Consider the following 138,792-nt stretch of genomic DNA (forward strand, 5'->3'; position numbering starts at 1 on the left):
CTCTCTCTCTCTCTCTCTTTCTCTCTCTCTAGGTAAGGATGCCAAGCACACCCAGCGGAGTACCCAGACAGTAAGACAGGTTGAGTCAGAGGTGAAGAGTATACCCTTTCTGATGTGGTCACACCTGGGTGAAAAACCACAGAGGACCCGTTAACATCAGAGAGCCTTTGAGTCATAGACCTTCCCCTGGAACAGACAAACTGCCTTGGGGGCATAGCCTACGAGACACCCGTGTTATCTGTGATTTGGTGGCATTATCAAGCTCAGGTTGCAAGTGAAAGCAATTCCTTGCCTTATTATATGTGAGCTGAAACCCCAACATCATAGGCACATCAGACCTGACCTTAGTTCACTTTGCATGTCCTGAAATCTGCCTTCATGTGGTTTATATACCAAAGGTACAGAGAGCCTGTGATTGAGCTTATTTTACCTCAGTTGCCAACACAAAACAGAAACATCCAGCCCACCCCTTTCCCTCAGTACTCGTGTTGTGACAGGATGCAACAGCAGCCGGTCCATTTGGTTGGTGTGCTTGTCAGTCGTCTCTCTGAGGCTGGTGATGATGCCCTGATGATGGACGCAGAGGTGGGGCAAGCAAAGGTGTTTTCAGTCAGCATGTTTAGGGAAACGTCCTGAGCTTTACTCTATCACAGATGGTGAAGCTTTTGCACATCAACTAGGATCTAAGCAGTGACTCCATCAGATGAAATATCCTGTTAAAACCCTTCTTATAGCACTAACTAAAGTCACAGCTAATAGTTTAAATATTTATAAACTCCAAGGCTTTCATTATCTTGTTCCCTGTATACAACCAATCCAAACCTGAAAAAACTGTGGACACAAAAACAGAGATGAGTTAATTAGAGGGGAGAGAAAAGTCTAGAAAAAGGGTAAAGGTAAGGTTAGAGAGAGAGAGAGAGAGAGATAGAGAGAGAGGGGGGGAGAGAGAGGGAGGGAGAGAGACATAAAAAGTATGTTCTAGCACACTGCCTCAGGTTCTTTATCTGCACAGTGACCTCACTCTCTGGGGCGGTCTTCATCTTTTCTCTCTCCCTCTCACTCACACACACACATACACTCACACACACACACACTCACACACACACACACTCACACACATGCTCACACCAGTTAAAAGGGTCCTGGGACAGGAGCTGTCTGCCAATCAGCTGCAGGGGACGGAGAGAGAGAGACAGAGAGAGAGAGAGAGAGAGAGCGAGAGTGAGAGGAGGGACGGCACTGATTCTCTGACTGCCACTGACCCAGCACTGACTGGCTCAGGACTGAACAGAACATAGAGGCAGAGGAAGAAAGGGGAGAAGCCAGAGCAGAGGAATAGAGAGAAAGAGAGAGAAGCCAGTCTGAGAGAGGAGAGGAGAAATGCCACAGAACGTGGTCCTGGACGGACCTGCCCCCTGGGGATTTCGCCTCGCGGGAGGCAAGGACTTCAACCAGCCCCTGACCATCTCCAGGGTAAGTCCCCCTCTCTCTCTCTCTCTCTTACACACACACATAGACACACACACACACACACACACACACACACACACACACACACACACACACACACATTTAGCAACCAGACAGGCATCCTGGAGTTCCCTCTCCCTAACCCAGCTTAGGCATAGCTTCTCAGAGTTACCTTCCATGATACGGTGTCCTTTGATGTACTCTCTAAGCTCAGTGATTGGAGAGAGAGAGAGATACAAAGAGAGAGAAACAGAGAGAGAGAGACAGAGAGCGACAGAGAGAGAGAGAGAGAGAGAGAGAGGGGTAGTAGTGAGTGAAAATGTAATCTACTTCCAAGGGCTTTGTGTGTGTGCGTAGAGGGGTGGGTTAGATATAAGTTGAACATAAGCCTTGAACATAAACATGGTTCTGCTGCTCACACTGGGGTAAGGCTGCAGTGGAGTTCAGTGCACTGTAATTAGGTGTTATGACTGCGCTAAGCTTCTTAGCTACCTTGACCTTTTTGTGTGCTTCCTGTGCCTGCCTCAGTCTATCCTGTTTCAGTGGACATGATGTCAATTTCAATGTTGGCCATATGGAACCACTAAGTTCTGCTCACTGGCCCAGCTGGGTTGAATGAATGTAAGCCATCCTGTATGTTCATTCATTCATTGCATTTCTGGTACAGTGCCTTCAGCACTACATGAGAGTTCAGACAGTAAGTGACCATCAGAAAATTGCACTTAGCGGATACGTGAAAGCGCTTAGAGACAAGACATTAAACCTAATACTGGTGTCTAACTCTTTGGTACACCGTGCTGATAGGACAAGTCAATCAGGTGTTAGCGTGAACATTAAAGCATGTAGTTAAAAATAAAAAGGCATGAGACACACTTATGAGACACTGCAGAGGAATGCTGCCTCTGGGCATGCTGACTAGGAGAAACTGAGGCAGTGGAGGCAGGCCAAGAGAACGGCGGCCTCCAAAGGTGAGATGGCTGCGTTACAGTCACTTACAGTGCTTTCAGTGCTTTCAGTGCATTTTTATATGCATCAGCGCCATTCATGATCCTAAAATAGGATCACGGTGTGAGGGGAGGGGTCTTGACTTAATTAGGTGTCAGGTGTTATAGATTCCTTTTTCAATCAACAGTTGGATAAACAGCAATTAGATGTCTGTGACATTGATTAGGAATTAATATAGCTGTTAATTTATTTCAAGCAATTAGAACCTTCCTTTATGACTACAGAACATTTCTTTCATGTGTGACTTGACTTTAACTTGAAATTGATTAATCTGTCTCCCAACCATGGCCATTGCTAAATATAGGACTTCAGGACAACTGTTACCAAAAAGTGTCGGAGCTACTCGACACATATCATAGGAGGCATGTACATTATGGGCATGCATCTGTGTGTGTGAATGTGTGTGTATGTGTGTGTGTGTGTGTGTGTGTGTGTGTATGTGCGTGTGCGTGTGTGTGTCTCCACACCCCTGTTTCCGAGGCAGATGTCAGTGCTCCTGGGCCTCCGTGTCAGTAACAAGCTGCTGAGGGACTGGAGAGAGCCGATGAGAGAGCTGTTTAACAGGAACTGCCTGTGGCATTCACAAGCCTCTCACAAGCCTCTGGAGCCAGGCTTAGCGTTTCAGCATTTACTTTAGGATCCAGCATTTAGCTTTCATTCTCTCCCTGAATAGAACTACCAGTTGAAGATCTGTTCCAAGATTCTGTCCAAATAAAGAAAGCAGCAAAGTTGAGGAGGGCTATTGAGGGTGATGTCCAAGGAGGCGTGTGGAGACTCACAGTTAAAGGGGACTCACCATCCAGGCATTTGAGGGCCTCACACGTAATGCTGCATTTGGCACCAGACACCAGCACCCATAACCCCAGGTTATGAGCTCCAGCGTTGCCTTCTGAGTAATAAAGCGTGGAAAATGACTTGGCTCTTGGTGTGGTCTGAAAGCAGTGGTGGTCATGGAGTTGTGATGCATTTCAGAACCCTGGCAGGAATAAATGCACATGGCAACAATAACTGGCCCAGACAGAGACTACTGTCTAGCGTCCAAGAGAGTCACGACAAGCCAAAATGTTGATAAAAAAATATGCTTTTTGAATGTGGGGGCAACAGTATGTTGTGATGTACAGCAGCCACTTCAACCAAAGAAACCTACACCCAACTCCCCACCATTTTCCCCCTCTTCCTGCATCTCACTTTCTCCATTTCTCCATCTCTATGGTGGTGTCTGTTTCTCCTTTGTCTATTTATGTATTTAATCAGGTACAGAGTAATTCAATATAATGCTAACAAGGGGAACCGAGTCTGTGGAGAGGGGAGCTGCTGCTTAGGCACTCCTCACTCCAGGCTTGTACCAGCACCATTAAGCATTCTCCAAACCCAACCTCCCCGTGAAGCACAAGCCAGCTCTGTTCAGTCCATTCCCTTTGATGTACAAACACGAGGTAGCATATACTTCTGCCCACCTACAGTTGGCATAAATTTTCCATGACACCAAAGGAAGGCTCGCCTAGGAGGTTATGGTCTTGTGGATAGACTGAGAAATGGAGAGAGTTGAATGGTGAAATACTCTTTTTAGTCCCCTTAAAACACTGCTTTCATAGACCAGCAGTGAGGATGAAGGTAGCAATTACCAGCGAAGCACATAATGACATCATCAGCTCTGTAAATGGCCCTGGTTTTGTTGACACCCTCTCTAATACCCCACACCACAACGAGCAGCCACCTCAGCCAGGCTCTTTATAGGTGCTTTTTTTAAAGAGTGGAACTGTGGTGCTAAATCTATTCCAACGTATCATAAAATGAAAGTGATTATTCCCACTGTCTAGCAGAGAAGTGTCTGAAACTGAAGAAAGATGAGCAGAATCATTACCCTCTGCGGTTAGCTGGTATCTTTTTCCTTTGTATAATGAACCACTTTTTTGACAGATTCATTGCAAGCTTTTTATAAAAATATTTTTTTGGGGGGTTGGGGGGGGGGGGGGGGGGGGGGGGGCACACAATTGGCTGTAAACCAATGATTTGCACTGCTCTACTGACTTCACACATCTGCAGTGATCCTTTATGCAACAGTTTCTCTTGAAAGGCACTTCTGCAGTGTCTTCTGCCTTCCTCGGTGTGAGCGTACTACCATTCCCCCCAACCCCCAGCATGGACATCATTTGCATTCTCTTCAAAATGACTGATTGAATTGAACTGTCTGCGTAGATCTCAGGTTTTCAGTCTGAACATTTCATTAATGGTGTGAATGTGTGTGTGTGTGTGTGTGTGTGTGTGTGTGTGTGTGTGTGTGTGTGTGTGTGTGTGTGTGTGTGTGTATACCCCTATACCCGTGCCATGTCTTACTTCAGAACTCTGGATCCTCCTTGCCTTTGTTCTCTGAATGTTTGTACCTTCATGACAGCCGAGCTTTGTTCATTTGCATACACCAAACACATCCTTGTGTCACAGGTTTGTAATACCAAGGGAAAAAATGTCGTCCTCCAAGTGCATCTCTGGGAGGTTCACAGCAGTCATGGTTGGCTTTATACCAGCACAACAATGAACACCAGATGTCTGGCCTTGGAGAGGGCATTGTGGCACACAAGCAATCGTTTGCCTCTAGTGACCTGAACCAAGGAAAGAGATCAAAAGAATATTTGTGTCATAACATAATACTAGGGAGTCTGCAGAACCCTGCACAGGATAGAGCCAGGAGATTAGCATGTTTTGGTGCATTGTGTCTGGAAGAGCTCAAAAAAGTCTTCCTTATTCTTGAGGAAGAAGAGAAGGATGGATGAACACAAGATGGCACTGAGGAAGCATATTTCAAGGCTCCCATTAGTGTTATTTATTTTCTGTAGGAAAATTCAAACTACCCCTCAAATGTTTTATAGTTTCCTGTCGTGGAATGTATTTCAGTACAAATGACTTCCACATAAAAGAAGGAAAGACAGAAAGGATTAGGGAGAGAAGAAAAAAGAGAAAGAGGAAAAAAAGTTATAGAGGAACAAAAGGATTAAAAATAATGATCACACAACTCCCACTCTCCGGCTCTGAATAACTGAGATGAGCTAAATCTGCCATCTTTGATGGAGTAAGCAGAGCAAGACGACCCATCTTATGGAGGGCTTGGGGGGGGGGGGGGGGTGTTTGTGGGTTCACCATCTCCCTCCCAGAGCAGGTGCTGAGGCCCCCAAAGACAGGGTGAGGCAGTGAGATGAGAGACAGGGAGGGGGTGGGGGGAGGAATACCTCAGAAATGAGCCTGCCAGAAAAAGAGGGATGATGTCAGAGGCCACTAATGAAAGCGAGAGAGAAAGAGAGAAGAGGGGGTTGAGGTGAAGAAGGGAGGGTGAAGGGGTGGGGGTAGGGGTGTGTGTAACGCCATTGCAAATTCCACAGCAGTTAGATCAGCGAGCTACTGATAGGCCACTGTGCGGCCCTGAGCATGATCCAGCACCCTGATTGACACATCCACATTCAGCTATTAATAGGGCACTTACGAACATGAACCTGGAAGAGGGACAACACGTTACTTGTCACTGTTATCTTACTTTGTCTGAGGGCCTTCTCCTGTCTCATACAAATATAAGACTAATTTATAGGCAATGCCTCTGAGGATAACCTCTGGAAAATACCTTGAGCTTGTTTTCAATTTACACCACCATTCTGCCAAATGCCAAAGCTCCCTGTGAATGATGTCCTGGGCTTTACCTCACGCATGCAAGGCCAGTTTAGCCATGTGTCACACCCCTCTGGCATTCATTCTTCTCATCCGATCCTCGCCACTGTCACAGGTAACCCCTGGCAGTAAGGCCTCACTGGCAAACCTGTGTCCAGGCGATGTCATCCTTGCAATAGAAGGGGAGCCAGCAGATGGCATGACCCATGGAGAAGCCCAGCTCAAGATCAAAGACTTCACCAACCAGCTCACCTTCAAAATTGAGAGGTGAGAGAGCCCTCTGTTCACACTCACAAACACACATTCTCACATTGGCGATATGCATTATGCACTCAAAGACATGCCAACACAGCGTGATGGATTACATTCCAGGGTACCCAGTGTATTCAGTGTCGTCCATGAGTGATACAGACTCAGTAAGAATGTATGAACACTATTGTGAATACAAGGACTGAATTTATAGAGGCTCAACATAAGATATCCACAAGGTCAAAGGGGTACATTTCATCTGTCTTGACTGGGACTCTGTATATCAGTGTCTGAGTATTGAAGGCCAAGGGGTAGGAGCAACAGTAAGTCAAGGACTTGGCTTGGAACTTCTTGCCGTATTTCTTGCGATGCTGCGGAGGCGAGCCTGATTTGTAGGTGCGGCGGAAGGTTGCTGATGTGAATTACGACCGGCTCAAAGTTGTTGCCAAGGTTGTTCCCAAGTGACTCATCCACTGTTGCTGTTTGATCTTAAATTATGACCTTCTCCAGGGAGGTGACCACGTTTTCCGCCCGTTTGTTTCGTCTGTTGCAGACCCCAATCCTGGCTCTGGTCCCCCGCGGTTGCCACCGATGACGGTAAAGTGGACCCGTTCAAAATTAACCTGGAGGCTGAACAGCAAGTGAGTTGTCCGAAGCGTAATGACATGACCACCGCATTGCGTGATGGGTACTCTGGGATGTTGCAGTAATGCAGTGGTGGAAAGTAACTAAGCACATTTACTCAAGTACGGTTCTTAAGTAGAACTTTGAGGTACTTGCACTTTACTTAAGTACTTTCATTTTATGCCACTTTACACGATTCACTCCACTTTATCTCAGAGGGAAATATTGTACCTTCTATAATACTACATTTATTTGACAGCTTTAGTTACTAGGTACTTTTAAGAACATTTTACATTTCAGATAATATAACAAGATTTTAAAATACAACACATTGTTAAAGATTAAACCAGTGGTTTCCAACCTTTTTGGCTTCTGACGTCTTGCAAAAAGCAGTGTGTAGTTGAGGTCATATTTCAGATACACCAAATAGTCAGTTTTCACTCCAGTCTAAATGATCCAATATCTCACCAATAATTAGAGAAAAAAAAAAAAATTAGATTGAAATCTCTCCTTCTTTCTGCTCACCCATCATCTCCCCGCCCCTCAGATATATCTGGTGAAGCTGTATATAGAACTTTATATAAAGTAGTTAAAACTGACTCAACTTCCAGCAGCTACAACCGTGACATGATGTTTGCACACTGATGATCTTTAATTCAATTCAATTCAATTTTATTTGTATAGCGCCATAACAATACAATTGCCTCTAGGCGCTTAACAGAGCCCAGAGCCTAAATAGCCATACATAATAACATATCAGTCAGAAGGACCAAACCAGTACCTTTACTTTAATACTTTAACTACATTTTACTGGTAATTCTTCATTATTTTTACTTCAGTAGGATTTTTAATGCAGGGCCTTTCCTTCTAATGGAGTATTTTCATATGGATGTATTTGTACTTTTACTGAGGTAAAGGATCTGAATACGTCTTCCACCACTGCAGTAATGTGGACTTATAGTTATAGATCTCTTTTACTAAGGGCTTGAGTTGGGTGCCACAGCTAGGAGTGAATTATGCTTGTTAATGTTGGTTTTATGGATGTTCGACTGCACGGGGCGTGTGAGAGAGATTAAGAGTCACCGTCCTCGCCTGCTTTATGTGAATGGCTGAGCGACACCTCTGGACTGATTTATGCTTTAATGGTTAGTCCCTGCCACCGATACGTTTATATTTAAACTGATCTGTTCCGAGGACAGGCCTTTCCTGGCTTGGGCTGTTGTCCAGTGCAGAGCCAGAAGTAGTAGTGGTAAAAACAGGAGATAGTAGTACCGTAAGAGGACTGGTACCTTGCAGCTCAAATTGTATAGGAAAACACTTTCAACACTTTTAGACTACAAATAAGGGAGGGTGCACACACTGATAAAAATGTGAATCCTCCCTGTTCCGCAAGCACCATTAGATAAAAGGCCCACTACATAAATGAAGGAAAGGATGAAGTCTTTGAAAGTTGAAATGTCTCCCTGAACTAATTACATCCAGAGAACATTTTGCACATGCAAACATAACTTATTTGACCTCGGACCGATAGGACCTGGAGTAGTTTCACTTTCTGAAAACGCAGTCTTTAATATGGAAAGAAACTCTAGCTGTTCCAATGAGAGGTCAGGCTAGGTATATTGTTAAAGTGAAAACCATCAGTCCCTGTAACTGAACCCCAAGAGACCCCACAAGATGAGGACAGGAAATCATGCATAGCAGTATCAAATGCCAGCTCATTACTTAAATGATTCATCACACACCCTATCAAGTGTTATCAGTTACCATTAGTAGTAAGCAGCTACTGACATTTAGCTTCATTCATAATTGCCTTGATGCTCGTTTGGATCCATGTTCTGCTCTGTCTACTGATGTGCAGCTTATAGCCTTCCATGGTTATGCTGATCTGTATGTTAGCTGAAGCCATAGGCTATGTTTGGTTTGGTGAATGAGCTGGACCAAACATGCTGTAGGTGGTGTGGTACCTTGCGCCTTGAGCAGGAGCATGTAGTGTGTGTTTCTGTGCCCGGCATGCTCAGGAGTTCAAACCGATCGGCACAGGGCACAACCGGAGAGCCCAGCCATTTGTGGCCGCCAGCCTGGAGGACAACCAGCAGGTGGTGAGCTCGTCCTACAACACACCCATAGGCCTCTACTCCGCGGGAAACATCCAGGATGCCCTCCACGGACAGATCCGGGGCCTCCCCCATGACAAGCCAGAGGGGTGAGTGCTTACCTGCCAGCCCGGTGCCCAGATCGAGCGACCCTCCCCGACGGTTCCCCTTCCGCCATGGTTCTCTTCAGCTGTGGCTGCTACTCACCCCTGCTTCTTCAGCCTGGTCTCACAGGATACCAGCCAACATCTAATCTCTCTTAACCCGACTGGCTATCTAACTCCTGCTTCCCCCTTCTCTTCTTGTTTTCTCTTGCAGGATCTAGGTTACTTTGAACACAAGTTTAATGTCAGACCAAAGCCCTTCTCACTCTCAGGCCAACACAGGTCATTGGTCTCATCATTTACCTGCATGGTTTTTGTACTTTAATTCATAATTATTTATTAATAATTATTTATTAATTAATGAAATAAACTAAAACAACAGATTATTATCTTTCAACTACACTTACCTACAATCAGCTACATAACCATTAAAGAAACCTTCAGGGCTAAATTGATATCCCTACCACATTTCATCTGTCCTCAACTTTAACTTCTCTCTTCCTTTCTGTGACCAATACTGATGCGCTCTGCCACCACTTCTGTTCTGGCTTCCTTGGCTTTGCCTCTGTTGAACCCCCACATTCTGCATTGACAGCAAAGCACAAGGGCTCATGGGAAATGCAGTTCAGGGTGGCAGCAATCTTCCTCAGCCCATCACTCAACCGGTTGCTAACCCCAACCAGGTCCTTGCCACCTCTGCTCAGTATAACTCACCCATTGCTTTGTACTCGGACACCAACGCTGAAAGCGTTCAACAGCAGGCTCAGAATTCTGCCGTCGAGGAGCACTCGTCACCAAGGTAACCATCCCTCTGTGTTTACCACACTTGGCTCAGACTGACCCCTTATCTCAGCCCGGCTCAGTCAGCACCCGATCACGCCCATTTGGCTGCAGTCGCCGCCATCAAATTAGGGCCACAAGTACGGCAGAATCCAGAAATAGTGAGAACCTTCACTTGTCACCAGGGACAACATAAGTTAATCAAAGGCAGTGGACACATTCAAAACACAATATCTGTGGTCACACTTCACCATCACAGTTGTTACTAAGAACTCATATATTCTATTGTTCTAGTCGGGGTTTTTTGTGTGTGTTCATTTGAATCACCATTATCTGTACAGCCTGCCAAATTTCCCGTCAGTTGCAGTAAATATCAACAGAAGTATTTCTTGTCTGTGACTAACCGCGTGGGCAGAGGCTGAGGTGTTGGCTACTCTGTCTTCACAGTGGAAAAATGCTGTCATCCATCGAGGACTCCCATGTGTACCGCATGCTCCAGGATAACCAGGACCTGCCCCACGAGCCCAGGCAGTCGGGCTCATTCAGAGCTCTCCAGGACTATATTGAGAGTGATGGTAAGCAAAACAACCCAGACGTGCTACTTGTCTTGTGTGCTCCCCAGCAAGAAAACGATTTGGTGACGATTTGGATAGTTTTAAGTTTTACTTTATCACAATGGCTTATATATATATAATCCAAAATTGGAACTTGTCTGTATATGTGTCGATGTGTGTTGTATATGAGTTTTGTGAACAAAATCAATGTGGCCACACTGCTGTGTTTCTTCCATAGGCAGCAGGCCCCTGGGGACGAGAAGTGTACGAGCTCCGGTGACGAAGCCCTCCCCAGCCGCCAGCATACTGTCCAAGCTGCCGCTGTGTGATAAATGTGGCCAAGGCATTGTGTGAGTACCAGCCAGACACAGAGAAAATGACGCCCTCGAGCGGACCCAAACCGCTGCCACTGCCACACATAGAAACTGAATGTGAAGCAAAATTGGTTCTGAGATTCCAGATTCAGTTTTCGTCATCCATTCCAACCACACGCACACACACAAACACAGGGACACACACACAAATTCACAGAGACACACACACACACAAACACATTAATGCAGGACCACACATGAAGGCTATAAAGACCAAACTGTGGTGTGTTGTCACGTAGGCCTGACAGAAGACCGTGGGTTTAGTTTACCACTCTAATTGCTCTTTCTTATTCAAGGGGCGAAGTAATGGGAGAAGGAATTTAATTCCCAGTTGTCTGTGTAGAGTAAAATGTAGTTTCTTGTTTCAATCTGCTGTGCCATGTATTGCCATAATACTGAGGTTACTATGCAAGTAAAATGATGTGGTTAGGTATGTCTAACAACACAACAAAGCTTTGGATATACCCTGCATGTCATGGTCAGTACATTTCAATTTGCTGCAGCTGATCAATGTGAGGAAAAAGTGATGACAGCTTTAAAGACAATTACCTGCACTTTAAGCACAAACCTGTCCTGAAATAGAATACTTTAATCCACTATGATCTACAAATTACATAGACAATGAGAACTGCATGTAACTAAACAACTTCCCTCTCACTGCACTGTATGAAGCCCACAATGATTTACTAATACAGTGGCATTGCATACAAAAGTACAATACTTCAATCCATACGTGCAGTCAAATACTTATTTGGACAAAGTGATAATAAAATAGTAATTTTAATTAATCTATTATGACTTCTTGCTGTCTTGAAACAATCATTTAAAAGAGTTTTTCTCTCCGGTAAGTTTGTTGTTGTGACTAGTTACTAACTGGTTTCTATGTGTGTGGATCTCCCAGGGGCCCCGTGGTGAAGGCCCGGGACAAGTTCCGCCACCCCGCTTGTTTTGTGTGCGCCGACTGCAATATCAACCTGAAGCAGAAGGGCTACTTCTTCGTGGAGGGCCAGCTGTACTGCGAGGCGCACGCCCGAGTCCACACGGTGCCTAAGGATGGTCATGACCTCATCACTGTTTATCCCTCCAATTAAGACAACACAGACAAAACAATCAGACAAACACAGACATGTAGACGACGCTAAAGCAGTGACTCTTTGGATTACAAACACTGCACAGAGTAGGAGTGCTTCATACATTACAGGGATTCCCAGTTCTTTTGAAAAATTGGTAGAGTACAGTGCCTTTGAATGAGTAAGCATTTGTGTATGTATGTTCACTGCCAATAAAGCTACTGCCATCTCAACTTTTGGGACACCTACCATGCAGTGCACACTAGGCCCTGTTGAATTCAGAATTTGAATTGCTTAATGCAATCCTGAAAGGACTTTGAGAATGCAAATTATTGAGAGGCTTGATTGTAATAAGTATGAGGCTGTTTGTTACCAGTCACTTTGGTGAAGCTTTTGAGGCCATGTTTTATAACTGCCATGTGTGTCAATGTGTTGGGATTAAGGTGTCACTACTACTGTGACAAAGGGAATGTGTGATACTGTATTCTGAAACAAAGCTAAATACCACTGCTTGCATACATTTTTAACTTGATGTCATTTTCTCCAGTTAGTACCTTCAGACATTCTTCCCCAGGAAATGTCTTTCTTTGATTTTCTATGATTTCTTTGATTTAATTTCATGTCACGCCTTTGCAGTACACTAGCACCAAAATAAATGCATTTTAACCTTTAATGAAGGTCTGTCAGCCTGATTGACTTTATGTAGCCTCAAATGCAGAATGGAATGCTGAAACTTATGAGGGATTTCACTGTGTAACATGTCAAAACTTTAAGAAGGATGTGTGTTTGGAACCATCTGGTAACGCTGGAGGGAGATTCCATCACTCAAGACCTTACGTAGCAGACACAGATGGATGTATAATGTAGCTACACAGAATTCTTGATGCATTTTCGACACCTTTCGAAAGGCTTCCAGCTGCACCACTTCTTAGTCAGGCCAGGTGTGTTTCTAAGGTAAGCATATTTTGAAAAACCACAAAGCTCTTTACAAACATCCGAGGCCTCATATGATAAATAGTTTTTAGGCATTTTAGAACACTTTAAGCTTATGGCAACTGTTTGCTCCCATTTGTAAGAAGATTGTGTTGGCATGCACTAATACAAGCTTCATCTTCTTGTTATAGGACTTTAAATGTTTTAGTAAACTATTTGCATCGCAATATCTTTTTTAAATGCAGTCTTGTCCCCACTCTACAACACATACAGCATTCCATTCTGCGTGCCTTCAGTCAGCTGTTACCTCGGTCAGCCTGATGAATTATTCAAAGCCAGGATCATAGTATTGTTCGCCAGGGAAAAGGTTACCAATCATGACCCATATCCTCAGGCAGTATGGGTAACACAACACATAACAGAAAGCACTCAAATAGAAAAGTTTTAATCAGTCACTAGTATCCCCAATGAAAGACATATTTATCGTATAATAACATCATATTCAGTAATTACACACTTTATACCGAACCTTTAACATTCACTAAACTATTTCTGACAAGAGCAACAAATAAATATCGTTCAGTGACATTGTCATAATTATTGCAATGGCAACCATTTTTTCCAGTCACAATCAGTAAAAACAACTGTATTCCATCTCTCCTCTCTCCTGCAAGTCCTGTTAGATGATCAGCTTCATAACAGGTGGCATAGTTTTGTAGTTTGTTGCATTCACCATCCTGCAAGATGAAAAGCACAGTGCAACGCACCACAAATATAATATACAAAATGCTGATTCAGAGTTGGTAAGTTATGAAGAAGATATGCAAGGCTCTTTTAAAAAAGGCTGGGTTAAGAGGTCTCTTACTTGTTGACATTGACAGTGATGATGCTTTTAACTGGTGTGCTCTTGAGCCCTGCGGTCGGGCGAAAGATCTTGCCCTCCTTGTTGGTGGTGAGTGTCTTTGGCTTCCGGGCGACGTAAGTGTCCGCTGAGTGGCTGGGGTAGGTGTCAAACGTCCCCGCTTTCATACCTCCAATCTGAGGGGTGGAAGAAAAAGATGAAAGACAAGCTGAAGAGGCGAGATTCTTACAAGCTCCCTAAATAACACTCTAAACGCCAACCACAGAATTAACATTTTTGATATGTTCCACTACTTTTCATTTTCTATGCTGTTTATTTCTTTTCTTGTTTGTTTGTTTGTTTGAATGTATAAATAAACTTGAACTTGAACTTATGATGACAACAAATTTCCCATCAGGGATCAATCAAGTAAATCCAATCCAATCCAATCCAAAGACATGAATTCCATTCTGAATGTCGCCATGTGTGTGCTGCACTGGCCTGGCCCTGACAACACAGACAATGACCAAAAGGCTATCCAGGCTAATGCTAACCCTGGGTGCTGACTGAATCATTTGGCTCAACACTCTTACCGTTTTGCTGGGAGAGGATGGTTTGAAGGGGACTGCAAAGTGACGTTTCCTCTCATCCATTCTCTTAGAGGGTGGGAGAGGCTTATCTATTTTGAAGGGATTGTTGTCAAAGTAGTCTTTTGGGTGGAGGTTCAAGCGGAACTGTCCCCCTTTCAGCTTCGTCTTGTGGTTCGTCATCTCCCTCTGGGGGATGGGAGAAAAATCTCTGTGTTAAACTGACAAAATACAAATGTAATAAGAATGATTTTGGTCAACTGCTGAATGAAATTTGAAATCAATTTCTCGTCACTGACCTTAAACAGTTCCTTAACCCTGTCATAGGGGTCAGGGGAGTACAGGTCGAGTTTGGACAAGGTGACATTTGGATATCTAGTAGACACAATTAAAAGGTATTATAACAATAATAACGCAGATCACATTTAAAAGGGGATTGCAAACTGCAGCCAAAACATACCCATAACCACTTCCTTTCTGCGCTGGACTAGTGTACAGGTTCTTCCCCGATGATTTGTAAGGTTCTCTGGGGACTCGCTGGGCACTCATGGCCTCCATAGGGCCACTGATGGTTCCGTAGTAGCTGCCAACACCTGAGCTGTAATAAAGTGTCAAGACTGAGCAAGGTCAAACAAGTACAAACTATAAAAAGGATATAAGATTTACTAAGCCATTTTTGAGTTGTGTCCATTGCCGTATGCTAATTTACTATGTATTTTTAAAAAATATTTTTTAACTTAAATAAGTAATAAAACAAGGCTTTCTTTTAAAGTAATTTGACATATTTTACATTTACCATCGTGTGTGACTTGCGTAGACCTGTTTAGATATGCATAGATACTTTTGCTGTGGTCTAAAGACTCTAAACTGTACAGGAAATTAGAGGTCATTTCTTGAACTCTCTGTCTAATGCAATCCTGGACCCTGGACCCTGGACAGTGTGCCTGATGAGCTTCCCTCCTGATGGGAGGAGGCTGCATCCCCTTGATGAGAGACTATGATGGAATGGAAAGTCTGAGTTGTGCTGTTTAACATGTGAGCGTTCTAATGGACACCCTCAGCCTCAACGGCCTCCATGGTTTCAGATAATGAAGCATTCTACAATGGAACACTTTGTGAGGCTTTTTTTAACGAGAAAGAAATAAATGAAATGGTTGTCAAAGCGGTCACCTCAACTATGTTTTTGAAGAGATAAATTATAACACATAGACTTTAACAGAAAGAAATGTCTGGAAAATGTAGTATTGTGATACAAGAAATGATGTGTGCAAGGCATGATGAGGCCTATAGCCTGAAGTATGGCCTTACGGTTTCTTCTCTCCATTGCTTGGCAGGAAGGTCTTTCCTATATTCTTTTTAGACTGCTGGATCCTGTATTGCCTGTTTTGTTTCACAGGGTCGCTGAGGGCCTCCCGCTCAAAGATCCTTTTGAACTGAGCATCGAAATACCCAGACTGTAGCCCCGACTTTCTCTTGGGGACTGACGTCTGCATCTGTTTATTCTTGTGCGCTGACTCATTACATGGACCTATTCAATGGAAGAAAGACTTAGGCTACTTAAGCTAGCTTTACACGAAAATAAACCATTAGGCATAGATATTTGTTTTATTATACAGCGCCAACTTACGGTAAGCAAACGGAGTGTATGTGTCTCCGATCGATACGTAGCCCATCTCTTGGAAGAGTCCCACTCTTTCCATGTCGGATTTCCCCTCCGGCGGCATTGTTCCTGATTTCCCCTCTGGCGGCATTGTTCCTGATCTCAAACAACCACCTGTTAGGTGTGATTGATCGAAATCATGCAAATTAATATCGAGTAAGAACTGGTTATCCTGAAGTGGCCTACATAATTACCACGCACACTAACGTATGTCTAAGATTAACATGTCCAAAATTCCCAATACGTAGTAGACAGCATCTTCAAACTATTAACAATTCACAAAGATTAACAATGATCACTTCAGTTGCTGAAATTAATCACATTGTTGGTGGCACGATTTTCAGGTAAAAAAAGACACTTGGCTACCCAATGTAGGTTAAGGTCCTTAAATATCTCAAAGACATCTTGATTTTTAAAAGCAAGCAAACTGGACACTTACCTTGAGTTTTTTAAGATGCAATGCGTTAGAGAATATCAATTAGATATCGTCTTAATATCATGAGACACACATATCCCGAAATGTTCAAGGTCTGTGTATATGTTGTTTCCTTGGCATCCGTGGTGATCATTACCTTGACGCACCACTGTTAAGGAGGGCGGTGATACTGCGGCCATGCATGAAAAAAGAATAGGCAGAAAGCGGTCTGGGCGCTCATCGGAATCCCACGCTATAGTTCAGCTTCTCGATTGTTGTACAGTTCACACGGAACTCATAGGGACATAGGGGAAAGACAAATAGCTTCATTCAGCTTCTGTGGCCGTGGTTGATGTGTAAAGTCTTACAGTTGTCCAGATGGTGGAGCTAGACTGTGCGGCTTTATAGACTTCATGCATCATTCAAAGCACACAGACATTCTCGACTTCACAGAATGTTATACGCACGATTCAAATATTTGACTCTTTGATGCACACCTTTATAGGTGGAGGAATTGGACATTTCGGATCAGATGGGATTGGTTAAAAAAAAAAAAGGATTCAGAAAAAGGATTTAGACACTGTTTTTATCACTCTCACATCGTCCCTTTGACAGTACTGGTTAGGGTCAGTAACTCAAATCGCAGTGGCGGCTGGTGAATCATTTTTTTGGTGGGGCTATTTGAGCGGGGGGTTTGGGGGTTCTCCCCCAGAAAATTTTGAATTTCGTAGATGTGATTTCCTGCATTCTGGTGCATTTTAGGGTGGCCAGCCGGAGATCCCAAATCATTCACAATGATAAATTTGTGTTTCACACATCGACTCATTTGTTGTTTGCTATTTCATGTAGGCCAATAAATTAAAAACGAGACGTGAGCTGTTGATGCAGAGAAGTGCTGCTCAGTTTTAAAACAGCCCCTTGCCTATACCAATAAAATAACTCAAACCAGTCAATACCAATGGTCTAAAGACAATATTAATATATCTGCCATGTAGAAATCAACAGTTTCACAGGTAATGATAATTAACAAGTTACATGTTTATTATGGTCATGTCCAGATAGAAAGTGCAAACACATAACGATAAATTATACTAGGGAACAACAGTTTTTTGTTACTACAACTACTACAACAACTTAGTTTTTTAAAGACATGTATACTGCAGCTGTATGAGTATAAGAAGAAAGATTATTTTAACTGGTATGAAACAGTAACAGCTCACAACTTAGAAACAACAAATTGCACTCTTGACCGCACATGTTTTTAAACGCCACTGACCCAAACGCAAATTCCATGACTGGTTTCCTAGGAAAACGTTACTAGCAACAATCTTTTATGACGTCAAAGCAGAGCGCAAATACAGCTTTTGTGTTCACACTATTAAAGAAGACATTAGCGAATTGGATGCGTGAGGTAAGGTATCGCTGCAAAAGTTCTTGAATGTTTCTCTTTTAAAAGACAGAGAAACTGTGATAATGTTTAATTTCTGTTTCATAAGAAGTTCCAGGTCTCCAAAATTGCGGCATGCCCTCGTCATCCATAGGGCAATGGCGTCTGGTTGTGAGGTCGCGTCTGACGAGCGAATCAGACCTGCAAACAGGATTTTCAAAGCCGTCAAAGATATTGACCCAGAAGAGAAACCAGGTGTTTTTCTATTTTTTACAGAGTAGTGAACAGTCTACAATACAGTTAGTATTACCTCATGTACTATTTACTGTTGTGTATCAACAACATTATCTTGGCCGCACAAGATCTTAAGTTCATTTGTCCACTTGTGATCTTGAGCGTCCAAGGTCACACTGCAAGCCATTATTTTGTGCGCAATATAACATATTACCATCGTGTATAATCGTTTATAATTCACACCGTTTGTATATAGACTCTACTGCCAGCCATGCCACCTTGCTGGAGAAGGCTGAGAGGTTGTTGAGACCCGGGGAGGAGACAGGTGACCATCAGGCCCGGTTTCTTCTGGGACTTGTCCACTTTGAAAAGGTAGGTTTTTTTATAGTCTTAATTTCTTTGACACAATAGATGACCAGTAACTACAGTCTATAAAGGTAGATCTGTGAGACATAGGACATGTATTATTGGCCACTTCATCAGAGTGCTGTGACCTATATCTGGGGTCATCATTATTATGGGACAATCATTATACATCATTAGTTATAGAAACTGGGGCCATGTGATGTTTAGTGTTCCCGAGGTAATTGATCAGAGATTCTGTATCTGTTTCATTTATGCTGTAGCATCACTATGCAGAGGCACTTAAAGCCTTCAACTCCATCAAAGATCAAGACCCACGAGCCCTCTATCAGCTTGGAGTCATGCACTTCGATGGCCTGGGGACCCCTGCAGATCCGGTGAGCCTTTTAACAAATAGCATGATGTCATTCACAAACAGCATGATGTCATTCACAAATAGCATGATGTCATTAACCAACAGCTAACTAAAGAGTTATAAGACAGGTGAGAATGCAGTAACTGTTCACAATGTAGTTGAGGTATACTAAACAACACTGTGTTTCTGTAGTGGAACGGATAGTGAAAGATGGACAAAACAGAATGGGCTTGATTAACACACATGCCGTGCACTGATAAAGTGCAGCTACATGATGCAAAGGTGTGTGTAAGGAATCAGGGGGCCCCAAGTCTTAGCATGGGGCCCTATAACCCCCACCGTCTGCACTTCTACAAGCAAACCATGTATTTTTGAAAGTACAGAACAAAGTGCATACTCTACTTGATGTAGAGACTTGCCTGTTTGTGCATGTATACATCATGACCATGAATAATATACATCATGAGCAGAGAGATCAAGAGGTGCCTAACTACAAGGCTCCTAGCAAGTTAATGGTATGGGGATCCCATTCAAGGTTTCTGGACATGTCCTTAGCCGTGATTCCAATCGGACCAGTGTGAGCTAGGGCTATCTTTGGGCCAACTGGGGCTAATGGCCTGGGGCCCTTAGTGCAGGATCAAAAAACATTGTAGTCTCCTGCATGAAGTAAAAGATTTCAAGGGGGTTCTCACAGAATTGTCGTTGCTGTGGACTAACGTAATTCAGCTGTCCTCGGGGCCCCAATCCAGCTCCGGGCCCCAGCCAATTGTCTGCTTTGCCTCCCCTGGAATCACACCCCTGGCTTGATTTCACCAGGTGCCACCTGCTAAGCTATTAAATCTAAAGGCGACGCTTAACAAGGGTATAGGCCTACTTAGTGTATTCTTTTGGAATTTGAAAAGACCCGTCATTCTCCCAGTTAATGGACAAAGGCAGGTGGCGCTTTCATGTTCTCTTACCATGTCTCTCTCTCTTTGCAGACTTTGGCTGTGGAGTACATGAACAGAGTTACCCAGTCAGACAGCCCTCAAGCAGGCCACATCAAATATGCGGCACTCTACAACATAGGCCAGGCTCACCTGGAAGGGTATGGAGTCCCTGCTTCCAATGTGGAGGCAGAGAGGTAAGGTCTCAGTGTTATTAATGACCCTGATCTCAGAGTGTGTGGAAAGTACGCTTGTTTCCTAGCCTCAGAATAGTAGTGTACGGTGAATTATTCATGAATGTAGTTTATGGGATGGTACACAAACCACTGTGGTTGGCCAAATGAACATGTGGTTTAAGAGGCTTCTGGGAGTTATTTTCAGACATGCCCAAGACAGAGACATACAATATCTTAGCACAGCATTGGATGGAAGAGGGAGACTTGGCAAAAAAAGTAATTAGTTATTTTCAAGAGTAGCTGTATCACAAGATGGATTGCAATAAAACTACCCTTGGATTAGCTGGATTGATTATAACATACTTTAAGAACTTGCTTGGTTGCTCTACATCCAGTGATCTATAGTCATGCCCACACATAATGTAATACATGTTTATGTGAAAGAAGGTGGGTAATCTTATCAGTCACATTTCACAATTCTAAGTAATTGTCAGTAGCCAGTCTTATTTTTTAAGAAAGTCTTTATTGGAGTTCTGTTTCCAGATACTGGTTGGAAGCGGCTGCAGATGGAAGCCCTGATGCCAGCGTCAAAGCCCAGACTGCCCTTGGGATGTTCTACTCCAGGCCCGAGACGCTGGACCTCACCAAGGTCTCTGTGTGATTCATTACCAGTATCTCAAGCACTTATTATTAGTCCCACTCCAAGGGGAAAAAAAGACATGCTGTGGTTGGTCTGACCATGAGGGAGACACCTGCAATTATGTGAGATTATGACCAAATGAATGCCTTCTCCATGGGCTTTTGAGCGCCATGCCATATCAGTGTGTTTACTGCCCTCCCTGTAGGCATTTTCCTGGCACTTCGAGGCCTGTGGAAACGGCAGTCTGGAGTCCCAGGGTGCCCTGGGCATCATGTACCTTCACGGGCAAGGCACACGCAAGGACATGGAGTCTGCCTTGTACTGCCTGAGGGGGGCCGCAGAGCGGGGAAACGTGTACGCACAAGGCCACCTGGTGGCGCTCTACTACCACAGGAAGATCTTCTCCAAGGCTGTGGCCCTTGCCAAGAGGTAGCACATGTACTTTTTCTAAAAGGATAAAGGGTATATTCAATTCAATTTATTTCTCTGACCTATGACTTTGTGGGGACTGATGAGTGTAATCTATTTGCAAAATAATTGGCAGTGTTTGTCATGAGACACATTGGCAAGTGTGAACATACAGATACGAGTGATCATGTTCAAGGTAGCAGCAGGTATGATCCGTTTGTGTATTGGGCCAACCCAGTACCTGTACAGTGACGAATACGACAACCAGTGCAGGTTACTGACAGCAGGGGGGAAAAGAGGGAAGGGCGTGCTGTGTTTCCACAGGAAGCAACACTCGCACTCTGCCATCCCAAAAGCCTTCCTCAGTCTACATAAAAGGATCTATCCATTTCCACTGATGGGGGTTCAAAGCTACTCTCCAGCCTTTGATTCTCATAGTGTCAGTGCTCTGGCTTTGTACATTGAAATAAGCACACAGTCCTTCTTTGACTCTCTTATATCTCACCTCATTAGATGGGTTTGCTTGGGCACACGCAGATCACTAGTAAAACACATAATCTGAAATCAGCTCTCTGAATATGTGCTTCTCTGGGGCATAATGCAGGATCTCTGAGTACAACGACATCCAGGCCATCGCCAGGGCAACAGGATGCCTGGAGGAGTTCGTCACTAAGGGCATTGCCATCGCCCTCTTCTATTATGCCCGCTGTCTGCAAACTGGACATGGTGTCATGCAGGACGAGACAAGAGCCGAGCCCTTTTTTTCGAAGGTAAACCGACCAAAACCACTTTATGTTTCAGCATGAATTGAATAAAAAAAAAACGCTTTTCTTCAGCTAAGTAGACAAACCAAACTCTTCCGATACTCCGCCCCTGTGCCATGTTCGAAGTAGGGTGGTCAAATCCACACAAGAACGGAGAAATATTACAAGTGTTATACCTTACAAGGATGAGACATGGAAACATAGTACTAGTAACAGTAGTGCATAGGGCGAAGTAGTTCAAGAGATACAATTGACTAGAAGCTGCAGGACAGCACTGATATACAATTAAAACAAAACAGATGTCTGTTGACTTCACATCCGTAATGACTCAATGCATCTGTTCATCAGGTTTGTACCGCACAGAGTTATATAGTGTGCAAGTATCTGTTCCCTTTCTCGATGACGCTCTAACCTGCTTGCATATGTTGAAATCCTAAACTTAAACAGGACATTGCTGCTCCTTTCTACCTTTGAATGAATGAATGAATGAATGAATGAATGTATTTATTTTGTGATGTCCCAAATATGTCCTTCTTCATCTGTGTGTTCCTCCCAGGCAGTGGAGCTGGACACTGAAGTGTGTAAAGAGCTGCAGTTGGACATCGCCCTGGGGAAACTATGAGCACGGTACTAGCCTAATGCCACCTCACCATGCCCCCTCATTCAGCTTCTTCACGTCACTGACCCTGGCTCCTCATATTCATGACTGTGCCAGTAAACAGGAATACAAACACCAAACTCAACAAATCTGAGTGTCGTCTGTGAGAGTCAGTGAGTCTGTTACGTTTTGAGTGAGTGAGTTAAGTAGTGAGTGAGTCTGGGAGAGAGTGAGTATGTTAAGTTTTAATTGAGTCTGTGAGAGTGAGTGAGTCTGGGAGAGAGTGAGCGTGTTAAGTATTGAGTGAGTCTGGGAGAGAGTGAGTGTGGGAGAGAGTGAGCGTGTTAAGTATTGAGTGAGTCTGGGAGAGAGTGAGCGTGTTAAGTATTGAGTGAGTCTGGGAGAGAGTGAGTGTGGGAGAGAGTGAGCGTGTTAAGTATTGAGTGAGTCTGGGAGAGAGTGAGTGTGGGAGAGAGTGAGTGTGTTAAGTATTGAGTGAGTCATTAAAAGTGTTTTTAAGCCAGAACTGATGAGGAACCATATTTAACGTGCATGGTGTTTGCAAAGACCACACGAGGAGAGTAAGGTTAAGAGAAATAAACAAATAGGAAACACATAATGAGCAACAGTACAGTGGTCATTCTAAACAATAACAACAGACGTTGATAGTTTTGCAGTTTATTGCTTACAAATGCTCTAAACTAGTTTTGGTAAAAATAAAAATCTATCATAATAATATCACAAATAAAATTGTCACAATAACTTGACATGACATATTGCACAATAAAAAGCCTTCATAATGAATGTTCTTTACTTTATGTAGGGGGTTCTTTTTTGAGGTCCATGGTTATTGTTGTGTTATTTATTTATTTATTATTTTACCTTTTTTTGTGTGTTTACCTCAACATAACACTCAATTCACAGCTATTCACATGTCATTAGACCTTCCCCTTGGTACAAAAACAAACATAAAACCTCCACATACAAACAGATACGGAAAACCAAACCTGTCCATCCTCAGCAGAACTAATCTGATAGATCTGATCTGAAGAAATAAACAGCCCACTTACATGGGCACTACAGACCATAGAGAAAGAGAGAGAGAGAGAAAGAGACAGACAGAGAGAGAGAGAGAGAGAAAGAGAGAGAGAGAAAGAGACAGACAGAGAGAGAGAGAGAGATAAAAAGAGACAGACAGAGAGAGAGAGAGAGAGAGAGAGCAAGAACTTAAAGAAGTCCTCCAGCTAGATAAGGAGAACTGTAAGTGAACCAGGGTGTGCGTGTGTTTTCGTCCTTCATTGTGTGTGTGTTTGTAAGTGTTTGTGATTAGACGTGGTCCTTTTCCACGTTTAGTTCCGGACAGAGTTCTTTGAGAAGCATCTCAAGAAGGATCTAGAGAAGAGAGAAAAAAAAAGAGAGAGATGAGAGAGAATTCTACATAGCGAGAGAGAAAGATGAAAAGCTTATCGGACTGAGATAGGGAGGCAAGTTTGACATCAACCCAGAAAGGGACTGGCTCATGGTGGGCTAAGTTTTACACTGTTGTTCTTGATCCCAACACTAGGTGGCAGCACCAGACTAGATTTTAAACACCTCAGCTCTCGATCTCAGTAATATATTTATCACTGCCTGTTGCGCATCTCCATTCGCTGAAATGGTTCCATTAAACAGAACGTCAAAATGTCATGGAATGATTCCTCAAAAGCGTTCTGAGGAAACGCTCAGTATTGCATCAGTTTTTCAAAATGCAATGTAACTGAAAATATTGGACTCTATAGTCTAAATCTGAACATGACTTTCATATCCAGAGAATAAGGAAATGAAAGAGCTGGGGGAAACCAGAGGAAAGGCCCTGTCTCTTTCACACACACACACACACACACCTGCTGCTAATTGGTGTCCTAAATGAGGACATCTCTGTGGTGACAGTTAGGCCCACGGTGAGAAAGACAGAAACAAAAATGAAAGGTAACACTTTATTTGGATAGTCCATCTACAAAGACTTTTCGGATGGTTTATCGAAATTCATCACTTCAGCCAAACCAAACCAAACCAAACCCCTAACCTTAACAATACATTGATTGAGTAAACTTGTTTGTAGATATTGTATTTATAATCTGAGCATCTGTAGACAGTCTAAAAAGGACCATCCAAATAAAGAGCGACCACAAGAAAAAAAGCAGAAGGGCTGATGGGGTATGACGGCTGGGGCTTACATAGAGGAGGTGTTTGTTGGCACCGGCTTCCTGAAGTGCATTGAAGATTTTGATGATGCCATATCTGGCGTTCTGCTGTCCCACAAGGTTCTGTAGTGCATCTACACAGAGGACAGGAAGAAGGAAGGGAGAGGAGGAGAGAAGCTCGTCACTGTACCTAACACAACATTTCATTTAGCCAAATATCACATCTTATCGAAGTAGCTGACATGAAACAATCTCTTCTTTTCGAGTGTTCGAGTCAAATATTTGAAAAATTCTTAATTTGAAACATGTATTATTATTCTTTGTTATAATGATTCAATTTTTTTCAACTCATGTCAATCCCAAAATATTTCACAATGTCATTATCCAAGACTCGTGATCTGAGCAAAAAGAATCATGACCACGCCACAGGGTCCTTAGAGTCCCCAACCCCACACACGTCTACCAAGTAAACAAAGTCTGTGTTTTGAAGAGTTTTGTTCTCCCTCCCCACCAAAATGGTGCTATTAAGAGAAGGCAGTGAAGTGGAACACAATTAGCAGAGACTCTCCAGTTGAAGGGTGTAATCACCCTTTCCCTCGTCTCTCACTCTCCCTCTCTTACATCCCCCTCTCCTCTCACTGTCTCTCATTTCTCTCTCATACTCTCTTGTCTCGCTGAGTGCCAAAGAGCCTCTAATGGAAAACACTCTGATACGGAGAAAGTGTAGCTTTTAATCACGTATGAAACGGAAGATGATAGCGTGCTCATTTTACTAAATGGTTTTCACGGTGTGTTGGTTTTTAACTTTTAACGTCTGTGAAATAAAAATAGAAGGACTCTCGCTCCACTGATGCGTCTTGTTTCACTTCCATGTAACAACAGTTTTAAAACAATGATATGGTTACTCATTATTTTTTTGTTCATCCTTGCATGTTTAATAGTGGCTTTATTGGCTTATGGAATATTTTTCTCTGTATCCTCAATTTACGCCCCTAAACTCCTTCAGCCGAGCTCTTAACGGTCATTCCCAGTCATCCAGACATCCTGAGAGGTAAGTGGCCACAGCACCTTCAGTGGCCTATACTTGTGGGCCTCCACACCATTGAGTCCAACAGCAAAAATGGCCTTTTAATTTTACTCAATACCACCCAATCAGACCATCTGTAGGGTTATGTTTCATATTCGGGTCGATAATACCAAGATAACGGTATATGTGTGGCAGGAGCTGGTCTGAGAGAAGCTAAAGGTAAGCCAGGAGTCACCTGGGATATTATCCAGCAGCTTCTGCTGGGCTCTCTCCTTGGTCTCGCGGCGTTCCGAGTCGGAGCGAGCCTCGCCGTGGGGCGCCAGCTTTCCGTTGGGCCAGAAGGCGTCCCGGAAAATGTTGATGTAGTACACAAGCATCTGCTCACTGAAGATCCAGTTCACTGTGTCTCTGATCTGCCTGCAAGGAGAGAGAGATGGAGAGAGAGAGAGAGAGAGAGAGAGACGTTACAGGGTGCAACCTCTCACAACAGTAATGTAATGCAACCTATGCTGCCTGCTGGTTTTCTGTTTTGTTCATGTGTGTCTGTCAGAAACAACAATGTCATTTTTCACAGCTATAACTCAAATCAGGAGGGCTGCAGCTAGAGTGGAGAACTCAATCCAGGATGCCACACAGGTTACCAGACCTGTATGTCACTTTGACTTCAAGTAGCTGTAAGATACACTGGGCCTCAGAAAGAGAAGACACTGCACTCTGTAATACAGTCATATGCACACACTGATCTTTGGACATGTGTGAACTTAGCTTAAGGACGTCAATAACATCACAACAACATGAACTAGCCAGCTAGCATTTAATTCCCCTAGTTGCCTAGGACCTGCCTAACAATGGCAATGATATTTTTTTCTAACACGTCTGACCATCAGCAGAGAGAAACATCATAAAGAAATGCTTAAAGGCACAATATGCAACAATTATGCTTCAGGATTAGGGTTAGGATAAGCAGTTTAACCTTAAAATAACAGTTTAAAAAAAATTGGGGCGCCACAATGACTTTTAATACGGGGAATTGCGTCCGTGCCAATGGCATAGCAGGGTCCATAGGCATATAACTGCCTTCTGTAGTTTTGCCTGCCGATGCCCGCCGACCTGACTTTGATTACCTTCTGCCGATCTAGTAAGTAGCTTATTTGCTGTCTTGCTTAGTCTTGTGTTGCACATGATTGATGTTTGACTGTGTAAGGACAGTCGTTGAGTAATTATTTTGTCATAATGTCAAAGTCAGCACATTTCAAGAGATTTCGTTAGTTTTAGCTGCTAGCATACCTTTAGCGAATAGCTATTAATCCTTAATGCACCTTTAAGTCAAGAAAGCATAACAGCAACAAGTGACACATATACTAAGAGTTTCAGCAAAAGGACATTTTTCAATGATTTTTAAACTGCTCTGTTTGAAAATCTCATTAAGAAGCAACAAGACTGGCAACAAGTTTCACTTTTCCAAAGTGATCAGTGCAGTGCGGGACTGAACCAAGCCTGACCAATTAAATAAGCAGAACTAGGACACCAAGACTACAGTTGTTAGACACACCCACTAACCCCCTAAGGGCGCCCTGAATGGAACATGATTGGTTTGTGTACTGTTATTATCGATTTCTGTACAACTGCAAAAAAGCATGCCACACCAGACTGCAACGGAAATCGTTAACAGTGTTTGAATAGGGGGTGATTCAGAGAGAACGTGCAGGCTCGGGCTGGGGGAAGCAAGTCAGGTGCCAATAATGACATGCTATTACAAAGCCAGTAAATGTTCACAAAGAAGAGGTCTTGATGTGGTCTGTGTGTGTGTGTGTGTGTGTGTGAGAGAGAGAGAGTGTGTGAGAGAGAGAGCCTCCATAGTGATCGAGTGTGAGTCAGTGTGTGTGTGTGACTCATAATTGTTTTAAGATGCTTGTTATGACTGTGTGTGTGTGTGTGTGTGTGTGTGTGTGTGTGTGTATGACTCATAATTGTGGGTGTGCAACTGGGGGCTCTCTTGTGTGCGTGTGTTGAAGTGTGTTTTGAGCGGAAGTGGGCGTGAGTGTGGTAATTAGGCCTGTCATGGTGGAGAATGCCACGGCTCACACCTGACCCTCTCTCCTCACTGGACTCCAGTGCTTCCCTGATGGACCAGTCTGCCCAGCCCTGCAGGGGTCATCACTAAACTCTCCCTCTCCAGTCTGACCAACCTTGCAGGGGTCATCACTAAACTCTCCTCACAGCTCTCTCCCTCCTGCCAGCATCACTGAGGGGAGACTGAGGGTTGATGAAAGTTGCTTATTCTTAACTCACAATAGAGGGCTTTTTTTTGGTTCAAACATAGCTGAGCCCTTTTTCCTTTTGTTTGTTTATTTTTTTGGTTTGTTTGTTTGTTTTTCAGCAGCTTCTGACTTCAGGATGTCAGTTCCAGACATACTTCAATCCATCTTAGCAGGCTTCTATATAATTGCTCAATTACCTGGTCAAGCAAAATGAAAGAAAACTCTGTGCCAAAGAAGTCAGTTGAGATGGCAAAGTCAGAAACGTTGGTACTTACTTGTTGATGGTCCGTCCAAATGTGACTTGAACTAGTGCAATTAGTGTCTTTCGTACCCATTTGAACACTGTGGGATAAAGAGAAATTAGGGTAAGCACTTAACACAGGCTTTAACATTGAGACCACACAAGACTCATGGCCCAAAAACACAGCACACCAAGGGCTGGGCAGCTGTACAACAGCATGGTCCAAAAGCCCTTTCACTCCTCCCCAGCTGACCTGCACTAAAGAGGCACAACGTCAGCACCTCCTTAACATACTCGGCATACAGAACTTGTTTATTTGAACAGATTCAGATGGCCCAGCGCCAGGCATGGATGTGCTCCTCTGTCCAAAGGGAGACGGACAGAGGCCCTGCTGTGAGTGAACAGCTGAGAATCTGCAGTCTCAAAGGCCTGGTCTGTTGCACTGGCCGGACCCCTATAGTATCAGCAGCTGAGAGGACGCCTCGGGTTCGAGCGAAGGCAAACCTGCTACACAATACTCTCCATCTCTATTGTTCTGTAATGCAGTTCCCTATTATATTTCTGATGTTCCTGATTTTCAAAATATGCACAGGCAGACTTAATACTACAGGTTTCTGTCAGGTGTTTGAAATGTTTTTTGAAATGCCCTGTCAGACCGTCTTCAGTCTCACTAGGCCCTAATACATGTGCCAATGTGATCAGAACAGTTTATCGTATCGTATTCGTGTGTAGGTGTGAACATTTTCAAGGGAAACGGCTCTTGTCGTTACGTGTTTACATGTGCAAAATGTGAACCGTTTACATTGCCTCGGGCATGCGCAAAGACCACAGAGATGTGCTCCCACCTGGTTTGTTTACTAACAACATCAACGTGGATCCACATCGTGCACAGGCAGTGTAGTGGCTTAAAGTTCCCTTCTTTCTATCAGCATATAGTTCTTAATTTTTTCTTTGAATAACCACTCCCAGATGGAAAGAAAACGAGTCTACGCGTGGATGTGTTTCAACAACGGTAGAAAACTGTGTTTGCTCCGTCTTTTACTGAACTCATAATTATTTGACAGTGGTATTAGTTACAGTTGAGACACCCGAAATAACTTGCATGCGCAGCAATCCTGAGACGTGATTTTTAGTTTGCACATGAATACTAACGTCTTCTTTGATCCCAGGAAATTTGAGCACACAACCCATCTCCCTTACGGAGATATTGGCGAAAGTTGTTTTACCTATACTTCATTGCAAATGTCTAGTTTTGCAAACGTGTCTAGTTTTTGTGCAGTAGTGAATAGAGTCTCAGTCTACTACACCATACATAGCATATCATGTTTGTAGAAAATGATTAAGGTGCAACAAATGGCAATAAGCATATTTAAATTAAATGATTCACATTGCAAGTAAAATGGTGCGGCTGGAGCAGATACAGGGAGAGACAACGGTGACGCAGTTTGGATGTAGCGACAAACGTTTATGTGCTGTAACAAACAGTGTTAACCAGTATGTGAGTAACGTGGGTTTTATTAAAACAGAGGAGCATTTTACTCCCTCGCATTCTCTCTACAAACTTCCATATAGACGCGGGATCAGCAGAGGAAAATCTACTTTCCTTTTGGGAGAAACCAGGCCAGTCGTTCCCACGACTACAGCACCTTGCAAAACGAATTATATGCGTTCCAGCAACAAGTGCTGCGAGTGAGCACTCCTTCAGTGCAGCAGGGCGCGTTATAAAAGCCAGGCGCTCTCGCCTGAATCCTGACACTGTAGATGCTATTTTATTCCTGCATAGTGCTAAGACAAATTCTAAATAGAACAAAGGTTAGGCATATCAGCAGAGGTATATTTTGGTTAGATTAGGATGGCTACGTTTATAGCTTGCGTTTTGGGCGCACCACAATGCCAAGAAGTTTGTCGCGACTGTGATATTTCATTGTGGGGGTGATTGATAGCTTAAGGCTTATGAGACACAGTGTTTTCCGATGTTTTACTGAGTCCTCTCTGTCTCTATCACACACACACACACACACACACACACACACACACACACACACACACACACTAACGGAAGCAAAAAAGGTTTAAATTAAGTGAGGATCCCTCAAATGTCGCGTCTCCCGCAAACCTGCAAGCTATGAGTCAGCTGTCAGTATTGGAAGAAGCCTTAACGTCTCGAAGATGAAACTGCCTGGGTTATTTTGTTTCGTTAGGCTATTAGTTATATTTTAAAACAGCCATTGTAGCCTACCACTCGTGGAATAAGGAATTTCAAAGAGATGATGGAGTGATTTGACTGAAGTGACATTGGGCATTGGCAGCGCAGATGTTCAGAACAAGTTAAACTTCTAGCTCAGTAACATCAACAGCCAAGAAAGAAGGTAAGAAAAATAGTCGGAAAACTTTGATTTGCAAGGGAAGCAGGCAAGTGTTGGGGTTGTTACAGTATATAGCCTACAATGTGGTGAAATTTCGGAATTAATAGGCTCCAGTGGCGTTTCCTAAATATGCTTTCAGTAGGCTATATTACCATATTAAAATGGTGTACCAAATTGCGTTTTATTACTGATAAAAAAAATTGTAGGCCTACTAGCCTATTGGATCAGTCTCCTTTCAAGAACAGGCAAGAACTTTCTAGCCTCTAACTTTCTAGCCTCCTGTCACCGTCTCCCCCCGGTCACGCACCGACTCCCCCATGACACATCGGCCTGATTTGACACGCCCTTTTCTGAGCCGAACAATCGTGGTAAACCACCTCTCTCGAAAGGCTCAGACGATCGGCGGAAAAACGAACATTTGACATCTAGACCCCTTATACATGAGGCAATTGTAACACGTTCGCGAGTTTCTATCGGTGCAGACGCGATGTAACAGCTTTACATTGACGCATGTATAAGAGGCTACTGAGAAGTGGTAGAAGAGCAACAGGTTCCTCTGGTCTGAATCGATCGGCTCCTTTTTTTAGGTTTAGGTGCAGGTCTGAGAAAGCAGGAGCAGAGCTCAGATATGTCTAGCCCAGTCACTCAAATTATGTCAGCAATGATCTGCTCATGGGGTCGGTTCCCAGAAGAGAGTCGGAGCAGGTGAGGCCTGTGAGGTGGCTGTGTTTCGGCCTGCTCTTTTTTTAAAACACAATATTCAATGACCCTCACATCAGCGTACCAAAAATCTGGATCCTGTTACAGGAGACAATAATAAACTATTTTAAGCACTTCTGCATCATAAGTAACTCGACCTTGTAGAAATGAGCTTATGAGTATTTGCATCACTGACCATCACAGAATCTTCCCAATCTATATATAACCATATATACTGGACACCAACAATTAGGTTGATGGAATCATGCACAAGGAAGAGGTGAAAGTCCCACACCAACATCCCTACTTCTGTTTCTAGGTGTGCCCAAAGGGCCCAAACCATCCGCTGACAAACACTAATAGGACATTTCCTTGACGGTCCAAATCAATAGCAACCTGACGAGGCAGTATGCAGGGGACTGACACTGGCTGGACTGACCTATCGCTAACGACTGCCCTGGACTCCTGCTGGGGACGGCACAGAGACAGTGACAGGGAGGGAGGGAGGGAGGGATGGAACACCATGGAGAGAGGATGAAAGAAACTCATCATCACAGGAGCAAAGGTGTCACGCTTTGATTGATGTAAATTGCAATGCACACACACACACACACACACACACACACACACACACACACACACACAAAATAGAGATACAAGCTTCTGATGTGCATAATTATATATGTATAGGAAAAGCAGCATGCAGCCCCTGAGACACACACAAACAGACAGACAGAAGGACAGAAACACACACACACACACACACACACACACACACACACACACACACACAAAGACACACAGACACACACACCCTTTCTCCCTTATGTGTACTGCATAACTTACTGCCCCTGAGTTCGAAGATCTCTCCGATGAGCATAAAGCACGGCTCGGCGAGGGCATCTTTCTTCCCGTCGGCCTCGTCGCCGTAGTCCGAGAGGTCACTGTCATCCTCCGCCTCCTCCTGACAGCACAGGAAATCAAACACTCAGGAAACCAGGCTCATGAATCTTTCCACCACACCCCCGCTACCCCCCCCGCTCTGGGTCTCCGGGGAGACTGATGACATCACCCCATAGTGCATGCTGACGCGCTTCTCTTCTGTTTTGGGCCGTGTGAGTCATACCTAACATAAACAGCTAACAAGACCTGCTGTGTTCAAACAGCACGATTGTCAAACACCAGGGCTGAGGACGCACTGAGGAACCTTGGCTCAGGAACGTGACATTATCAGACTGAATGTGTACTGAGCATTGGCCTGGTGGGTTTGGGACAAGAGAGCTTCAGTTTGTGGTGAAAAACTGTATTAATTCTACATTTACAACAATTAAATCATTCTGGGAAAAAAATATGTAAAAAATACATTTCATTTACAATATTCCTATGCATCATGAGTGCATTTTATTTTTTAAGGCTTTTGTCATTCATTTGTTTATTTATATAGAATGTAAAGGAAACTAGGCCTAAACCTTAGAATGAATGTCGTAGGTCTTTTTTTTTTTTTTTTTAACAAAATCTACTTACACACACACTCAGAGGAAGAACAGGCTGATGGAGATCATTTCCAAACACTGTTAATGACTTAAGAATATAATAATCAAGTGCCTTGTATTATTAATTACCTTATATGAACCATGTTCTCATGTAAGCAGGAACATGGCTTCTCTGTGTTTCTGCGTGTGTAAATTAGAATATTAGGTGCCACTTAGTCTGCATTTGTACAAGAGCATGTTTAGACCAGAGGTGATAAAAATCCGACCTTGTGCAAAACTGCCATCCTTGCAATATAGGGTTATCCCAGCCAAACACTAAACTTCTGTCTAAATAAACCTTGTGTGATGTGTTTATCAGGGCTTAACTTTCAGCCTTTTGCTGGGAGTGAGCCAGATTGCAAGTGTTGTTTGTCTAATAAATATACTTATTATATGCAACTCGGGAGTCCTGAAGAAACAAGGCTGAATTTTCACCTAACACAGGCAAACAGGCAGATTGTGTATCGTGTGTGTGTGGAGGACATCTCTCACCTCCTGATGGGAGAAGAAGTCCCCGGGGAGCCTCTCCAGGAAGGAGGCCAGCGAAAAGGAGGACTTCTTCTGGATGTCCATGACCTTGAGGTGTTCCGGGGAGGGACTGAGGAAGGCGTACAGAGCCTCGCTCTGGCACATGCGCTCGTCTGTCAGCATTTTCTGCAGAATAACACCACACACCAACATAAGGTCAAAGGTCGTCGGCCTGCCTATGTCCCAGATCAATGGCTGTCGATACATCCTTCTAGTTGGTTCTACACTTTCATTGCAGAGAGATGAGCACGATCACTAAATAGAAGTGCTGTATTGGGCATTGAGAATTTTCACATTTACGTTCATTGTCATTTAGAAGACGCTTCATTGATTGTCATTTAGAAGACGCTTTTGTCCAAAGCGACGTACAAGGGAAAAAAGCGACATACAAGGGAGAAAAGGCATTAGGCCTATATGAGTGCTTCTGTTCTGCACCTGGGATGGGAGCTCTGCCCTATATGAGTTTAATCATTCAAGTTGAAAGGCCCAAAGACGTCTGACCAGATGGATACTGGGCCTGCTGACTCCAAGCCTAGGCTGCAAATGTACTTCTACGTGCTGGCTCATCCACAGGAATATGGCACTCATTTAGCTACTTCCCTCATGTTGTATTGCCTTTCTGGTCTTGGGTGCGCTCCTGCGGTCTGGGTTTTACTGCCTGATTCTTGCTGAACACCTTCATGTCAAATTGGCTGTTATAGCTTGTTTTGCACGCTACTCACTTCGTAATCAACACCTGTCGGACGCGCAGATGAAGAATAGCTCTGGGATGGCAAAACAAAGACATTTCCCTCACGCCTCCAGCCTCCATAGAAGGACAGGTTATGAGCACCTCCATCTTGCCAACATTTCCCTTCCACAAGCACAAAACATGTTCTTGCTTCAAGCCACTCACTCTTCAAGCCACCATAAAATCACAGGCTTAAGCAATAAAATTTGGTTTAATTTCCCCGAAAAACAAACGTGCCCAAACGTGGCCCAGAGTCATTCCGTCCACATGTTTCACCCCAGCGGGCTGCACTGAGCCTGGGGAGATTGGACCCGTCAGCCACCGGACTGGAGCATGTTTTTATTTTCAATCAGTCTAGCGGGAGCCATCATGCAGGCGCCCTGCAGGTACTGCCAATAACAAAGGGCACCTGTGGAGCCTGAAATTGCCTCTGGATGTCATCTGTGAACATGTGGCCTGAGGGGGGGTGACACCCATACAAATAGAGGAGCCGGCAGACAAAACATGCAGGCTGCCATCAGAACACACTGATTATGGTGCGTTCACCTTCAGCCAGGCGTCTGGAGAGAGGAATGAGAACATAATTGGGTAGATACGGCACACAGATGTGGTAGAGAGACGGTGTCTCACCTGTAAGAAGGCGTTGAGCTGGTTTTTGGATTTCTCAAGGAATTTTTGGTCAATGGATTTGAATGGCAGTTTACTCAGCGATGGCAGCTGAACCTTCTTCAAAGAGGGGAAACACTGCAAAGAGAAAGTGGGGGAAGAGAGGGAAGGAGGAAGAAAGAAAGAGAGAGAATTCATGTGAGAAAAGGACCCGCATGACTGTCTATCCAAATCAGTCTTCTTTTGTGCAGATCTGCAGCGAACTGATGAGTCATCCTTGCTCCCTTGGCGGTCACAGTGTCTGGTGCTGGGAAGACGTGCATCAGATCTCAGTGGCATTCCTATGCACCAGACTACCAACGGTGTGTATCAGGACATATGGCAGTGGTGTCAAAAAAAACAACAACAACAACAACACAGACTAACTTCTAGTTCCACTTAGTCTGCCATGACAGCAAAGTCCTGTGTGTCCTGTATTCCTACTTCACTGCATGTTAAGGAATACTACGGAGCGAGAACTCAGGCTGCATAGCCTGAAACAAAGTTTAGCTTCTCAAAATCAGCTCACCAATAAAAAGCAGTCTGAAACTGATCACAACCACTTGCAGATAATGTAAAATGGCTCCACATAGACATGAAACAGTCCTGAGAGATACAATGGAACACAAATTAGGTTAGATATAATGGAACACAAATTAGGCAAGGCCTCGCTCTACTATCAGTGTAGTGAATAGTTCCCCTTGCGAAAACGGGAATCTTGGACTCCCATTTCCACTTCTGCAGTGACTGAAGATGGCCGTCATGTTACAAAGGGGTAGAATGATGGACTGACTTTGCCAGATAAACAACACCTGCTCCTATTCCCACAAAGCAACACGGCAGTGAAAATAACATCTTTCAATGTAAGTGGGAATTAGCCCTTAGGCTAAGTGCAACACCTACTTCAGCCAACCTGTGCTTATCCAAAATGGACTGTTTTACATTTCCCCACCCTGCCTAGTGAGGTACAAACTGTATCAAATAATTTAAATAGGGGCTCTGACTGTATTTCATAAACAGGAAGTGACCTCGGTCAGGGGCATTCTGGAGGTGTTACCTCAGTGAGCTTCCTGTGCAGTGCCTGGAACTCTGGGAGCCTTCTGGTGACGGTCCAACGGCTGTTCTTGGAGTCTTCCCCCTCTGGCAGGCAGACAGACACCGAGTAGAAGGGCACTTGCTCTCCATTCTCCTCTGAGGCCTGCACAGCGCAGAGGAAAGAGTCATTTAAGGGAAGGAAGTATGGGGAGAGAGAGAGAGAGAGAGAGAGAGAGAGAAGAGAGACAGTGTGTGAAAAGAAAGAGAAGAGAGTGAAAAGAGAGAGAGAGAGACAGTGCATAGACAGAGAGAGAGGAGAGAGTGAAAAGAGAGTGTGTGAAAATAAAGAAAGACAGTGCAAACAGAGAAAGAGAGAAGAGAGAGTGAAAAGAAAGAGAAGATAGTGAAAAGAGAGAGAGAGACAGTGCAAAAAGAGAGAGTGAGAGAGAGAGAGAGAGAGAGAGAGAGTGAGAGAGAGGAGAAAGACAGAGAAATAGGTTGTTTCAGGACAATCAAGCAGGCGGGTACTTCAACTCCACCCGGCCCGACCCATTTGGCTGCGATGGGCAAATAGCCAACCTGTCTGACTGGCACAAAGAGCCATTCTCGTTTAACCCTAGGCATGCTTTACATCACTGCTGAGCCCAACATAGGTACTCATTGAAGCCTCATTGAGTGGAAAGAAACTGTGGAAAGTGTCAGTGTTATGACTAGACACAACAGAAGCTCTAGGAAAATGATAGATTCATAATGAGGGCAACTGTGCCAGTTGCTTAACATCAATTAAAAGACTACTTATTGTTAGAATAATACATGCCCAAATACAACTCCCTCTCAACATGGGATTTAAAGGAATGTCGGAACTGTCGTGATGATAATGAAAAACACGACAGCCCGGAATGTCAATCAAGGCAACACAGAAGAGCTGTGAACTGGAATGATTCAGTGCTTTGACTATTTAACGGCCAATTAAACAAACAAAGCCCCAATCAAGGCACATCTGAGGGGTCTATCACGCTTCAGGCAAATATGGAAATGGTTGGAACACGCTTTGTCTTTCTCCCTGATGAAGTGAATAGACTTTGATTACAGTATTGACATAGCTCAAGTGAGCCTGACATGTGAAGGTAAGCCTTGTACAGACTTCCTCAGATGCCAAAACATTGATTTATATTTATACATATTTTATATTTAGAAAAGTCTTGTATATATCATCAATGGCTTATCTGCGCTATGAGAAATGTTTCTGCAATCATTCAGGTTTTTGCTGTCGTTGTCACAGTCCTAGTGTTTACTGCAAAAGCAATTAGTAGCCGTAGTAGCAATAGTAGCACAAAGTGTGACTGACTGTCTTGGTACAAAACCTTACAGTCATTACTGATGGAGGGTGTGTTTGTGTGTGTGTGTGTGTGTGTGTCACCTCGGCAGTGCTGATGACTGCCCTCCACGTCCCCAGGTTCTCACACCACAAGTCTGTGCGTGAGATGTGCAGCTGCAGGTCGCTGTGCTCCTTCTCCATGGCCCAAATCTCATCCTTCAGCTTCAACACAATCTGTACACACACACACACACACACACACACACACACACACACACACACACACACACACACACACACACACACACACACACACACACACACACACACACACACACACACACACACAAACTTGAATTATTTATAAAGAACCATGAAGTATTTATATTATCTCCAGGCACAGATGCCTGAACCCCCTACAAAAAGCAGATAGAATACAGTGTAAAAGAAGAACTCCTTTTAGTAGTAGAGTAGAGTAGAATGCAGCTTAAAGGGGGGAGGCCTCTGATGGACTCTGGTCTGGCATTACTGCTACTAATTCATTACTGGATTGGTTTTCTATATTGGTGTTGCATCCTAGGATCTAGAGAACACAGACATTTTCAGTTGTTTCTGAAAATGTTTGTTTTCCAGCGCACCCTGATGAAAACTCTTTGTTCTGCTACCATCTCAATTCAAGGTATGTGCTGGGAGACAAGGAGCAGCATGCTGTAGCGGTGGCCTGTGACCCTGTCTGAAGAGGGGGCTCTTAATGCGCTGGCAGCCATCAGACAGGGTCGTGTGTGTGGCACAGGGGGCACTGCTGAAGGAGAATACTAATGTGGCATTGTGGCATTGGTGCAGGGCACCCAAATCCATGCCCATCAAATGGGCAGAGGATGGGGGGTGGGGGGCTATTTTTGGACACACCTAGTGACAAAAGACATACAGGGCATTTTCATTATGTCTGGAGAAAAGAGCATTTTCTCTGTGGGGTCAAACCACGGTGTCTGGGGGAGTCACAACTTTTTTGTTTCCATCTCTGAGGTTGGAACGAGGCCATGGCCCACAATGCCTCAGTTCAGTCCTGCAGGGGCAGGGGCGGGACCCAATCAATTGGGGAATGGAATACAATGCAACAGTAAAACTGGTGGAGAACCACAGATACATCAGTGTGCCAGTATTATCAGCCTACCTCTACTTCTTTTATAATGTACTGTCTATAAACTAGAGCCTTTCGTTAGGCTACCAGATAGCTATTTAAACAACATTATATCTCCGCTATTACAACTCCTAATCGAAGCAGAAGACCAACGCTAATCACTGGTGCTTCAGCCTGAGGAAAAGCCTCAAGCCGCCCCCTGTTTCAAATGGAAGAAGGCCAATAGAGTAGTGTGTCCCTGTGTACCAATGGAAGAAGGCCAATAGAGTAGTGTGTCCCTGTGCACCAATGGAAGAAGGCCAATAGAGTAGTGTGTCCCTGTGCACCAATGGGAGAAGGCCAATAGAGTAGTGTGTCCCTATGCACCAATGGGAGAAGGCCAATAGAGTAGTGTGTCCCTATGCACCAATGGGAGAAGGCCAATAGAGTAGTGTGTCCCTGTGCACCAATGGAAGAAGGCCAATAGAGTAGTGTGTCCCCTGTGAACCAATAGAAGAAGGCCAATAGAGTAGTGTGACCCTGTGCACCAATGAAAGAAGGCCAATAGAGTAGTGTGTCCCTATGCACCAATGGGAGAAGGCCAATAGAGTAGTGTGTCCCTATGCACCAATGGGAGAAGGCCAATAGAGTAGTGTGTCTCTATGCACCAATGGGAGAAGGCCAATAGAGTAGTGTGTCCCTGTGCACCAATGGAAGAAGGCCAATAGAGTAGTGTGTCCCCTGTGAACCAATAGAAGAAGGCCAATAGAGTAGTGTGACCCTGTGCACCAATGAAAGAAGGCCAGGTCCCTGTGCACCAATGCCACAGGCCAGGCTGAATCAGTGAGGTTTCCAACACAGAGGTTGTTTCTCTGTGAAACTGTGCTGTGAAGACACCATTTAATTCTGGTGATGCTATTTCCAGGCTGGACCCATTCAAGAGGACAAGAATGCTTCCTGAATGGAAATTATTCTTTCCAATGTCCCAACACCTACCACACATTAGTGTTACTGTTTAAAACAATGGCTCAGAAATGACCTAATGAAGATTCAAGTCCCCTTTTATTTGTGGCCCATGTCCCGTAAAACCATCCATAAAAAAACACACAAATCTGTGCACCAATTAAATGATCACAGTTTTTGGTTTCAAAAACACCACGAGCCTCTGGGTGTCTGGTGGAAGGTCATGGTGTACCTTTTTGTCTGGCTTTGGCGCATTTTGGATGGAGCCCAGGGCCTGGCGCTTGTACTCCAGCTTGTCGTAGAGTTGGCGCAGCTTGTTGGCGGCATAGCTGGCCTGCTCGTTAATGCCCTTGCTGCCCTCGTCCAGACCCTCTTCTGTGCCCTCCATGGTCTGGCTCTGGCAAAGTCACGGGGCAAAGTCAGAAAGGTCACAAGTCAAACTGAGTGAAATTATCTCGGACAGGAAGTCATTAGAAATTAGTTTGTTATGGAATGCAAATGACAAATGTAGCAACTCTGCCTATGCACACCCTCTTCCTAATGCATGCATACTTGCTCCAACTCGCATACTATGCATGAAATGCGATCACTAAAATGTGTCATTCATTACAGCTTTGTTGCATAATGCTTACATAAGGCAATGCATTACTTAAACTCTGTAAATGAAGTTTCACAATTTACATTTTCTCCAAGCTAACAAATTAACATACAGAAAGGACAAATGAAGGCACATCTCTTTTATGATTTATATTTTCACTTAATCAGTCTAAAGCAGGCTCTTCAATCCTTGGGCACTTATTTTCAGCTGACATCAAGGCGGGAGCTGGCATTAAAAACATCACACTGCAGTGTGTCTCACTCTCTAGCCTCCAGGAGTGTCTGGAGTGTGTTTTCCTACAGGGGGCGCCACTCACGCTCTCGTCCTTGTCCTCGCTGCTGGACTGGGAGCTGTTGCGCTGCTCCTCGCGGCGGATCAGCCTCTCGTAGAGATCGCTCACTAGGAAGGAGGGGTAGTAGCGCTCCTTCATGGTCTCGTACACGTCCGCCTGGATCTTGTGGAACACGTCAGTGCCCTTGTTGCCCACCAGGGTCTGCTGGATGTCCTTGAGGAGGGCCTTCTCCACGGGGATCTCACGGCTCTCCACAAAGAAGTTCTGGTAGATCTCCCCCACCAGGTTGGGCACCTCATTCTGATGGAGGGAAAAAAATGCCAAGACAGAAATAAAACATCTTTTTAAAACTCAATGATCATTAAATCAGTCTTTAATGAATACTGTTGCCACCCCTCACAACATTTCTTCCAAAACGGAGAAAGAAAGAAAGAAAGAAAGGGGGAAAATGAAATAGGCTGAAAGAATCACGATCAGACTACTAATCTCAGCATTAATACACAAAGTACAGCCATCTGCACAAGATACCAATTGTGATTTTTCACTGAATTCACAAACATCCAACAAATCTCTGTATAGTAACCCTTGTCCAACCTGGACTGAACCGTCTTCATTTGTGTATTCAATGCACTTTTTTCCACTGTCTATACAGCCCTTTAACGTGACGTATAGAAATACCTAAAATCCATTCTCTGTCTGGAAATCTTTTTGTTCTCTGTGTGTGTCCTTTCTTGCTGCACTTAACGAAAACCACTTGCTTATCCAACCCCTCAGACACATTGTGTAGTCTGTGTCACATAGTCCGTGTTCAAAAAACACAACATTTTAAATCAAGTAAATCCATTTCTGTCCAAACCTTACTTACATACTTTACTGGCAGTATTTGCTGTTCCCCATATTTGTACCCCACAAGACATCACCATACTAAACTGCTTACACAACATACAGTACAACATATAGTAGGGATGCACCGATACCGATACCAGTATCGGGTATCGGGTCGATACTTCGTTAAAATACTCGTACTCGTTTTAAATTACCGATACCAAAAACCGATACCCAGTGTTGCGTCTTAACGCGTGTGTTGTCTTCTCCTCTACTGTCTGTGCCTGCCAGGTGTGAGAGCGCCGAGTTGCATAGAGGCCGAGAGCGGTATTGCAGACAGATAAGTTGAGGTTGAACTTGCAGTTTAAATCAATTCAATAACAGCTTGGATACGATGTGTGGAGGTGGCTTGCGTAAGCTAACGGTTTCGCTAGAGATTTTAAACTTAACACGTACGACCTCCAGTAAAGGTAAGTGCTATCTTCGGCTATTTTATGTTTTGCAGTTAACTTAGAACTGCTGTTACATAGGCAAAGTGTAGGGGCTAGCCTACTGTCTTTAGCGACGCTGCGCCTAAAACATATCATTGCCATTTGCTAAGGTTGATTGACGGGGACGGGAATGTATTTGTTTTCTCCTCTTTTACCCGGACGCATTTAGGTCTCGAAAGGAGGACATGTGAGGGTAAAAGAGGACGTCTGCCTTGTCTTGTGTTTCAGGAATCTTGTTGACTTGCTAGTTTGTCATAAACACCCGTTAGCAAGTAGCCGCTAGCAAGACATCCCGTTAGCGATGTTAGCAAGGTTGTTTTAACACTCTTGTACATTGATGCTAGTATTACGGTTTTTTTTTCCGTTTTTCCGCCTGATGCTAATATAAAGTACTCTTGCGTTAACTTATTTGCAATGTTATTGTGATAGCTATGTTGGCTAGGTTGCAAACAACTTCCCTAACACAGTAAGAAATCGCTATACCGTTGTGCTGCCTTAACGGCGATTGAGACTAATTTTAAGATAAATTATGACAGGAGTAAGGCACAGTGTAATATCTGCTCTGTTACAGTGTCGAGGGGCGGAAAGGAAAGTACTTCGTTTGACACAAGCAATTTGATTAAACATCTGAAGACGCACCATAGTGCTAAGCACATAAAGTTCACTCATGCCAGTGGCGCAAGAGACCAAAGCAACCAATCTTTACTGACGTCTTTCAAAAGAAAAAAATGCGCACGCAGCCAGACAGAGAGAGAGATCGGTATCGGTACCGGCAAGTACACAAATAAAAATACTCGTACTCGTATCGGTTTGTAAAAAAGTGGTATCGGTGCATCCCTAACATATAGTATTGCGTGTGTTAAGGGCATTGTCTGTACCTTATTTGCTGCTTTGAGGGTCTCCACGAGCTCCCAGAAGCTGATGAGAGCCCTCTTGTCCACGCGCTCCATGTAGACTCGAAAGTGCTCTCGGAATGTGCTGTTGGACATGATCTCTTCAAACTGAAGGATCTGTTGACATAAACAGACCAGACAGGTCACACAGAGCTGAGGTGGATCTGAAGCCTCAACTGGACATGGACTCTAATGTATATACAGTGATTGATCTGAAGGGATTCTTCAAAGTTGCACTCCAAGGAATGATACTTAACTTAAAGGCAACTACAACAGACCAAAACAAAACCAATGCTATGACTCCTGCTATGCTGATATAGACATTTAATGCAGACATGTTCAGCCTTCCTACAATGATTCCTGCCCTGTAATTTCCTATAGTATCATGGTTGGTAAACCTTTTTGACTGACATGATTTCTCAGTGACTTTGTTGATACAGGTAGCATTTCTTCATAACAGAGAGGACACATGCCACATTCTCTTATTCATGGTGGCCTTACAACACAACTATCTGATTTGATCTAACAGCTTTCCACACATGTCCACCCCTATTGAACCAGCAGCGCAAGAGATGGAGTCATGACGAGACTGGACAAACAGGACACTGGACAAAAGTCTCTCACAATGTATGCTCTACAAAATGTCCCATGATCCACAGTGTTGTCCCCTAGTGCCGGAGTATCTCCCGCGTGCTCTGTCTCTCATGGATATAAGACGTCTGGCATTGTTTCTCTCCAGCCTGGTGCAGTGACAGGGACACCAGACAGTGCCAGACAGCTCCGTCTGATGTGTGACTAACAGCAGAGCAACATGGCTGCAACAGGAACAGTATGCTGTCTGATTAGTAGAGGAGGACTGAGGTCTGTGCGGTCAACATGGCTGCAACAGGAACAGTATGCTGTCTGATTAGTAGAGGAGGACTGAGGTCTGTGCGGTCAGGCCTCGCGCTGTCCCTGTGCTTCCACTGTGACGTCTGTGTGTGTGTGTCAGATCAACTCCGAAGGGGTGGTGTTTACGACCAACCACGCATGTGTGCGCATGTGTATATGCATGTGTCTTTAACTACCATCTGCTGGGTGACTGTGCTAAGTGCGGTGGTCGATGGCCGTAGTGTGGTCCGGGCGGGTCTGACTCACCCTCTGGCTCTGCGGCCCGTCGGCCTCGTCTCCGGTGCCGTCCTCCTGCTGCTCGTAGTTGGGCCCACCCAGTAGCCGGATGCGCTTCTCGCACTGCTTCTTTGCCACCGTCAGCTGGTTGATATAACGCTTCATGTTACGCGCCCGCAGCAGGTCCGCCTTCATGGCCGCCGTTTCCTTCCCTTTGCTGTCTGCTCGGGAGGACAGGAGACATGCCAGATCAGATCAGTCGTTAGAGGTAAGAGGTAAGAGGAGGGGTGGAGAGAGGGGGGAATGGAGGGAAAGAGATAGACAGAAAGAGAGAGGAGAGAGCCAAAGAAAGAAAATAAAGAAAAGATAAAGAAATACAGAACCAAAAGAAAGAAATGAAAGACAGAAAGGATGGAAGAGAGAGAGAGAGTGGGAAAGCTCCATTTCATCAAAACAGAAAAACTCACAAGGCTGAGATATCTCAGCTTTCATCATAAAGTAGGACAGAGCCCCTGGGAGGGGCATGAACGACTGTAGATCATGGTGTGTGCTATTGTAATGCACCTACACAGTTAAAACATGCACATACCCTTAGCACCAGTGGTGGATAGTAACGCGTTACAAGGAGCGCAAATGAGTAAAAAAGAAAAATTTTCGGGTAACGAGTACTTTTTGCGTTCCTTTATAAAGTCTGCACTTTTACTCTTACTCGAGTAAATATTTGAACTAGAATTCTACTCTTTACTCAGTTACATTTCCATTGTGCTTTCATTAAAATGAGTATTGTGATAAAAGTACACATATCTTTGTTTACTGGAATACAAGCATACACGGCAACCAGAGAGGGTAAAAACGGAGAGGTCAGTTAGCTATGCGTTATCGACGCGCCCTCCACAGGTTGCAACATTGTTGTCATTTCATAGCCGCGCAGGAGACAACTTCAGGTCGCATTTGTTTTATCTGTACTGCAGCTAGTCCTGGAGATAAATGTTACATCCTTTACCATTTAACAAACTCACATCCTATGCACAAGGCGCAGTGCAAACTCTTTCACATAAAACCAAAGAGTATAGAGGTACTTCTATACACTTTGATAAAACTCTATACTGCTAAGACCTTTCCATTTAATGTTAGGCTACATTGGCTGCAGTAGTCACGTTAAAATGTTAGCAGCTAGCGTAACGACTAGATGGCTACCGTTAAAGTTAGCAGTTTGTTTGACTGACTGACATAGTTGCCGAGATTTGTTATGAAAAAAAAAAAAATGACAATGAAGCAACTTGTGAAGAAATGTTTCAAGAGTGCATTTCTTTCTGACTTACTCACGTTATGTTTTTCATTGATCCAAACACTCCAACACAAAAAAGTAACTTGTAATTTGAGTAACTTTTAAACAGAGTACTTTTTTACTCTTACTTGAGTAAGTTTTCCTATTGGAATATTTACTTTTTCTCAAGTCGATTTTGAAGGAGGTAATTGTACTTTTACTTGAGTACCAATTTTCAGTACTCTACCCACCACTGCTTAGCACAGCATCAGAGATGCCCAAACTATCATCAGTATCTACCTGGTGATTTGTTCTATTTCGTTTCTACTGACCGCCAGAGGCGGTGCTTTAAGCACTGGATTTCCTTAACGTTTACGTGTAGTTCGAGTATTTGTATCAACAAAATCACCTGTGACCTGGGTGACGTATGCCTTTGCCCCTGTACTAGAGGCATGCTCACCCAGGACTTGACCCTTCTATCTTCTCGCGTCAGGTGAGTTGGTGAGTATGTTCCCTCCACAGGTGAGGGTAATCACATGCTAATCGTTGGGAGTCTTTCAACCTTCGGGTGGAGCTGCGAATTCTCTCCCTCTTAAGACTACGATTAGCATCAAAAATCAACATTTTCAGTGGGCTACAGTAAAGGGTTTTCTAGCCTTAAAACTAGTAGTTAAACCCACTCGCGGATAATCCGGGAAAACGGATAATCCGGGGGAAAAAAAGGTGAGTTGCCTCTTCTATTATTTTACCGTGTGTAGTATTCACGCTCAGGTAATGGTTTGAGGCAGTGGCCTATCGGACGAACCGATAGTTGAACCCACTTGTTAAGCGAGTTACGCTAATATATTATGCCGTTTATCGTGTTCACGCTGAATACTGCAGGAGCCTAATGAGTAAAGAGGCAGCAGGCTATAGGTATCAGCAGGCTATAGGTTTCTCGCCTTACAACTGATAATTAAACCCACTTGTTGCACGAGTGAGTTACTCGCATAATAGTTCCCTACTATTGTCTGTCACGATGAGATACGGCAGTCAGTAAAGGTGTTCTCGCCTCACGACTGATAATTAAAACCACTTGTTAAGCGAGATGGAAACCCTTGCATAGTTCGTTTTTGCACCGTTGTTGTTATGAAGATGCAAGCGGCGTTCTCACCTTAAAGCATGCAATTAAGTAAACGAGCAGTAGCCTACTTGCCCCTGTCGGCTTCGTGACACGCTATCTGCAGGCTACAGGTGTTTTCTCGCCTCATAGCTGATAATTAAAACTACTTGTTAAGCAAGCTGGAGCCCTCGCATAGGTTGGTTTTGTAAAGTTGTTGTGATGAAGATGCAAGCGGCGTTCTCACCATAAGCATTCAATTAGGTAAACGAACAGGATTTACTCCTGTCGCTACCTACTGTTTGGGTAACTGTTAAAGCTACGCCCCGAAATGTCAGTTCTAAAAGCAGGTATGTTTGCGGAACTGTTAACTATGGTGGGAAAAAAAAGCGAATGTGTCCACCCTTAAACGGTACAGGATTTTTATTCCTGTCGCCGTGGTGTTAAACGCTATAAGCAGGCTACGTTTACCTACTGATTGGGGACTGACGGGCTATATCCGCAATTTCAGTCTTAGTCCATCTATCTTGGTAGCTGGGAACGAGTGTGCTCGCTCTTAAACAGGACAGGGTTTTTACTCATGTTGGCTTGTGTTAAACGCTATAGGCAGGCTGCGTTTACCTACTGTTTGGTGACTGACGTGTTACGCCCGCAATTTCAGCTCTAAAGCATCTAAATTTGGATAACTATTAACGAGTGTGTCCGCTCTTAAATGGAAGCCTACCTTACATAACATAGGAGGAATCATTGCCGCGATCAAGTTTAATTCGCTTGGTAAATATTGAGGCTTGGTCCATAATAAACTGCCTAGTTTGAGTGGGTGATTGTTCTCCGCCCCGCAAACTTCAGTTGTTCAGCATTTATTATTTGGTTCAGATGACTGTAGAGTGGGTCCGCTCTAAAGCAGTGCATGATTTACGCCAATCGGCTTTGTGTCAAACACTATAAGCAGGCTACGTTTACCTACTGATTAGTGAATGAATGGGCTATGCCCGCAATTTCAGTTCTAAAGCATCCAATTTTGGTAATTGTTAACCGTTGGGTCCGCTTTTAAATGGAAGCCTACCTTACGTAACGTAAGAGGAATCATTCCCGCGATCAGGTGTAATGCGCTTGGTTAGTATTGAGGCTTGGTCCATAATAAACTGCAAACCTCAGTTGTTCAGCATTTATTATTTGGTTCAGATGGCTGTAGAGGAGTGGGTTCACACTTAAACAGTAACCTATCTGAACAGGGCCTAGTGTTATTCGCTAAGGCTGCTGATAAAATATCACTCATGTATATATATATATATATATAGATAAATAAATACATCTATGTATAGATATTGCAACATGTTCATTACATGCACTGTTGCCAGGCCCCTTTTGGGCCAGAGGACGAGCCAGAACCGCCCCCGGCACAAAGACGCTGCGCTGGTTCTCCTAAGCAATGCAAACGCCAAATGCCTGAGTCCTTGGAAGCCTCTGGTAGGGGCAAATGCAGGAAAAGGTATCCGCTTTCCCAGAAGGTAGACACTTCGACTTAGGAGTTCGCAGAAATAGGACTCTGCTTCTAAAGCTACAACAACCTGCTGCACAGCGTGCTAGTGCTTTCACTACAGCGGCCTTACAGTCTCCTTCGGAGGTGCTCCCTCTAATACGGTCACCAGCTTGAGATCCTCAAGGAGGATATTCTCTCCACCAGGGCGTCAGAGAGGCCCCTATTACTCTCATCCCAGTTCCCTGGGTACGAGTGACACTACACTGAAGGGCTCTGAAAGAAGCCAAACATCCGTTAGACCCACATTTAACACTCTAAGGTCCAAGGCCTTTTAGACTTTTCTAAGTTGTCTGACATGCCTTGATGTTTTTGTACATTTTGCTTAACTAAAAACATTGATGCACAAATGGAATATATGATTCTATTCTAGAAGACCTCAGCAATAATATCATGTAAGTAAAAGGAATGTAGTAAAAAAAAGTTTAATTTAAATCAAATGTAAACATACCCTTGGAAAAACCTTGTTTCAGAGGTGCTCAGACTTTGTACAAAAACACATTGTAAAGATTTATTCACAAGACTTTTTATTTCTGAGCCTTGTAAACATAGGTGTTGGCTAAACACAAGTTAGTTTAGCATTCAGAAAGTATGTCTTGTTTCACTACCACATATTTATAATTTCAGAGTGTCCTGTGCCATTCCTAAATCTGTGCCCCTACAAATGCATATTGATGAGTTGGTGTGAACAAACCTGTGACACCTCTCACAAAGACAAAGGCCATATCCTAATGGCCCTAGAATGTCTTTGTGGCCCAAAACCCCCGGAGTGAATCTTGCCACACCATGACCCAATGGAGATCACTGAATCACCATCTCCTTATCATATGAATAGCTGTCATTTGCTAATGGGTGGGTCCTTAGCAGCAGAAACCCCACTCAGATACTAGAAAGTGCAACACATCAGTTCTATTCCTCTGACAAAGCGCTTATTTATTTTAAAATTTTGAACTGTACATATTATAAAAGAAAAGGGTTCAATGTTTCCGTGGTTGTTCTTTTTATGTCTCTAAGACGAAAACTCGCGGAGCTTAACATTTTTTTTGACAAAAAAATAAAAATATCACGGACGAGGGATATAGACCTTTTAGTGTTAAGAGGGCAATGACACGTCTAGGGTGGGATATTATACCCATACAGACCGCTCCTCAGAGTGCCTTAAAAAAAAAAAAAAAAAAAAGGCCTCCATCTTCGGCTTTTAATGTTCCGCCCTCGACCCCATATATCGAGGAGCGGCAGAGGCCCTGTCCCAGACATTGCAGACTTCTGGGGATGACTCCTCTGCAGAGTCGGAGTGACACCTCCCTGCAGGCGTTTGCCTACATGACCAGGGAGTTGGGTAGGCGGTGTCCTAGTTAACCCAGACCCAACGCCAGATATGGTTGGCCCAGTCTCCACTCTTGGAGCCGGGCAGGAAAGCCCTATTGCCTCTTCCTTCTGTCATTCCTGGACAGATGTTGGTCCTGCCGCGCAGTAAGCTCTGGAGTGCAGCCTACAGGTTACACAGTCCAGACAACAGTTGCCAGTCTGAGCCGTGAGGCTCCTGGCATACAGAGGCCCCCTAGGGTTCGGGCCCCGACCACCGAGGTGCCATGGGGTCAAAATTACCATCGTCATAGACCCAAACAGGGCTCTGGCTCTACGTCAGGAGATCTGGGATCTCTTGAAGAAAGGCGCCATCAAGCCATTAGACAGGCTGGCACAAAACAGTGGATTCTACTCCGCTTATTTTATCATGCCAAAGAAGGGCGACAGCCTTCGGCCTATACTAGACTTGAGACGGTTAAACACACATCTCAAGGTTAAGATCCCACATGCCACAGCGTACAGCGGATGTGCTGCAAGGTATCAAGCAAGGAGATTGGTTTACAACCATCGACCTAGAGGATGCATACTTCCACGTCCCTATCACACCTCGAAACAGGCAGATTCTTTGTTTGCATTCGAGGGCAGAGCTTACCAGTTCTATGTGCTCCCTTTTCAGGATCTCGCTGGCACCACGTCTTCACCAGATGTGTGGCAGCGGCACAGTCCCTACTGCATCATCAGTCATTTCAGGAAAGGAGGGCTCTGGCCCTCAAAGTCATTTCTGAGACTGCTGGGTATGCTCACAGCGGCCACGTAGGTGTTCCCTTGGGCCTTCTATCATGGCAGCCTCTTTAAATTCGGCTGAACGATCTTGGCTTGCACCCCACGTATCACAGGCACAAGCTGGTCAGAGTCACTTCCAGTTGCCTTACAAAGCTATGGCTGTGTAGGGGAGAGACATAATCTCACCCAGGGGGTTCCCTTGGGGCCCATACCTTCTTACAGAGGAGCGGTGGCCACCGATGCCTCTATGGCAGGGGGGAGCTGTATGACAATGCAGGACTTTCAGAGGTCTCTGGAGTCCTTGGCAGTAGGAACACCACATAGATGTATTGGAGCTGCAGGTTGTCCTGCTAACGCTCAAACAATTTCTTCCAGTAGTGGTAGAAAAAGCTGTCCTGGTAAGAGCAGACATCACGTCAGTGGTCTACCAGGTAAACCACCAGGGGAGCCAAAGCCCAGACAATCCTGGAGGCTGCCCCAACAGCTGTGGCTGGGGATCTATCTACTCTTTCTGAGCCTGAGGGCAATGCATGTAACAGGCATTCAGAACACTGCTGTGGATGTGCTATCCCGGCAGCACCCACCTCCTGGAGGCCTTGTAGCCTTCACCATGAAAGTATAGGAAGCCGCCATCTCAGCCATGCACAGTAGGGCAGATGGTGTGACAGTTGGGTCCCATATGCTAGGGACCCGCTTCCTTATCGGTTTGCAACGACTAAGGCCGCTTCGGCGAAGCTCAGTGCCCTCTTGGGACTTGCCTATAGTCCTAAAGGCACTCTGGCAGTCCCCATTTGAACCTCTAGAGAGGGTGGGATTGAAATAACGGTCTATGAAGACCGCTTTTCTCTTGGCCATGGCATCGGCTAAACGAAAGCCAAGCCAAGAATGTCTATATTGGAAGCCTGGAGGCACAGGGATAACTTTATGGGTGAATCCGGCCTTTCTTCCATAGGCGATTTTATCATCCTACTGAAACCAGCCGCTCAGGCTGGCTGCTTTGAGCCCCAGCTCAGGATGACGAGCGGGGACAGAGCCCTACCTGTTGTGCCCAGTGAGAGCACTTAGGGCTTATATTGATATGACTGTGGAATTCCGCCAGTCTGATTCACTGTTTCTCTGTCAGGTTGGACAGAGGATAGGGCACAGCTTATCCAAACAACGGCTATCACGCTGGATTGTGGACGCTATTATTTGTGCCTATAGGAGCAGTAGTCTCCCGGTCCCTCAGGTCCGAGGTCACTCAACTAGGAGTGTATGTACATCGCGGGCGGCCCTAAGAGGTGTCCCCCTTCAGATATCTGAACAGCTGCGTTATGGGCATCAACCTGCACATTGTGAGGTTTTATAGGGTTAACGTGGTCCCTCATAACCCAGTGGTAGCAGGTGTTCTTCCTACTTCCTTTCAGCGGGAGTAAGGTAAGATTTCCCTGTGACTTGGTTGGTATTAGTCATCCAGTGCTTAAAGCACCGCCTCTGGCGGTCAGTAGAAACGAAATAGAACGCTAGGTTACGTATGTAACCATGGTTCTATGAGTTTCGGATGACCGCCAGAGCTTGGCAGTCTCTCGGAATATTCGCAAGAAGATTGTCAAGGGTCAAGTCCTGGGTGAGCATGCCTTTAGTACAGGGGCAAAGGCATACGTCACCCAGGTCACAGGTGATTTTGTTGATACAAATACTCGAACTACACATAAACGTGAAGGAAATCCAGTGCTTGAAGCACCGCCTCTGGCGGTCATCCGAAACTCATAGAACCATGGTTACATACGTAACCTAGCGTTTTGGGTAGGCCTACATCTTGGTATGCGTGGTGAGGCATGACAGCAGTGCAGAGACTGGTGCATTGTGCTTGCACTGGTGCTACGCACAACCTCAAACCCCGAGGAATGAATGTCCAGGCCTGTCACTCTCACTGTTCAGTGTGGCTTTCACTACGGGGAACTATGCAAAGAACTATGCAAATATTCTTCACTTCACCTAACTTTACTAAAAAAGAAAACGTATAAAACAAGATCCATATTTACATATTATACATTTTATAAAACAAGATCCATCCATTCACATCTCCATATCTGATAATGGCACATTATTTGTACTGTTTCTTGAGGTATGGTTTTGAAGGTATGTACTCTTAAGTAAATGATATCCTCAAATTAATTTGAATGGCATATGATCACATGAAGGACAGATAAACACACCTGAGGTTCCAACTAGCCAGCCAGGCCATTCACCCAGTGTAAAACCCAGTGATGATGTAAGACCAATATGTAAAAGCCTTTACAACACAATAATCAGTGCGGGCACATGATGGCAGCACTCCGATCCTATCCGATTCTCTCCATGGGGTCTCCATGGGGGGTTAACTGCTCTACCTCAAAGCACATGGAAGTGACAAAACTAGATCAGTTCAAATCAAATGCAGAATGTTTACATCTGCTACCGTTGATTATACAGTAAATACGTTGTGAAATGAAACAAAACCGTTGATTATACAGTAAATACGTTGTGAAATGAAACAAAAACACACCACAGTTAAAGTTGTATTAGTATTGATTGATTCACATCGATATGAATGGATTACATGACTAACAACGGGTGGAAAAGTAATATGAAAATATTTGTTCACTGAATTAGCGCGTTCTGTCCCAAACAGTTGCGTTCCAGTTTCTAAGTTTCACTTTCGCTTTCAGTATTTCAACGTGAATGAGAGGGAGCACAAGAACTGAGCGTCTAGCAGCGTTTATCATATCATATACATTATATATGATGCATGTATATGTCTGTGGGCACGATCTCAAGCACGTGCAAAAGTTGTTGTTGTCCAATTTGAATCAGATACGAGAGACACATGCGCGCCCAGTCCAATTACCAGCAGAATCGAATCGTGTGTCCAGGGGTTTACATCGGAGTCCAGTCGGACTCAAGTCGGACACAATGAATCTAGTTCTGGGGAGACACATGTGTCCAATATCCAATTTAAATCGGACTGAAATCGGAAATTGGACACATGTGTCCACACTGACTGTCACCAAAACATACTTCCATAATACACCAGTTAGCTTTAATCAGTGACAACTGCTCTATTGTTGGGTTCTGCAGGGCAAGTCTGATGGCTTTTTTTAGCTGGTTATAGGAGAGAAACTTTTTTTAATCACCTAGACAAAAGTGCAGGCTGAGATCTGGACTAACCACCGCTTGCAATATAATTATGACTCTTCAGACAAGCACCTTTTGGGCTGACACAAACACAGTCAAGTCCAGTGTATGCCTTCATTGAAGACGTAATCAGGACAGATATGAGATAAACACAGTGTGAATGTTTTATTTACATCACGGCGTGAGCATTTCAGTGTGCCACCCACTGAGGGAGAGGGAATTCAAAGCAAAAGAAGAACTACTTGAAGAATACTGCCTCCCAAATTAAAACTCTAAATACGTTTCACAAAAAGAGACAGGGAAATCTGTTATCTGGTGCTGCAGATCTTTTAAGCTGATGAGACACCAGCGGTAATACTATTGCGCCTTCTCACACAAGCACTTCTGGGCAGACAAAACAATTGCGACTGAAGACAGAAGAGAGAGAGAGAGAGAGAGAGAGAGAGAGAGAGAGAGAGAGATAGAAGAGAGAGAGAGAGACAGAGAGAGAGAGAGAAAGGGAGAGCGAGGGCAAGGGCGAGGGAGAGGGAGAGGGAGAGGGAGAGGGAGAGGGAGAGGGAGAGCGAGAGCAAGAGAAGCAGTGACACATCCAGAGGCCAATTTCCACTCCGCTTCATTTAATTAGAGCCACTGCTGCATCCACCCACAGAGATCGTAGATGGCTTCCTTTTTTGGGGAGGGGAACTCGGGAGCAAGAGGCAGAAAAACAAATGAAGAGCACCTCTGCACAGAAGAAAAAAAAACAAAGAAAGAAAGAAAAACAAGGCCTGCCAAACAAGCAACCAGGCACAGCTCAATATGACTCAGCCATCTAGTGGACCATTTCTCATTTGAATAAACCAAGTAGGAGAGGAAGGAAAGAAGGTACTTCACCGGAAACTGAGAAACAATAGACTTTAAAACAGCTGACACCAGACAGAGCCTTACAGGTCTATTAACCTGCTGATGTTTCATCTATTTTGAGCATCTTCTGCCATTCTTCAGGTCTCTCGTCTGTCAGTCACACTCACTCTCCTTAACCCTTTCACTCTCTCTGCAAACTTGCCCCAAGAGAGAGAGAGAGAGAGAGACACACACACACACACACACACACACACACACACACACACACACACACACACACACACACACACACACACACACACACACACAAAAGACAGCGGTTTAACAGCGAGAGACATTTCCCTGTATGGCTTGCGGTCTGCCGTCAGCCCCTTTCTGTAGTCTGCGGTCTGACTCATGGGGAGAATATTAAATGCCAAAGCTCGGCAAAGCGTGCCGTTTGCTCCCCGGCCCTGGCGCTTCCCGGTGACCGAGCAGACAGGCTCTGTTATTGGACAGCTGTCTATCACGGCCCGGTGAGCGTGCTGAAGCACAGAGAGAAAAGAGCTCAGCTTTTCCATGGCAGGAGGTACAACACATCTCTGTTCATTTCTGTACGAGAGCTGCTCATGTTGGTGTGGTAATCTTATTTCATTTAGGGCCATGGTGTTATCTTATGCCAGGGTTGTCATGCTGTAACAGACATTTATTACCCATATCTAGCATATACTGTAAGTATTATAAATACCTCAAGCAAACCGTCATAAAGGCTATGGGGAGAGGATATATTGCAGACCAGATGGATTCCTAGCACGCACACATCACAATAAGGGACCTCAACGGCTTAGAATGGACACTCTTTACTGTAGCCAGGGAAAATAAACTCAATATAATCAACCCAAGGGCGCAACCCACTTGCACCCCATTCATTTCCTTTTCTAGAACATTCTATGCATCTTAGTTTGACACAGCAATTAAGTGGGCACACAGCGTGAGCGGAAGAGTGTGGTCAGGGCGGATTAATGTGAGAGAGAGAGAGATAATTTTCTTCAGAAGACGTGCAGGGGTAAACCAAACAGCCCGCTCCCCGGCGTTCTTACCTTTTTGCTTCTTCAGCTGTGGAATGCTACTGAGCGTTGTCGCTTGGATAATCTCCACAACAATCTGGTACCTGCAGAGAACACAGAAGATCACAAGTGTTAGGCTTTCACGTTTCTTTTCCTCTCTGCATTGGCTGCAACAGGTTCAATAACTTCAAGTTGGCCCAACAGCCAACCATTCTGCAGTCGCCAGCTACTATAAGATTAACAACTTCACGAAGTGACAGCATTCAGTCAGACAAACCGCATTTAAACCATCAAACTACCACCTGAAATAAGCTTAATCTTGGCTGCTAACAATTAAATTACTTTAAGTTAATGATGATAATCAAACTCAATATTAGAAGCACAAGTTCTCCGCAGGACCACTGGAGGGGAAATTTGGCTCCATTTTGTCCTTTGAGCAAATGGCAACACCATTAAAAAACCTCAACTCGTGATGAGAAAATGGGTGATTAAGATCTCAGTGCGTGTTGAGTTTCATTGAGAAATGGGGACTTGAGAAGCACAGGTGACACAATTCCTAATAAATGGCACGGAGGCGGTCTAATAAAAAGGTGTTAAATATTCATTACCAATTACCACTCCCGCCGACACGACCTGATAAAACCCCCTCTGAAATTGAATGTGCTTAAGAAAGTCAAATAAAAGTATCTTATCTAGCAGGCATGGGAACTAATCAACTTTGCCTTCAAGACGGAGAATGCAGCTTCACATCTGACGATTAAAGGCGCCGTCCGCAATTGTAATCCAATACACATTCTCCTCTTACTGTGCTGAGTGTCCATACACAGTGCATGTTCTGTACATGGGAAACACAGTGGGTCGGACTGAGGAACACAAGACACCAGCCATTCAACATGTTGCTGCAGGAGCACTGCAGGAAAGGATGCAATCTGATTGGCTGTTGAGCTGAAATGGCAACAACCTTTCACCAGAATCATAGGCAGATCCTTTAATATGCTCTGTGGAGTGTTCCTAAATTAGCATAAAACCAGGTCTGAATGTTAAGCAGTCTGCAAGGGGTCTTGATGGACAACCTCGTTTAGAGGCCAAGGGACTGAGATTAGACCAGTATGGGGAAACGGCCTCTAATATGATTGTGGGCCCCGTATTCTGAGTCACCATAGGACATCAAGGACAGAACCGTAGGACAGAACATTAGGAGGAGCAGACGCACTGACATAATGGACTTGTGTCTTCATCAAGACAGCCCATTACTGTGAACAGTCCACGCCCAGTCAATAACAGTACATTACAAGTAATAAATCAGGTAATGGCATGGTCTATTCAGCCTATTCTGAAAAACCTTTTGCAACAACCATCTGCCTGACCATGCACTACGCCTCAACAGCCTATGCAATCGCTTTTCAAAATATTGATGACCTCATCTGTAATGTACAGCAGACAGATCACACATCATGGCCCCATGCTGGTCTATTCATATTGCATGCTGAGGTATTATGATGTAAGGCCAAATCTATTCTATGTGAAGTTTCTATAGCAGTTTGCAGTAAAATATGAGCTCATCATAATATCATATCATATAGTAATCCAATTTTGTTCTTGTTTCTTAACACAGCCTTTAACCAAAGTTAAAGTTGATATTACAGTATATGTTCATCAATACTGTAGAGAGATAAAATGTCTAAGCCCTAGTCTGTTTTAGTTATATCTCAAGCCTTCATCATCCTCATCATCCTCAACATCCTGCCTCCTCATCTACCTTTTTGCCATGCCACTGGTGTTCTATTGAGCACGAATGCTGCAAATGTGGCCCAATCTTTCTCATCACATTCTCATGGTCACACAGTGCCTGGGGTCACACAGAGGTAACAGTCATGGTCACACAGTGCCTGGGGTCACACAGAGGTCACACTCATGGTCACACAGAGGTCACACTCATGGTCACAAAGTGCACCTTCTCACCCGGTGACAGTCTGTGGCCTCATCTTCTGCACCCTCAGAGGAGTTTGCCCTTACTATTGTGTGTACGTGCATGGAGTCGTGACATTTCAGAGCAAGCTTCTTTCAATCACACCCTTCCAAGATTTTTAGAAAAAAAAAAGTAAAAACACAAGTAAATGATAACATAGATAATCTTGAATTAATAATTTTTTTATACTTTATTTTTGCCATATGTTATAGTATGACCATTCTGTACAGTTTTTATGTTTGCATGTGCTGAGCAACAAGTGATATTTCCCTTCACATTTGACACGATGTTTCAACATTTCAATGTTTTGCCATTCTGCGCTTATTCCTGAATGCGTTGTCGCCATTTTGCTATTTTTCAGATGTCAGATCCATAAGACCAGACACATTTAAGGACAACACAACATAACATTGCCTTCTGTTCACAAACAGAAATGTAACATCATTTCTGGCTATAATTGGTATGCTTCAGACACCTCGAAACCGAGGAAAACAAAAATGCTGTACCCCTGGCAACCATTTATTGACCTTAACAAGGGTCTTGTGAAGTAAACACATAGGCCTTTTTGGTTGTTAATGGTTGTTAATGGTTACCTTGGGTGAAAGAGAGCATTCATCCACTTTCTGGAGAAAATTTCGGACCATTTAAAAAGCGTAATGGGTTCTAACAGAGTGAAATATGGCCATTGAACCGATGGCACTGAGTTTGAAAAGACTATGTTGCCTGTTAATGCTCTTGCTCATGCTCATGCTCAGTCCTCTCCCTGGGTTTTTTGTATTATTATTTTACAGTTATTGTCATTCAAAGTTGTATTATTGTTGCAATAAATATAATAATGATTAACATTGTCACTTAATTCAGAGGTCCTGAGTGACTCTTTGCCCTCATCTCTAATGAATCCAGCAGCTAACTCTTGGCCTCTCCTCTCCATAGGCCAGTTCATTCACACATCTGCAGACACGGGCAGCAGCACCATACAGACACAGGGAGTATAGAACAGAGAACAAGAACTGTCAGAAGTCTCTGATATACCTCATATTCTTCTTGTCTTGTTCTGGGGATTTGTGCAAGTAGAGAAAAGCCTTGCAGCAAGCCCTTGTTCTGGAGAGAACAGTGTCTGACAAAACTGAATTAGTGACAGAAATAACAACACTGGTTCTCTTGGGCAAGTCGGTCATTCTGTGTCTCCAATGCCCTCTCCTTCTGAAGTGCTCTCAGAGTATGCCACACAAAAAAACACTGGCCTCGCAAACATCCACCACGGATTTGAAAAGAAAAAACTACAGCCTGAGCATGTCGAAACCTAGCCTACTCCAGGAACCACAAAAAGCATTCTTCGCTGCCCAAGATCAATGAAGCTGACAACTCTACTGTTTTATATATTTATTTCCCCCCCAAAGACGCTTTCAAATGTCAGGATGCTCTGATTCACGACTCAAGACATCAGGGTGTAACTGAAGATAGTTCCCTTTCAGCTGCGGAGATTACCGAAACGTCCAAGCCATGTCTGGCCTACACTGTGAGTGTCAAGCTGCTCTCCTGTGTATAGACGAAGCCACAGGTAGGTTTCAAATTCCAGCAGAGATCCCATGTGCATGTATGCAGAAAGAAATCTTGTCAAGTCAACATCAACAGTCCACTTGATAGCATGCTATTTTCTGATGTTTGTGGCCAAAAGCAAAGCAACACATGTAGGTAGGAAATATGATATGGAAGAGGATAACCAAAATCCCCCAGGTACTAACCTCACAGCCGATAACTTTGCTTCTTTTCTCACAGAGAAAGTTGCAGCCATTGGGAAACAATTCGACCAACTGTCTGCCCCCCCTAAGGGCGCTACCAACAATGGCTCGTTTCCCTCTTTCACCCCTCTCACTGAGAGTGAGGTCTCCAAAATCCTAGCAGGAAGCCGTCCAACTACATGCCCGCTGGACCTATCCCATCCAACATCCTTCAAGCCATATCCCCTGCCGTCTTACCGGCAATAACACAGGTGATTAATGCCTCATTTAATTCTGCAACATTTCCTTGTTCATTCAAAGTGGCTCGGGTTAGGTAACGCCGCTACTCAAGAAGCCGTCTCTCGATCCCACTCCGGTGGGAAACTATCGACCGGTCTCACTTCTCACCCTCCTATCTAAAACAATTGAGAGGGTATGGAGCTTTATTCCTATCTTTATTCGTAAGCGTGTTCTTTCAGTTTGCAAACATGAAACCCTGCCCTCGCACTCAAAAACCCAGTCTTTGCACGCAAAATGTGCTCTGCTTACGCTCAAACTGTGTGCTCGCACTCAAAAACCCAGTCTTTGCACGCAAAATGTGCTGTGCTTACGCTCAAACTGTGTGCTCGCACTCAGATACACCGTTGCGCGCACACATTTCCTGCTCGCACTCATATTTTCTGCGTGCTTGCGAAAAGTCTCCTTGCAGATTTTTCCTGCTTGCGGATTTTTTCGTGGGCAACCAATAGAATGCCAGATGTAGTGTTGACCAATGAAATGCTCGCTCGCCTGGTTGATGGTGCGTTCGCTTTAGTTCAGCACAGTAGTTGGACACCTATGTTAATGAATGGGTCAAATTCCCATAGAGGAAGGCAGATTTTTTTTTTTTAAGGCCATTTATTTAATGGATTAAGAATACAATCCATCCTGATGAAGTCACCTAGGCCTTTGGATTTAAAGTAGCTCCATATCATCCCATATCCTTCACCATACCAAGAGATTGGCATGGTGCTTTTCAGTTGGCCTAATAGCTGCTAGTTAGCTTAATGATTTCTCAATGCAGCTACTTTGTAAATGAATCACACACATCGTTTAGATTTTCTCAGACATTCAGCTTGTGTACAGAACATTACACCTTTATTAAATTGAGAATGACTACTGCCAGTGTGTTCTACATGAGCAATGAATAGAATCTGACTGCTGGTAGCCATGCTCTTTGTAACATCTGTGCCATCTTCCTTATCCACCCATCTTCCTTTTAATGCGATCGTCAAAATTCAAAACTACGTTGCTAAGCCCATGGCTAAGCCTCTGCCCTGCTCTGTCCAATTTACCCATGATGCTTTGCTTCGGAACACGACTATACGTCACATTGACGATCTCAATGCATGTCTATGGGTTACAGAGTAAGTCCTGAACTAAAGCGAACGCACCATCAACCAGGCGAGCGAGCATTTCATTGGTCAACACTACATCTGGCATTCTATTGGTTGCTCAAGAAAAAATCCGCAAGCAGGAAAAATCTGCAAGGAGACTTTTCGCAAGCACGCGGAAAATATGAGTGCGAGCAGGAAATGTGTGCGCGCAACGGTGTATCTGAGTGCGAGCACACAGTTTGAGCGTAAGCACAGCACATTTTGCTCGCAAAGACTAGGTTTTTGAGTGCGAGCACACAGTTTGAGCGTAAGCAGAGCACATTTTGCGTGCAAAGACTGGGTTTTTGAGTGCGAGGGCAGGGTTTCATGCTTGCAAACTGAAAGAACACGCTTACGAATAAAGATAGGAATAAAGCTCCATAGAGGGCAGCTTCCAAACAGGTCACAGAGTTCCTGTCAACAAACAATCTCCTCGATCCAAACCAGTCTGGATTCAAAAGCGGTCACTCCACCGAAACAGCCCTGCTATCTGTGACAGAGGCCTTAAAAACAGCTAGAGCAGCAGCTCAATCCTCAGCTCTCGTCCTACTTGACTTATCAGCTGCGTTTGATACAGTTAACCACCGCATCCTTCTGTCCATACTGTCAAGTTTGGGCATCTCAGGCAAGGCGCACTCCTGGCTTGAATCGTACCTCACTGGGTGCTCATTCAAGGTGTCATGGCAAGGTCATCTGTCTGTACCTCACCACCTCACCACTGGGGTGCCCCAAGGGTGGGTAATGGGACCACTTCTCTTTGCCATCTGCACCACCTCGCTGGGCCCTATCATCCGCTCGCATGGTTTTTCCTACCACTGTTATGCCGATGATACTCAACTGGTGCTGTCCTTCCCTCCTGAGGACAACACTGTTTCGGCATCGGCACGGATCTCGGACTGTCTTGCTGATATATCCACATGGATGAAAAACCACCACCTTCAGCTGAACCTGGCCAAAACAGAACTGATGGCCTTCCCAGCCAAACAGTTCATCCACCACAACATCAACATCAACACTGAATCTCTATCTCTTGCTCCATCCAAAACAGCAAGAAACCTCGGGGACATTATTGATGACCAACTAACCTTCACAGCCCACATTGCCTCTGTCACCAGGTCATGCCGCTTTGCGCTATACAACATCCGCAAAATCAGGCCGTACCTAACCCAGTATGCCACCCAGCTGCTGGTGCAAACCTTGGTGAGTTCCCACCTCGACTTCTGCAACGTCCTTCTAACGGGCCTGCCGGCTTGCGCGGTAAAACCACTACAGATGATCCAGAACGCGGCGGCGCGTCTGGTGTTCAACCAACCAAAGAGGGCACATGTCACCCCGCTACGCACTGAGCTCCACTGGCTGCCGGTGGCTGCTCGCATCAAGTTCAAGTCACTTATGCTTGCCTACAAAGTGCTTACTGGTTCTGCTCCCACCTACCTAAATGCTCTTGTAAGGGCAAATGTTACACCCAGGACGCTGCGCTCATCCAGTGAGCGTCGTCTGGCACTGCCCCCGGTGAAAGCACGGCAATCCAGACTATTCTCAGTTGTAGTTCCACGTTGGTGGAACGAACTGCCTAGCACTACCAGAGCAGGGGCGTCCCTCTCTACCTTCAAGAAGCTCTTGAAGACCCAACTCTTCAGAGAGCACCTCCCTTCCTAACTGGCACCTTGGCTTAACTTGCACTTAAGCAGTGACAGTCCCGCACTTCTTTTTCTTTTTCTTTCTATGTCGTTTTCTATTTCTTGAAAAAATAAGCAGTATTTATTGTTACACCAGGTTTTATTGCTCTTAGCTTGATTGTTCTCTCCCTTGTACGTCGCTTTGGACAAAAGCGTCTGCTAAATGACTAAATGTAAATGTAAATGTAATTAGTGTGCTTGCCCGAAGGGAAGCACAGTATTGTTGTTGTCAAGTTTTCTTTATTAGTGTGCTTGCCCGAAGGGAAACACAGTATTGTTGTTGTAAAGTTTTCTTTATTCTCCCCGTTTTTTGTAACGCTAACTACTCCTCGCCCGTTCGAGGTACAGACGCCGTTCAAACACAGAAACGTCCGGCCCGATCCGGTGCAACCTGCTATGATCCATCACCTTTTTTCTCCATAGACTTGCATGGCAGAACTCTGCCATTATGACATCATAATAGGGTCATTAAACTGGCTTGCACCTGTGCTTCACTGACACAGAGCAAGCACACTCTCGCAGTTCGTTCACGAAACACATTCTAGTTAGTGTGCTTGCCCGAAGGGAAGCACAGTATTGTTGTTGTCAAGTTTTCTTTATTTATTCTCCCAGTTTTTCTTGCAGCTAACTACTCCTCGCCCGATTGAGATAGAGACGCCATTCAAACACCGAAACGTCCGGCCCGATCCGGTGCAACCTGCTATGACTTTTCGTGGCGGTACTCCTTGCCACTCCTTTTTTATTCCTCTTTTTCATCACCATTTTCTCTCATTGACTAACATGGTGGAAGGTTGAGCCATTGTGACGTCACCCACTCTAGCCAACTGAAATTAGATCAGTTGAGATAGGAGAAGGCGAAGCTCTCTTAAATGCCATAAAAATCATGCTAATCGAAAACCACCATCAAGCTTTATATCTCTTAAATGCCATAAAAATCATGTAAATCGAAAACCACCATTAAGCTTTATATCATGATACAGTAGTAGTAATAGCTAGCGAGTTGTTTACGTTCACAACCCACAGACAGTTCAAAAGGCCCGACAACAGTCACCAAAGAAAACCTAGATATACTATTGATACAATCGTGAATAGAGTGATGATAGCTAGCGAGCTATTTAGCCTTCAGAGCAGGACCCATCTAGTTTCTCACCATATGATGGTTCCTCGTGTTTGACATGATACACAGACAGACATTTGATCACTCTGAGAAAGATGCCTCTTTCCTGGCATCTATTGGAAATTGCAGACGCTTCATTGAGCTGTTTAAGCCCATAGAGTAGGGAATACCAAGACACACACGGTCACGGTCAAGACAAAGGAACTTGGCTCTACTTCAACTCCCTAGGCCCTAATTCAATTCCTGAGACACGGCCTTAACTTACCTGTCCTGTCCTGTCCAGTCTTATCTTTATCTCTCACACGCGACTTAAATTGACTGAGATTAGAACCCTCTCAGTACATGCCAAAGGAGCAAGTCTAACAAAGTGCAAAAAAACAACAACAAAACAAAAAAAAACACCCCTACATCCTCAACATTTCCTTCAATGCAATGCCTCAAAGACTCAGCAGTCAGCAAACTACTAGATGAATGAGGACCAGCAGAGAGGACTGTGGGATTGCGTGCTGCAAGTGGCAGCGGCCCCCTCTCACCTGAGCTGTTTGAGGAAGTCTACGTCGGAGCTGGTGCTGATGAGCTTGATGAACTCCTCGTAGGAGGGCGCGTACGTGTAGGCCTTCTTGTGGTGCTCGCTGACCTGCTCGCGGTGCTCCAGCTGAGCCAGCAGCATGCGGTTGATGTAGTCCGGGTCGCTCAGGACCTCCACCATCGGCTTCAGCACTGTGGAAGGGACAGCAGAAAAGACATGACGGCTCGACATTTTACAGGTAACACACAGATGACAGGCGTGGAGTGAAACTATTTTAAAGAATAATCTTTAAGCTTTAGACCTGATTTAACAGTTTACAGGAGATACGCAGACAAGCCATCATCCTTCTAGTTTAACTCAGTTATTAGTTTAGTTCATAGTCTTACATTACATGAATGAGAACTGGTACATGACATAAAAATACAAATAAACGAACTGAATAAATACAGAAATCAATCTAAAAGATCTCATAGACAGACACACAGCTATAATTAATTTGATACATTCTCATGCAACACACACAGCCAAACAGGCATCCACACTCTCTGACACCCACAGAAATGTAATTCAGAAATGTTCTGATGTAAACCGACACTAAGTCCTCCATCTTCGCAGTGCCTTTGTGCGCCAGAGGCAACAGGGCCTTTCATGAGAGAGAGTGGAGGGGAGGCTCATGCATGCTGATCCAGCCAGCCACCCCAGCAGAAGGCAGATCTATGAGGCCGGGAGACACGGAGGCAAGAGAAAGCTGACAGCCGGCTGGATGGAAGGAGCGCAGTGAGTTAGAGGCTCGCTGTGTGTGTGTGTGTGTCTGTGTGTGTCTGTGTGTGTGTGTGTGTGTGTGTGTGTGTGTGTCTGTCTGTGTGTGTGTGTGTGTGTGTGTGTGTGAGTCGCTGTAGGGAGCTCAATATGCATCGATTTTCTTTCAGTATGCTTTTTTTTTTGGGGGGGGGGGGAGGTTTTTTTTTATTTTCATGTCAAGGAGGATGAGTGTAAGAGGGAAAAAACCTAGGAGAGTGAGTAGGGGAAGAGAGAAAATCAGCACGGAAGGGAGAGAGAGAGCAGGAGAGTGGAAGGAAGTTTATTAGAGAGAAAGGGGGGAAGTGAGAAAAAGACAAACGAGAGGATTGTTTCACTTGGAGAGCCGGTTTAATTTCAATTCACACTGAACTAGAGCGTTTGAATAAAGCTTTGAAGTCGGTGCAGGGAGCCATAAATGACTGAGAAGCACACACTGAACTACTGAGGTCAACCAACACAACATATCCACTAAGCCCATCAGGGTGCGGTTCCATACAGTAGATTTAAACAATCCTTGGATTTAACCTTCTTAATTAAATATGGTTGCATAGTTTAACAGTCTGATGCTTTGATACTTTCTTGCCAGGGTGGAGAGAGCATATAATGGCAACATATCCCTCTATGGTAAGGTGTTGCCTGGACTTTTTGACCTTGGAAGAAAAAAAGGAGGCATTTTTAAAGGTGGTCTATACCACCTTAAGAATCTCCTAACTAGGGATGCACCGATACAGATACCAGTATCGGGTCGATACTTCGTTAAAATACTCGTACTCGTACTCGTTTTAAATTACCAATACCAAAAACCGATACCCAGTGTTGCGTCTTAACGCGTGTGTTTTCTTCTCCTCTACTGTCTATGCCTGCCAGGTGTGAGAGCGCCGAGTTGCATAGAGGCCGAGAGCGGTATTGCAGACAGGTAAGTTGAGGTTGAACTTGCAGTTTAAATCAATTCAATAACAGCTTGGATACGATGTGTGGAGGTGGCTTGCGTAAGCTAACGGTTTCGCTAGAGATTTTAAACTTAACACGTACGACCTCCAGTAAAGGTAAGTGCTATCTTCGGCTATTTTATGTTTTGCAGTTAACTTAGAACTGCTGTTACATAGGCAAAGTGTAGGGGCTAGCCTACTGTCTTTAGCGACGCTGCACCTAAAACATATTATTGCCATTTGCTACGGTTGATTGACGGGGACGGGAATGTATGTTTTCTCCTCTTTTACCCGAACGCATTTAGGTCTCGAAAGGAGGACATGTGAGGGTAAAAGAAGACGTCTGCCTTGTCTTGTGTTTCAGGAATCTTGTTGACTTGCTAGTTTGTCATAAACACCCGCTAGCAAGTAGCCGCTAGCAAGACATCCTGTTAGCAATGTTAGCAAGGTTGTTTTAACACTCTTGGACATTGATGCTAGTATTACGTTTTTTTTTCCCGTTTTTCCGCCTGATGCTAATATAAAGTACTCTTGCGTTAACTTATTTGCAATGTTATTGTGATAGCTATGTTGGCTAGGTTGCAAACAACTTCCCTAACACAGTAAGAAATCGCTATACCGTTGTGCTGCCTTAACGGCGATTGAGACTAATTTTAAGATAAATTATGACAGGAGTAAGGCACAGTGTAATATCTGCACTGTTACAGTGTCGAGGGGCGGAAAGGAAAGTACTTCGTTTGACACAAGCAATTTGATTAAACATCTGAAGACGCACCATAGTGCTAAGCACATAAAGTTCACTCATGCCAGTGGCGCAAGAGACCAAAGCAACCAATCTTTACTGACGGCCATCAAAAGAAAAAAACGCGCACGCACACAGACAGAGAGAGAGAGAGAGAAGGGGAGGAAGAGAGTTGTTGATCCTTTTGTAACTGAACTGTGCTCATGTTCTTATTCAGGATGTTCTGTTCACTTTTTGTTAAGCAGACTGTGTTGTTAACTATGCAGCAAATTAAATTGCCATTTGTCTATATTTACATTTTGTCTAATGTGATGATATTGACTCTTTTTTTTTTGTTTAAACCAGAAAGCTCTGTTTATTTTTGGCTTGAGATAGCCTTCTGTTAATGTTGTACTATAGGCTTGATATAACCTGCAGAGGATAAAATAAAATCTTTCATGGAAACCAAATCTTTGAAGTATTGGTATCGGTACTCGGTATCGGCAAGTACACAAATAAAAATACTCGTACTCGTATCGGTTTGTAAGAAAGTGGTATCGGTGCATCCCTACTCCTAACCCTTGAGAAACCAATGAAAATGCAGATTGGTGGTCACATGCTCTACAGGAAGAGATTTTGAGTTCTCTTACTGCCCATGCGGCCACATGTCAGATCGTCATATTTCTCCTGTCTGAAAGTGTGTTTTTCACCATTTTTCACCAATCCAACCCCCTCAAAGAAATCTGAACATCATTCACTGATGAAGAAGTATTTTCAACAATTTCAGGAAAACTATAAACATTCATTATTTAGTAAATAACGAAAAAAGGGTATGTTGCCCTGAGGCAACACTGTATCATTACGGAATAATTTTTGAGTTTCTGCCAGTTTTAATCAATACATATCTTACTCTTCCGTAATGGTACAATGTTTCCGCAACGGCTCATATTTGTAAATGCTTTCTAAGGAAGAATGAAATGTATTTTATGTCAGGCACCTCAAAACTATCGTTGTTTAAGTGTTTTGTTGAATTGTAAAGTGTTTTTTAGGAAATTTGATGTATCTTTTGTGTTATGAGATGAAATATTGTTTTTTGTACCACGATGGTACAGAGTTGCCTTGAGGCAACACATTTATAAAACTTAAATAAAAAAATATATTTTTAAAAACTTTGATGATTTTGTTATAAGAGTCCATTTTAAGCTAGAAAAACCATGCAAACATTTTTTTTGCCATTGGGATCATAATGCGTACCATAGAGGGATATATGAAATCACTCAGACAGACTCATTGGCCCTCATTCTCGACAGCAGTTGGGAAGACTTTCAGAAGGACTTCAGAAGGAACTCCACTTCGGTGGATTTAGGAAAACATTTGCCATTCTCCATAGTTTTCTCACCTGCGATTTCTTCTGAACTTCAGAAGCCTTTCAGAACGCGAAATAGCAGTCGTAACTCTTCCGGAATCTTCTCAAATGCGATTCTATGGGCCCTCTTGTGGTTATTTGAGGAATCGCGTTGAGGAATGATATTTGAAAAAACTCTGTGTTAAAAGGGTTACGGTTAACGGTTGAATTTGTGAGAACCCGTTGGTGATTGCGTTCACGTCAACTCTACAGACATCCTCGGATTAAAATAATTATAATAATAATAAATACGAGAATATTTGTATCATTAACAATTACGTTTCACATTTATAGTCATGATTCTATGAGGTTGTATTTATTGTAACACTATGTCTCTATTGCTCGTAGCTTGACTGTTCTCTCCCTTGTACGTCACTTTGGACAAAGGCGTCTGCTAAATGACTGAATGTGAATGTACACGAACACGGCAAATGTAGGTGAATAAATAAATAAACACTAAACCCAATCTCTACGCACAGTAACATGCACTTACTGCACTTTAAACTTCTACTCGTGACCAGTCTCCACACTTATGGTGACTGTTTTGACTGACAGCCCTGACTGCAATTTATACTCATACTCGTGACCTGTCTTCACACTTATGGTTGCTATTCTTCGATTTTTTTTTTTTTAAAGTGACTTCTCAAATGTATTTTACGGACTTCGGAAGTTCAACGTAAGAAAAGATCTCCACCTTGTTAATGAACACCTGTTACGAGTTGCTTTCGTGTGGATTTGGGAAATTCAGACAGCACACTTGGCTATGGCTGCGTGCCCTAATAAGGAGCTGGCGGGGCGTGTATGTATGCAAATCCACTTTCACGAGAACGCGCATCAATTTAAGAAACTAATCCGAGGGAACACAGCTGAGGAAACCTCGGCTGCTTATGAACGCATTTTCAAGCGTGCGGAAATGCAGCGGAAGCGTTTCCCTTACGTTGTTTTTACGAAGTCGCGTAAGAAACATTTCTGAAGAATTACTGAAAATGATCGAGAATGAGGGCCCTTGTTTCCCACACATGACCAAAAATAAATATCAGGTTAAGACACACACACATACACAAATCTACTGCACCAACACAGAATGCAACACAGAACTCATGCCACCACACTGTATCTGTCAGAGGCATAGTCTGGCTGACTTACACCCATGGAATTCCTTTTTAACAGCAATTTCAAGGCTAATCTCTGGGAATTGGTGGGATAGATCTAATTACAGTACTTGCGAGCGCAGCTCGTGTTGGCTGGGACTGATAACACAATGCTCTGGAGATCCCCTATGAAAAAGAAAACCTCCAGCTTGGAAGGCCTTCCTATGGGCCTTATGAAAGCTGAGAGCAGCCCCCAGTTAAGGCCTGTGGACTGCAGAGAAAGAGGGCATTGTACTGGACTTGAGCTCTTTCCAAATGAGTTATGCTGTCAGATGAAATCAAAAAACCGATATGGGAGGATTCGAGCAGGCACCAAAAATAAGCTTTCCCCAATTCAATTTGCACTTAGTCACATCACTGCTGTTCATGAGTGTGTGTAAGATTGGTTCTCCTTCTCTGCAGGCAATCGGCCTACACAAAATCTGATATCTTTCTCTGTGGGTGTGACCCAAGACTTGACTTACAATGTAAACAATAGGGTCTATAAAAAGCTTAATGTATTTTTATCACAGCGTACCTCAACGGCAGGCCGAGGTTGTAGTGTTATCAGTGAATTGGAGGAGCGCCGTTGCTAAGTAAATTAGGTACCTTAAGCAGGGTTTTTCCTGCATAGAGAGAATGTGGGCGCGCGCCGAAGCCGTTTTGCCTAGCGACTATGAAAAATCCCGACCGCCTAAAGGCAAAAAAAGTGCGCGATGAAAAAAATAAATATCAAAAAAAATCATCTATGCGTCACGCATGCAATGCCTGTCAGGGAATAGGTTCTCAATATTATGTTTCAAGAGTCCTACAGCCGAATTATCGTTCTGCTTTGTGTGTTCGTTCTGTGTGTCTTTTTCTTGGCTGATCAACACGCAACTGTGAGTTGCGCGAATGGACAGAGCGGCCAGCTGCCAATCACTCAATCTGCGAATGCATCCTGTGACTGTCAGTCGGCGGTGATTTTGAGCACAACATTCCATTTTCGGTATTCATGGCTTTCAATTTAATAAAATATCTGTTATGTTGAGGACCTAATGGATTTGTCTATCCGTTTGAACGAGTAACAGTAGACTCCGGGACCTCGGGAGAGGCAGACAACCGCATTCGTTTATCAATGAAAGCTCAGCTCGTTCTGAGGAGATTTGTGTTGCATCTCGAATATAATTCAGGGCTCTCAAGTGTCACGCATTGAGCGTGACAGTCACTAATTTTGGTCTTTAATCACGCACTCCCGCCACACATCGTATTTCTCACGCTGAAAAAAACCTCTAAGCTTTTTAATGTGCCGCAGCGCGCAAACATGACCTGGCCACGCTGCCCTCACCATGGAGGAATCAAGCACGTCTCCCCGAATCCACTGTAGTTCTGCCGTGAGGTGCCACTTATCAGCCTATCAAAAAAAAAGAAATGGGAGTGTTTGTAGCCAACACACTTTTAGGCTACATCCTGCCTTTTCACTATAGCTTTGACTCTGAACTTCGTTAATAAATTAAATTCGAGTAGGCCTATTACAGATATATGTAGGCTAAAATTACCATGAACTTGTTAAATCATTTTACCAGGGCACCAAAAGGCGGAGGGTGGAATGTTCACAGGCTGGTTGTGACCTCTGTACCTGAATTTAAAATAAAATAAAATAAATAATATTTTCCCGCAATTGAGTCCTCCTTGGTTTACACACATCAGCATTTTACCATAGCCTCCATTATTTCTGAAATGGTGAAAAAAAAGTACATAAATATCTACTAATAAGCTGTCACGGTTAACACAGTCTGTGCGCGCAAAGCGCGCAAATGTTTTTGGGGGGGAGCGCCGAAGACCCATTTCGACCCAGGAAAAACCCTGTTAAGGTTTCCCCTTCTGTCTTCATCTGGCACCGTAAGACAAACTCATCCCGCCTCCACCGTTTCCATCAAACCACCACTGTGAGTGTGTGTGTGAGCCATATGTACTCATACCCAGAAGAGGTCTAGAGGGTTTATTTTTAGACATTAACACAGCGATATCACCATATTATATAGGCTCTGTGTCTCGGAGGCAAACACAATTATGTCCCTAAGACTGAACTGCCACTCATTGCACGCCCCCGCTCATACGGCCCCGAGGATCAAACGTTCGCCGCAGAAGCCTGTTTCCACAGAAACCAGACTGCACAAAACATGTCGGTGAGCCAATTTGTATGACCGGGCCCTTCTGTGAGTCTCTGGCACATGAGGCAGGACATGTGACAAGAAGCACACTCGTTCATGTAACCTCGGCGACAATAAAGAGGTATAATCAACCGCCGCATGTCAAGACAAACACCTGTCGCAGTTCCAGCCTGTGGCTCAGAGAGAGCTCAGCTTTACCGTGCAAGAGGGCTGACTAGCATGACGTTTAAACAAATCCTCAACTGTTAAAAAAAATAAATAATTGCGGTGAACCATTGACCTGGGCACATACACCAGCTCAATTCCAGTGAACTTTGTGGTGAATGTAATCATGAGAAACCCAACTTTGTGTGCTCTGCCACACCATGTTAACAGGATGTAGCCTCAATGTTAGCAGTGTGTCAGCCAGCGAGATTCAGAGACTACTTTTCAACCAGAAGGCCCAGCAGGTGCAAGAATGACATGGAAAACCCACTGACAAATTGCATTAGTGATTCAAAAAACAAATAGTGTAGACCATCTTGGAACCAGACACAGGACGGGTTGCAAACACAAGGACCCACATAAACAGTGCATAGTACTTTGTAGTATGCAGTATGCAATGGTACTACTAATATGGATAGGGGTGGGGCACATGTCTGATGGGTTGTGGCTGTTACGTTGGGTGCCACATTTGTTGACAGCAATCTCATGTGACAGCAGTGTCACGAAAAGTATGACCAACAGCTGCATGTCAAGATAAACATCCATTACAGTGCAGCTCAGCCAAACTTGAGCCCCATCCTGAGCTGGTACTTCACCTCACTGATTGGGGCACACAGCACAGCCCAATTCTATTGATTCTGACCTTTTTGACATTCTAACCTTCTGGGAAATCTGATAATGAGAAACCCTAAATTTGTGTGTTGATGCCACACCGTTTAAAACAGATGTAGTCTCAATGTGCCAGGTGTGTTGACCAGAGAGATTCAGAACTTACTTTTCCGAATCCCCAGCATGTACAAAACCTGATACTCGGTCTAGTTATGTGGAAAAACCGCATCATCACCAAGAAAGCAACAAATAAAAAGCACTACTTATCTTCTGTACTCCAGAAACACTGGAAGAGCAAACACAGACCCTCGTAAACAGCATGGCACCGTGGATCTAGCATGTAGCATGTAGTAGTAGTATGATGAAATGTTGGTTTTAGTAGTATAGCTAGGAGTAGGGGACGTGTCTTGTGTTGCAGCAGTTACATTAGGCATCACCTTGTTTGAGACAATCTTGTAACAGCAATTAGAGGAACGACCGCTGCATGTCAAGACAAACACCTGTTCCAGAAACTGTCCTTTGCACTGAGAAAGCTCAGTCAGAGCCACCCTATCTATAACAGTGCAATCCAACTTGACCTATGGCCAGTACTAAGCTGTTACATCAAACCAAATTGCCTGACAACACCTTACTTGGCGCTTTGCACTGAGGGGGGAGTAGTATGTACTATGTACTATCTAAAATAAAGTATGCAGTATGCAGGCACTCTGAGATTCCTTGGAATGAAAAGTGTGTTAAAAATCAAATGAATTATTATTATTATTATTATTATAGTATTAGCATGTGACATGTAGTTGCAGTAATGTGGCTAGTATTAGCATGTGACATGTAGTTGTAGCAATGTGGCTAGTATTAGCATGTGACATGTAGTTGAAGCAATGTGGCTAGTATTAGCATGTGACATGTAGTTGCAGTAATGTGGCTAGCATTAGCATGTGACATGTAGTTGCAGTAATGTGGCTAGTATTAGCATGTGACATGTAGTTGCAGCAATGTGGCTAGCATTAGCATGTGACATGTAGTTGCAGTAATGTGGCTAGTATTAGCATGTGACATGTAGTTGTAGCAATGTGGCTAGTATTAGCATGTGTCATGTCTGGCGTGTTGTGGTTGTTGCGCTGGGCACCACACCTTTGTTGGCGACGATCTCGACGAGCACGGCGCGGAGGCTGTGGGAGCGGGCGTCGCGGGCAGGCAGCAGGCACAACAGCAGCAGACGGGCGCAGCAGCGCAGGAAACGCTGCTCCTCCTCGGGCCCGCGCAGGCACGGGTGCAGGCGGAATGCACGCACCAGCTCCTCCTGTCTGCAGAGAGAGAAAAGAGGGGATGAGAAAGAGTGCCAGGGAGAGAGAGAGAGGGAGGTGAAAGAGAGAGAAAGAGAGAGAGTGTGAGGGAGGTGAAAGAGAGAGAGAGAAAGAGAGAGAGAAAGAAAGATGAGAGATAGAGAAAAATAGAGGGGGGGAAGAGGTAAGACAGATGAGACAGGGATATAAGATGGACAGGGGACAAAGAGAAGGGGAAAGAAGGGATAGAAAGAAATGAAGATAAAGAATATATATGAATATATACACCAATCATAACATGGATGACTGAATTGGCCTAATAATCCTAATCAAGTCATAGGGATGAGTCACAAAGTACACATGGGTATTTTAAGGACAAAGCAAGACTAAAAACAACACTTATCCTCTGTTGTTACACTGAACGCTGTTTCAGTATTTCTATTTTTTTTTTATGCGCAAAAGAACATATTTGGAAACATTTTGGGGCAAGTGAATCTTTCCAGTGTGTGTGTTGGTGTGTGTGCACAAGTGAGTGGGTGAGTGAGTGTCTGTCAGAAATGCCTTATAATTATTTGGTACCACCCTTCCCTAGCGGTTCACACAGCAGGACCCAATGTTAGACAGCTAGTCTTCAAATCCCTCTCTTCCTCTGAGATTTACAGGGCTTTATATCACTACTGAACTGTCTGCACTGAAGAGAAGTGCAGTGAGGGATTTTATTTGTTAATCGTTTCCTCAGGAAAACTGGAAACCCATTCATTAACACAAATCTCAATTCAGCCACTTCAGCACTGCAATCTACTGTTCATCACTTCTGGTCTCTGGCACATGTTAGGTTCATATGTCCGTAAAAAAGCAGAAATTTGTGTAAGCTAATGAATAAACTGAGGAGGGAAAACAGAGCTTCTTCTGTTAACCAACCACATGCACATTTTATCCATAGCAACAGACCATATGGCTGTACATTGTTTTCTGTCTGTTTGATCCCCTGGTGCCAGATTGGGAGCACTATACTGTAGCAGTTGGGCTAGAGGGAAACAGCATGTGCTGGAATATTCATCAGCTCATACCCACAGCAGCAGCAGCAGCAACAGCTAGATATTCCCTTTCTTCATTAAGCGCTCCCTCAACAGGAAAAGGCTCAGTGAATAATGATGCCTTTCAGATGCTAAATGCATAACCTAGAGGTGCAGACAAAGGCCTGGACAAAGTGCTTGCAAAGGGAAAATAGGCAAAGTGATGGCAAAGGGCAAATAGGCAAAGTGCTGGCAAAGGGCAAATAGGCAAAGTGCTGGCAAAGGGCAAATAGGCAAAGTGCTGGCAAAGGTCTAATGGAAACTAAATGAACTAAAACTTTTTGACATAGCATATGAATAAAAGGTGTAGGTATCTGACATTTTTTTAAAAAAATGGTAAGCCAAAGTAATGGCCTAATATTTAGAAATGTTAATCCTTCAAAGTAGGAAAACAAGAGTTTTACCTTGCATTTTCCTTTGTAGGGCATAAAATGAACAGTTTATCTGGCCTGACCACAGCCCTTTCAGATTATCTGAGGCCTTCAATGAATATAGAAAGACTGCGCAGTTTTCCATTTTTCTCATGAAGAATTTCATGACGCAACTTACTTACATCAGCAACCTGGCTTCCTCTCTCCAACTCATTCAGTGGAGCACCACACAAAAAAGGAAGAACTTATTTACTAACTTACTTGACTTACTAAGGTCGGCGGCCTATTTGCTTAATCATTGCTTTTCAAGATCCCACTTCCTGACAATTTTGCGGCACACAGTTGGAGCAGCTTACAAAATAAGCTTTTGATATTGCCTTTGGGCTCCTCTCCAAAACCCTTCTAAAAATAGATAACACCTACCCAAGAGTCGCCACTTACACACAGCCTGGGGCCCAAACAAAATGGCCACACATCAGAGGGTCCTCATTACATTCATGAGGAGGAAGGAGGCACGTTAGGAAGGGTCCTCATTACATTCACGAGGAGGAAGAAGGCGCTGGGGAACAGGGGTGATGACACTGCACTTTCACTGCAAACATTTGGCCAACAGTGAGCTGAAGGCAGGCAGCTGACCCACTGGTACTTCTGCTTTTTCGACTTTGTTTTAAGGTGAAAGAGGAATATGTGATGAACACCAGTGATTTGCCTCCAGAGAAAGAGCTTCATATGAGCCCAGTGTCTCCAGGCTGTCTGTTTTTTTATTGCTGAAGTTCATACTTTTCACACGTCCTTATAAGCAGCATGTGTTTTGTGGGCCTGCTACTCAGCATTATCACACCAGAAGGGAGGACTGGTGCCCTCTGGGATCACAGACTGACATACAACCCAAAACGGCCTCCATATTTAACTTTGACAGGAGATAAAATGTTTTTCCTAGTGGATGAAGGACCACCACACCAGGACCCGGTCATGGCCAGCCCTAGCCTGGATACCAGCCTGAACTCTGCCCACAACATTTTTGGTCTGGGAGATTCAGTCTGGACTTGAGCTAGTTGGGAGAGATTCAACGTCTCGGAAAAGTGATCTGACCAATCAAATTGTAAGGGCGGGCTTTATACGTTGATGGACAGAAGACCAACCAATGCTTGAGTTGATAAGATAGATAGAATATACATCGAACAAAGATGGCGCCGTCTCGGGAGCTTAGTGGGACATATTTTATATGATTTAAGCTATCTACACGACTTTTTTATGTCTACATTGACTCGGTTAGTTGTGTATGTGCAACACGAATGTTGCCGAGGATTGTAGGTCTTAACTGAAGCGCTCTAGACCATTATTGATAGGTTATGCTAACGCGTAGATAAAAAAAACATTGAAAAAATGGTAGCTAGCTATAGCCTTGCTGCTAATAAGTACGTGAGCAGGCATATCTCACAGATATTGATAGCGCATTCATTTTGAAAGACGAACAGAGAAACGTGATCAAGGCATTTGTCGATCGAAAATATGTTTTTGCCGTCCTTCTTACGGGATCCGGTAAAAGTTTTAATGTATCAGATGGTCATACTATGTTGCTCTGATTAGTTGTAGGTAGGGCTGCAACTATCGAATATTTTTGTAATCGAGTATTCTATCAAGAATTCATCGATTAATCGAGTAATCGGATTAAAGTAATTTTGCGTTTTCAACAACGTCATGTCAATAGTGACTCGCATTATTAGCCGCCATGCTAACGTATCTGACCGACTAGCATCGCGCAGTTGCCGCGATCGCGTTATCAAAACCTCCAAAATGTCAAGTAACTAACCCCATTGCATTCAAATTATAAGCATTATAGTGCTGTTTTGGGAGTAATGTTCGTGTGTGTTTCTGTGTGTGCTTGCTATGATAAATGCTGCTCACTGGTTTGCGTTGCAAACTTTAGACTGCTGCCATGGAAACACCATGCGAGCGTTATAGAGACAATGTAGGCTACTAGGGGTGGGGGAAAAAATCGATTATTCGATTTTAATCGATTCTCTCTAAAACGATTCTGTCTCGATTCAGAAAAGTTCATAATCGATTTTGTAATTTAAAAAAAAATTGTTTTTTTTTTTTTTTTTTTTTACACATCCATTTTATGTTGAAATGCAAGCTGCATCGATTATTGGATTGTTCATAGAAAGTCAAAATTGTGACAAGGAAAAGCTTTTTCTCTCATAAAAAATAGAGAAGGTAATTCATCTGTTGATTTTCTTTAATTGTCAAACACAAAGTAGGAAGTGTAGCAAAGACTCGAAGTAGCAAACTCAAATGTTTTAAAAGTCGAAATGGATTGATAATCGTTTTATCGGTTTAAAATTGATAATCGTTTTTTTTACACATCCATTTCATGTTGAAATGCAATTATCGATTGATTATCGAATATCAATTCGAAACCGATAAAACGATTATCGATGCATTTTGACTATTGAATCATTTGAGTTTGCAACTCAGAGTCTAAATTGAAGAAAATCAACAGATGAATTACCTTCGCTATTTGCTTTATTAGAGTAAAAGCTTTTAATGGTCACAATTTTGACTTTCTATGAGCAATGCAATAGTCGATGCAGCTTGCATTTCAACATAAAATGGATGTGTAAAAAAAAAAAAAAAAAAAAAAAAAATTTTTTAAATTACAAAATCGATTTTAAATCGATAATCGATTTTAAATCGAATCGTTGACCTCTGAATCGATTTCGAATCGAATCGTGAGGTGCCAAGAGATTCCCACCCCTATAGGCTACCAGTACATTGGGTTTAGGGACAGTTGCAGCCTGAAATAATTTAGTTATAATAAGCAATTGGCTGTTATTCCTGACAAAAGAAAAAAAATTTTAATCCAACACTTTAATTGGGTCAAAACTGAGCAGCTGTGTGTATGTGACCGCGCGTGCGGGAGGAGAGACGTGCATGACATGAGATCTTGGTGCATTTGTACTCGCTCTGCTACTTACTGTAACATCATGCCTAGCATCACTATGCCTCATAGTATAGTCTACAAATAACCTCACACACCGTAAATTCAAACTTACGCTTGTGTCCATAGTATCTAGCAATCGTAAATCAGCTAGCGTCAACATTTACGTTACATTGAAGTGGCTCCGCATGGTGAACTGTTAACGTTAATGAGTTAAAGAACTGTATTTGCTGGTTCTAGGTTGCTTGGTTGTATCGCTCGGGCAGTGACTGTTAGAACACCCACGATTACCAAAGCAGTATTTTTTATCTCAATTTAATTCATCAATTTCCATTACATGACAATGCGTACCATCGTACAATATGTGTGTTCAATGAGAATAGCCTGGGCAAATCAGCACTGCACTGAATTACATTAACATGAGTTATTGCTACATGATAACAATAACACAACTAATATTAATAGATAGTGGACACACTAGGCAACATGATATCATCCATAATACATTAAACAGTCGAAATATAAACTTATAAGGATGAACCCATCCTTACTACATCGAATCAACATAAGAGCAGAACATAGCAAAATTTCCGCTTAGCCCCCTATCGTTACTATAATGTACCCTGCACTTCATGAAACTACGTACTATCATAAGGTAGGCACACAATGCCTAAAATAGTACTTCACCATACTGTGACAAATAAGTTTCGAGTGCTTACATCATTATTGTTCTACGTGTATGTGAATCTTGTGTGCTTAACTTAACTGGTCACTACCATACTGAAACCTAGACTGACGGAGCTGCAGTCTACAGAGACCGTAAATCTTTGATTGCGCGCGCGTGTCAATAATAAAAGTCCGTATGAAATGGTGACACCAGAGCATGATATGAACTAAACGAACCCTTGAGGCAAAAAAAAATCCTCGATCATTTTTTGTAATCGAGTTACTCGAGTAACTCGAGTAATCGTTGCAGCCCTAGTTGTAGGTATCCAATTGAGCAAAGAGGCATTTTTTTTCCTGGTTCGTTGAAACACGCCCCATAAATCACAGCCCAATGGCTCATCATCAGACTCATATTCTGACTAGAATTATGAGTATGACATCGTCAGGCTAGGCCAGCCCAATTCCCAGACCTGAATCCCATTAAAAACCTCTGGAATGTGATCAAGAGGAAGATGAATGTTCACAAGCCATCAAACAAAGCCGAGCTGCTTGAATTTTTGCGCCAGGAGTGGCATAATGTCACCCAACTGCAATGTGAAAGACTGGTGGAGAGCATGTCAAGACATATGAAAGCTGTGATTTTAAATCAAGGTTATTCCACCGAATATTGATTTCTGAAATCTTCTTAGTATTGTGTTGTTTAAAAATGAATATGAACTTGTTTTCTTTGCATTAATCGAGATCTGAGAACACTGCATCTTTTTTACTATTTTGACCAATTGTCAAAAAAATGCTCTAAATGACAATATTTGTATTTGAAATTTGGTAGAAATGTTGTCAGTAGTTTATAGAATAAAACAAAAATGTTCAATTTACTTTAACACATCCCAATAAATAGTAAAACCAGAGAAACTGATCATTTTGAAGTGGTCTCTTAATTTTTCCTCGGCTGTATATGGTCCTGTGGATGGAAGGACTGCAGTTGGCATCAACTTTTAACCAAGTCCCTCAAGTTTCTCAGACTCCGAAGAGAAATCTTCACATCTAGCTGAGAGGCTCTGATGGATATTTATCTCTGGCCCGTGAGGGCCTTACCTGGTGTTGGCTGCCTTAAGGTCACAGAAGTGGGCGTGCAGGGACTTGACGATGTCATTGCAGACCAGGTTGACCATGTCCACCTCGGCCAGGCGGGAGCGGAGCTGCTTGGTCATCTCCCAGAGGTCCTCGGACAGCATCTGGTACAGCTGCCCCTCGTCCCGGCTGAGAGGCACATACCAGGACAGGATGTAGTCCCTGTAGCTGTAGTCGAACACTGGCCGAAGAGGAGGAGGAGAGGAAAACATCAGCTCATCTGACCAGGAGTAATAAAACAACAGTCTGTGGTACATGACGGTTCCAGTAATTAAGAAGCTTCCTGGGTGGCACCTGTAACCAAAAGATATTACACTACATTTGTGATCTCCTAGTATGTAAGGTACAACTATCACCAGGACCAGGCTAGTCATTCAGTTCCTCTGATTAAAAGCTGTGAATGAGACCCTCTTTCACTGCACCATCTGCAGTCTTCATGGGCGCACCAGCAAGTGACATCAGCTTGTCTCCATCAGCCGCCACAAACAGTTCCCTTTTGAGAAGGCTGTGGCTGAACAATGGGAGGTAGTTGCCAGGTAACAGACGGCTAGTAGGCTACTACAGCTAAGGGATTACCACAGCAAAACACTCCCAGCAACAATAAGAGGTCAGCATTTATCCACTGCTCTCCTGAGCCCTTCTTCAAATATGTACTCAGCAGCCTACCATCAGCTCTGGCTTGGCAGGCTTTGAGCATGATTCACTGTAAAACACTGAGATTATCTTTGAATTGATAATAAACTTAAAAACTGCTGGACATAAGATTTTGAGCACTTTTGGCTCCCTTTTGCCCAACTAAGCCTTCTGTAGGAGCCCTACCCTTTTACATCTCTGCGCAGCATGCACGCCCAATAGGAAAAACAGGCAGGGTCTGTCTGTCTGCCTGGCTGTCTGTCTGTTTACATGCACACCCAATATGGCAGGGCTGTCTGTCTCAAAGTGTCCTGGTTAGTACATTAGACAGCTATGTTTTTTGTCTTTTGCTAAACTTGCAGTAAATTATGCCATGTCACGCAGTACAGTGTCATGTGCACCATACGCATAACTTTTATGTCCTTACGAATTATAGAATAGAAATAAAAACGCTCTTATCGACTTCCCTCAAGGACACCATGAACATGAACATGTCCACATTGTGTCAGTGTTATTGAGAACACAGCAAAAGCATAGCAACAGCTTTGGTTAAAAACTTGCGTGCATTTTTGGCTGACTGCAGCTGTGTTTTCTGCATACTGGCTAAAGTGCTGTTTATACGAAGTCTAGTTTGTTTGCGTCCGATCTGTTCATAATACAGATAGCCCTATCATTTAGACGAGCACTCTCTATCCGCAACGATCGAAGTCTGGGCTAAAAAGTGAGCAGATTTGAATCGGTACGGGGGCTGATGTTCGTCTGCACGGATTCACGCGCTCCGATGACATCATTGCTCCAACCAATATATATATATATCACTTGTTCTCCTTCTACTTCACACTCGTGGTGGGTCTCGAATTCGCTCTCATGAATCCAGTATATTGTTTTTGGTTTAGCCTCCTATCTTGATCTAATTCTTTTTATTCAGACGTTACATAACTCTCATGACCACAAATATAAATTGGCCAACGATTTAATTAGCTTTTTTCTTCATATATTAATGTAGAATGGTCAGAGCAAGGCATCATGGGAAATGCTCAAGCTCAACCTCTCAATAAAGCAAAGGCATTTAAACAACTCACAGACATATCATGTTGCACTGTTCCAAAGTCTTTATTATCAATAGAAAATCAAATTCATTTTCGTATAACCTATACTGATTATATTAACCACTATAATGTATTACTGTGCAGATTAAATGTAGGCTATGTGGTTAGGCTAAACGTTGCTAATTGTAGCTTGTCTACTGTCTGCTTACCCATGTCCTATTGTCTTCTTCTACGTTTTTTCAGTTGTCTGTATCAGCGCTAAAGCGCCACCAACAGGCGTGGGGTATGTACTAGTCAGTTCATCCCAAACTGGTGTGTTAGTCTTTACGCAAATCTCTTGTTACCAGGCTCCATCCTTACTAGGGATGCAAATGATTAATCGACTTTAGATTAATTGTCGATTAAGAGGTTGCTCGATCAAAATGTATTAATCACGATTAATCGCTAGAGGGCGCTAGCGCGAGAGACCGGTTGAAAACAAATGTTTTCTGTGTAATGCGGTATTGAAATACAATAGGTCCACTAGCTCACTCAGTTACCATTTGAACACCGTGCATGCTTCTGTCCTGCATGGCACCACCAGTTCACCTGGTCAACCTAAAAATCACAGCTACACTGTATTATACCTTCTCTCGCTTACTGCCGCGAGTTATGGCTTATAGTCTTAAAACTCAGGTTAGCTAATAGCTCGTTAGCGGGCTAGCTCACTGAGACTTCATAGAGTTAGCTACCTAGCTCGTTAGCGGGCTAGCTCACCTTGCTATGAATGTGAATATCTCTGTCTACTCCCGCGCTAACGTGTGCCCGCGAGTTTGGCTCATGAGAGTAAGTAAGTAAGTAAGAGTTGAGTTGGCTATTTAGCTTGATAGCGGACTAGCTCACTCAGGCTTAATGATTAGATACCTAGCTCGTTAGCGGGCTAGCTTACCTTTGCCTGATGGCTTGTCATTAAGAATGTAAAGTTACTCTATCCCTCACTACCGTGAGCGCGAGTTAAACTTCAGAGAGTTGGCTATTTAGCTTGTAATAGCCTAGATGCAGTTTCTTCATAATCTATAGGCTCAATAATATTCTGTTTGGCTCTATTTAATTTCTTCTATTCTTTTTTGTTTTATGTCTGTTTCAAATGCAAGAACTGAGCCAGTCCATAATTTTTTATTTTTTTTTAAATTAATGAATGGATTTTGTTATACCATAAAAAAACTTTTCTGCTTTCTTTTCCTAATGCATAATAACTTGAGGAATGTATAATAGAATATAATAGAATTATCATAATGTAATGTAATATAATAATAATAGGGCCTATTTTTAAAGGCCCTATTGAAGCACTGAAACTCAGGTGAAAAACGCCGCTTATCAATTAATCGAAAGTCGATCGATAAGATTATCAACTAATGATTAATGAATTAATCGATAATTTGCATCCCTAATCCTTACGCAATTAAAAGATTCGATAGGTGTGAAAAATGAACAAAAATGTTCAGTGAAGCTAGGCTTCATGTAAAGGGCCCCTCAGTCACTTCCTGTGAGGGTACCTCTCTAGGGTGAACCAGACAGCCAAAAACCATGAGCACAGAGTGGTGACATACTTCCTTTGTGCTATAGGTTGGGGACTTCCAACAGCAGCCAATCCTCTCACGGTCTTAACCGACCCAACATAACAACTGCCTAACCATATCTTGAACAACAGGATACAACAACCATACTCAACTGGCTGGTGACAGCTGCAACATGCGGCGCATGGCGCACCCAGGCCCTCATTCACAGTACAACATGCACTGTCTGAGGCCGACTACAACATGACTTCCCAACCAAAGAACCTGAGCAGCAGGATACAACAACAACAACAACAACAATGATATTAATAATAATAATAATAATAAAGCTGCCTTTGGGGGCATTTCACTGGGGTTTTCAAGCAGACACTATAATATCTGTCAAGAATGGGACATTAGCTAGGACTGAAGATACATTCACTTTTACTCAAAGTCCTTTCGCTGTCGTCCTTTCACTGTCATCCTTTTGCTGTCGTAAAGAGCATGAGCATATTGTACCTTATTGTATGATACTGTGAGCAGGTTGAACATATGCCATTATAGTTCATCCCCGTCACACTACTGCATTTACGGATAGTTTTGATTGCACAGCATAAAAGGGTTAACTAACATGTATCACTTTTGTGAGCAGATTGTATTGATGCTGCAAAATAATGAGGATCGTTTCCTTAGTGTTTTGCTGTAAGGGGCCAAAATGAGGTACCTATCCCAGCATGCAATTCAGAAGCACCATGTAAATATTCATGCAGCCTGCAGGGGAACATCAAAATCTGATATTAAATTTGTATTATCATAGATGCTTAAGCCTGCATGATGGGGCTCCTATAAAAAAACAGCTTCCCATATTCTCTAAGGAACCGACATTTTTCAAGTCTGAAATAGAAGCGACCTGATCATAAATACTACATGAGAAAAGCGTGCTTTCTTTGCATTATTTAAAAAACCTCTCCAGACACACCATGAAAATACTCTCTCTCTCTCTCTCTCTCTCTCTCTCTCTCTCTCTCTCTCTCTCTCTCTCTCTCTCTCTCTCTCTCTCTCTCTCTCTCTCTCTCTCTCTCTCTCTCTCTCTCTCTCTCTCTCTCTCTCTCTCTCTCTCTCTCTCTCTCTCTCTCTCTCTCTCTCTCTCTCTCTCTCTCTCTCTCTCAAATTCTTACAATATGTATGCGTCAGCATTTTCCTCTTCCTCTTTAGACTCCTGCCTGAGAGGAGAGCTCTTCTGACATCAGGGCTGCATCTCACGCCTCCCAACAACTATGCACGATGAGAAGCCTTCCTCCAGAAGATGGATTAAGGCCAGCTCATTCATGTTGACAGATTTAGCAGGATGCTTTAACAGGGAAAGGAGAGAGGCTCTTAAGAATGTTCCCATGCCAAAGGGTTCAAAATTGAAATTGCTTTCCGAGCGAGCAAGTGGTCTTAGCACAATCTGAACCCTTTCGCGCTACAAAATGAATCAAACTCTAGGAGAGTATGCCAAAAACAAGGCTTAAAAACGCAGTGGCCCTGAACGCTGTCAAAGTGACCCAAGTGACTGGGCATTAATACAAATCTCAGTGACCGGCACAGTGACCATTCACTCAATCCCCCATTCACGAAAGTAAACCCCAGCACTAGCCTACTTAGCAACCCCTGCATGTGACCAGAGAGTCATTAAAAACAAGAGTCTAGCGATGACGACTGGCTTAAAAAGACGCTATGTGGAAGCACAGCAAGATGACGAGTTGGAGGGCTAAAAGAGAGCTTTTTTGTAGCAACTAGGCCATTTCATAAAGAACTGGGGCAGAAATACATAATAACCTCATCACTCCTTTATATATGAAGTGTCAAATATAACTAAAGACACAAACAAAGACAAAGACAGGATGTATGCAAGCATCTATGTAAAGATTTGACTGAAGTTCAACTAGTAAAGCAAGGTGCTTTCAGTGTCAAGGTTTCCCATGCAGCACACATGCTGATAATGTTTTGTACCCTCAACTCCTTTAGATTCAAATCTGGCCTATAATTCTCCATACTTGCCACATGTTAGCAACTATCAACTAATTGGAACTATGCAGCTGCTATGCAAACGTTTCCCCAAACCGCGGTTCACACTATCGAGGTAAGTACGTTGGTAACCCCATTCAAAAATGGGATTAGTTTGCGACTTGTCGAGTTGTTGCGACTTGTCGAGTTGTTGTCCTAAAATGTTTACACCACAGCCTTTTTGTTTGTGTGGTGCATTTGTTTTCGAGTAGACTGTGATGGAAGTTCACTAAGCCAAGGCCAGGGCCTGTAGCTCATGCAGGACCTCAGGCTCTCCTGTATCAATGGCCCTTTATTTCCATACATCATGTGAGCATCACAGTCACCACACTGCACTGAGCCTACACCAACTCCTGCCACTCATACAGCCAAACAGACCCCACCCCCCCAATCGATTAACTCATATTCAGTGGGCATTTTGTGGAAGGTACAATAATGAGTATCGCTTCTCAGAGGCCAAACGAATCCCACTGTGCTGGAGTGAATAACATTATAAAAATGAGTTACAAGGTCTATTGGATTTTTTTTACAACCTGATGCAAGAATACCCCTAATTCATGAAGACATTACATTATGAAAAGAGCATGGCTGGAGACTTTCAAAATACTGGGTTGTGTCTTTGTTTGTGCATGAGTAGAAGTGAGCGAGAGATAGATATAGAAAGAGAGAGATAAAAGATATAGAAAGAGAAAGAAAGAAAGATGGAGAGAGAGGACCCATTCACAACACCACACAAAGGAGAAGGAGCACTACTGAACTCTCCAATGCAGTGGTGCTCCAGAATGGCCTTCTCTCCATGAACACAAGGCGGTATTGAACACACCCGTCCCTCCTTCACTGGCACCACCACTGATCCAGCGGCCCTCATAGCATTATGAAACCCCGACTGAGTGTGTGGGTGATGTGTGAATGAGCTTGCTAGTTAATGTGGGCGCACACTGCATAGCCTCCTGTTACAACAGCATTGTTTAGTTGTGGGGGTGGGCTGGGGGATGTGTGGGTGACCAGGCAAATGACGGCAGGTTTTTTTTTTTGCTAACAGTTCACCTCCCATGGGGCGTAATGCACATGTTGCGAGCCTGAATCCATTAATAAGCAGTATGAATAACCATATTGACCACGTCAGTTCACAACACTGGCAAAGAAAAAGTAGTAGAGACGGAGAAGGCAAGAGAATGGAGATGAGAAATAAAATGGTGGTGAGGGGGTGGGGTGGGTTTGCAGAAGCAGAGGTTCTAATTAGCTTGAAAGCTTGATTACCAGCCTCCTACCCCTCACTGTCTGATTTCCCCAAAACCCAATTCCAATTCCTCCAAACATCTCCATCACCACTTAAAGACAGTTTCAAGAGTTCAGGCCTATCTGCCAGGGAAAAAGAAAACAAACCAAAATGAACCTCCCCACCCTATAGAGGGGAAATGAGATGCTGGAGGATACTATTAGGCAGTAATTACACCAACGTAGCATATGAAGAAGGACAAAGGGGGGAAAAAGAACAGAAAATCCTTCTGGGAGTAGTGACTCGCTTCATTGCTGCTGACATCTGAACTCAACATGGGACCACTGCCATTTAAATCTAGAGAACAGGTTAACACGGATGTTGGTTTACTACTCCAATCCCCATTGTTAAAGTGATCTTGAGTTGGGATCGCCTACACGCACAGCCTTATCAGTCATATTTATCCATCATCTGCCATGGTCAATGAAATGTCACAGATAATTTCCCCTTCACGCTTTATCATCTCTTTCCCAATACCTTGGAGTGCAACCGTCTGGGAGAATTGGCAAAATTGAGTTATTTCTGGCAGTGGAAAAAAACAAAGCATGACACTGACTTTAGCCAAAGACACACCAATCTAGTTTAAGTCCAATGAGCTATACCTGTTTTAGCAATCCCAGATAGCTACAGTCTCTTATGGTTGATAGTTCTGGTATAAAAAACAGACTACAATCAAAATGATATCAGTAACTGCTACTGCACACCGCTTGTAATCCTGGCAAAAACCAGGACAAAGCAATATATCTCAGTGGGGGTTAGATAGCACCTTATGAGGGAGGCTGTATCCTGGAATTTGCCTCAAATTGAGCATGCTCCATCCAGTGGTCTGCATGACAACCAAGACGTTCTGGAGGTGTGATTCAGGCAGAGGAAAGGATGTAGGTACCACCATGGATGAACACTACTAACAGTGAAATACAGCAGTACAGACAGCAGTCACCAGATATGCTTCCAGACACCATATGCATCATAAGGATAAAGAACAACAAGACAGTTTGCCCTTTCACTCAATGCAGTCTTCTACATCTTCCATCACGAGGATATGTTGCCCCATGCATGAATTCATTTGGAACCTACGGTCACATGGACAAGAGGCCATTTCCTGAGCGACAGACCTACAGAGTGCAATACACCACAGATGTAGGACCTGTGTTTTTCTATCACGTCCCATCTGCCAGCCAGTTGATAGCCACTCCAATTTATCTCCCTTTTTTCCTGTCCGTGACTGTCAGTCAAGTGAGCCAGTCTGCACTTCATCATCCATCTATGGGCAAGCACAGGTTGGGTCACTTTGACGGATTTGTCTGAGCCCATTTTCCCATCTCCCCAGAGTTCTGTCACCGCAAATGGACACTTGTCAAGTGTGAATGTACAACAAGTGTGTCTCCTGAAGTCAAGGGCTCTTTAGCCACGACATGACAGGAAAAAATGTGACAGAACTGGGACAAGCTCTAAGGTTAAATCCGAAGACATCAAAGACACTAAAAATGAAGATGAGATATTGTCTAATTGCTGATGACCGTCATCATATTATTCATACACTCTACAGTCTCTCACTGTGGAAAATATGTATCAAAACAATAGTTTCACTGAGAAAATGAATGCTGCACATTTATCCAAAAGACACATGCTTCACATTTTCCCTACTGCTAAGCAAGACTAAGCAGAAAAGCAGCTGGCAATTCTTGAGTGTGTTTTGTGAGGTTGCAACACACCGGAGGAATAAGGCCAGCCATGATGGTCTTTTACCCTGCCATGGGTGAGAGGGCAGTTTTTTCCCCCCGCATACCAAACATTCTGGTGAAAGGATTACTCACCTTCTTTGAGGGCCTTATCCACATTGTGTGACACCACCACTCTCCTGGTTTGTGCGGAGTCCAGGATGGGCACGGAGAATCGTGCCTGCAGGGATGCAAAACCATGAAAAAAAAACAGCCTTGAGTCAAGCCACTTGGCAGCACATTCATTGAGTAAACAAGAAACATACAACAACAGATGTGGCAGAGGCGGTCCGGGAGGCTATGCTCTTTCCTTTCATTGAAGAGCGAATGTTAAAAGGTAAATACATTTCGGGAGAGACCCCTCTAAACCTGGGCAATAAAGGTGAAATGCCATTTCACCAGACACAGATTTTTGGGGTGGGGGAGAGATGTCATAACAGCCTCACCATTTGTGCAAAATATGAACCACACAATGTCATGCTACACCACACTGGACAAGTGAGAGCAGTGCTATGTATTACTATTTTTGGAGTTAAATTAAACGGTGTTTGGCTGCAGAACTGGAATGATTTGGGTTCAGTATAGCTGTTACATTTAAAGGAACTAATGAAGGAGAGGATAATTACTGATTTACAGATATGATCATCCTTCCTTCATCAAGTCACCCTGCCAGTACACCTGATAGGTGAGCTTAACATAATCAAAATACACCCTTGCATGTTATCTCTTTTGCATGCTGTGCAATTTCTTTTAAAGGCACTTGGGGTTAGGATGTACTGTACCACAGAAGGGTTTAAAAATAAGGGTAAAAAAAGAATGATCTCTCTCACTCTGCGTGTGAAGGTAAACACTGTTAGCAGGGCTACACCTGGTAGGGTTTCACAACAACAAGTATAGCAAAGTTTTCACAACGATTCTCACCATTAATTTGTTGAAGAAATCCGACAGGTAACACGACTGCCTCTTTGATGTGTCAAAATTGCTGATTTTGGGAGGACTCTTCTTCACAAGCAGGGCGATGCTTCCCAAAAGAAAACAGAGCAACGCGAAGGAAACATAAATAAACAGCTTCAGAAAGAAGGACGTAACGCTGATTCCCCCATATCCGAACTGAAAGAGGACGGCTGCTGCGATTCCGAAGGCGACAGCTGGCAAAAATCGGAAAGAGGAATAGGCAGAGGCGCCGCTCAGCATCGGGGCAGAGGCACTATTGCTGCTTCTGCCATCAAGATGATGCGGCATGCTGCTGGAAATGACATGTCCTCAAAGGCGCAAAGAGGACAGGCTTTATGCCCCTTGAATTTGTCCACCTTTCATGCATCACCGCGTAGCCTTATCAACAAGAAAGCCATTCTGCCGGGCATGCAATGTTAGTGCGATCCCGAGAAAGAAGTAACTTATCAGAAACCTTCACAGCATTCTAAACTCAGTTTAGGGTCGCATTAATGTTACCACGTTCCACGCCTCCCAAGTAACGGTAAGTAGGCAAAGGTATTTATCTATGCAATAGCTAAATACAACATAATGTCAACACTAACTGAAACTATCGTGTAACCTTATCGTAACGTTCGCCATAATAAATATAGCTAGCTAGCTTCAGCAAGTGTAATAAGTTTGCAAGGCAATTCTACGGTGCCTTAATATACAAAAAAACAAAACATTAACGTTTTAGGTAATACATTCAAAACAATTACTGAATGAAATACAGGTTAGGATAACTGCAACAACAAGGAAAATAACGTTAGATCAATGCAAACACGTTAGCCAGCTTGCTTGCTAATAATAAAAAAAATAGGTTCTATTTACAAAGCTAGCTCGCTAGCTAGCTAAGGCTATCCTTCAATATGTCATGGCTTAAGTTTCGGACGCCACAGGCAAAACGTATAAAAAGCAGACAATATCTAAACAACGATTTGTCGTTTTCCGACATCCACCGCGACCGCTATATGATCCATTTGTGTTGTTAGGTGTCAGTTCAAACAATTTGTGTCCTATCAATCCTTAAGTCTTCAGCCATGCAGCTCACTGGTCCTCTTCTCTGTCACTCTAACTATTCGGGAGGAAACAAATATCCTCGATACACGTGAAAAGTGTGGACCAATCGGCAGAGAGTAACACCTCATCCCATACCACGCATTGGTGCGCTTATGCCGATTAATATGCACTTACACTGTAACATTTATCCCTTTAACACCTCGTAGCCTCAAAGCACCTGAATCAGGTTTTTCTCAATTAATCTACTTTCTATTCAATATATTAAATATTGTATACTAGTCGATTGCTTGATTTTTTATTTTATATGTTTTTTTTACCCATTACATTTTAAATCAATAAAATAGTATTTAATGTATGTAACTCGTAATGGGCTGATTGTAGCCTACCAAATAATAAGCAATACACGCAAGAGATTTAATCATCACACCGGAGGCATTTAACGTGCATTGTATTTGTTAAGTGCCCACAGCAGAACACAATTGCATGTAAAGCATTCTTCATCTGAATATGCGATAGTGATGTTTGATTTAGCGAATATTAGAAAAAAAAAATACTGTAGGCTATTATAGCCTATTGAGGATCCTAACAAGTGTTGTTTTTCTTCAGATAAACCGATTATGCCTGACTAATTCATAGCGGCTTCTAGCCCGTCAAGTTGTCATTTTTATCAAAAATATACTGTTTACTTTCCTTTCGACACCTTTTGCTTCTTAGCCTTTATATTTTAACTAGTCGATAGCCTAGTCCTACTCATCTGAGCTGTCATGTCCCTTATGCTCTTGCGCCATCTGCTGATGACTAAAAGGTGTTCTGCATATTCCTTAACAGAAGAGGGCGCAGTAAGGCTTTCGTGTGAACTGATTGTCCAGATTAGACATTTCATGAAAATATGTTTTGTCAATTGAGGGACTGCATGCAAGTATGTTTGAAAATGTACCATCCAAACTATAAGATATATAGGGACTTGCAGATGAATATTCCTATACCACGACTCAATACAACGTCACGATACAATTTCATTAAAAGATCTGTGTGACTAAAAAAAATGAAGAAATGCAAGTTAAAAATTGCAACTCAACCATTAGAGCTAGATGCTCAAACATCAAGGCCACTTTATAGTTTATGTTTCCAGGAAATAGGTGTGGACAACAATTGAACCTACCTGTAGGTTTCCGTTAGTATAGCAGTTAAATGTGAAGATGTAAGGGAGGGCTTGGAAAAAAGTTACTAAGGGGTTACTTGTAGTTTAAGGAACTAGATGGATGTGGTTATGGTTATTGTTAAGGTATTTAGCAGACACTTTGGTCCAAAGTGACTTACAAAACATTAGAAAAAATATTCCACACAACAAAAGTATCAAAATAATGTTTAGTTTGATCAATTGGATATAATTCAAGATGAAAGGTGAACTACAGCAGCTGACAGTTATTACAGACATACCTGGCAATAGTATCGAAAAGTTTGAGTCATAAAAAAACTGAATCAATAGTAGTTATCTCATCATATTCTGCACAAACCCTTAGAATAAACATAAATAACAATTCAACATTGCATTCATTTTCACTAAAGCTTAAGGGGCCAATCACACAGGACGCGACTTTTAAAAGCGCGTCGCTAGCAAAACCATTGTTTTCCTATGGTACAGCGCGCCTTTCATGTGCGCCTTTTAAACGCCGCGCCTCGCGCCTTTCTGGCGGTTTAAAGGTGCGCCTAAAAGTTAAAATATTCTCAACTTTAAGCGCAAGGCGCGGAGTCGCACAGCTCATCAATGTCACACTAGGACAATTGTACAACTCCAGATGTAAGAATTATTCGAATTCTATACGGCGGACACATGCGTGGACCTGCGTGAGCAACCAATGGCCGTCTCTGGTGAGTATACTACACTATGCCTTTTATAAATGCCTTTAAAACAAATAGGCTAGCTGGCCAGCTAACTCCACAGGCGTATAGGCGCTTTTCCCCAGGCGCATCTTGCCAACGCGCTTTCGATGCGACTGCGCTTATAAAAGTCGCGTCCTGTGTGATCGGGCCCTTACTTAGTCTCAACTTTAAGCGCAAGGCGCGGAGTCGCACAGCTCATCAATGTCACACTAGGCCAATTGTACAACTCCAGATGTAAGAATTATTCGAATTCTATACGGCGGACACATGCGTGGACCTGCGTGAGCAACCAATGGCCGTCTCTGGTGAGTATACTACACTATGCCTTTTATAAATGCCTTTAAAACAAATAGGCTAGCTGGCCAGCTAACTCCACAGGCGTATAGGCGCTTTTCCCCAGGCGCATCTTGCCAACGCGCTTTCGATGCGACTGCGCTTATAAAAGTCGCGTCCTGTGTGATCGGGCCCTTACTTAGTGGCAGCACTGGCATTGAGGGACATTGGACACACCCCCCTCCCCAGAAGCAGCAGTAATAATTGGGATGGTTTTCAGTCAGGTCACACAAGTAGGTGAATAAACACTCCTAGCCAAACCAGGACACAGCCTTGCTGGGCTATACTGGATGACCGGTTCAGCATGGCCCTCACCCGGTCGAAAGAGCCATTATTGGGGCGTGCCTCGATCCCAAGGGTGTGACACATAACATTATAGATATCTGCTGCTCTGATTGGTTCAGCGCTGAAGTTGGCTTTGAAATCTGTGAAGGAAAACAGCTGCAGCTTAGCAAAAAATATATCAAGAACACCAAATGCCCTGACTTAATCCTGTTCATATTGGTGTCATGGGATCAAATGCAAGAAAAGAGGCTTCTCTGAACAGCCTTGAAACTGAGTTATGTTCTACTGAACTTCACACATTAGAATTAGTGAGTGTTAGGATGTGTCAAAATCCCTGTGGCAGTGCATCCACATCTGTACAAATTGCCTTCCCTTACCTGGGCCTTTTGCTACAAAGAAGCCTCTCATTTCAACAAGTTCATTGTCGTAGCCATGAGCACCAAACTTCCTGTCTCCAGCGGCACTTGACGGGAAAGGCAGGTCTGATATGCTCTGAAAGGAAACACCATTGAATGAGAAAGAAATCAAATATAATCCAGTAACAGGACACAGATAAGTGTTAATAACGCAGTTTGTGTGTTTTGAAAAGAAAAGGAACATGACAATAATTGGTGAAACATTGCATACTTCTACATTCAGTACAAACAAACAATGTTTCCAAAATCTACCATTGTTTCATAAGCGCAGCATAAACCGATCTCTTGCCAAGCCAGTTCTGACACCTAATTAAATCAACATGCAACACGGTTGGATTGGCAGCTGGGAGACATCTGCAGCCTCTACAAGGTGTGTCACGAGTGCTTTCCCTAGGGTTCCCTGTTGTTTTTACATTCATTCTATTTTCCATATGCAGGTTAGACCAGTTGACAAGTTAAAAGGAAGACACCTAATTAAATCAACATTCATCAAGGTTTAGATTGGTAGCTGGGAAATTGCATTTTTGCAGGCTCTATAAGGTGTGTCAGTGCTGTGCTACTGTGATAAAAAGGCTTGGCCCAGTGTTCCCTCTTGTTTTTTGCATCCATTTTATTTTACGCATGCAGGTAAGTAAGAACAGTGCAGAGCTCAGTTGAGCCTGTTTCTCTCTTTTCTCAGTTGACAAGTTAAAAGGAGGACAAACATTTCAGAAAAGCTCAAACAAAAGTGCATTGAAATCTTACAGGCGTGATGATCCAGCCTTGTTTAGCCACAAGGGTCAGAGTTGAAACAAACCTCCCTTCCTTGTAATGGAATCGATCAGGGATCTCACTTTTGCGGTAGGTTGTCATGTTCTCCACTGCATTGAGGGCTGTGAATATCTGGGAGGAATCAGTGTCCGTATGAATTTGATTGCATATTTAAAGTCTCAAAATAGTAGGTAGTTGATGTAGAGGGGGGGGAAACAGATAATTGTGGGAAACATCTTAATGAATATGTTTTCACACGCTACTCTAATCATAACTGAAAAAAAGTACACATCCAAAAAGAGGAGCTCACCTCTTCAAACTTTGCTTGTTTGGGCCACAGGCTCACAACAGGGCCAAGGTCCAGCACCTTGATGATGTCAGACAAGTTGATGTGTTTGTCCAGTTCAATGACGTTTGTGATCTCAGTCATGCCGTGATCGGAGAACATGACGACGTTCAGGTCATTGCCCATGTTTTTCGCCTGCAACACAAAGGTGTTAGGTGCCATTTACGCAGAAGCACCTTGCCTGCCGACATCATTACATGTCTACAAACGGCATTTGAGCTTTTCCATCCTCTTTCACTCAATCATGCAATTATTGTTACTATTGTTAACCGTCACACCTGAAGTTTACCATGTCACTCTTCACTTCACTTTTTTAGGTTCAAATTCGTCAATCAGGTTAAAACTTCTAACCGTGATCTTTTGGTTGAGAAACTGCATGGCAGCATCCAGCCCAAGGACAGTTCCTGTCAACTGGAGTGATTGGGGTCCAAAGAAATGGCCTACGGCATCCACCTTCTCATAATACACTGCAGCCATGTCTGCTTGACCATTACTGAAGGAAACAGAGAAATCCGTTTAACAATATTTTCAGGTTGAGAAGAAAGCCTACATATTTTAAAGCAAACTAAACATGTGCAGTTACCCTGAGAACACCACCCTCATTATCATGTTTTGCTATGAAGAAAAAAGTAAACATGTATACACAGTAAGCACATTTGTTTTTAGCTATCATATACTACAAAGTATATGATATAAAATAAAATAAAAAGTATAATTTAAAAAATGAATGTAAAACATATCGTTGGATAACAGCAGTTAAAACACCAAGATAAAACACCAAGATAGGAGAACCCAGTACTCTAATGCATCAAGGGCTCGTTCCATGGCATCGGTCAGGTTCCTCTCAGAGGCGTTGGGTATGTACGGTTCACAGAGAGACGGTCTCACTCCTAGAATCTCCACCTCACAACCTGAAACATAGTTTTTGTACTTCAAATCAAGTCATGCAGTTTAATGACATCTCAAAGTAAATAATGCTGAGGATCTGTCACAGAAGTGAGATTATTCTGGGAATTGTTATCACAACATACGTATGTAAACTAATGTTTTTATCATAACAGTGATGGTAGACCTCAGCCACATTTCAAAGGACTTTATGCATCACTTCCACATATACTTGATAAAAGATAACGAGAACATAGGACAGAAAGTGATACATAGCTTATTCCAACTGTTGATAATGATTTAGGACACTTTGCCTGCAGTCTTATCCTTAACTCAACCATGATGAGTCATATTTCGCAGCCTGTCCACATATCAGTCACTGGCAGAACTCTGTGCGCTGACCTGGCCAGTTGTACATGTAGACTCTCTTCTTCAGTTTCTCCATAGTAACCCAGATCGGTTCCGATCCATTCCACCACAAAGGCAAGCGACTGTCCACATTCGAGCCGCTCAAGAATTCCTTATCGGAGTCCATATCCCACATGTAGTTCCCAGTCATCTGGTGCTCTTCAGTGTTTAGGCCTGGTGAAGTTAAAGACATGAAAGCCCCAGACATGACTATATGTTTCTTCATCAGTCTCTTTTTGCTGAATACCTGTTTGGTTCTTCACCTAGATGCTTAGACTTGCCCTTACCTGTCATGATCGAGTAGTAGTTTGGGTAGGACAGACTGGGGAATTCTGGAGTCATGTAATCCACTTTGACTCCTTTTTCCACAATCTCCCGGAACCCGGGAAAATTTTGCAAATTGTCGAGGTAGTCGTAGCGGAGTCCATCAATGAGAAAGACTAAAAGTTTGCCACTGGCATTGCAGGAGCTCAGTACGCTGAAGATGACAGCAATGGTGGTGTATGTCATGATGATGACACAACTACAACTCACAGCCTAGACTACAGCGAGAGGTGGCCCACAAGTTCACAGTCTATTTTGCGAGTTGAGTCGTTGTGACTTCTCTCTAAACAGGTCCAGGCGTGACAGGAGGTGGAGTGACAGCTTATCTTTTGGAGCAAACCACTGCACCAGGGAGGGATGTGGAAGTGATTCTCACGATAATCATATGTCAGCCTGGGGGCATAAAGGATGAACAGTAAACAAATTATGAAGGTTTTTGCTTTAAAACATTAAGGTTAATGCTTTAGTTACAGGGGTGTCAAACTTGAATACACAGAGGGCCGAAATTAAAAACTGGGTCCAAGTTTGAGGGCCGGACATATTCAATATTTATTGAAAGAAAAAGATATCTTATATTTTTTCATATGTAAAAATGAACTTAGGTTTAACATAGGCCTATTGAATCTGGCATTCATTTTTTATGCCTCTCTTTCTGCTGCTCTACCAGATTAATTTCGAATCAAAACATTTCCACAGGCCAACAACTTTAATGTAAATCTAAACATCCACTATTAACAGTGGATTCCTTGCAGTAGCAAGAGAAAAGTGCCAAAGGGAAGTCTAGGCTACATTAAAGCTCAGTTTACAGCACTCTGGTGTGCTCTAATGCACATTAGCCTGAGCCAGATACTTGGCATCCCATCTTAGAAACAGGTTAAAGTTACATACATTAAGGTTTCAGATTTAAAATGACATGTCTGGGATGGAAGGCATGGCCACAGACCTAAAATCAGTGATAAAATGTCGATCCAGTCTTATAATATATATATATATATAATATCTATGACCTAGATTGCTTCCCTCGTTTCTGAAACATGTTCTTCCTGCCACTGATACGGCCTCAGGGTGGGGATCAGGTCACACACACCTTTGGTTTGTTTCCTTTGTGAATGGCAATAGTTTTTTAGTTTGTCAGTGACATTCTGTTTGGATAGTTGTTTGGTGAGTAGGAAGTTCAAGTGAATGTGAGGGTGATGTCCCTACAGTACAGTAATAGTTCCCCTTTCTCAAAAAAGATAAGGTTCTTCTTCTGTTTAAAGGCCCTGTGGCCACGAGCACCATAGTATAGGGTCTGGTTCCTGCAGTCTCAGCTCTTGCAGTTTAAAGGGCTATTTTCTGCCCCCTCTTTCCTCTCTCAATTCTTGGAGCACCTGTGGGACAGGCATCTCTGCTTATTTCACTTCCATCCAGAAAGACACCAGTTTCTGCCAGTTACTTTGCCTGACTCCGTGTTCCCCTTCTCCCCAGTTCACAAAGCCAAGCCAGTCGGCAGCAGTCCTCAGTTCATGAGAGCAAGTTCATTCAGTGCCATTCAACCTAGGCATTCAGATAGATCTTCAGATTCAACCGAAACTGCGTGAATATATTGTATTTTTCATCACTGATGATCAAAGGGACAATTTATTGAAAGAATCAAATGATTGTCGATGATGTTGATTCATACATTCCAAAACCAAAGGATTCATAGGATTTGGGTTTTTTGATGAATCCATCTGTCATGACTTGCTGTACCTGCCAATACAAAATGTCCTCATTTGATAGCACCCTGACTGCCAGACCCTCATGTGTTGGTGGCAGAGTCATGTTCTTTGTAAAGCTTTTATAACCTTGGAAAACCAGACCTAAGTCACCTGCAGCACATTATAGTGAAAAATCAGACAGACTGTAGGCATGTAATAATCACACCATTGACCTTGTATTAACGCATGGCCTAGAAATTGACCGCCCTATAGCTCTACCCCAAACTACTACCCTCTCGGACCACCACCTAATTACATTCAACATGAAATAAGATCTCCGTCCAACATCGGAAATTACCCACTTCTACAGCCGTTGTCTATCCGACAGGACAACTGCTGAATTTATATCAAAACTACCCGTCGCCCTCACCTCAGCTCCTACCGCTGGCAAAGTAAATGGCATATGCACTTCCCCACCTTATATCGACCTACTAACTGAAGGCGTCACACATGCGTTGCATTCAACCCTCAACGCTGTTGCACCACTGAAAAAGAGATTAAGAAAATTTAAAAAACTAGCCCCATGGTACACTGATCAGACTCGTGCACTCAAACGAACCACACGAAAACTAGAAAAAAAATGGTACTTCACCAAACTTGAGGTATTCCTCCTGGCGTGGAAGTATAGTCTTCTAAGATATAAACGAGTACTTCATTGATTGATAGTAATACAAAAAAAACTAAATTCTTATTTAACACTATTTCTAGGCTAACAAAAAACCATAACACAATCGAACATTCGGTTCCCATAATCTTTAGTGGCAATGATTTCATGACCTTTTTCAATAATAAAATCCTCAAATTAAGAGAACAAATTCAAAGCTTCCTCCCCCTCTGTGACCCTACACCCCTTCCAACATGCGCCATGGCAACACCCCTTCATCCGGGTGCTATCCTTGAATTCTTCGCACCCACCGACCTCCCTGAATTAAACTCCTTGATCCTTTCATCTAAATCATCGACGTGCCTACTAGATCCTATCCCCACAAAATTACTTAAACATGCACTTCCCTTATTAACACTAAAAGGTCTATATCCCTCGTCCGGGATATTTATTTTTTTTAGTTTTCGTCTTAGAGACATAAAAAGAACAACCACGGAAACATTGAACCCTTTTCTAATATTATTGCTGAGGTCTTCTAGAATAGAATCATATATTCCATTTGTGCATCAATGTTTTTACTTTTTAGTTAAGCAAAATGTACAAAAACATAACACAAAAGTCTAAAAGGCCTTGGACCTTAGAGTGTTAAGTGAGACATTACTCAATGTAATGAATAACTAACTTATCTCAGGCTACGTTCCACAATCTTTCAAAATAGCAGTGATAAAACCATCTCTTAAAAAACCTAACCTTGATCCCGATAATCTCGCTAACTATAGACCTATATCTAACCTCCCTTTCTTGTCAAAAATACTTGAAAAACTAGTTGCTAAGCGACTTACTTCTTTTCTACAACAAAACAAAATTGAAGAAACCCTCCAATCCGGTTTTAGAGCCCACCACAGCACTGAAACAGCCTTAGTCAAAGTCTTTAATGACCTACTAATCGCATCTGATCATGGGTGCACCTCAATATTAGTTCTCCTAGACCTTAGTGCTGCTTTCGACACTATAGATCATCTGATCCTGTTACAGAGACTTGAACATCACGTTGGTATCAAAGGCTGTGCCCTATCTTGGTTTAGATCTTACCTCTCTGATCGCCATCAAGTTGTTCATGTCAATGAGAAATCGTCAAATCACACCAGAGTAAACTACGGTGTCTCACAAGGCTCTGTCCTTGGACCACTGCTTTTTTCCCTTTATATGCTACCCTTAGGTGCTGTCATAAGGAAACATTGCATTAACTTCCATTGCTATGCTGACGACACCCAACTCTACCTATCAATGAAACCTGATGAAATTGTACATCTACCCAAGATAGAAGCTTGCCTCCATGATGTAAAATCTTGGATGACTAACAACTTTCTGCTCCTCAACTCTGATAAAAATGAGGTTATGCTTGTAGGCCCCGATCAACTGAGAACTACACTATCTACCCACACTTAATGGCTTCCCAACACCCAACACTATCATCAAAAACCTTGGCGTAACTATCAACCAAGACCTCCTACTTGACTCACACATAAAACAGATCTCAAAGACATAATTTTTTCATTTACGCAATATTGCCAAAATTAGAAAGGTCCTATCCCTCCAAGATGCAGAAAAAATAATCCATGCATTTATTACTTCCTGCCTCGATTACTGTAATGCTCTCCTGTCCGGATGCAGCATTAACACAATAAAGAGCCTTCAACTTATACAGAACGCTGCTGCTCGTACACTCACCAGAACAAAAAAATATGAACACATCTCACCGGTACTCGCCTCGTTGCATTGGCTCCCCGTCAAAAGTAGAATCAATTTCAAAGTACTCCTGCTAACATATAAAGCCCTAAACGACCTGGCTCCAAACTACCTCAAGGAATTAGTCGTCCCCTATTACCCTTCAAGGATGCTCCGCTCACAGAGTGCAGGCCTCCTGGTAATTCCAAGAATTTAAAAAACCACAATAGGAGGCAGAGCCTTCAGCTACCGAGCACCCCTCCTCTGGAACAACCTCCCTGCCTCCATCCGAGATGCAGACACTGTCCCTATATTCAAATCAAAGCTTAAGACATTCCTCTTTAGTGCATCTTATAGCCAAAAGTAATTGCGTCAACAAACCCATCACCTGCTGCGCTAGCCAAAAGTGTGTCCTGTTTGCTGAGTGGATGCATGTACGGCCCTGGCATAGCAGCTCATACTTCAATGTATAAATAAATAAAACTTAAGAAGAACAATAGTGTGTTTGCAAGCACACTAACAATATATGCCAGCATTACTACATATATCTTCTCCCTTTCTCTCTCTCTCTCCTTCCATATCATATTGCTTTGCCTATAATAACACTGATAAAATAGCCATATTGCCTACTGTTAAATCTACTACCCAAATGCATCTCCCTATCTGTCTCTGAAATTGTTGTCTACTAACATAAATGTTCTCTCTCCCCTATAGCATGTTCCAATCGCTGATGGAAGTGGAACTATCGCTCCTCACCCCCACCACTCTGCACGTAGTCTCTCTACCTGGTCTACCTGGAGAAACCCTCGGCCAATTGCACCCACCGCCACTCCATTGCCGTACACCTACTCTACCCAATACCCTATGCTAGCATTTATATTCAATATACATTATTGCCTCCACCGAAATGTTTCTCTGTCCCTACATCCCTTACCCCTGTAACAGTAACCCTATTGGCACAGTAATCTGGTCTTGCCTGTATCATGTATTTACCACCAGATGTATGTATACATATGTCCAGTGACCAAATGCTGGCTGTGTATAACCCCTGTTGCTTCCTTTCCCCTTCTGCCACACAACCCTTCCCCTTCCCCCCTTCCCCCCGTCCCACCTTCCTGTCTCCACCCGGCCGACCTCAAGCAGATGGGTACCCCCTTATGTGCGGTGGTTCTGCTTAAGGTTTCTTCCTGCCCAACAGGGAGTTTTTCCTTGCCCCTGTTGCCATGGTGCATGCACTAAGGCTCTGGGCTCTGTTAAGCGCCTAGAGGCAATTGTATTGTTATGGCGCTATACAAATAAAATTGAATTGAATTGAATGTAATACATATTCATGTAAACTAGACACACACAAACAAACACTCTCTCCTTCTATCTCTCTCTCGCGCTCTCACAAACACACACACACACACAAACACTTTCTCCTTCTATCTCTCTGACTCTCTCTCTCTCTCACACACACACACACACACACACACACACACACACACACACACACACACACCATGTAGAACTTCAAGACACACCATGTCAGACAATCCACATTGATGGCATTAATTGCACAGGCTACCACTAAACTGAGTGTCACACATGAGATGAGGGCTAATTCAGGGTATACAAGTGTCTGTTTTGGTTTAAATACTGACAAAGACACATTTTATCTTCTGCACAGACTGATCCCTCTATCTAAGAAGGCTGTCATACTGCTCACACTCAGAACTGAACAAAAACATTTCGTTATGAGTTTAGTGCTGGCAGCTACCTACATCCTGTCTTTCTGACTATTTGTTTTAGCACAATATGTAACTGTACCCACTGCAGGATCAGCTAATGTGTAACACAATGGTGAAGAGGCGTATTCTGCTGTGTATACGGTGTAATTTAACCAGCTCGCTTGTTAAACGTATTACTTTGTACCTCATGTCTTTATGTTACCTAAGGGCAACGGAGAGTTTAAAGGGCATTCTGGGGCTACAGAACACTGCATGGTTCTAAAATAAAGACATGGTGTCAGCAGCTTTCAAGTGGTAAGATGTGAAAATGTAAGTTCAGGATAATTACTTTTCAAATATGGTAGCATTAGCTATAACATTGAGCTCTTTAGTACACTGGAGTTGTATTGAGTTGTCAAGGCAATAATTTCACCAACAGTTTATGAGCAACTACCATCATCTGGTATCATCTTAAAATTAATTTTGATGGTATATGACATTGACGTCCTGTAGAAAACATAACAGTATTATGCCCCCCAGGTGTTAATTATAATAACACTGTTTATGTAAATTAATCTGAATCTGTCAATGTTTTCTACAAAGCAATATATGACACCACTACCTCAGAACAGGCTGCTTCATATAATATTATGGAATGCGCCTATAATCCAACTGAAACCTGGCTAAACATTAATGGGTCTGCAGTTCTTGTTAAAGCGTTGCCTCCCAATTATAGCTTTTTTCATTCCATTAGAACTGGTAAAAAAAGGGGACGGGACAGCCACCATAACCATGGATGCCCTGTGCTGCAGGAGAATCTCCTTCGATGATTTTGCCTTTGAATATCATGCCATAGTTCTAAAGTGCCAGCCTCCTGTTCTGACAGGAGTATTTCTCAGAAGAAGGCAAGAAACAACAACACCACGAAGAAGGACTGTCCACACAGAAGGTATTCAAAGGGCAAGCCCTCACTCTGGTGACCACCATCAGTGGGATGAGCAATCCGTTCCTAGACGATACCCTGGAGCTACTTACACTGGGCCCTCGGAATGTGATTGACGGGTCTGTGGTCAACACCATCCGTTCTGTGGAATCAGTGGGCAGGGATTAGTACAACAAGTACCATAAGACAGTGATAGTAGACCGCACACACTCCATCCATGAGCCCATCAAAAATAACGCACTGCCGCTCTTTAGATGCCCAACACCCAAGAGCAAGCAGGCAGGGCAGATCTCAATGTTGAAGGATGATGTGTTACTATTCTCGCTATTATACATAGCCACTCAACACAGAGAGGGGGACCTGAACACCTTCTTTGAGCGTGAAAATCATCAAATACCCTCCTTCTCTATCCGACAGAGGGAAACTACAGCTGGGAAAGAAGTCAGATCTGCTAAACGTCCTAACACAGAAGACAGCAGGAACCTCCTGCTACTTTTGATGTCAAAGTACTTGACGGAGCTGCTGTGGTCCACTTCCTGTCCCCTACCAACGCCACCACGTTTGACGAAAATGACAGCTGTGTCTTTATTCCCCACATCATAAAATACTTGGGGACCTCTGAAAGAGTTGACGTGGTCTGGGATACTTACCTCCCCAGCAGCTTAAAAGAGTCAACCAGGGAGAAGCGAGGCAAAGGGATACAAATGGAAGGTGTCTGGTCAGAACAAGCTGCCGGGGAATTGTACAGATTTCCTGCGTGACCCTAAGAACAAGAAGGAACTCTTCACCTTTCACTCAGGGAAGATTGAGTCCACTGTGTGGCCAGAGGGGAAGCTAGTCTTCATTACATCTGGAACCAGAGTGGTCGGCACCGACACCAGCCACTCCATGCTGCCATGCAACCATGAAGAGGCTGACACCAGGATACTGATCCACCTGCTTGATGCCCTGGAGCATGGCTCTTCTACCTGCTTGGTGCGCACCCTGGATACAGATGTTGTCATTATCCTCATTGGTAAGTTCCATGCCCTGCTCACCCAGTATCCAGCTGCAAACATCTGGATTGCTTTTGGCACTGGCAAGAACTACATCTATCTGCATATAAACACCATCTGCCACTCTCTGGGCAAAGACAAGTCTTTGGGTTGCTTTTGGGAGGGGGGAAGGTAAATGAAAATCCAGGGGGGGGGGGGGGGGGGGGCTGACGTACTGGTTCCGCTTCTCTCTCTACCACGCATGCTGTTTGACAAAGTCTAAGCACGATACAGCACTGAAAGTTATATTAGTTGCAGTGAGCATACCTGCTGGAAGGATTAGATTAGATGATTTTTTTTTTTTTATCACAAAGGGAAATTCTTTTAGGGAAGGGGATTGTTATTTTCGGTGCACCACTGTTTCCCCTGTTCGTGTATCATTAAAGTTCAGTATAACATTATATTCCACAATGAATATATTAATATATTTTTGGCATAAATAATTATCTAATGATATTCTCAATACCTTTATTGCATTCATTGACCAAAAAAATGTATATTTTGACGCCAAAATTGTTCAAAGTGGCTTGGAAACTGATTTATTAGCATTTATAGCAGACGTTTTGTAAATCCAAGATGGCCACCATCCGCCATCTTGATGAAGTGGAACCCCCTCAAAATTGAAAGGTATGGTGATGGAGAACCAGTGGAAAAAAATGTGGTGCTTTTGTCCGCCGTGTCCCCATCATTCTCAAATCTTGTCCTAAGCCGCCTGACTATAAGGACATTCTAGCTAAATAAATAAACTGTTTCCTGCTCACAGGTATTTTCCCATCAAAACTTAAAACTGCTCTGGTGAGACCCCTCCTGGAGAAAAGCAATTTCTAAACAGTTTTAAACAATTTTAGACCCATCTCCAACCTTTCCTTCCTCAGCAAAATCCTGGAGAAAATTTTTCTTTAAACAGGTAAATAATTTCCTGTGCCTGTGACACTTTCCAATCTGGTTTTCGTTCCAATCATAGCACCGAAATGGCATCAGTCAAGGTTGTAAATGACCTCAGGATTAATGCTGACTCCAAAAAACGATGTGTCTTGTCCCTTCTGGATCTGAGCGCAGCCTTTGATACTGTCTATCATGATATCCTTATTGATAGACTTCAATATCATAGCTATGCAGATGACACCCAACTCTACATTTTTCTGTAACAGCCAACAACTAGAGCTGTTTTGATTGTTTGGTAAATTGCATTTCTGATATAAATGTAAGGATGTCACAAAACTTTCTCCAGCACAACCAAAATCAAACAGAGGTATTAGTCATTGGTGAAAAAACTGAAAGAGAGAAACTATCTGCACATTTAAAAACACTAGTACTTAACACCAAGCCAGAAACCTAGGTGTCATATTTGACTCAGATCTCAATTTTGAAACGCATATCAAAAATATAATATAAAACATCTTTTTATCACTTAAGAAACATTGCTAATGTGCAACCGTTTCTCTCTCAGGCTGACTGACTGAACCACGCGTTTATCACGAGCAGGCTAGACTACTGTAACTCGCTTTTGTCTGGTCTACCAAAAAAGCCATTAGTCAACTACAAACAATACAGAATGCAGCAGCGCCATTCCTCACTAAAACAAGAGGAAGAGCGCACATCACACCAGTATTAAAGTCACTGCACTGGTTACCTGTTAGTTTCACAATAGATTTCAAGATGGTCTTACTAGTCTACAAATCACTCCATATAGTCATGCACCTGAATATATAACAGACATGCTCTCAAGGTACAAAGTAGATCCCTGAGGTCCTCTGGCACTGAACTCCTAACAGTTCCAAAAGCCAGGACAAAGAGACATGGGAAAGCAACTTTTAGTTTCTATGCCCCAAGCCTTTGGAATACTCAGCCAGAATACCTAAGAATGGCTGAAACGATGGAAACCTTTAAACATGCACTTAAGACATACCTCGTTATCACTCACTGTAACATGTATCTGTTTACTTATCTGTGCCTCTTTACAAATGTTTGTAACCCTCCCAGCAGCTGTCTCTTAGTTTGACGATAACTGTGCTGAGCAGTCCTTTACGGTGCCAGTGTGGTAAGTGTGTCATTTACTGTTTATTTATCTCTGGAAAATCTTTGTGTCTTTACAAGTGTTTGTAACCCCCCCGCCCCTGTTACCTCCTGGTATGAAATGTGGCGTACAAATAAAATTTGATTTGATGGTCATGTGGTCACAGATCGATCCCACTAGCCGCTTTTGTAGCTCGCAAAAGTCCCTAATGCTGCTTTAAGTCACAACGCTGCAGCCAGATTGCTCACTTGGTTTGGAAATCAAAACAGGAGGGAGAATCTATCATGAAAAACAACAGTATGAACTGAAGTGTGCATATTTTTACATTCAGCCATGATTATTCCATATTTTCAACAAGAAGTAGCAAAAGGTGAGAGTTTTATTGATTCATACAAAACTTTCACATAAACCTCAAATCAATACAATATTATTTATATAAAAAAAAAGATAGACACATGCTTGATTGAATCAGATATGGGACTACAGTTTTTAAGTTTTTATCAAAATCCTTATGGTGTTCTGTTACTTTTAATATAAATGTACATAGTCTCACAGTGCCATCATTTTAACAAGCATCCTCTAAAATCTACACATTATTACATTTGAATGAATAGTAATTCTTCATTACAGAACAAAGACATCCATCAGTTGTTTACAATCGTTAACAAAATACAACTTGAATTTAGAGCAATGCGTTAACATCAATTTAACCAGAGTTTGGGGCGAGTTTCCAGTTCCCATTAGCAGATTCCCAGATGGCTCCCAGATTCCCAGATGTTTCCCAGATGGCTCACACATCCCCAGTGTGAGGTCCAAGAAATTACAGTTTTTCTATTCAGTGCATCTACAACAGCAGTGCCCAGTCCTGCCCCCGAATATCTAGCTACCAATCTGCAGATTATAGTTCCAGAACTACTATAACATGCCTGTTCAGCTCGAAGGGCCCTTCAGAGTACTGAAGCCATGTGTATGTTAAAGGAACGTAATGACTATATGTAGTAGGTGGGCGAGCCTTCAGATGTGCAGTATGAGAACCATAATCTACAGCTTCAGCTGCGCAGAAGGAAAACCATAATCTACAGCTTCTGAGGCAGTGTGCCATGGTGAAAGAAAGCCATGTGTGGATGGGGAGCATACAGTTTGAGGAAGTGCATGATTGCTGCACAGAAGGAGGAGGAGGAGGAGGAAAGAAGGTTCTGAAAGGTTCTACATAGAGAGCAGGAGGGCTAGAAGGAGCACACCACAGCTGTACAGGAGACTGGGACGGATCGCACTGGAAGACCCATTCAGCATAAACTCAACGCGAGACCACGAGCCGTTGTTGGGGAGTGGCTTAATGCCGAGAGTGTGGCACATGAGGTTGTATACGTCGACCGCTCGGATTGGTCCAGCACGGAAGTTTTTCTTGAAGTCTGTGGAGAAGAGGAGGCAATCTTAGGAATCACTCAATCATGAAAATAGAAATACCCCTTATTAAATGCTCTATATAAGGGCAAGAGATCAAATAGTCAATTCATTTTTTGTCCTCAATGACCCTTACTGATATAAATATTTATACTGCCTAATGAAAGCCATTTGAACTAATATGGTCTGTCTTGCCAAAGACTGAAAAGGCATCCTACCCTAAATATCATAACACCATCACTATAACCACATTAAATTGCTGTTCAGCATAATTTTAATCCCCTTGATGAACAATTACAGTTTGTAAAAACTGGTAAATGGGTGAAGAGGACTGTTTAGGTTGCGGTTCAGGTATGGTGGTGTCGCCCTGGTGTGTCTGCATGAAACACCCCTGGAGTCGCAATGCAGTTTATGGGGGGACGACACTATTGTAGGCAGTGCAGCAATAGACAGGACTCAGACAGGCATATCGAGCAAAACACAAACAACTTTTATGTTTGTGGTCTATCAGAGATTAAATCAATTACGAGTTATACATTAGTATGCATAAATAACATGAACATAAAAGCTTAATATATACAGATCAGATACACAATAAAGTGGGAATAATAGTACAATAGTGGTGGTTACTGTGTAATTACACTGCCATCTACAGGTAATTTATGTCCATTCTAGTCACCTAGAATTATTACTGTGATCGTTCAGAATAGAACGCTACAAATAATAATACCAGGAAGGTGACATAATATGACACAGGTCTAACATACTCACTAACATCAGTAACAGTCTCCTCTGGTGATATGGCGCGAACTGACCAAATCACGAGATGTGCTGCCAAAACAGATCGCTGCGCACACGCAATCTGCTAGGGTCTCTGGCCTTTCTAACACAGCTACACACAAGAAGTTAAAAAGGCTACCTCCAATATCTGCACCCTATGGCAGCCATCAGAATCGAAAGCACAAATCAAACTAGTTATTAGCATTATGGCCTATATGGCCTATGTCACCACAGATGGCAGTGATCATGGCCAGTGTCAAAATAATGCTGTTGCCTTCATCAGCATCTTACCTTTAAAAGAAACTAAAAACTGACCTTACATTAGCCTTTAACTCAGCTCAACTTTGCACTTTTGATAAAATGTAATTATATATTTATTTATTTATTTAAATTTTTTCTGTGTCTTACCTTGATCTTCTTCGCAATATTATGGGGTTAGATGAAATACATCTCTGCAGAGTTTCATTTTCTATCTTATGCTATGCATTTTACATATTACATTTTTTCTTTTTTTTCCTCATCTTTATGCACTCTATCACTGTTTTTATGCTAATGTTATGTTTTATTTATTTGTTTTGACATCCATCCTAGTATTTATGTTTATTTGATGTCTATTTTTAAGTATTTTGCTGTAAAGCACTTTGAGCTGCATCATTTTGCATGAAAGGTGCTATATAAATTAAATTGTATTATTATTATTATCAGTACCTGGCCCCTGTGCCATGAAGAAGCCCCTCATGTCCACAAACTCATTGTCGTAGCCATGCCAACCATACTGCCAGGCCTGGGCCTCTCCGCTGTCATTCTTCCAGTACGGCAGCTTGGATTTGCTCTGCAAACAAAGAGAGTGCGGTCAGCACGTGTGTGCCCTGCTGAGGGGAACTTTCACAAGGCCCAGCTGCCAGGGACCACAGGATTGGCTGGCATCGCTCGCCCCCTTGTGACGCACTCAGCATTCCGAGGTCGATGGGTGCCCCTAGGAATGCCACTCGGTACTGAGGTAAGCCATATGACGCATCAAATGTCCACACATGCTGAAAAATGCTAGGGGTGGGCCAGAGTGTAAATGTCAGAGAAAGGATAGGCCAGAGTGTAGATGTCAGAGAAAGGATGGAGAGAGCAGGACAGGCTTCATCCCCAGAATGAAAAGAAAGTTTTTACTGAACGCTTGCTCATCTGTTTACAAATCCATCATTTATCAAAGAAGAATGAGGAATTAGGTGTCTTCATAAAACATACAACATAGGCCTACATAAAACATTAAAAGGTGTCAACATACAATAACAACAATAGAACATTCTGTAACTGAGCAGCAAAAGAACTGTGGTATATGTACTGGAGTGGAGCAGCGTGCTTTACTTTGGGTGTCAACCTGCAGGCAGCATAGTGAAAGTCGTGGCATTTAAAAGACAATGCCAAGGCTGCTTACATAAGTAAGGGATACCGATAGAACGCTGGTCATTATCGGGAAAATAAGCCCCGACAGGCTTCACCCTGAAGGAGCTTATTTTCACGATAATGACCGGCGTTCTATATATTATCCCGCTTATTAGACGGCTACTTGCCAAAAACGAAAAAATAACTTAACACAGTATGTCTTTTTTCAATGTATTTGTTACCATTCTTAGTGTTAAAAAGCAGAGAAATAGTTCGCCAAAGATGTTGAACTTCAAAGATGTTGAAAATTCAACTGTCAGCTGAATCTCCATTGGGCTGGGTTGATAAGTTACTGGACTACTTGTGGAGTGCTACGAAAGACGTGAATCTGAGGCAAAAAGGCCACTTCCCTTGACAGTGGTCAAGTGGGAGATAAACCACTGCTTTATTGATAATAAGTTGCAAGAGTTTGTCACGTGCCACATGAGGTGAGACAGCTGCTGGACATTGTATGGAACTGATTGATCACATGGTTTAGACATAATAGGAGTAGGGAAAATTATGTGAAATAACAGAATGAATTTGAGTATGAAGTATGAATTGAGAGAACTCACCTCTGTGATAAACCACCCAGGCTCTGCCACTAGGGTCAGAGTTGAGACAAACTTCCCCCCCTTGTAGTGGAACCGATCGGGGAACTCGTCCTTGCGGTAAACCTTCATGTTCTCCACACCACTGAGGACACTGTATATCTGGAGACAGAGAGGGCAGGTCAGGGGCAGATTCTCCTTATGGGTTTGGTACTCTCCATATTGGACATTTGCATAAATAGTAAAAATGTATAGTAAAAACATATTTCCAAGATTTCATAGCAGAAATGCAGAAACCAGAGGTTTTTCTTTGTTTTTGTGCCAAATCTCCTTAAATTGTGTTGTATAGGTGAGAGGAGAGAAGTCTACACTATATGAACTATCTATATAGCATGCTCTCCTCAAGGTATTATCAATTAGTTTATAATTAATGGCATGCCAGCTTTAAAAGTAAAAAAAAAACAAGCTGTGCAAGCATTGAAAGCAAGAACTTTGGCTTGGTTGTTGGCACAACATCCTTGCACTTTGAAGGCCGAGCCAGAAAACTCCCCCAGAAGTCCTGGAACAAACTGCTGTTTCCCCACAGGAAAGCACAAAGCCAGCCTTTGCATTCACAGGGAGTGCCTCACCTCCTGAAACTTGTCTTGCTTTGGCCATAGGTTCACCACAGGGCCCCTGTCCATCATCTTGATGACATCAGACATGTTTATGAAAATCTCAAGCTCAATGACTTTCTCCATCCACTTGATGTCTGTCATGCCGTGGTCAGAGAACATGATGACGTTCAGGTTTTCGGCCAGGCCCTTCTCCTGAAATGCAACAACATTTAAGTAAATTTCTTTGCAAGTCAGTCACTAACATCAACATTTGAACACGATGTGCCTTTCTCTAATATTTAATGGTACAGTACATTTTGCCTTTTATTATAGCCTATAGCAGGGGTTTTCAAAGTGGGTGCCGTGACACATGCTCAGGGGTGCCGTGGAATGGCCCAAGGCTTGATCATTTAATATATATCAATTTCAAAATTAATTTTATTGTAATTATATAAATTAAAAAATGTATTTGCAGCACAAACAACAATAGGCTACAGTTTACAGTTGATTCAGGGCGTAACATCAACAACAGCTCTCTCGTTGACTTTGTTTGTTATTCCGTATTGACAGCAGTGAAGGTAGGCGCAATGGATAAACTTTTAAAGAGAGTGCATCCATCTCCACAGTAACAAACATCGGAATCGAATTTAGCAAATAGAAAAGTGAGCCATTATAACGACCCGTACCTCCAGTATGTTGCGAGTTCTGCAGGGAGACGTTGGCTAATGCAGCCATGGTGCCTAGCAAGTTGGCAAGGCACCTGGAGACCAAGTACCCGACACACCACAACAAAGATTAGAATATTTTGAAAGACTTAAAACGCAGAATCCCACACAGAGCGAACGCTTTCTACCGTGCGTGTGTCTGAGAAGGCACAAAAGACTATTTTTTTAGTTGCCGAGTTGCTTGCCAAATCTAAAATGCACACACTTCAGAAAAAAATCCCCCTCTCTGATAACACGATCAAACGTCGCATTGATGATATGTCGGAGAACATGGAATCTGTACTGAGTGAGAAACTACGGCTAAGGGGGACATTTGCGCTTAAAATAGACGAGTCCACTGATGCTAGTGGCCTTTGCCAGATGATCGTTAACGTGAGATACAGTATGTGGATGAGGACAAATTTACAGAGAACTTTATTTTGCAAAGAACTGGACAACCATGCTAAACTTAATGGGACACATGTGCCCATCTTTGACTGCAGAGTTTGTTAATGGGAGGAGGGATTGTGGACAGTGCAACACCTGAGGCAAAGGCTGTCAGTTGAACAGAACCTCCTGTTGAACTGTCAACAATCCCTCCTTGCATTAATAAACTATGCAGTCAGAGACAGGCACATGTGTCCCACTAAGTTGATAAGTTGTCTGAAGGTTTGTTCCATCCTGCTATGTTTTGTTACTGCCAGCTAATTTCTCGATTATTACCCATACGTTTTGGCTGTGATAGTTGTGAGAGGGACAGACGTTGTCTGTTCATATTCTGTTCACTATTTATTCAAAAGTTACATTAGTTGAATTAAAGAGAGTGGTTAATTTGAATATAACAAAACTGAGATAAACCTCACCTTCTTAATGTAATGTCTTTAATAAAAGCAGTTATAGCCTATTCAACACATCACAAGGTTAAATCAAATGGCCTAAAGTACAAATATGACATAAAAAATAGGGGTGCCGTGGATGGAGAGAGATATGTTTAGAGGTGCCGTGAGCCAGAAAAGTTTGGGAACCACTGGCCTATAGGCTTTTATCTACAGCACACACAATAGATACTCCGACAGAATGTACAGTACACACTTGAAACTCATGATAAAGAACAAGCTGATATCAATGTTCTGTTTCAAAATAATCTGGTGTTTCACCAATAGTCTCTCACCCATGACTCAAGACATGAAAAAAAAAAAAACTGAATCTGACCTTGATTTTTCGATTTAGATACTGAAGGTTTAGATCCAGCCTGTTCACGGCATTCTGCACCTGGGAGGACAGAGGGCCGAAGTGATGGCCCTCCACATCAATCTTCTCATAGTAGATACCAGCCATGTCTGCTTGGTCATCCCTGGTAAAGACAGAGAGAGAGAGAGAGAGAGAGAGAGAGAGAGAGAGAGAGAGAGATTTTTGATTTTATAAAAAACTTTTATTTTGTAAACAGTAATGCCAACAGTATTTTACACCTTATTCAAAACAAGCGGAAATAAAAATCATCATCTAATGAGCACACAGTTTTTCCACAGAAATATTTGCCATTGGTTTGCAGAAACAAAAATCACTGTACATTATAACACACAATTGAAACCAGGCTCAGTTATTCCAACACAGGAGCAAACAATATTACAAGTCATACAAAACCCTTCCTTACACATACAGATAAACTAAGTAGGCTTAGTTGTTTTACCACGCAACTTTTTCCTCAATTTGCTCAATATTTTCCGGAGACGGAAAACATCGTTATCCTCAAATGCACCCTCCCTCATGAAACAACCAACATCGTTAACAAACTGCGCGCAATCAGGAAAATACAGTTCCACCTCCACTTTCCGCAACCCTTTCGTGTCGCGTAGGAAACTGTTATTGCTCTCTGCAGTATATTTCGTGTCTTCGCTGGAGAGCTGTGCCTCTCCCTGAGAACACTCGGACCAGTTTGAGTCAATGGATTCGCAATCGCTATCCAGATTACCACTCGTGTGTGTGTCTTTTTTCACTTTAGTCCCGGTAACCTCCACCGGGTCTATTTTTCTCTTCACCGGTACTTTGAAGACTGGGTCTATGTCGATAGCCTCAGCCTGAGCCTCCTTCACTGACGGTTGAGGCACTGTCAGTGTCTTTACTGAATGCCCCTTCTCATTCCCAGTTTCACCTGGTCCAGCCTCAGCTAGCTCTGCCACGGCTGGCTCAATCAGCACCGAATCACCGGCCACGGCTTCGGGGCAAAGCACAATCAGATCCACTAAGGACTGAAGACCCCCCTCAAGTCGGCTTCCCTCGGTCCCATCCTCCGAGGGTTCTACCTCAGTGGCTGGGGGAACAACTATGGGGGACTCAGCCACATTGGTTTTGGCTGGAGTGTCCTCCTTTTCAGGGACAAAAACGCCTGTGTCCTGCTCCACCGCAACTGAAACATTTCAACGCAGTGTCTGACGTTGCATACACCACATCATCGAACCCGTCCACCCTTAATTTGAACACTAGCTCAATCTCCTCCATGCCACTATTTAGGATCATGTATGCTTGCCTTCTAAAAGACACTAGATGTCGAAGAAGGGGCGATTTACATCCCAGAGAGATTTTACGAACAGACGAAACCAGCTTGCCATAGCGTTGCAACTCTTTAACAATAAGCTCATCTTTGATGAACGGGGGTACATTTGAAATGATTACTTTCTTGGCGGGGGTACTGAGTGGGAGGACTGGCATGTAGGAATCATTGAGTACTATACCCCTCACAATTACCTCATTAGCCTTCTCAATTGTGCTGAGAAACAGCACCACCGCATTATTCATTTGTGAAGCCGACTTCACGTTACCGTGCCCAATTACAACACCAACCACCAAGCTAACATTTTCCATACTTGCGGTACATTCAACTTTGATCCCGTGCTGGCGAGTTAATTTGTCAAAATCCATGCTTCCCGCGGCCGCCATACTCCCAGCCGGTCGCAGACTCCACGGGGAAAACAAGAAGTGATATTTACAACACCCAGCTAAACCAAAACCCCAGTAGTTGTAAAACTAAGTGCCACCAAAATAATTAAATGATTAAACACACACAAAGGGAGAAAAGTTAGAAGTAGCACTTGCTCACTCACACTCACTCACGCAGCACACCACACGCACGTCCGCTCAGGAAGAGAGAGCGAGAGAGAGAGACAGAGAGAGCAAGGTACGTGACAGAAAGAGGGAGCACTGAGAAGCACCTCTAACCAAATGTTGGGTTTAACATGTAAATAGGGTTTAGAGGTACAGTGTGAGGGACCGGACGGTCACCCCATGTTCTTTTAGGGATGTGGCGACTGGACTTGGTGGTGAAGTGGAAATACATAGCAGGAGATTGTGGTTTTTGGTATAAAAAAATATGACAACCCCAACACAGTGCATACAACCTAAACACATGGAATTCAAACAGAGTACAAATACAGGCTGTATTCACTGGGACTGAAGTTACCTGGCACCCTTGGCACCTGCTTGGCCGATTAGGCCCAATTATCGGCACCTCTCAAGGCCCAAGCCAGGCCCAAACTAGGCCCAGGCACTCAGCCCAGAGCTAAGTACATCGCTAGCCGTACCAAACAAACCAAACACAACAAGCACACAAAAACAGGCACAATATACAAGACACAAAGACACCGTGTCCACACAACTAGACACAAAAACACTTCCTTCACTCTGGTAAACAGGGAAGTGTTTTCTCTCGACAACTCTTTGTCCATGCTCTCATGCCTCTCACAAACAGTCTCTCTCAGTCAGTCTCTTTCTTGACAATGAGGCACCCTTTAAATAGGGCACAGCCACTTGGGCTTAATTAGGTACCACATTCAAATCAGGTGAGCCAGGATCCAACAATTATGGGGGAGGAGTCCAAGAGTCTTAAAGGGCACCATCCCTTTTTGCCACAGTGAGGAGGGGGAGAATTCACCTTCTCACATACAGTACAGTGAATGAGATGTGCTCAACATGTAAATAGGGTTTAGAGGTACAGTAGGTGAGATGTACAAGGAGACTTCCAATGAGACAGATATTCATTCCCAGAACAGTTTCTAAAGTTTTGTTCAATGTGACATTTGAAGGCCAACTTGACTTCTGAGGGAGGGAATTTTGGGTGCAAGTGTTTAACTTACACTGTCAATTGGCAAAAACAAAATGATTGCCAGGATTGCCATATCATCACAGACAAAAGAGTGATTAGTTAGCAAGGGGAAGTACTGATAGGCCTTGGCCAACAATGGGTTCCTTACTTTAATGCATTGAGAGCCTTCTCAATCGAATCTGTAAAGTTCTTCTCAGATGGATTGTAGACATACTCCTCACAGAATGCCGATTTCACTCCAAGAATCTCCACCTCACAACCTGATTAAAACATCACATCTTAAAGTCACCAACTGGAGTGGCATAACTGTTATGCTACTGAAAATAATGTGTGCAACAGTGGTCATTTCAAAAGAGATAACTAAAATGTTTATGGAACTTATTTACAACTCATCTACATCATTCTGGGAACAAACATGACTGCATTAAGCAAAACACAATAAACTGAAAACAAATCAGATGACCCACTAAAAAAATATTTGTCAGTTTAACAGGGAGCTTTAAGTTTCATTTGAGTGTTATTTGTAGTACAATTGAACCATCCAAAATAATGAATATTGCTAATGCTAAAGTTATGAAAGCTAAGTGGTGCCTATACACACTGTCAATGTATTCATCACTTACATGCACAAATAGCATCACAAATAACCTGAGCTCAGTTCCAGATGACATCATTAAAGGATTGAGAAAGAGTGTGGCGAAGCTGTTAAGTGTAAAGAGAATTTTAACCGGATACAACCAACACTTTCCATCCGAAAACTAGTGCTTTATTTCAATGGACTTCAAACCACGGTACTGTATCACCCAAACGGTACCTAGTATGGATGACATACACCTACTTGGTTCAAGACACTACCTGGCCAGTAGTACATGTAGACTCTCTTCTTCAGTTTCTCCATGGTCACCCAGAGCGGCTCCGATCCATCCCACCACAGAGGCAAGCGGCTGTCCTGATTGAGGCCGATCAGAAATTCCTTATCGGAGTCCGTATCCCACATGTAGTTCCCAGTCATCTGGTGAACTTCGCAGTATCGCCCTTAAGCGTCCAGAAAGTCAGAGAAAAAAATAGATTTGGCTGAATGAATACAGTATGAATACATGGCTAAGGGTTTAATATGAACTCTCTGAAGGGAAGTTTAGACCATATGACACCAGTTAGTATTCAGCTGTGGGGATACGAGCGTGTCTTAATTTGACTTTCTTTTTTCTTTTTTAAACACATTCAAACTACCTTTAAATTCATTTAGTAGTCAGAAGAGAGGTTCTGATCACTAAATAAAAGCCCTCTGACATTACCTGACTGATGGAAAGGACAGTTGGAGTACAACCCCTCTGTGAAGTTATGTTTGCCTTATCATGAGTATTACTTCTGTCTGTGGTCATGCCTCATAGGGGCCCAAATTCATACTGAAGCTCATGCCTGTGGGGACACCATGGCAAACAAAGAAACATGAAGAGAAGTGATGTATAATTGCCCGAACAAGGGAACTTTTAAAATTGCAATTCAATTGAAGCTACATGTGCCAATTAAAGCACACACACGCAACATGTTGCACTACAGCGCGTCCTAAACAATATACAACACAACTGTCAACAGCATGGCACAACTGTCACGCTCAAGGCTGGCGGTGAATCATGTACAGTGTGGCACCCCTACACACATCTCAACCCTGACCTGAATCCAGGTTTATAGTCCAGAGAGCCACTCACATCTCACACCACTTAGGCCTAACAGTGAGAGATCTGGCCTGGATGGATATTCCTCCTAACAACAACAACTGAAAATTAGAGACCTGAGACATGTGATCTTTGTCCAGGGCTCATCAACAAGCACATCTGCACAAACCCAGAGCATCTGTGCACATCTGCAGGGATTGCTGTAATAAACCTGTTTGTTTCGGCGTTCAGAGCCCCGCAACAGAAAGCAACTCCTAACATCTGGGGGCCATCAGCAGCATACTAGTCACTGTCAAAAAGAATCCTTAATTTTGTCTATATATTGTGTATGTAGTGTTAATACAGTGCAGCTAACAATTATTTTAAAAGCATTTTGAGTGATGAATTAAACATTTGAAATCATTTGTCTCATGAGAGGTATAATATTTTTCTCTTCCCGCTATTAGAGACTACTTATTTAACAGTTACACCTACAACAGAAATGAAAACATCTCTTTTTCCATTTCCGAAGCCAAGACCTGTACAGTTTACAGCACTGCAGGCTACTGATCACACTACCACTGCTATTACACTCCTTTACTGGCTATGGAGAAGCTGCTGATGCATGAGTGCGTCCAAAAAGCGTCAAAACGGGTTGGATTTCTGTTTCTGATTCCGGGACAGTCTGTACACTAGGCCCTTTCTAAACAGTCCCTGTCTTTTCACCATTTGACTTTCAAAGTTTCTCACACTTGAGCAGATTTGACAAAGGAGATGGTTATGATCATCCATCACATCCCATCTTGCTACAGAATTGTTGACAACAGAAAAAACGAACTCCAACCCTGGAAGAGGAAGGTTCCTCACTGAGGAAAAGTCTTGACGCTGTTTGAGGAAAGTCACGGAAGTCACAGAGCCGAAACCCCTTCTGTCAACTAGGGACATCTGGATCAGAATGTGGAATGTCAGGACTATGTATGAGATGGGAAAGACCATGAAAGGACCAATGAAAATGAGGAGATACAACCTAGACTGAATCTGAGCAGCGAAGAACAAGACGTGCAAAACCAATGGGAAAAGATACGAGAGACCATCACAACGACATATCAGGAAGTGAGGTCAACGATGATCTCTGGCAGAGAGTGGGCCAATGACCTGTGGAAGAGGAAATGGATTGACCACATGCTCTGGAAACCCCACGCCAGCAACACCAGACACGGACCTGACATGAAACCCCCAAGGCACAAGAAAGAGAGGCCGGCCCAAAAACATATGGCACAGGGAGGCCTCAATACTGACATCAGGCAGGGTGGACTGCCGTGGAAACAGCTGGAGAGGAAAGCCCAGGACAGAAGACTCTGGTGGACTGTGGTGGACAGCCTATGCTCCATGAGCAAGGAAGAAGTAGACCAAACAAGCATTCATAACGACCTGTGAGGAAATAGGAGACATTGAATAGCTGAATGGTTTTAGAGAAGGGTTAAGCATCAGAAGGTAGTCACAGTCCTAAGCCATATCTTCTCCTTCCATCAGGATAACATCTGTGTGTGCAAAACTATTCTTCATGTGACTTGTTGAAAACATCACATGTATCTTTTCTCATTGCTATCTCAGCAATGTTCTTGATTAACAGGATTATGTCCCTCCCTCCTCCCTTTTGTGAAGAACTAAGCTGTAGGGTACAGTGAGTGAAACAGGAGATATCAAACTGCGTGTATATTTCATATACAGTATATATAACATATTAACACAGTAACATTACATAGCACTTAAATATTCACTTAATAAATAAATATCATAGCTGGGAGGTTATGGTACTGTATAAGGTATGCAGTTATCTTGTTGTATCTGCTCAGTGTTACAATTACACAGTTAGAGCAGCTCAGCTATCAGTCTTGATCTTTCACCAGAGTGAACGCCCGGCATGCAGGATAACATAAGCTCCTGAGACATGGGGGCTTAAGGTAACCTCTCCACCTTAATTAAATTAAAACCACCAGTATCCAACCACTTGCATGGGAAAAACATGACAAATCCAAGCTAGTCTATTCAACAGCTACCTGCAACTGTGTAATAATAATAATAATAATAATTAAAACTTTATTTGTATAGCACCTTTCATCCAAAACAATGCAGCTCAAAGTGCAATGTAGGCAGTGTATCAGTTGAGTAACAGGAAACACCTGACAACATGGCTCACAGCCACACTGCAGTAGAGAGCATGCAGTTTTAGATCAAACTTTGATGTGGTAGTCTCTTTTAAACAGTAACTAACCTAAGATACATGTTTACTGTGCATACTTGTTGAAATTGAGTTACTCATTAACCCTCACAGTCCAGACTGTAATAAAGATAACTAGACGTAACGCAAAGCGTTTCAAAATATGACCGCAGAACTGTTCAGTAGGTTTTGGCACAGAATGAGTCATGAGTCATGGTTGTCAGTGTGTTTGTGTGTTTTTATGTGTTTTGTGTGTGTAAATTGGTTTGTGTTTCATTTGTATGTATTAAAGGAATTATTTGTGCATGCGTACATATGTCTACTGTGTGTGTATGTGTGCATATGGACGGTTACAGGCTTGATGTCCCTGGCAAATTTGGTAATTTTTCGAGCACTTTGACATATATTCGATTAAAACACCTAATTTTTGCTTTTTAATTTTGAACTAGGTGGCGCTATACATGTAATGACTGGTTATGGTATGGGTCCTTGACCTCTGGCCACCTCCAGTCAGCCACTTTGAGCCTGAAACAACCACTGCACCACATAAGGCTCTGGGGCTTTGTGCTTCTCTTCTGTCTGGTTACGGTGATAATGCCCAGGCACAATTGTCAAGGCGATTCACTTCTGACCCAATTGCTGCATTGTGGCAGGGGAGAATGTGCCCCCACCAAAACAACCACCATCAGCAGATCACATCCATCGGGGGTGATCCAGTGAGAGGGAACTACCGCACAGAGGCCGTTTATCTTAGAGCTTAGCTAGGAAGGCTTTTTGTCCCCGCAGGGTAGCTTTGGAAGTGTGACACAAAGATGTGGCCGACCTCACGGTGCAGCGTGGCTTGGGCCTTTGTTGAAGACTCTACCAATAATGTAAAGGTGTATACATTACCGTGAGAGTTCATTTCTGCGTGTTTCAGCATCTGTTTGTTTACATGCATGTGTGCGTGTGTGTATAGTACTTCAATATCCTGTAGATATTCCAAAACACAAACACTGCCACAGTGTATAAAGGAGGGATGTGATTAAATGATGTGTGAGAGAGATGTGAGAGAGATGTGAGCCGTCCTACTCTCAATAGGATTATTCAACCATCGATCAACCAGAACATCACTAATTTGTTCAGCACGACGAAATGTATAACTGCTGGGTCCATACCAAATAAAGTCTTGATGACAAATAGGCTACTGCCATGTTTGCTACTGTAACATGGGCAAACTAAAACAAGGGAAACAGTTTGAATGTACAACCATTCCCACTCACTATTAAAAAAAAGAAAAAGTAAATCCTTTATTACGCACATTCGGCCCACCACACACATTTTATTCCTGCTGTTTACACACATCAAGTGACGAGTTTCTGAGAAACCTTCCATGCATAAACATGAACTTCTCCATACATTATAGTACTGGTCAACAGGTTGTTGTTTTCAAGCTGTTACAAATGATGCAATGACGTTAAGCGAATCAATTAAAGCGAAGTTAACTTCATTTCCAGCAATCCGCTACACTAGGCCATACCTGTCATGAGCGAGTAGTAGTTGGGATAGGAGAGGCTAGGAAAATCCGGCGTCATATAATCCACTTTGACGCCGTTTTCCACGATCTCTTTGAATCCTGGTAGTTTCTGTAAATCGTCCATATAGTCATAGCGGAATCCATCAATGAGAAACAATAAAAGTTTGTGGCTCGCGTCGCAGGACTTCGAAATAATTAGAACGACGGCGATGATTGCACACGATATCGTAGTGGGTTTTGTTGTCATCATGGAAGGTTACGCTATTTCGCTGCACTACAAAGGCATACACTGCATGCTATTTATGCAAGGGCTGTTTGAACCCCTCAGATTTTAAGGCGGAGACCGGTGCACTGGTCGAGCGGTGACGCAGATGGTCAGTCTCGATAATCAGCACGACTGGACAGACACAAGACACACAACTGTTATCAGCTGCTTTAACACAAATTAATGATTTGGTTAATCAACAAAAGTGTCAATTAACCATCTATCTATCTATTAATCTATCTAGGGTGGGGTGACGGCGGGCAAAGAGCATGTTATTATTATCTGCTTGCGGTCTCCGATTTATCATCGAACAGGTGATACAAAATATCTGCAGGTTGAAAAGGTTCAGTGCACTTTAACACCATGTTGCATAGACCAGCAGATAACGTGATATCAGTTCCATGACCACTTTAATATCAGTATTATTTACCTACTGTAATAATTGTATCCATTCCTTTGTTTTGTTTTGCGCTGTCTGTATTTCTTACTGTCACCCTGTCTTTCTTTTCTTTCACAATATTTTCACATACAACCATGAACAAACAACTGTCCTCCCGTCCACCCTCACACAAAAAGGATAGCCTACACACTTCCATGGAGTATGTCAGGACATTGTGTGCTCAGTGATTCTTGAGATAAGGGACAAAACAGATTTTGATTTTCCAAATAAATATTTGGATAACTTCCAAAATATATGATTACATTTGTGTCAAATGAAGTTTTGTCTATCCAAACATGTTTTGGTTCAACCTCCCAGTTGTTTGCTGGATCAGCACTTGATTTTTGTCAACACCATCATAAACATAAATATACTTATGGAAATTATTTTAAATGATCTTTTCACTCATTAGTTTTCCCAGTTCCCCTTATAATCTACACAGGTCTTGAAATCATTAAAAACAAAAGTTTAGAGCCAAAGAAGTCAATGTTTAATGAGTAGAATTGAAATCATATCAAGCAAGCATGTCAAGATATTGCCGTGATTGTTTCTGCAACGGGGCACCCGAAAACGTTGCCGAAAACGCTATAATGACGTCCGGAGACGTGGGACATCCATGCTGGAAGGTAACACACGTTCTCGTGCCTTCACGGGAGGTGGATCTGCCTCGACCCAGGATCTGACGGCAGCAGAGGACATCGCCACGTCTACCCTCACGCCTGAGAGCCCGCAGGGATTTGGGGGCATGGAAATCGGCACCCAAGCCAGTGCACCAGCTGACCAAACCCAAGGTACATAAATAAAGTCCACATACACAGAGATGAGTTTACAAGATTTATAATAATACTGGCATTAAATAAATGCAACGAAGCCATACAATAAATCAAATGTCACGCAGCTTCAATTAACCTGAATCATTTGGGTCAATTGTGTACGCTAGATGTATGCCTAGTTTTAAAATGTCTTGGATACGTATATCACAATGATTTCCTCATGTGGTAAATACTTTATTTTCCTTGTAATTATATATGGCTTGCCAAACAATTGGTGTAAATCTCTCGTGAAGACGACAGAAGTAAAGTGTAGCCTATAGGTCCTATACTGTGCGGGCAAGCACATGCGCCCTTAAAATAGCGTTCTGAATACGCGTTACAGACTTTAGACATTGCGCCTCACATTAGACCAGCTTTTTTTTGGTCAATGGCGCACGGCGCACGGCGTTGTTTTGAAACTGCAAAATACCACTTGCGCCAGAGAAACGCCTTCTCTGTTCCGCCCCCGCCCATGTCGACGCAAGTTCATTTCGAAGCGCGCCTCTGGAGGAAAAATCGCGCTGTGCGCCGGGTGCAAGATAGGAATTATACATGCGTCGGTGACAATGTCAATTGCGCTGGGTGCAAGATAGGGCCCTATATCTAAACTAGATTTAATTCGACACATGAAACTAAAATAGCAATAAAAATGCATAGGAAGTGATATTTTTGGCATAAACAGCATTCAAATGATTAAAATGGACACTAAAATGGCCTTAGTCAACACCATCAGAGAAAGTCAACACCATCAGACACAAATTTTGATGGTGTTTTTATGGTGTTGACGTCTGATGGTGTTGACAAAAAAGTACATTTCTCCTTATATCACACAAGATTCTCACAGGAGCTGTCAAGCTAAAAAGGCACCGGATACCTAAAAGAGCCCGGGTGATGTAATGTTGACTTTCGAACGACTCTTGAGTGACAGTTGCTTTGCCAACGCCAATACGTCACCCGGTCTCTTTTATTCCTCATAGCACAAACTTCACATCCACCTCCAGAGCCTTTAGGAAGATGGACCGGCATCGCGTCTTGAGAACCCCGACAGGCAGCTGTTGTAGCGAGCTTTGCGGTGGTTGCGGACAGGCTGCCTGAAGGGGGTTATGAGATGGGTTTGGACAGGCAGGGGTAACCACCATCCCCAAGGATACAGTAGCCTGTTGGAGGATAAACGTGCATGGAGTGGATGGGGCTGTTCCTCAGGACCCTGGCATCGTGCACTGACCCCGTGTACCCCACGAACACAGCCAGAAATATACATGTGTCGTCACAGCTGGCCTGCAGCTGGATGGAGTGGAACAGCTTCCTGTTAAAATAATAGGCTGCATCCTCTGCTGGGGGGCTTCACCCTGACGGTAGCCCCAACCAACACTCTGTTGAAGGCTGCTGATCCAGCAAGATGGACGAAGCGGGCACCCAGGCATGGGAGTTCCTCTGCAGTTGGATGCCGGACCACTGTGAAGAGGAGTGCATGGATCTTCGCACTACCTGGTGAACGGAGGGCCATAGGAGGTGCCGCTGGCAAACCATCTGTGGTCCCACTCAGTGCCCAGCACAGCACATGAGTGCATTGAAGGACTCCCTGGAGAGCCTGAAGTCGACCCTCAGGTCACTGTGGCCGTCAAAGTACAATACCAGCAGTGGCATCGAGAGATTTATTTGGCAGTGCCGCTTGGGGCAGGGTGACTGCTGTAGAGTATGTGGGGAGGGGGAGGGGGAGGGAAGATTACATTAATATATTAATATGTAAGTATTTTAATCAATAAAATCTTGTGCCATTGAGGTTTTGTAGTTTTTATTATTGCCTTTTCTGATGTATATTACAATTAATGCATGTTTGTAACAACAATTCATATGCCTTTGTGTTCCATTGCTAATTGATTCCTGTATCAGGGTTAACTTAACTACAACAGAGATGTGTATAAAAGTACAGTCAGTCAAGGTAGGCCTATTACTTTTTCAAATTCAAGCAGATTGTGCCTAAGATTTCAGTGGATAATTGAACTAATTGAAATCTAGGGACATGTACAGATTTGTCATGTTTTATTTCCATATGGTGTGTATATGTGAATTGCAAAGAAGTAGGCTTCTGACAGATAATTGAGAATGTCATTGCAACTACCACATAAGGTTAGTCTGTGAAGGTAAGGCTAAATCAAATGTACATACCAGCTGGAGTTCAGCCAGAAGACGGAGGATCCTGCCAGGATTTCAGGGGTCAAGTCAAATGTTTTTATAAAGCACATTTAAAAACAACTCACACATCACATCAAACACATCAAAACAAATAAAAAAACAGAAGTGTGTCATAATTTCCACATGGGGTGGAGAAAGGGGTAAACTAGGGACAGTAAATGGACAAGAAGCACGTTTATTTTCAGACATGTCGGCAGGTTTAGATTTGTATTTTATTATTTTTTTTCTGTTAAGTTTCGCGGGTGGCGCGAGCAGATTTCCGTCCGTCACTTCCGCATTTAATTTGCGGGTGTCGCGAGCAGATTTACGTCCGTCACTTCCGCCAAGTGGTAAACGTAAGTGTTCCATTTGAGTCAGCCCTAATCACAGACAAAGTGCACTACGTATGAAAGTGCACTGTACGAAAGTGCACTTTATGAAAGTGTACTTCGTAAAGGGCGATCTATGAGACACACCTTAAGTCTCAAGAGTGTTCGAAAGCCATCAGCTACTTTTTAATCGCTTAATATTGTGCCTAAACGGACACTACGCATCTGGACACTTTTTAGCTATCAGTCAGAGAGTCTCAACCCACACAGCAAAAGGCCACCGCAGCGGATCCGCCGCGGAGGTGTCGCGGGTTCCGCAACGGACCCGCGAAACAGACCCGTATCGGGGTCCACTTGCACAGTCTAACAGATCCGGTACGGAGGCGGTAGTGGAGCCCGCATTGGCTCCGCACTGTATCCGGTCCGCATCCGTGCTTACCTCGAGGACCCGCCGTGGCTCCGCACTGTATTCGGTCCGCATCCGTGCATACCTCGCGGACCCGCCGTGGCTCCGCACTGTATCCGGTCCGCATCCGTGCATACCTCGCGGACCCGTCGTGGCACCGCACTGAATCCGATCCGCATCCGCGCTTAACACCTTATTACCTCCGCGGAGGTGGAGGTATATTGTACATATTCTTTTGTTTAGTAGCCTAGCCTACATTCATTGTGAGATTATGTCAAAACCTATTCCTAGAGAACCCTGTAGCCTAATGTAGATAATGAAAGTAGGAATATTTGTTTATATTATACCCTCATCTTCAAACAGCATCGAAATAGCCTATATTTAGTGCTATATAATAATAATAATAGGCCTAGGACGTTGCAGACATCAAATAGCTTGCCTATTCAACTTCAATGAAATGCTGCGCCACAAACAGTCTAAGTTGTCTCCTTATTCTACTTTGCCCTGTTTCTACAATTTGCATTATATCTGTCCATAAGCACAGCTTAACTATCATAAAATGAATAACTGATGAATGACGAGAAGTGCAATAAAAAAGTTTATTCAACAGTTGATTTAGTCAGGCGATTCGATTTAATAGGCTATTCCGTGTGTGGGGACTCAAGTGCGAACGGCACGGCACGTCTTCTCGTGGCCCGTAGTGATGGGAAGTTCGGATCATTTTACCGACTCGAATCTTTGAATCTCGTTCAGTAAAATGAACGAATCTTTTTTCGAGTCACTCGTTCATTTTAACGGGGGGGGGGGGGGGGGGGGGGGTGCTACTCAACATTTTTAAATTTTATAGCCAATTCACTGGCGTAAATACGTCCACTACAAATACGTATCATATCTTCATGGAGGTTACTACATGTAAACCAGCAGATACTAATTCCTGCATTCAAATAATATTATATGAAAGTTTGGATGAAATGGTCATTTATTATCACATAAGCATTTAATGATCACGGCAAACAATTACGCTGCACTGAACTGTAAGTAAAGTTTTAAAAAGTTAAAATAACTAAACCTGTAATTATTTCTTGTGAACGAATATCATTCACGTCTCACTAACCATAGACACTCGGAAGTGAACTAGGTTAATAAGTCCTTTCTGTTTCCTCTTCTGAGCCTATGCAGGTTACGTGAAAAAATATCCAGAGCCCAGTCAAAATGAACGAAACATTTCGGTTTTCTCTAGCTTCCCATGCTGAGCCTATGCAGATCACGTGAAAAATGATCCAAATACTTGTATCCGGCAGATGACCTAATCGTTCACCTCCCGACCGTCTTTGGATCAACGTTTCGTTCATCTGCCGGATATCGTTCAATGATTCGTTCTTTTGCCGGATATCAGTCTTTCGTTCAATGATTCGTTCTTTCGCCAACCGTGTCTTTGGATCTATGATTCGTTCATCTGCCGGATATGGGTATTTCGTTCAATGATTCGTTCTTTTGCCGGATCGTTCAATGATTCGTTCTTTTGCCGGATCGTTCAATGTTTCGTTCTTTTGCCAAACGTGTCTGTTTCGTTCAATGATTCGTTCTTTTGACGATTCGTTCATCTGCCGGATATGGATCGTTGGATCCTTTTCCACGTGACCTGCATAGGCTCAGTACAGTCAGCTAGAGGAAACAGAAATGATTCGTTCTTTTTCCGACTGGGTCTCTTGGATACGGGTCTTTGGATCATTTTTACGTGACCTGCATTCAACAAATCATTTCTGTTTCCTTGGCTTAGCCAATGCAACAGTCCCAGTTGTCCCGATGCGCGGTCATGAACGAGAAAAAGAACGAATCTTTTTTTGAGAGGACTCGTTACTCTCGAGTCGTTGTAAGGATTCGTTCAAAATGAACGAATCGTTCACGAACGACACATCACTAGTGGCCCGATCCCCAGTCAGATTGAACCACCTTATAATGTGTCGCGTGACCTCAGCCTCCGTAGCGGACCGTGTCAGAGCGTTTTTTCTGACTGCACCTGTAATCAAACAGACAGATTGTATGTTTATGAAAACAAAAAAAGACGACTTACACATAAAACATTCCCAAATCAACACTACACTGGATAACTCACATGGTCATTTACAACACATTAGGCGGGTCCTGTCCCAAGTGTAACCGGTGGCTTGTTCACTCTGCGTTGTGTTGTGCTGGCAAGCGGACACACGACTCTGTTTTGAATATTTTTTGTTCTGGAAGACAGCAGTTGACAAGGCAGTGAGAATCCTACCCTCTTCCTTAGAATTAAGAGACAGGGCATACAACCACACAAGCCACGAACAGCAAATACAAACTTAACAGTCTGCCCTCAAAAAGTCCTGCACGAAAACTCACGAACTTCCGTTACACAAGGCTAGGGGAGTAGCCTAGCCCCACACCAAAACCATACCATAAATGCTAGCGAAACCTAGCATGACAAGCTAACTAAACAAAATGAGTGTACAAACAAATCGGAATATAAACGAAACAATGACACACCTGGAAGACAGCAGTTGACAAGGCACTGAGAATCCTACCCTACAATAAATAACAATAGCATACATAAATATCAATACATTACAATGCCAGTCATTACCAACCTCTTAGCCCCCAAGTTAACTAGTCACAGGCTTATCCTATACCATGTGACAATAGTAAACTAATATATAATATGCACCGAATTAAACAAGTCACCACCACAATAATAATGTATAAGTGTAGACCCTGGACCCTCCTGTGTGATCGGCCCCTAAGTAATCTGCTGTCCATCTCGCTTGAAAGACACGCAATGCGGGGCGCATTAAATCGCCGCCAGATGCATCTAGATTATAATGCTAATTCCCTCGAGTGAATACGCTAAAATTGTAGCCTAACTACTACTACCATAGCATACAAGCTCATTGACTAATATTCACCCTACTTTATTGACCGAAAAACCAGTACCAGCGAAATTATCAGCTTGATGTATAGTTTGCATTGAAAACGTGAACATTAACACATTCACTAGCAATAACTTGCAAAATGTTGCAATCGCACCTAGCAGCTACATGCCGCTACCATAGGCTACATATGAGTAACTCATTAAAACAGACCAGACCTAATAACAATGGTTTTTTTTTAATCACTCTACCATAACATATTCTGCCGAAATTGCTATCCCATTTTAAATCAAATAGCTTCAGCCTCACATGATCATCACATCAGCTAATAGTCTGATGCATAAATGGTATGATACAATATCAAACAATATTATTTACACAGCATTAATATACATGATGATTAAAAAAAAAAACACAAAGGCAAATGTTTACTGTGAATCTCGCAATATATCAATACACTTACTTAAGAGGGCTCAGCTCAATGGTATAGGCTACTTCAAAGAAAATCTGGAAGCAATGAGAGGCGGCAAATAAAAATTCCACTGATATGGGCTCTGAAATGTAGCCACGGCCGTTACAGCCGTTAAGGCGCGTCCGCGTTCGTGGATCCGATCCTGATCCTCTTGGCGGAGCCAAAACGGTCCTCAATATGAAAACGCTAGTATGGACGGAGATCGTTTTCATTGCGAATACGCGTATTTGTATTTACCCGGGCTAGTGTGGACGAACCCAAAGGCGCGTCCGGCCCCCGGATCAGATGTGGGTCCGCTCAGGAGCTGCTGTTCGATAGCAGCATTTACTGCGCCGGCCGGAGGCGGCGCTGATCCGTCCTACGGCATCAAAACGAATGTGACAGTCACGCGGGTTTGGCGATTCGAATGCGGATCCGCGTTTGAGTCTCCTGCTGTGTGGGAAGTGTTGTTTTGAAAGCCATCAGGTACTTTTTACCCGCTTAATATTGGCTGCCGGTCTTTTGTAAGTAAGCACACATCAACAGGTTTCGCCTTTAGCATCTATATTGCTAATAGCAATTCCTCCTTTTGTGCAACAATATTAAGCGACTAAAAAGTAGCTGATGGCTTTCAAACAACTCTTGAGATTCTCTGACTGATAGCCAAAAAGTGTCGGGTACATAGTGTCCATTTAGGCACAATATTAAGCGACTAAAAAGTTTTAGCTACACCTGCCTGCTGGTATTCTGTAAGTTAGCAATGTCCGCTAGCATATCAAAGCTAGCAATCCCCCGTTGTTCTTTAGTAAAATGTTGTGCAAACAATGCCCTGTTTTGTTCAAATGTAATTGTGGGTGCCGTCAGATATGTCTAAAAATCACAACACATTAAGGACTTTCTTCATTTAAAGGCACTCAGTGCAACTTTCGAGGCTTAAAAATAAACATTCAATTTCTAGTCTTTTTTACACGTAGTAAGTTTCAATCACTCCATACGATTACATATCGACATTCAAGGAGCAAAGATAAGACGTCGTTGTGTGGTGAGAACTGATAGAAAATCTATAACAACAACAATCGCCGCCATTTTCTTTATTTTTTGTTACATACAATAAATAAAGCAGGATTCCAGTCAATGGAAAAATGGCCTCTCCCCACCGGCGATTGTTGTTGTTTACGATTTTCTATCAGTTCTCACCACACAACGACGTCTCATCTTTGCTCCTTGAATGTAGATATGTAATGGTATGGAGTTATTGAAACTTACTACGTGTAAAAAAAGACTAGAAATTGAATGCTTATTTTTCATTGAATGTTTATATAAAGTTGCACTGGGTGCCTTTAAGCACAACAACAGATGAATAGCTTCAAGCTAACAAGATAGCTCGTTACACTATCAGGAGCTAGCTGATGGAATGTGCTTACTTTGATACTGTAATAAACTAGCGAATCAACAACTTTCCTACCAAAGTCAAACATCAAGCACATGGCTGTTTTGGTTGGTTTATTGTAGGTCAAATACAAGCAGGCTGGTCTCAGGTAGCGAAGTTCAATGCAAGATGCTCAGAAGTAAATCGAGTTATGAGGAATAAAAGAGACCGGGTGACGTATTGGCGTTGTCATAGCAACTGTCACTCAAGAGTCGTTCGAAAGTCAACATTACATCACCCGGGCTCTTTTAGGCATCCGGTGCCTTTTTAGCTTGACAGAGCCATCTTGTTTATCATCTGTTGATCATCCAGCCAATCTATATAAATAAACACTAGATTGCAGAACATTTTACTCTAATGTTGACTCTTTAGCCATTTTGGAGTTGATACGCTATGGTTGTGACATGTGCATATTAGTAAATAGATATGAAAAACAAAGTATTATTAAAAACTTACCAGAGCTCAAATGTTCTCATTCTAATGTCACCAGGAAGACCAAGGAGGAAGGAAAGGGGTCCTTTGAGTTAAAGCTGCCCTAAATTATTCCTGATTTTTTCCCCAATTTAAAAAAGTCTGATGGTGTTGACGAAAACTCTGGACACGTGTTCAACTGACCAGAAAGTACATTCAAAATGTTTCAATTTTTTTTTTTTAATGTTTGTGAAATAAATACTATTTTCTGACTCTGTATAACATAGCAACTCTTATATGTACTCCCCAAATTTCAACAACATGTCTCCTGCCCTACGAGAGGAGACAAGACTTTGGACAAGGTTTATACCAACATGGCTGATGCCTACAAAGCAGTCCCCATCCCCCATCTAGGTCAGTCTGACCACCTCTCTTTGTTCCTTCTCCCCAAATACACACCACTCATCAAACGTGTGAAACCCACAGTGAGGACAGTTAAAGTGTGGCCAGAGGGAGCAGACTCTGCACTACAGCACCGGTTCGAACACACGGACTGGAGTGTGTTTGCCACTCAAGCCACACTGGACTCCCACACGGACATTGACTCCTATGCCTCATCCGTTCTGGACTTCATCAACTCCAACATCGACAGTGTCACCACACTCAAGCGTATCACTACCTTCCCCAACCAGAAGCCTTGGATGAACAAAGCGGTCCGCCTACTACTGAAGGCACGAGACACCGCTTTCAGATCAGGTGATGCTCAGGCCTACAGTTCATCCAGGGCTGACCTGAAGAGGGGCATCAAGCAGGCCAAGCACTGCCACAAGCTGAAGATCGAGGAGCACTTTAAGAACAACTCTGACCCCCGAAGCATGTGGCAAGGCATCCAGGCCATAACAGACTATAAACCCACTAGCACCACCCCCCAAAACAGTGCTGCCTCCTTCCCTGACAAGCTAAACAGCTTTTATGCACGCTTCGACAGGGACAACCAGGAGGCTGCCATCAAGGCTGTGGTCACTTCAAACCACCAACCCCTAACACTCTCCTCCACCGACGTGTGTGCTGCACTGAGCAGGATAAATGCACGCAAGGCCGCTGGCCCTGATGGCATCCCCGGACGCGTGCTCAGGGCTTGTGCTGGGCAGCTAGCTGAGGTCTTGACTGACATTTTCAACCTGTCTCTGGCCCAAGCTACTGTCCCCGCGTGCTTTAAAAATACCTCCATCGTGCAGGTGCCAAAACACTCCACTGCAGTGAGCCTAAATGACTTCCGCCCTGTTGCACTGACCCCCACCATCATGAAGTGCTTCAAGAGGATGGTCCTGGCTCACCTCAAAAGCTGCTTACCACCCACACTGGACCCCTTCCAATTCGCCTACCGTAAGAATAGGAGCACGGAGGATGCCATCTCCACGGCATTACACTCCGCCCTTTCTCACCTGGACAATAAAAACAGCTATGTGAGGATGCTGTTCATTGACTTCAGTTCAGCCTTCAACACTGTCATCCCCTCCAAACTGATCATGAAACTCAGTCACCTGGATATCAACCCTTCCCTCTGTAACTGGTTACTGGACTTTCTAACCAACAGACCCCAGTCTGTTAGGTTAGAGAACCACACCTCCTCAACCCTCACCCTGAACACAGGCGTGCCACAGGGCTGGGTGCTAAGTCCTCTTCTCTACTCCCTCTTCACCCACGACTGCATACCTGTACATGGTTCCAACACCATTGTCAAGTTTGCAGACGATACAACGGTGATTGGCCTCATCAGCGACAACGATGAGTCGGCCTACAGAGAAGAGGTCCAGCACCTGGCGCTGTGGTGCGCTGACAACAACCTGGCCCTCAACACCATGAAGACCAAAGAGCTTATTGTGGACTTCAGGAAGAAAGATGGCGCACACACCCCCATCCATATCAACGGGATGGAGGTTGAGCGTGTTGCCAGCTTCAAGTTCCTGGGTGTCCACATCTCTGAGGACCTCTCTTGGACCCTTAACACCTCATCAATAGTCAAGAAGGCACACCAGCGTCTCTTTTTCCTGAGGAGACTGAAGAAGGCCCATCTGTCTCCTCAGAATCTGGAGAATTTCTACCGCTGTACCATTGAGAGCATTCTCACTAACTGCATCTCAACATGGTATAGCAGCTGCTCTGTCGCCGACCGAAAAAGACTGCAGAGGGTGGTGAAAACTGCCCAACGCATCACCGGTTCCACTCTTCCCACCATTGAGGCTGTCCAGAGCAAGAGATGTCTGCGGAGGGCGCGCAGCATCATCAAGGACAGCTCACACCCCAGCAACAGACTGTTTGCTCTCCTCCCCTCTGGGAGGCGCTACAATTCAATTCAATTCAATTCAATTTTATTTGTATAGCGCCATAACAATACAATTGCCTCTCGGCGCTTAACAGAGCCCAGTACGAGCAGGTTCAAGAACAGCTTCATCCTTGTGGCTGTCAGCCTACTGAACTCTGCTCCACGGGGATAGCCCCATAGACATCATATAGGTAGACGCCGCCTCCACTGCTTCTCGGCGAAACGCGCCACCGCCATATTGTTACAGGAGCTCTCTGACGTCAGAGGTCTGTCAAACGTGTCAAACAACCGCAAGTTGCCAGGAGCTGCGGTTTATCTGGATACAAATCACGATAACCTTTTACATTTCGCAACCAATTTCATGGAGTATTCAAGGGTTTATGCTCTACGTGAAGTGTGTGAAAAAGATTTGCCTCTACATTACTTTGAATCTCGCTAGTTAAATCGCCAGTCATTCATGTGCATGGGTCTATGATAAACACTCACCTTTCTTGCACAACTCGTGCACTTTGAAAATACTGAGAAGATCTATAAACTATCGAAATAGTGCTTCTTTAGTTACTACGTATTGACCATCATTAAGAGAAAGAGCATACATCAAATAGTGAGAAACTGGCAGTCAGTGTGTTTTTCATAGTTTAATAGTTCCTTTTCAAGTATGTGCATTAAGAAACCTTGAACAGTGCAATTGGCAATACACAGTTATTTCACAAATCAACATTACAAAAAAAGCTATATATTTCTATAGCAGTAAAAATATACACATCTCAATATATACATACACATCTCAATAGTTGAACTGTAATATAAATAACATAGCATATATAATACAATATAATATAATGACTCAGTATAATGTGCAATGGAATAACATATGATATATATAATATGTGATACAATATAATATAATGTAATATATTTTAAGTATAGGTATATATTCATATTATATAATGTATATATATATATATTTGTACATTTGTACAATTTGACATATACAATCATGCTCATAACATTTTCAGATCAATGCAGTGCAATTGACACCATATAGAATTTCACACAATATATGATATAATATAATAATTTAATCTAGGCTAGAACCCTTTAAAAAGTATCGTCTTGCTGAGCTTTTTTCGACTGTTGCCAGTCTGTAATTGCAGCGTGCTCAGTTTTGCAATGTGGTGCAGCCTGATTTTGTGGAATATGAATATATACCTATACTTAAAATATATTATTTTATATTGTATCACATATTATATATATCATATATATGTTATTCCATTGCACATTATACTGAGTCATTCATTTCTTAATGCACAGTCATTCAATTCTTAATGCACATACTTGAAAAGGAACTATTAAACTATGAAAAACACACTGACTGCCAGTATTTCACTATTTGATGTATGCTCTTTCTCTTAATGATGGTCAATACGTAGTAACTAAAGAAGCACTATTTCGATAGTTTATAGAGCTTCTCAGTATTTTCAAAGTGCACGAGCTGTGCAAGAAAGGTGCGCGTTTATCATAGACCCATGCACATGAATGACTGGCGATTTAACTAGCGAGATTCAAAGTAATGTAGAGGCAAATCTTTTTCACACACTTCACGTAGAGCATAAACCCTTGAATACTCCATGAAATTGGTTGCGAAATGTAAAAGGTTATCGTGATTTGTATCCAGATAAACCGCAGCTCCTGGCAACTTGCGGTTGTTTGACACGTTTGACAGACCTCTGGCGTCAGAGAGCTCCTGTAACAATATGGCGGCAACGCGTTTCACCGAGGCAACGGGCTGAAGCAGTGGAGGCGGCGTCTACCTATACATGTCTATGGATAGCCCCCCTCCAGAGACTGTACCTCCCACCTCCCCCCCTGGCTGACTGCCACACACCTTCTCCAGCCACAAATCATTTGCACTGTACCCCCCCCCCCCCCCACCACCACCCCCACCCCCACCCTGGCTTGACTGCCACAAGCCCCAACCACTGAACATTTGCACATTGAACATTTGCACAAGAATGTCTTTTTATCACACTTTACTGTTTACACAACCCTTAACTGTATTACCTGTACTCAGAATACTTTTTTGCTGTTTTACTGTTTACTGTACTAACCGTACTTACACCACTTACTAATCATTATATTACTAATACCTCATTCACTTCTTTTTACTTATTACCACCACTAATACTTACACCTGCACTTTATATATTTCACTTCTATCTACACTTCCTACCTCAATTGCTGCTAGTCCCAATTCTGTTCATTTTTCATACCTAACTCTTACTGTATATATCTTATTTATTCAATTATTCCACTTTACATTTGCACATACTCTGCACTTTTATTTCTATTTGCACTTCTGGTTAGATGCTAAACTGCATTTCGTTGTCTCAGTACCTGTACTCTGTACAATGACAATAAAGTTGAATCTAATGTAATCTAATCTAATAAGAGAAATGATACAAATAAATTAATTCGGCTTTAAATGGTTTGTTTTGGTTTGTACCAAAAACAGTATATCAGTTGCAAGGTAATACAATTACTTTCAATAAACACAATAAAATGGTCTCACAATTTGAACAAATATTAAAATAGTAGTGGAAGTTTAAAAGGAAAAACTTGAACTTGAATAATACTCTGCTGCCCTCTTGTGCATTGTTTATGTAGTAACATGTAGCCTTCTTGGGTTACAGACATGAGTGTTGCAAAATGTCATTCCCACTTCGGCCACTAGTCTGTGCCATGTGCTGTCTGCTGTTTTCTGTTGTGTGTGCAGATGTTGTTTTTTTCTCCGTCGCTTTGGTACATTTCTCAAATCCTCCTCAACATTCTCAAAACAGTACTTGCATTTCTCATGTATTTGTTAAATCAGCACCACACAACGTATTACCTGCAAAAGCCCATAACCTGTTAAAAATCTTTAGTTTATGTGTCAAAGGCAAATATTTATGACGTCAATAAACATGTCACTGCCATCAGAAAGTCCTCATGTCGTCTACACCAGATGATAAATGTAATTAATGTTCTGATATACTTTTGTCTTGCATGTCGTTACTGCATGAATGTCTTAACTGCATAAATGGTGTCAATAAAAAATTGACCACAAAAAAAAAAGAAAGTCCTCATGTCCTTGTTTTTTCATGTTGTCAACATAACAGTAAACCCTGGAAGTGTTCCAACTTTTGATTTTATTGTCTATCTCTTTCACTAACAATGATTGACACACACACACACACACACACACACACACACACACACACACACACACACACACACACACATACACACACACACACATTTTCATTTAACTGTATATCTCTGTCACTAACAATGATTGACACACACAAACACACACACACACACATACACACACACATACACACACACACACACACACACACACACACACACACACACACACACACACACACACACACACACACACACACACACACACACACACACACACACACAGGGGCGGACTGGGACAAAAAAATCGGCCCGGGCATTTTGAACCAGACCGGCCCACTAAATTCGATAACACACCTTTTTAATCTCGAATGTCTACACCAACCAGGCTTATAGCTAGCAGGGCGTCTGCCCTATAGTCTACTAAAAAATAAGAAGAAACGGGACGCCCTACTTTTAGGCAGGACGGCCTAAAGACGCCCTATTTTTCTCCCGTTTTACCTGTTAACTTCGCTGAATGTGATCAAAATTCACCGTTTCAGTCGCTTCAGTGCTTAGCGAAGTCTAGAATCATACATATGACCTGCCAATTAGAAAATACAAATAGCATTGCTGTATTCCCGCTACAACAACGTTACATCATGATTCCAACGAAACATTGATTCACGGGCTCGCAGAAGCTCCAGAAGACAGCTGTCTCACCGCACGTCACTGAACCTACTACTGTATGAGTTCAACAAGAGTTTGTGTGTTAAGGTGGTGGTCTTAATTAATCTAAATGCAATACACATCATACACTTTAAAGCTTTGTTCAGAATACGGAGGTATAAGATCGGTCGATATTTTCCATGAAAATAGCGACTGAAGAACCCCCTGTTCTCGTCTCCGAGAGGACAGGCTGTATTGCTCCCTTTTCTAGAAGGGAGTCTATTTCCTCCTGTAGGAAACGCGCTTGATGAGGTGGCATTAACGTTTGAACTACGCCCCTGAACTTCGGGGGGGACGGGAAAACTGGAGCGTATAACGGGCTATCATAATTCGGTATCTGGACAAATTGGCATATTTTCGGAATACCAGGGTTTGGGAATACTGGGCTTTCGGAACAATTGACATGGCACCGCGCACCATTCAAACACACAACATAGAGTGTAGGCTAACGGCTGGCTGTTTCAGAGTACAGTAGGCTGAGGGCTAGCAACAGCTACAGACTTGTCTTGTATTTAGCTATGCAAACGAACTTGGCCATAGAACATAGGTTCTAAGTCAAACATATTTTAGAGACGTTTTAATTCATGATCAGTAAGCTTACCGTAGGTCGTTGTATCGTATCTCCCTGGCTGTAGCCACCAGCACTGTCATCCACGGGAGCTGATGGCAAAGTTTAGCTAAAGGTAGAAGGTGTTTGCTAAAATGATTGGACGAGACCCTAGTCACTCAAGAAGACGGCCAATGGGCCGCAGACTAGCGTGCGCGTGTCAAGCATGTCAAGGCCATGGGCCACGCTGTTTACCGTCCTAATGCATTATGTAGGCAGGTCCAAATCGAAAGGGGTTTGTGTTGGGTCAGCCCAGGGGATGTGATTGGGCCAGCCCAGTGTCAGTAGGGCCGCTGATGAACTAATTTCGTGGGCCAGCCGGTCAGACCATTATATGGGGAAAAAAATAAAAAATTAAAATTCGGGACCATCGGCCCATATTGCACCCCGGCCCAGCGGGCAAACGCCCGGTATGCCCGATGGCCAGTCCGTCCCTGCACACACACACACACACACACACACACACACACACACATTTTCATTTTACTGTCTATCTCTTTCACTAACAATGATTGATCATTAGCACTTGTGTTCAACTAACTGAATACTATTTAGTTTACGTTGAATTTGATCCATGTCATGAACTTCAACACAACAAAAAGTTTCCAAGTGGTTGTATACTGTAACATTGTAGTTGAAGGAAACTGGAGAGTTCCCTCATTTTACAACCTGCTAAGAAACAATAGGAAAATCTTCTTGCATGCCTCAAACATTCTTTACGAACCAAGACATTTGACAGTATACAATCACGGAAGATCATAGACATTTCACCTTCATTAAAAAAAAGATGAGAAGAATAGATGTAACAAACAATAATTAACATTTCTTGTGGCCACAAAACTATTCCCTGACTTTGTTTGTGTGGCAAACGTTTTTATTGACTACACACAATTATTACAACTAATTTGTCTACAGTTGTAGGCTCTAACTGGTAGGCAGGGAATTGTAAAAACACAGATGGCATTCTAGATACAATTACTCATTAGGTGTGGGTTAGTTGTTTACAGATGATGCCTCTTAAAGCATTCCAGAACTGCATTGTTCCACTAGGTTGACTTTCCCACACCCCTGCTGGTGTTCTTATCTCTATTACCTGTCTCTTGGTTTCTCCCTGTGCTTTTCCACGCAAGGCTTAAAATAAGGGCAGGAAAATGGATCTAAGAGTACTGAGTGCGGTATTTTATTAGAAGATGAACATCTTGTCATGTTTGGGTTCATCTGAATGATCTCAGTCTGAGTGGTAAAGTGCTCTCAGTCCTGCACCTGAATAGATTCGTTTTAACATGGATCTCAGAAACATGGGAATTCTGGTCTCTGTGGGCTGCAGGTACACAAACTGGAGGTGACAAACCCCTCCATTTGTTTGTGTGACTGTGTGATCCCTCTCAGTAAACGCCACATTTTGTGTGATGAATTATTATACCAGATGTCGAACTAAATGAACAGGGTATTTGAGGGGAAGATAAGGACAAAGAACAAAGGAAAGAGTATTCTGTAGCCAGATACTTCTGCACTCTATATGTGTAGCCATCCTTCTCTGAGCAGCCAGGTACTTTAATACTGGCCTTTCTGCTGTATGCTGGTGGGTAACAGGAGTGGGCGGAGTTGCCACAGCCTCAGTGTCCCGGTCAGAGGGAGCCGTGGGGCGGGTAGGGTGCCAGTCCGTCTCAGGGGAGCACCACCAAACTTCTCCATCCGACCAGCTGCACCTCTGTTTATGCTCAGGACAGAGCACCTCACCCTTATCTCCAGGTGTAAAGTCCTCTCCACAGTTGGCATAGACTCGCTTCTGGCGAGCCACAGCTTCAGTCAGTGCGCACCTGGCCATCCTCTGCCCGCTGTCAAAGGTCACCGCAGTAGTCCAGCCCGGCCTCGTCCTCCACCTCCGGCTCTGGAGCTCTCGCCCGGACATTAAGTCTGTGGGGGTGCACTTGGTTGAATCCTGAACTACCGTCTGGTATGTCCATAAGACCAGGGGCAGATGCAGATCCCAGTGACGTTGCCAGCGGCTTGTGAGAATGGTGAGCTGGGTTGCCAGAGTGTGGTTGAATCTCTCCACCAAACCGTCCCTCTAGGGGGCGCAATGGAGTAGTCTGAGTCTTTTTTATCCACAGCCGCTGACAGACCTCATAAAACATGCCAGTTAACTGATTTGATGTAAATAAAAGTGTTTATCCGCAAATCTGCAGCCTTGCTGTTTGCGGTAGTGAGCAGAGAAGCCTAATTCTCAGTGTCCCATTTGGGACAAGCCAGGGTCCTATAAACTACCTCAGACAGTCTGGCACACTCTCTCATACATGTGCACAGATTTATGGGTACTTATTTGTGCACATGGAAGTTCACAACACTCAAGCACTTTACATTACTTTTGATGTGAGACTGTTAATACCTGATAAGCACACAAAAAACACTTTGACAGACACATAACAGTTTTTTTTAGATATAATTTAAAATTAACTTGAGTAGTAGCGAGCTTGTTCAATAGCGAGTTATGACTATGACAACTACTCGAAGGACTACCTGCCAACTAGAATGTGGACGGGCTTGATTGTTTCTGGGTCTTTTACGCAGGCTTGTATGATTTACGGCGAGGTGGAAACTAGTTTGAACAACGTGGTGATTGTTACCATGGCTATCATGTGGGAAAGAAATTACCACATTCAAAATAAATGCCTGTGTTGTCGACGTATCTCTTTCTCTCTGTCTTTCCATATATAGCCTAGAGAGATCATAGTCCGTTACCCAAAAGATCTGCTCCTCCCACTTTCCATTCAGCTGCGCGAGGTCTGCGCATAACCACGTCGCTCGAGATCTGCAACCGAAACTAAAAGGCGTGAACCCACCCCCTTTATCACTGCCAGCATGGCGTATCAAGTTACAGCTGTGAACGGTTGACCAAGCCCAGGGGTGAACTAAAGTTCTCAATGCCCCTGTGTGAGACTGCAGCTGCGCACGGACAAAAACGTTTGAGGATCAATAATTTACATAATATAATTAACGACAACATTTGCATCAGCAAAACAGTACAAGCAGGACAGGCAGGGTATGCTTTCAACTTCAGTATTACCCAAATTACAAACAATATTAACAGATATGCGTGGCCTATTTGTTTAGACTATTATGGTTATATTTTAGGATCCTTATATGTACTTACACACAGTGAATTTTTGGCCTACCATGAATATTACATTTACTCAGTATCCAAATATGCTCCCAGTTTTTTCGGCCCTCTCTGTTTTTTATTTTGAAGATTGCACAACTCAAGTACTCGTGCGTAGCTCCAACAAGCACAAGACCGCCCTGTTCAGCGGCAGCTGAAACCACCAGATAGTACAAGTGTTGCAAATACATTCTGGCTCAGAGGCAACAACCGTTGAGCTTCTGACAAGTGGCAGTGGACATGCTCACAATTGCTTCCTCAAGACTCTTAAGTAAACTATAGTCATGGAATGAAAGACTTTTGAGAAACCAAAGTATCTTTTAATTATTCTGAGAAAAAAACAGAACAACAGTAAAGACAAATCCAGCTCTTGATAGTGCATTTTGGAAAAAGGATTGGTACTGTTGCAGATGTAGATACATAAACTGGCTCAAGAACAAGCAGTGTTTGACATTTATTACAAAGACAATAACAAGGTACATCCAAAAAAATTAAGAAATCTTCCATTAAGATTTGTAGAATAAGTGATCCACAGGATTTAAAGTGGCTCATGAATGTACA

At 43.2% G+C, this 138,792-nt stretch overlaps 6 protein-coding genes across 7 annotated transcripts; 2 read left to right on the forward strand and 4 right to left on the reverse strand.

The window, feature by feature from the left end:
* The first annotated feature begins 1,183 nt into the window (after positions 1–1,183).
* Positions 1,184–12,650, forward strand: LOC308366755 (PDZ and LIM domain protein 3-like). Of its 2 annotated transcripts, none has more exons than XM_080840497.1 (8): positions 1,184–1,473; positions 6,245–6,396; positions 6,932–7,019; positions 9,021–9,205; positions 9,795–9,998; positions 10,427–10,554; positions 10,772–10,883; positions 11,809–12,650. In XM_080840497.1, exons 1-8 carry the CDS (start codon positions 1,381–1,383, stop codon positions 11,996–11,998), a joined length of 1,152 nt encoding a protein of 383 aa, XP_080696623.1. In that variant the 5' UTR covers positions 1,184–1,380; the 3' UTR covers positions 11,999–12,650. The 2 variants fall into 2 exon arrangements, with proteins under 2 accessions (XP_080696623.1, XP_080696624.1); XM_080840498.1 differs by lacking the exon at positions 9,021–9,205 and adding an exon at positions 9,414–9,481.
* A 939-nt stretch (positions 12,651–13,589) lies between these two features.
* Positions 13,590–16,062, reverse strand: cfap96 (cilia and flagella associated protein 96; the record flags this gene model as incomplete). Its single annotated transcript, XM_080841139.1, has 7 exons — positions 13,590–13,647; positions 13,776–13,948; positions 14,345–14,527; positions 14,638–14,713; positions 14,799–14,936; positions 15,647–15,866; positions 15,966–16,062. 7 exons carry the CDS (start codon positions 16,060–16,062, stop codon positions 13,590–13,592), a joined length of 945 nt encoding a protein of 314 aa, XP_080697265.1.
* Positions 16,063–17,751: 1,689 nt separating this feature from the next.
* lrp2bp (LRP2 binding protein) lies at positions 17,752–22,288 on the forward strand (the record flags this gene model as incomplete). The annotated part of the gene is made up of 9 exons (XM_080841134.1): positions 17,752–17,824; positions 17,913–18,055; positions 18,291–18,406; positions 18,661–18,774; positions 19,733–19,875; positions 20,398–20,503; positions 20,700–20,923; positions 21,507–21,672; positions 22,223–22,288. The coding sequence occupies exons 2-9, from the start codon at positions 17,959–17,961 to the stop codon at positions 22,286–22,288; spliced, it is 1,032 nt and encodes a 343-aa protein (XP_080697260.1). The 5' UTR covers positions 17,752–17,824; positions 17,913–17,958.
* Positions 22,289–22,926: 638 nt separating this feature from the next.
* On the reverse strand, positions 22,927–87,714 carry snx25 (sorting nexin 25). Its single transcript, XM_080841234.1, has 19 exons — positions 87,201–87,714; positions 86,376–86,460; positions 77,978–78,194; positions 71,674–71,846; positions 62,595–62,781; positions 54,194–54,264; positions 43,149–43,339; positions 41,997–42,128; positions 39,827–40,102; positions 39,145–39,309; positions 36,932–37,063; positions 35,534–35,674; positions 34,462–34,575; positions 33,066–33,227; positions 31,888–32,005; positions 28,011–28,077; positions 25,710–25,891; positions 24,481–24,581; positions 22,927–23,656 (listed from the first exon to the last, which is right to left on the reverse strand). Exons 1-19 carry the CDS (start codon positions 87,519–87,521, stop codon positions 23,591–23,593), a joined length of 2,901 nt encoding a protein of 966 aa, XP_080697360.1. The 5' UTR covers positions 87,522–87,714; the 3' UTR covers positions 22,927–23,590.
* Positions 87,715–90,716: 3,002 nt separating this feature from the next.
* On the reverse strand, positions 90,717–94,091 carry LOC308367327 (glycerophosphocholine cholinephosphodiesterase ENPP6-like; the record flags this gene model as incomplete). Its single annotated transcript, XM_080841215.1, has 8 exons — positions 90,717–90,916; positions 91,154–91,268; positions 91,937–92,074; positions 92,253–92,423; positions 92,640–92,781; positions 93,088–93,199; positions 93,576–93,755; positions 93,869–94,091. The coding sequence occupies 8 exons, from the start codon at positions 94,089–94,091 to the stop codon at positions 90,717–90,719; spliced, it is 1,281 nt and encodes a 426-aa protein (XP_080697341.1).
* Positions 94,092–104,885: 10,794 nt separating this feature from the next.
* Positions 104,886–118,868, reverse strand: LOC308367128 (glycerophosphocholine cholinephosphodiesterase ENPP6-like; the record flags this gene model as incomplete). Its single annotated transcript, XM_080840946.1, has 8 exons — positions 104,886–105,091; positions 106,572–106,695; positions 107,855–107,992; positions 108,460–108,639; positions 110,343–110,484; positions 113,378–113,489; positions 114,085–114,264; positions 118,625–118,868. The coding sequence occupies 8 exons, from the start codon at positions 118,866–118,868 to the stop codon at positions 104,886–104,888; spliced, it is 1,326 nt and encodes a 441-aa protein (XP_080697072.1).
* Between the last annotated feature and the right edge of the window lie 19,924 nt (positions 118,869–138,792).

Source organism: Sprattus sprattus (genome assembly GCF_963457725.1).
Source record: "Sprattus sprattus genome assembly, chromosome: 6".
NCBI lineage: Eukaryota > Metazoa > Chordata > Actinopteri > Clupeiformes > Clupeidae > Sprattus > Sprattus sprattus.

Coding starts and splice junctions, on each gene's coding strand:
- LOC308366755 (XM_080840497.1), top strand. CDS start 1,381: ATGCCACAGAACGTGGTCCTGGACGGACCTGCCCCCTGGGGATTTCGC. Junction 7,020..9,020: donor ACCTGGAGGCTGAACAGCAA/GTGAGTTGTCCG, acceptor CGGCATGCTCAG/GAGTTCAAACCGATCGGCAC. Junction 9,999..10,426: donor GAGGAGCACTCGTCACCAAG/GTAACCATCCCT, acceptor CTGTCTTCACAG/TGGAAAAATGCTGTCATCCA.
- snx25 (XM_080841234.1), bottom strand. CDS start 87,521: ATGCCGCATCATCTTGATGGCAGAAGCAGCAATAGTGCCTCTGCCCCG. Junction 40,103..41,996: donor CCCTCAAAGCAGCAAATAAG/GTACAGACAATG, acceptor TCCCTCCATCAG/AATGAGGTGCCCAACCTGGT. Junction 34,576..35,533: donor TGCACAGGAAGCTCACTGAG/GTAACACCTCCA, acceptor TTCTCTTTGCAG/TGTTTCCCCTCTTTGAAGAA.